Source organism: Notamacropus eugenii, chromosome 3, assembly GCF_028372415.1.
Source record: "Notamacropus eugenii isolate mMacEug1 chromosome 3, mMacEug1.pri_v2, whole genome shotgun sequence".
NCBI classification, from domain to species: Eukaryota; Metazoa; Chordata; class Mammalia; order Diprotodontia; family Macropodidae; genus Notamacropus; species Notamacropus eugenii.
In genome coordinates, this window is record NC_092874.1 from 265,837,967 (window position 1) to 265,982,145 (window position 144,179).

Genomic DNA, 144,179 nt, shown 5'->3' on the forward strand with positions numbered 1-144,179 from the left:
GAGGCCTACAGCAGGCATAAAGAACAATTTGTCTCTAAGAGTAGAAGGGTATTAAAGTGAGTGATCACTCTTTTCAGAATCACATTATCTCAGAGCTTTAAGGTGTTTTAGAAGTCATCGAAGTCAATGAAAAGAAATCCCTCTATAACATCTCAAACTATCATCCTGTCTCTGCTTAAAGACCATCAGTAATGGGAAATTCAGAACCCACTGAGGCTGCACATTCAACTTCTGGGCAACTCTGATTGTTTAGAAGCTTATTTTTATGTTGTCAAAATCTAACTCCATAAATTCTACCCATTACTCTTAATTCTGCCTTCCAGAGGTAAGCAAAAAAGTTTATCCTCAACATGACAGATTTTCAAGTACTTGAATACAGTTATTATGTCTTCCTTTTGGTTACTCTTTCCTAAGCTAAATATCTTTAGTTCATTCTAACTCTCTTCCTTTCTCCCCTACTCTACTACAAATATATTTTATATATGACTGAAATTTGGGGACAGAATTGAAAGTGTTACGAAACAATCAGATTTACCAAGCTTGTCTCATGAACAGAATATTATAGTTTGATGGAACTTAGAGCTCATCTATTCTAGCCCTCTGACTTTGTATATAAAGAAATGAAAGCCTAGAAAGGTGAATTGACTTATCCAATAGCCCAAAGCCAAATAGAGATATAGCCAATTCAGGTACCAAGGTTTCCATACAACATTATACTATGCTTATAGATGGAGTAGACAGCTAAAGTCATGATATGATTTAGAGAGGTTAGGACTTCTCTTAAACTCAGAAATGTCACTGCTACTTGGTATCCAATGCTTGAAATATTATGTTGTTTCTTGAGCTTATTCGGATTTTATTGAGAAACCACTTTTGTATAATTGTTTTTTAAAAGACTTTCAACCTTATTCCAGTTTTATTTAAAACAAGTTATGATGTTCAATAGAAAAAAAGAAAGTCTGCCCATTAACAATTTCTGTCAAGAGAATTTAAACTTTGGAAAATGGTAACATTGGCAGACTTCTTGTAAAATGTAGATGACCTATTGACTGAAAAAGAGAGGTAAAAGTAAGTTAGTTGAAAGGAAACTGAAATTGGTCACCACGGTGGTCAAAGGAAATGCTTATTTTGACTGGAAAAAGAAATCCTAAGGGAACGGATGTTATTACATCAGGTTCTTTGTGATGAGAATCTAACTCAAATTCAAAGATCTCAAGTAGAGAGCTGGCAATTCTCACTTATTAGAGATTTAACAGAGCTTTCAAACCACCCATAAAGTGGAAAAAAATGGATTTGAAAGTCAGAGAACCTGGACTCAATCCTGACTCTGCAGCTTATTGCCTTTCACAACTTTCCTGGGCCTCAGTTTCTTCCACTGTAAAACAAAGTTTTGAGACTGGATGTCTTCTAATGTTTCTTCCAGATCTATGATGATATGATAAGTAAAAAGAAGGATACTGAAACTTACAACCTTTAAATTGACTTCCAATATGTTTAATATGATTGTATATGTATAACTGATATCAGACTGCTTGCCCTCTTGGGGAGGGGGAAGGAAGGAAGGGAGAAAAAATATTGGAACTCAAAATCTTATACAATTCAGTGCTGAAAACTATCTTTACATGTAACTAGAAAAAAATAAAATTATTAATTGGGGATAATTAATTAATTAGCTTCCAGCTCTAAATCGATATCCCATGAATGGGTCAGAGCTATTGAGGGCAGAAAGAGTAGCATAGGCAATTACTGGGTGCCAGAGACAGATTCTCTTACTACGCCTAGTACAGTATCTCATACCGAATAAGAATTCAATTAATATTTGTGGAATGAAGAAATGAAAGGATATGTGGATGAATGAATGATTTTGAGGACAGACAATGATGAGCAGGGATTCGTAAGGAAAAGAAACAGGGATTAGGTTATGGCAATGAGAGTACAGATCAGTGAGCTCATCAATGACAAACTTTCTGGCTTCATATTAATGTAGTAGAGGAGCTCCAAAATGGAATCTGCAACTTGAATTCCATAAATCGTCATCCCATTATTATTTGGTGATAAAAATGAAAAACTTTGTAGCTTTCTAAAACAATACTCCCAAATTCTATTTGTTAAAATGTGCAACAGTAACTATATTTGCATAGAGCCAGCATGACAGTCTGAGTACAAAACGGAACTGGGAATCAAGAAGAGCTGAGATGAAATCCTTCCTCAGATACTTGCTAGCTGTGGGACCAGCACTCTAAGCGTCAATTGCCTAATGTGCATCTGCTTCAGAGATTTTTTACGAAGATCAGATGAGACAATAATCAGCACTTTGTAAACCCTGAAGTGTTAAATAAATGTTACATATTATTACTATTCCATTTTACATGTTAAAAGATTATACAATAACAATTATTAAATTCTACCTAAGTACACTGATTATGCCAGTATTTAAAGTCTATGTATCATAATAGTAAAAGCTAAAATGAGAATTAAAAGACTCTACTACTACAAGCAACAATCAATTGGCCTTTAAAAGTTCATGTTATTTAGAAAGGAAATGACCAGGGGAGCACAGTTAAATTCATTCTAATAATGTTAACCATGTATTTACATTGGTTCAAAGATATCCTGTCAGCCTCAATTAGGGGCCAAAGCTCTGGGAAAGAAAAAAGACATTGGCATGTAACATATAGTTTGGCTCCAAAAATGAACATGGGAACCATGGCAAGGAATATAGAAAATATTCCAAAGAAAAAAATGCAATTTTGAATGATTAGACATGGTTGTGGTTGTTGTTGTTCAGTGGTTTCTGTCATATCTGACTCTTTGTGGCCCTATTTGGGGTTTCCTTGGCACAGATACTAGCGTGGTTTGCCATTTCCTTGTCTAGCTTGTTTTACAAATGAGCAAACTGAGGCAAAGAAGGTTAAGTGACTTGCCCTGAATCACACAGCTAGTAAGCATCTGAGGCCAGATTTGAACTCAAGAAGATGAATCTTCCTGACTCCAGATCTGGTGCTCTATCCATTGTGACACCTACCTACCCCACCATTAGACACAGGCAGATTTTCAAAGTGTAACCCTGTAACAATTATAAATATAGATATATAGAGATATAAGATATAGGTAGATATAGATATATCTATATATAGATATATCTGTCACTAGATAGATAGATAGATAGATAGATAGATAGATAGATAGATAGATAGATAGATAGAGACATAGAGACATAGAGACATAGAGACATAGAGACATAGAGGTAAAGATCTATGATCTTTTGAGCTTGGTAAGGGAATTTAGAGGTCATTAGAGGAGCACAGATCCAATTTGAAACTCCAAAATATCATTTCCACCAGGACCTGAAAAGAGACTGAAAGATTTAATAAAGCAGATGCCCAACTTTCAAGGAGATGCACATGTAGACTTAGCAGCCAACTGTGTCAATACTTCAGACAGTACATGAGTTCATTAGTGTAGATGTTCCCTCCACTGACTCAGCTTACAATCTTCTGTACTTTTGTAGATGGTTTTTCAAGAAAGAGCAGTGGGCTCATGAATTAACAAATAACAATTCTTTTCAGGTATGTGAGCAGTTAGGTGGTGACGTGGATAGAGAGCCAGGCCTGGAGTCATCTTCCTGACTTCAGCTCTGGCCTCAGACACTTACTAGCTATGGGACACTGGACAAATAACTTATCCCTGTCTGTATCAGTTTCCTTGTCTGTAAAATAAACTAGAGAAGGAAATGGCAAATCACTTCAGTGTTTTTCCCAAGAAAAGTTCAAAAAGGGTCACAAAGAGTCCTACACAACTGAAAACAGAAACAACTGAATAACAATTAAAAACCCAAATATGTCACACAAATGTAATGAATTATTGTGCTCTAAGAAATGAGAAATATATGAAGAATGCAGAGAGCCATAGGAAAACATATCAACTGATACAAAGTAAAACAAGAAGATCCAAATATATGTGTGTGTGTGTATATATATATATACATATATGTATGTACACATACTCACACAACTACCTTTCCTCTGCCCCAATGAAAAGAGAAAAGCAATAACCACAAAAACAACAACAAATGAAACTGAGCAGTATATAACTGTAATGACCACACCTGGCCTTGAAGAAGAAATGAGAAAATTCACCTCCTTCCCTTCCTGGCAGAGATGGGGATTGGGAATAGAATATTAAATATAAGAAGTATTCCAAATGTCTTAGTGAATTCTTAAGCTACTAAAGTTTTAAACTTAAAATGACTCTAAGATTTTTGAGAAGACCCTTTTTTCAGATTCAATTGATATACTGATTAGTTTTTCTAAATTGCTTTTTAAAAAAATCTCTCCATTTATTCTTTTGTGTTAGAGATTCTCTGGATAGATCATGAGAGGAGCAATATATTTAGAAGTAAAGATAATATAATTTGAAAGACTTTTTTTCATTTTTAAAAGAAAGCGCTGAATTTGGAGTTGGTAGACTTGAATTTAAATGTGAGCGCTGCTATGTATTAGTTTATGAATTTGTACAAGTCTCCCTTTCCTCCCTGGGATCTAGTTTCCTCATTTATAAAAATATACATGGAGGAGTTGTTGGATTCAGTCTCTAAAGGCGATTCAAACTCTAAAATTTCATGATCCTTTGACTTGTGATCAATAGATCAACAAGTTCTTACAAAGTGTATTGTCCATGGTACTGGGTGTTGAAAAACCCAAAATGAAACTCCTGCTCTCAAGACTCTTAAGAAGGAGGGAGTGAGGGAAATGGGATTGACAAGGGGAAAGAATGAATCAAAGAGACCAGTGAAGAGGCTCTTACAGAAGTAGAGATGAGAGGCGATATGGGTCTGAAGTGGGATTACAGTTATGGAAATGGAAAGGAAAGGACAGATGGGAAACAGTTTGTGAAGGAACAGCATATTGTTCCTAAGGGAGGAAATATGGTCATGTGGCATTGGTTCATTTTAATCTTCTGTTTAATGTAATCCTAGGCTTCTTTCACATACCATCTAAGGAAAAATTAATTTAAGTTCTTCTAGGATTGCTATATACTGATTCATTTTTAATCTAAAATACATTAAGATAAAAGCATTGATTTAATATATTTTAAGTCAGCTTAGTCTTTTATATACAAAGTTGGTTATAAAAATATCCTCGTTAAATAAACAAAAAATGCTTACTTATAGTCAGGGAAGCTGGGCTAATACCTACCTAATGGGAAATAATTTCAAAGCAAAATTCTTAATGTGTTCATTCCATACAGTCATTAAATGGAATCATGTGCTCTACTGGAAGTTTTGAGGGGGATCTAGGCCCCCTCAAAATGGCAACAGAAATATTAGTGGATGTCGCTGAACTATTGTAACATCTCCATTTCAAGAATGAAGTGAATTAACAGCAAAAAATTTCAAAAATCAGTGTGTAAAAAGTGTTAGTGATTCAAGAAATTAATTTGGTTCTTGGTAGCTATTAGTAGGAAAAGTTATTGTGCTTCTTTCCAGGGTATATCAAGGATTTGCATTATGTATCTTTCAGGTTTGCCTTCAGTGGAGACAGTGGAAAAAGTGATCGATTTCTTTTCGGAGGATCAGGTTCTATTCTTATTATCTTTAAGAAACTCGGATAAGTCGTTTCAAATCTACAGGCCTCAGTTTCCTCCTTTGTAAATGAAAGGACTGGACTAAATAACCCCTAAAGTCCTTTCTAGCCCTAAATCTATAATCCAGGTGCAGTATCAAAGATGTAGACTCCTACTGAATGATTAATAAAATAAACTTGCTCGTTTATTTTTGACTACCTATACCACATAAAATTGCTTTCAAAGCATTTTTCAAAAATGATTATCTACAGAACTCTTGACGAAACTTCAACAAAGTATCTCAATTTTCTGAAGGTTTTTTAAAAAGCCCTTAGAAATTGTTTATCTCTAATCGATTTTTAACAACACTGTTTGGCATTTTTATGTGTTTCTTACATAATTATTGTCCTTTTCATTAAAAAAAGAAATTGAAACATATTTTCTTTTAGAAACACACAGCAATAGAGATCAATGAAGTGAATTCTTAAGAGAAAAGTTTTATATAAAGCACACAGTCTAAAATTCCCACTCTTTCTTTACTTTGCTTCAAAATAGCAACAAAGAAATTCTCAATACTTGGACCTTTTCAACTGATTTGAGAAATGTGCTACTACCCTCCAGTGGTCAATAGCTGTATTTCACCTTGTGAATTCATAGTTGTCTTTTCCCTTTAAAAATGGTGAAAATGTGAAGAAGTTTTCATTGAATTTATAGTTGGAAGACATCTTAGATATCACCTTTTCCAACCTTTCACTGTACATATGAGATACATGAGGCTTAGTGACTTTTCCAAAGTCAGAAAGGTAGCAAGGAGTATATAACAGTAATTCCAACATATGTATCAGACTCTAGAACCAAGGTTCTCTCCATTTTATCAAATTGTCCTTCATTTTTACTAAATGATAGTCTTCTCCGCAACTGAATTTATCTTCTTAACTTATCAATATTTAGCCTATATAATTAGGGAATGTACATTCATTTGAGATATTTTATTAGCTAGTTGGGATAGACACTAAATGACACATTAGATATAGTGTTGGGCATGGAATCAGTAAGATCTGTGTTGAAATTCAATTTCTGACACTATCTGTGTGACACTGAGTAAGTCATTTTAGCCTCCATTGTAAAACAGATCATAGTACCTACTTGCCCAGGTTATTGTGAGGATCAAATAATCTAAGTAAAGTGCTTAACATAGCACTTGCCACATAGTAGGCATTTAATGAATATTTGTTCCTTTTCCCCCTCCAAACTGAGATGTTTATATTTGAGAAAACAGTTAGCCTTTAAAAAGAAATCTGTATGTACATATATATTTATACATATACATGTATGTGTTTTGGGGAGGGTAAATGCATCAACTACATAGACATCTATACATATATATACACATGTGTGTGTATGTGTGCGTGTGTGTATTTCTGAGAGGGTAAATATATCAGCTACGTTCTTCTTCTTTGGGTGATCCAGTTCACAAAGTTAATTGGTGTGGGAGAGAAGGATACGGTTAAAATGATTCCTTTAGAAGTCTTTGATTGAGCCATGGTGTATGAAGTCTCCTTACTGGTAAGGTCACTTTAATGAATCTTTGCATAATAAACACATGGCATTTCTTTATTCTCTTTAATGCCTGTTCCTTGATTTTTTTTTTTAATTTCCCCAAGGAATTACTGTCCGAAACAGAAAAATAATGAGTCCTAAATAGCAGTTTTATTCTTAGAAGAATTAAGTTTTAGAATTTCAACTGAGACTTTCAACATTACAGTTGCTCAGTTCTCTCCCCTCTTTCTTCCTAAGCCAGTCCACTACCACTACCCCTTTGTTGGTGTTTTTCTCCCCATACAGGGGATCTCTTCAGTGTCTTTGCAAAGTATTTTCTGTCTACCAGACATGACATAGACCACATATACATGAGGAAATATCAGCATATAATCTGGCCATGAAATTTTTTTTCTTAATCTTTCTTCATTGCCTGTATGGAATTCAGTCTCAAGTGTGTGGTTCATCAAGTTGTTTGATAGACCTAGGGGTGGAGTCAAGATGTTGGAGTAGAAAGTTGCACCTACTCTAGCTCTTTCACCACAGCCCATAAAATACCTGTAAAGAAAGACTCTCAACAAAATCTAAAGCAGCAGAAGCCACAGAACAATGGAGTGGAGATTTCCAGCCCAGGATGACCTGGAAGGCCAATGGGAAAGTCCTGTCACACAGGATGCAGAGTCCAGCCCAGCCCAGCCTTGGCCACACGACACTAGGAGGAGCAGGACCACAGCAAGCTTCAGGGACAGAATCCCCGGCAGCAGCGGTTCGCAGATCCCTTAACCCCTAGGCACCAAAGGTCAGTGAGAGGTCTCTTTCAACCAGAGTGAGAAGGGAGCAAGGTCCTCCCCTAGCCTTGATTCCAGGTGACTGCGGCGGCAGCAGCAGTGAGCAGTGGGCTGTGGTAGCTGTGGCAGCAGCCAGAGTCCATTGTTGGAGCGGCTCAGCTTAAAGCCCCTGGGGGAATTGAACAGCTGATCTAAACCTCAGCCCTGAATATGGTCCTGGGGTGTGGTGGAGCTGGAGGCCCTGAGGAGTAAACTCCTCTCCCTTGATTATGCCACCTTGGAGGAACTGAGAACTTACAGGTACCCAGAGTATAACCTCCTCTCAACAAAGGACAAAAAAGTCAAGTAAATGGTTGGGAAAATGCCTAAAAAAGAGGGAAATAATAAGACTATAAAAGGTTACTTTCTTGGTGAAGAAGTACTCTCTCTCATCCTTTCAGATGAGGAAGAACAATATTTACCATCAAAGGAAGATGTAAAAGTCAAGGTTTCTGCATCCAAAACCTCCAAAATAAGTATGCAATCATATCAGGCCATGGAAGAGCTCAAAAAGGATTTTGAAAATCAAGTAAGAAAAGTGGAGGAAAAATTGGGAAGATAAATGAAAACACTGCAAGAAAATCATGAAAAGCAAGTCAATAGCCTGCTTAAAGGAGACCCAAAAAACTGCTGAAGAAGATAACAACTTTAAAAACAGACTAACTCTATTGGCAAAAGAGGTCCAAACAGTCAATGAGAAGAAGAATGCTTTAAAAAGGAGAATCAGTCAAATGGAAAAAAAGTTCACTGAAGAAAATAGTTCTTTAAAAATTAGAATGGAACAGATGGAAGCTAATGACTTTATGAGAAACCAAGAAATTACAAAACAAAACCAAATGAATGAAAAAATGGAAGATAATGTGAAATATCTCATTGGACAAACAGCTCACCTGGAAAACAGATCCAGGAGAGACAATTTAAAAATTATGATACTACCTGTAAACCATGATCAAAAAAAGAACTTAGACATCATCTTTCATGAAATTATCAAGGAAAACTGCCCTGATATTATAGAACCAGAAGGCAAAATAAATATTGAAAGAATCTACTGATCACTTCCACAGAGATCCAAAAAGAGAAACTCCTAGGAATATTGTAGCCAAATTCCAGAGTTCCCAGGTCAAGAAGAAAATATTGCAAGCAGCTAGAAAGAAACAATTTGAGTATTGTGGAAACACAATCAGGATAACACAAGATCTGACAGCTTCTACATTAAGGAATTGAAGGGCTTGGAGAAGTCAAAGGAACTAGGATTAAAACCAAGAACCACTTACCCAGCAAAACTGAGTATAATACTTCAGGGGAAAAAAATGGTCATTTAATGAAATAGAGGATTGTCAAGCATTCTTGATGAAAAGACCAGAGCTGAATAGAAAATCTGATTTTCAAACACAAGAATCAAGAGAAGCATGAAAAAGTAAACAGGAAAGAGAAATAACAATGGACTTACTAAACTTGAACTGTTTACATTCCTACATGGAAAGATAACATTTGTAACTCTTGAAACTTTTCTCAATATCTGAGTAGTTTGAGGGATTACACACACACACACACACACACACACACACACACACACATACATACATACATACATATACACACAGAGACAGAGACAGAGAGAGAGAGAGAGAGCACAGGGCAAGTTGAATAGGAAGGGATCACATTTTAAAAAATAAAATTAAGGGGTGAGAGAGAAATATATTGGGAGAAGAAAGGGAGAAATGGAATAGGGCAAACTATTTCTCATAGAAGAGGCAAGAAAAAGCTTTTCCATTGGAGGGGAAAAGAGGGGAGGTGAGAGGGAGAAAGTGAAGCTTACTCTCATCACATTTGGCTCAAGGAAGCAATAACACACACAGTGAATTTGTTATGAAAATCTATTCTACACTACAGGAAAGTAGAGGAGAAGGGGATAAGCAGGGAGGGGCATGATGGAAGGGAGAGCAAATGGGAGGAGGGAGCAATTAGAAGTAAACACTCTTGGGGAGGGACAAAGTCAAAAGAGAGAATAGGAGAATGGGATCAGGATAGGATGGAGGGAAATATAGTTAGTCTCACACAACATGACTATTATGGAATTCATTTGCAAAACTATACATATATGGCCTGTATTGAATTGCTTGCCTTCTCAGTGGATAGACTGGTGGGGAGGCAGGAAGGAAGAGAAGTTGGAACTCAAGAGTTTTAGGAACAAATGTTGAGTTTTTTGCATGCAACTGGGAAATAAGAAATACAGGCAATGGGGTATAGAAATTTATCTTGCCCTACAGGACAAGCGAGAACATGGGAATAAGGGAAGGGAGGAGTGTTAGAAGGGAGGGCACGTTGGTGGAAGGGGCAATCAGAATGCAAGGAGTTTTGGGGTGGAGGGAGAGGAGAGATGGGGAGAAAATTTGGAACTCAAAATTTTGTGGAAATGAATGTTGAAAACTTAAAAATAAATTTAAAAAATAATACAAATTTTTTAAAAAGTTGTTTGATAGACCTAATTTGTGAGAGCAAGCCCAGTGAATTCATGCTTGCTCTCCTTTTTGATTTCAGGACATTTTGGTGAACCAGCTGTTGTTACAATTAAGGTTTTTGAAGGCACACACTGGAGCAAATTATCAACATCGAGTATAATAAGGCCTTTCCTATAGATCTAGTTTAAGAGATTTTAAAATAGTTGTTTTGGTAGAGTAGGAGTTAATCACCTGGTAACCAGTGATTACTACATGGTGAGGTCATCTTAAAAGTGTCCTGGAATATTCTAATCAAATCAAATCAAATCAAAAAAGAAAAAGAACAAAAAATCTTTCCCACCTGTTGATTCATGCTGAAATTCTATCCTAAGACATTTATCCCTTTAAAGTATTCTTTATCCATTTAATTCCTTTTAAAATGAAAATGGCATATGTTATAGCTTAGCATGAATAAGAGCTATGAAAGCTAGTAGTCTGAGGAGATCAAGGGATAATTAGATGGAAGATGATAAACAGATAGATAGACAGAAAGATAGACAGACATAGATAGATAGGAAGAAAGAGAGAAAAAGAGAAAGGCAGTAAGGAAGGAAGGGAGATAGGACAGGAGGAAGGAAGGAAGGGAGGAAGGAAGGAAGGGAGGGAGGGAGGGAGAGCGAAGAAAAAGAAAGAAAGGAAGGAAGGAAGGAAGGAAGGAAGGAAGGAAGGAAGGAAGGAAGGAAGGAAGGAAGGAAGGAAGGAAGGAAGGAAGAAAAAGTGAGAACTATGATCATTAATAACCAATTCTGCAGGAGACCCAGGTTTTTTCCTTATCCTATTTCCTTGTTCAAAGCCCAGTTTTTAAAGGATTTTACTGACCCCTGCCAAAAATTTACCCCCACAAGACCATTTTATTAAGGTGAATTTCTGCCCATTGTGTTCTACTCAGGTTGGGTGCAGATAAATTATTTGATTAGATTGTTCAAGGCTGAGGGTAGTTTAGAAGAAAATGACAATCAAAGTTATACCTTCAAGCTCTTCATCAGAATAGATTCATGTCTCATTATAACATTCATTCTCTCATTAATTGTTAACCAATCAGAGCTGATTGCCCCTTCAGAAACACCCACTCTTCTAAGGGCATATGAACTATGAGCCCACCACCATGAGGTATCTTTATCATTGAAGATGCCAAAGACCTCTTTTATTAATGGCATACTAGCATTAGTAATAAAATGATTACACATAAATTTTGTCTTTCAAGCTTTCTAAATGTCTAGACAGATAGACAGATAGATAGACAGATTAGATAGATAGAAAGATGGATAGATAGATAGATAGATAGATAGATAGATAGATAGATAGATAGATATAGACAGACAGATAGACAGACAGCTGAGTAAGAAAATGTGTATATTTGCATTATATACTTTTATGTGACAGGGAGACTAGGGCTTCAAAACAAACTAATTTTTCCCAATTCTGCTTAGGAGGAGCCCTGGGTAGATCCCTAGTCTTAGGAGACTAATAGTCTTCCCATTGAGAGATCAGCCTTGATCTTTTTAAACATTGCCCTCCTTGCCAGTGTTTCAGGGGTACAGATAAAGGATCATCAATAGCTAGGTTTTGTATGATATACAGGCAACTAGGTGATGCGATGGATAGAACACTGACCCTGGAGTAAGGAGGACGTATGTTCAAATCTGACCTCAGAAACTCACTATGTGTGTGACCCTTGCCAAGTTACTTAACCCTGTCTGCCTCAGTTTTCTCATCTGTAAAATGAGTTAAAGAAGGAGATGGCACACCACTCCAGTATCTTTGCCATGAAAACCCCGAATGGGGTCACAAAGTCTGACCTGACTAATCAGTGATAATCAGTACTTATGGAGTGCCTACTATGCATAGGCATTGTGCTAAGGACTTCTCTTTTAATTCAACCCTGAGTATTCTCCTTGTTTCACATTTGAGGAAACTGAGGCAGACAGAATTTAAGTCACCTATTCAAGGTCACACAGCTAGTAAGTAAGACCACTTCTGAACTCAGATCTTTTAAACTTCAGGCTCAAGGCTCAATCCACGACACCACCTAACTGTTTCTACTGATACAAATTAGTATCTGCTCAACAATTATGAATTTCAGGGAGTTACCTAGGAATGCTAAGAGATTGAATGATTTATCCAGGGTCACAGAGTCAGTTCCTGCTATTCCCCAAACAGAGAGTCTAAGAGGGGATTCCCAGAGTCCTAAGCAGCACATTCAGAAGAGGAGTGGGGAAAGCAGGAGCAGGAAGTCATCTCTCAATGGGTGGACCACTCTTGCCGATGCTGTGACTGTAGACAAGATACTTAACTTCCTCTGCTTTTATGATGGGGACAAAAGGATTGCCACACCACATCAAAGTCCTTCCTTACTGAATACATGCATTCAGAGGAAAACCCAAGTGAGCTCAGCTTGGCTTTATGAAGGCTTAATTTAATTTTTGTGTACTGACTAGGGAAGATTAAAGGGGTGTGGATGGGGTAGGGGGTGGAGGGGCTATGCAGATTATCCCCAGGACAGTTGCAACAGAGTAAATAAATGTATATTATTTCTAATATACACATATACGTATATATACACATATATTATTATTATCCTTATTCATCGCATAATTGTAGCACGGTATAATTCTGTTTCTCAGCCATTAAAAGGTAAATAGAGCACCAATGTATTCACCAGTGGTACATGGATCCACATTCATCTCATGACCATTGTGAGCCCTGAGCCTAGAATTCTCAGCATGTGCACATTGTCAGTATATTTGCAAAAGCTGACTTGCATGGCTTGTTTTAGAGGTTGCAATATCAATGGGATTGTCATTCAACCCAGTGAAGAGCTGTAGACCCAAGGGAGTGGGCAGGCAGGTTGAAGCTACCAAGAGTAAGTCACACGATATGGTAAAACTTGCATCTTCTCAATTTTAACATATATTCATGAATATTTTGTGCATCCTAATCTTGCACCAAAGATAATTTAATAATAAATGAATTTTAAGTAATATCAGCACCATGTTTTTTTGCTGTTTTTTTTAAAAGTGTCACAATGGTTGCACCTCACTTTTTTGCAAAAATACGCAAAAAAATTGACATATAATCTGTGGTGCTTGTGCAGTAAAATACAGTAATTTTTCACATTTTTGCCTGAGGCCATCCCTCAGTATACCACCCCACCCCACTAACCCTAACCCCACCCCCATACCCCCACCCCCCGCATAAGGAGACCAATGGCTTTTTCCTTTCAGAGATCAAAGGTTCCACCAAACTAGAAAGAATTTCTTTTTTCATTTATTTATTTTTCCTTTGGTGAGGCAATGGAATTAAATAAATTGTCCAGCAGATAACTAGTAAGTGTCAAGTGTCCACATTTGAACTCAAGTCTTCCTGACTTCAGGGGCAGTGCTCTATCTACTGTGCCTAACTGTCCCTTAGAAAAAGATTTCAGCGTGAGCTTTGGTGATAGGCTTGTCACCCAAGGACCAGATTAATTCACAAGAAAAAATTAGAGAGAAAAAAAAACTTACCCCCAGAAAGTGGGTCACCAGACTTATTTGATTTTGTTTGTTTAATTCTTAGAGTGGTTTCATGATTTGCATATCAATGAGGTCAATGGATTCAGAAACAAAAGAACTGGTAGTAACCCTTGGCTCTGATACTTCCTGGATCTGTGACTGTAGACAAGATACTTAACTTCTCTGGCATGCATTTTCCTCACCTAAAAAAATTAATAGATTGAACTAGATAATCCCAAAGATCCCTTCCACATCAAAATCCATAGCCCTATGATCTTAAGATCTGAAGTATTTAAGTGTTCATTATCCCAATAAAGTTATTAATCATTTATATACAAGGCACTGGCCTAGATGCTGGAGATACAAGGAGTAAAAAACAGAAAACAAAAATAAAAGAATTTATATTCTACTGAGGGATATAAAAGGTACATGTAAAAATAAATAGGAGATAAATCAAGTAAGGAAAGAGCACACCCTCTTGGGGGAAGGGGTACAGAGATCAGGAAAGTGTGACTACAGGAGGTAGTATCTAAGCTCAACCTGGAGGGAAGAGGTGCTGATGGGGAGAGAGGGCATTACAGTTATGGGGGACAATCTGTGCAAAGGCAAGAAGACAGGACCTAGAATGCCCACCCATGGGAGCAGCTAGATGACAAATTTTGCCAGAAGGCAGAATATTTAATTTGAAGATGATAATGAGTTGGGCTGAATTATCTGATCAAAGATGTAAAGCTAGAAAAGATTTTAGAGATCAAATTCAGATCCTTCATTTTACAGAAGAGGAAACTGAGACTCTTGATGATTTGCCCAAGGTAGTAAGTGGCAGAGCCCAAGATTTGAGCCAGTCTTATGATTCCAGTACTCTTCATTGTATCATGCATTCTTTACATAGTTGGTTGGGCATAGGGTTAAAAGACAAGGTTACACAATGAGATATCAATATTCTTGTACAAAACTAACTAGTAGAACCTGAAATTTTTGCCTTGATTGCAAAATATTCCATCCCTCTGAGCTTATCCATCATTGACACTTGAAAGGTATCATTTCATCCCAATCACTTTATTGCCATCTACCCTTCCTGTTACTACACCTTGGAGACCTCTGGAACTTTGCCATCTGCCTAGCCACCTCACACAAACTTTCACCCTTTCCACTCCTTTCTAGTTCTGGGACCATAATCAAATCTGTCAACTAACTCCTCTATGTTTCTTCTTATATCTATGATGTGTCAAGACAAAATATCTCTCTGACCACCATTCTAGTGCACATGTGGTCACCTCCTTCTATTATAATGTAAACATCTTGAAAACAGGATTGGCCTCATTTTTGTATTTGTATACACAGTACTTAGCTTATGGTTACTTGGCACAAAGTTACTGGTTAACAGATGGCATTGTTGTTTTTTTTTTTTCCCATTCTTATCAGTCAAAAAGATCTAGCATGCCTGAATGGTCAGTAAAGACTTTCATAACACAGTGGGAACAAACCATGACCCAACAGACAATTTCAGTTGTCTGTTACATATCAGCAAACTGTTTTGGCTGGAGACTCACTCTTGTTTAAACTGAAAAGGATAGTTCTAACTCCATGTCTTCCTTAAATAACTTGCCAGGATAATGTAGTTTTCTATTAAGAAATGTTTCCATGCCCAAATACATTAATCATCATTTCCTCATGGAAAATTGCATCATCCTTGTGAAAACACAGCCAGCGTTGGATCTCTGTGGTTTCACTCGTAGGAATGGGATATTAATTATGCTTATAGGCTCTTATAGAATGCCAAGAGCAGAACTGATCCTAAATTTAACGGTGAAATGGGAAGCTGCTTAGACATGGGATTTAAAGGTCTATGAGAATCAATCAATCAATGTGCATTTATTAAGAATTTATATACCAGACTCCACTAGAAACACAAGATATAAAGACAAAAATGAAAGCCCTTGCCTTCAAGAAGCTTAAATCCTAGCAAGCATTCCAGTTACAAAACATAACATCACCACCTCTGTTACTGACGGGTATTTTTATTGTCACTCAGTCATTTTAGTCATACCCAACTCTTCATGCCCCCATTTGGGGTTTTCCTGGCAAAGATACTGGAGTGTTTTGCCATTTCCTTCTCCAGCTCATTTTACAGATGAGGAAACTGAGGTAAACAGGATTAAGTGACTTGCCCAGGGTCTCACAGCTAGCTAGTGTCTGAGGCCAGATTTGAACTTGTGAAGATGAGTCTTCCTGATTCCAAGCCTGGCACTCTATCCACTGCTCTACCTAGTTGCTTACTTTGTGTATAACCTGAATTATTTGCTAGATTAAACACACACACAACTGCCTATTATGACTTAATTGAAGGTGTGATTTTATATAGGACATCTCATCAGCATCTCAAATTCAATGTCCAAAATGGAATTTATCATCCCTTACTAAAACCTTCACCTACTCCTTCCCATGGATCCTCCATTTCTATTGAATTAGATTGACCAAGTTCTTACTGACTGTGATACTGGCTCTGTATCTATCATACCAGATTGCCTCTCTGTATACTGGCTGTGTTATCTTGGACAAATGACCTTAAAGTTGGATGAGTTGTTGATGGCCATTTTTGGTAACGTGGTGATGCCAGTTACCAAATATTTTGGTAGATAAAATTTACTAACCAAGAGAATCACTGAAAGGGAGAAAGAAGAGCATGGAGGGGATAAGACAGAGGAGAAAGGGAGAGGGGAGAAGGAAAAGAGGTTTAAAGAGAATGAGAGAAAATGCGATTGACAGAAAGTGAGAAAAACAAGCGTGAAAATGAAAGAAAAAAGTATATGTTGAGAGAGAGAGGAGAGAAAAAAGAAGAGAGAGAAAGAGACAGAGATGGAGAGACAGAAAGAGAGAGAGACAGAGAGAGAGAGAGACAGAAACAGAGACAGAGACAGAGAGAGAAAGGAAGAGAGAGAGATATTAAGGTCTAATATTCTTTGTCCTATACCATGATTTTTCAATCTGCCTTGTTTCTCATACCTAATAAACGACAAACTTCTCATTGGTTATACCTTCATGGCACATTTTACAATTATCCCCTCCTTTCCACTTTGGTCACCTTATTTTAGGCCTTCATTTCCTCTAACTTCAACTATGTAATGGCCTATAAGGGATTATACTTTCTTTTGTCTTTGCAGTTCATCTTTCATATGACAACCCAAGTAAATTTCTCAAGTCACTGCTTTCAGATACAAGGTCCAACATAATTCTCACTTATTCAGAAAGCCTCCTCTGATTCCTTAAGTCTCTTATAACACTTTGGATCTTTCCTTTCTTCTTAGAACACATTGCCTTTTATTTTAAATACACATAGACATATTAATATACGTACATATATACATTTACATATATATGTGTGTACGGAGACATTGAGATTGCTGTATATGTGTGTGTGTGTGTTTGTGCACGCATGTATGTAGCAAATAGATGGCCCAGCAGATAGAATACTAGTCCTGGAGTCTAGAAAACCTGAGTTCAAATCCAACCTCAGATATTTACTAGCTATGGGACCTTAGGCAAGTCACTTAACCTTGTCTGCTCAATTTCTTCATCTGTAAAATGAATAAGAGAAAGAAATGTTAAGCCACTCCAGCATCTTTGCCAAGAAACTCCCAAATGAGGTCACAAAGAATTAGACTGACCTGAAACAACCAAACACATACACACATACAAACACACACTCAACCCTATGTCTTATTTCAACTTTTTATCCCCATACTTTAGTACAGTGTTTTGCAACAAGTAGGTACCATAAGATTATTTTGTACTCCTCCTTTGTCCTCCCTTTTCATGTCTAATCAGTTATATACAAGCCCTTATCAATACAATCTCTTAAATATTTCTTCAGTTTGCCTCATCTCTATTTACACACAATCACAGCCTTTTTTTAGGGGGTTTACAATGCCACTTTATTCTCCCTCTATTTCAGACTTCATTTTACAAGGATAATGATTTTTTTTACATAATTGTGTCACTCCTCTGCTCTGTGACTTTTCTAGTCACATCACGTTCAATGAATGTGAGTTGTTGGGCATTCCACTTGGCTTCAATCAATTACATATGACCGTCTAATATCAATACTCTAATTAGGAAACCCAGCCTTAGGAGCTCAAAGCTAAATTACGTAGCTTGGCTTATCATGCTTTTTAGATCTTAAGAGTAGAACTAGAAGTCAAATAGCCCTTATTTTATCAATGAAGAAACTGAGACCAAAGCAATTAAGTAATTTGTTCAGTGTTAAACATAATAAATGGCTGAGCTGAGATTCAAGACTAGGTACTGTAAGCCCAATCATTCATTCCCTGTTCCCCATTTCTCAGTATCTCCACATCAGTTCTTTACGACTGACTGTGAATGGTTCTGGGCTGATGTTATCTTAGTCTTTGAGACAAAGAAAAAAAACTTTTTTTCCAACAAGAATTTCAGTAGAGTGATTATAGGTCCCAAATCAGATTTGGCTACTGCCTTTGTCACAGATGTGAGTCAATTCTAATATTTCTCTGTCATTTTGTGGTTGCTGCTGTTATAACAAGGAGATGTTAATGGGAAGACCAACCACTAAATGAATGCTATGAGAATCCCCATTTCACTGCTATATTTGATGACCTCAAGGTTCAGTTTTAATTATCTCAGAACAAGGGCATCACTGAGAATCTCATCCTACTTTTCTACTTTTTATGGGAATGATCTTAAAGATACTAAGTAACTATAACTGTACTAGTCTTTTCCCAGAAAAATTACACTGTCCAATAACTGCTAGTTGTCTTTCTGGGCCTTTACCTTCTTGATGCTGGGATTGAATTTATCCTTAAAAAGTCAATAGACTCAAAGAAAATACAATAGCATCTAGGAGAGCAACAGCCATAGGAAGGGAATTGTTATGTTTACTGCTGTGGTATCCCACATGAACCCCATGTGGCTCCAAAGGTTTCTGATCATCATCCAAGTTGGAAGTTTTGAGGTTTTAAAATAAAAGCTCCTCCAGGTGGTGTTTTAAATTCACAGAACAACAACAGCTATGACAAGATTGCTAGAGAAGAAGAAAAATAATTCTATTTTCATTTCTTTTTTTAAAAGTGGTTTTGCATTTTTGAAGCAATGCTGTACAGAATGAGTGTAGTACAATACAAAGAATGTTCTTTTTAAGCCAAAGCTATCTTTTCATGACTGGTTGATGGAAAGGTGATGAGGTGATGGTGATGGTGATGGTGATGGTGGTGGTGGTGGTGGTGGTGGTGATGGTGGTGGTGGTGGTGGTGGTGATGGTGGTGGTGGTGGTGGTGATGGTGGTGGTGGTGGTGATGGTGGTGATGGTGGTGGTGGTGGTGGTGGTGGTGGTGGTGGTGATGGTGGTGGTGGTGGTGATGGTGATGGTGATGGTGATGGTGATGGTGATGGTGATAGTGTGTGGTGTGGTGTGGTGTGTGGTGTGGTGTGTGGTGTGGTATGAGGTATGGTGTAGTGTGTGGTGTATGGTGTGTGGCATGATGTGATGTGACATATATAATATACATAGCAACATACTATATCAATTAATAATATGATACGATATCATATGTAATACAATAATAGCAATAGGAATCATTATAGATAGAATTTATATAGTGCTTTTAGATTTGCAAAGTGCTTAACAAACATTATCTCATTTTATTCTCACAGCTGTCCTGGGGGGTATGCCTCATTATCCCCATTTTTTTTAATGAAGAAACTGAAGCAGACAGGTGGTGACCTGTCCACAATCACACAGCCAGTAAGTGTCTGAAGCTGATTTTCAATTCAGGCCCTCCTGACTCCGGTCTAGAGTCCCATCCACTGTGCCACCAAACTGCCACTGTATCTAAGAAGTCCCCAGTCTTATTTCATTTCAATGCCCAGACATCCCACCTGTCCACTTGCCACTACACTGGACACTACTACCTAGAGGCCTAAAGCCTTCTATACTGGAATACTACTACCTAGATTGGGGGGTGCCTCACATGGACTACCACATCTACAACCCCCATCTTTTTTTTTTTCAGTTCTTGAGCCACCATCAAATCAATTCATCTACTTCTAATCCAAAAAGTGTGTTAATCTATTCTTCTATGACTCCATTCAGCATTCCTATACTTTCCAAACCACAATACTCTGCCCTGGATGTAGCGTCCTATCTATACTGTCTTTCCCTATGAGAAAGTCCTTTCTTCCCTTGCTCCTTCACGGCAATGACTATCTCTGTTTTCCTGTTTGTATCCCCATCCCCAGTTCAGTAGATTGCTTGGCACATTTTGCTGCTTTCGCTCATTTAGTTGTGTCTGACTCTTTCAGATCTTTTGGATCACATCACACCAGTACTCTCCCGGGATTTTCTTGACAAAGATACCTTAGTCATTGAATGAGTGTTGGCTCAGACAAACTGAGACCTGGGAAATACCTTAATTTAGAAAGGCCAAAGTCACTCACTGCATTCTGGGTCATCACCAGTCATTTTGACTTTCGTCTTACCACTAGACTTTGGAGGAGAGATTGAGGCTGATGACCTTGGGCAGCTCTGCCTCACTTAAATCCAATCATACCCAAGGCAAGACATCACCCTCATAATTTCATTGTCCCTCTTCAAGAATGAAGGAAAAATAGTAACAATTTTTGGTTGCTTATATTTTGTAAGACATTTTGGGGTTTGGGGACTACATTTTTTTCATTTTAATTTTTTTAAATGTTTTTATTTCTATTCTGTTATCTATATTTTCTCTTTTTCAAAAAGCTGAGAAAATTTACTTTTTGGTATGTGAATTTTTATTTAGGATTTCTTGAAATTTAGCTCTAAAAAACAGGCTATAAAGAAACCCATTGTGTTTCAAATGGATACTCAATTACCCCTTTAAACCCAAGTCACCCTGACTTTCATTGAATGACCAATAATAGCCCCTTAACACAAGCCCTTGTGGCTCTTTGTTCAGATTGTGATGACTTAGAATAAGTGTAAATAGCAATTATTTTCTGTTCTGGACAACAATTCTGAGTCTTCCTCTCCAAAACTGATGATTTTGTGATAATAAATGGGGCTATCTTTTATCGCAACTCTTACTGAGCCCTTAGTCATTGAATGGGTATTGTCTCAGACAAACTGAGAACTGGGTAAGACTGATTTAGAAAGGCCAAGATCATCCCCTGCATCCTGGGCCATCTCCAACCATTCTGACTTTTGTCTCACCATTGGACTTGAATGACTCTGAAGGAGGGAGTGAGGATGATGATTTTGTGCAGCTCTGACTCACTAAAATCCAATTCAAAGGCAAGGTAAGACATCACCCCGCCATGACGTCATTAGCCCTCTTCTAGAACAACTTCATAGAGTGGTTTGCCATTTCCTTCTCCAGAGGAGTAGAGAAAACAGAGGTCAGGTGACCTGCTCAGGGCACACAGCCAGTAAGTATCTGAGGTCAGATTTTAACTCAGGTCTTCCTAACTCCATGGCCAGTACTCTGAGTTACCTAGCTGCCTCCACTTAGCACATTACAAGTGTAATACAGTTTTTTTTGTATTTATTCACATTTACTCACTCAACAAGGGAATAACATATATATATACGAGAACTAGAATACATAATGTCACATAAAAAGTGCATAAGGGATGAAAATCAAGGCGTGTTTGTGTGATGGAGGGTTAAGTTCAGGACTTTCTAGAGACAGAAGTATCTTCATCAAAGGCATGCAGCTCATAACAGCACTTACCTTGAACTGTTCTATGAGAATCCAATGACATAGTATTTGTCAACATACTTAGCACAGCTCCTAGCTTATAGTAAGTGCTATATAAATACTTATTCCTCACTCCTCCTGCTAAATCCTCACCCCCAGACTGCAAATCACTTGCCTAAGGTCTCACAGGCAGATGCTAAAACCATTATTTTTTTTCATCTCTTTATTCAATACGCACTCACCACAATGAGTCAAGTCCTCTGGGAAACAAAAAGAAAATGTAAACCCCTTATCACCATTCCTAATTTTACCTCCTATTCCAGCAGTGTCCCTCCCCTTACCATAGCTGCTATTGTCCTGCATATAGGACAAAAGCAGGGGACACTTGATTACAAGGGAAGGGATTTTTACCAAAGTTGAAGACCAGGGTCTCTAAAATAACTGGTAAAGATGGGTCTATGTCATCTCTACCTAAATGATCTACTACATTATAACTTGACCCCCACTCAATGACAGCTTCTTGCTATACTCAGTGGCTGTTGGTACTGCTGGACAGTTCTACCTGGATCTTAGCTCTGGCCCTGGGATCATCTTTTCCTGACTTGTGAGAGGAAAGTTAAGGAAACAGAGGCAGAAATGAAGTGACTTGTTCAGAGTCACACAGCTGCTAAGTGTCTGAAGCCAAATTTGAACTGGATCTTCCTGACTCCAGGCCCACCGCTCTATCCATTTTGTATCACCAGCTGCCTTAAACACCTTTACCATCATCATTACTGAAGTCTAAAGGTCTCTAGATATTTATTAAAATGAAAAGTTTACATTATATCAAGGGTTGTTAACCTGGACTTTTAGGAGCTTGAGGGGGAAATGACATTAACCTCTAACTGAAATTAAGCATTTCTTTCAATTATTTAAAGCATGATTCTGAGAAGGGGTCTATAGGTTTTGTCAGACAGTCAAAGAGTTCTATGGTATATAAAAAAAAAAAATATCCACCACTGAAATGATCACTAATTTTAATGACGTTAACAGCCAGCATTTATATAGTGCTGTAAGGGAGACAGAGGACTTTACAAAAATTTTCTCATTTGATCTTCAAAACCTTGGTAGGTGGGTGCTTACCAGTAAATTAATCCTATTTCCCAGACCAGAAAATAGAGATAGACAGAGGTTAAGTGACTTACCCAAGGTCACACAACCAGAAAGCATATGAGGCTACATTTGAACTCTTGACTTCCTGTCGCCACATTCAACTCTCTCCACTGCAGCACCTTGTGTTTCTTCTAGCTCTTACAATCTATGATTTTTATTTTTTTCATTGTTCAGTTGTTTTAGTTGTATCCAACTCTTTCATAACCCCATTTGAAGTTTTCTTGACAGAGATATTGGAATGGTTGGCCATTTCCTTCTCCAGCTCATTTGACAGATGAGGAAATTGAGGCAAACAGGGTTACGTAACTTGCCCAGGGTCACAGAGCTAGTAAGTGTTTGAAGCCAGATTTGAACTGACATAGTTAGATGAGTCATCCTGACTCCAGGCCCAACACTCTATCCACTGCCTCACTTAGCTGCCCCCTATGATTTGTGATTTAAAAATCACTGTTCTTGGAGTTAGGCAGACCTGGATTCAAGTTACAGTTCTAATGCTTACAAGTTATATAATCCTGGTCAAGTCATTTACATTCTCTCTCAGCTTCTTCATCTGGTGAACGGCAATGAAGATGTTTCTTTGTATTTTTTCTCAAAATATTGTTAGAAGAAAAATTCATGAAAATCAGAAAGTGCTATATAAATACACCCTTACATTCACAGTTATCACACTGTCCATACTATAGAAACATCAAGGATCTTTCCCATATGGACAGAAGTCCTTGGAAGTGTCCAGAATGTGGAAAGAAAACCAGGGATCTTTTCCTACATGCACAAATGCCCAGGAAAGCCATTCAAAAGGATTTGTTAAGCTGAAATGGGGGGAGTGGTTTATTCCCATTATAGTTATGTACAATAAATATATTATTATTAATAAAAATATCAATGTGACTGAAATTGGTAAATGATACTCAAAAATATTTTATCATAAAAATTAGACTGTTAAACTATAAAAATTCTTATCGCCCTTAGGTATAAACAAGTCAATATGTCATCCTACAGCTATAGTATCTTTGAACTCAAATCTAAGAAGGTTAAGCAAAATATCTGAATAAAATTTTAAAAATAGACATATCTCAGGCAATAAATTGAAATTTTGGAGATTAAGGCACCATATATCGGGGTTTGACCATTTAGGTTTAACGCGAGAACTAGTTCAAATATTAATGTATTTTATCCCCAAGAAAGAGAAAAAGATGATAGATGGATGACTTGGTGGAAATCTGAGCCATGTTGATAACAAGGAAGGAAGTTAATTCAGAGTTGTTAACAAAATCAAAATGTGTAAGATACGGAGACAGCTTGCCTGTAAACACTGATAAAAATGTAGGGGGAAAGGATTAAGGTTAATGTTTAATGTTACCAGTATGGAAAACAAAACTCTAAGGATTTCCATTACCAAGTCGTGAATTTAAATTATGCTGAGATATAGCTTTCATTCATTTAAGGTCTACCATAGTGTTTGAGAAGGGGGCAGTGACAAATGTGTTTGCAGTCAACCTCTCTAACTCAACAGAAGAGCCCACATAGTACAATGGAAAGAGTTTTCGTTCTGAAGTCTGAGGACGTGGGCTCAAATCTAACTTTCCCAGTGACCTTCAGCAGTTCATTTAATATCTGTGGGTCTCTGCTTCCTCATTATTAAAGCAAAGGGCCTTGAAGATCACTTCTAGCTTTAAGCCTATGCTCTGTTATTTTTAAATGATCCTTTTCTAAACAATAAGCAGACAACGATGAATACAGAGAAGAGTGGGAAGAGTTACGTGAACTAAAGCAAAGTGAAGTAATCAGAGCTGGTGAAACAACGCACGTCAACAATTGTAACAATGTTAATGGAAAAAACAATCACCACAAAACAATTAGTACTAAATCTTACGAAGTTATAAATAATAAGTTTTGCCCTGAAGACAAGATACGAAAAATTGCTTTTCCCCACCCAAATCTTTTGTAGTGGTGAAAGTCCATGGGTTTTGGAACATAGCATGTCTATTTTTTTCAACAGTCTAACTGATTTTGCTCAATTTTTCTGTCTTACAAAAAAATCTTTGCTATAAGGGGTGGCTCTCTAGGGCTATGAGGGGGAGAGATGGCTGCCAAAAAATAACTGCACTGAGAGGAAAAAAAGGAGAAGGAGATAGATACAGACTGACAGAGAGAGAGGGAGGGAGGGATAAAGAAAGGGAAAGCAATATAAGTAAAAGATTACATATTATAATATATATTAATATAATATAAAAACAAAATCTATTTTTAAAAATATGAGTAAGTGATTTCACTGTCAAAGGAAAGTTCTAGATATGGAAACCAACTCTAGAAGTGTAGCGCACCACCTTCCCTGAAATATATTTAGTATTAGGGAGGTTAAATGACTTGCCGTGTATATTAGGATGCTTCAGCGTCTAGACATAAATGTAGACATTACTGACTCTGAGGCCAGCTATCTACCTACTATAGCACATTTCCTGTTTTCATAAGTAGCCTATTTATTTGAACAACATCTCTACCCTTCTGACCCTCCCAGTAAAAGAGAACTGACCCTACTGAGAAAGAAAAGCTTCCTGAAAGAAAATGATACTTGCCTTTTATGGTAAAATGGAATATTATTAGCAGTATTTGAAAAAAAATTAGAGATCTCAACATTGGGAATTATAAAGAAAGCCTTCTTAAGAAGACAGAAAAAGAAAAAGGCTGTTATTATAAAATGGCAGTATACTGGATGTTTGTGTCATCAGTTTTTTTCAAAAGGTGTTAATTTGTGAAACTTAATAAAGTCAATACAGATAAAAAATATAAAATGTCAATGTTTAAGGGAGGGATGTTTTATAGGATTGCAAACGTGGCAGAAGACGTTATCTGAGCTGAGCCAAGATATTCTATTTCCCCCCCATCAAAAGAAAACAAATAATTTTACTAACTTACCCCATTTGGGCCTTGTAGAAGTTCCCAAATTCACCCTCATGAAGTCATTTTAAAATCATGATGTGCATTTTGATTCACCACTTCTTTGAATAACCAACAACTCATGGGCCCAGAGAAAATAATGCATCTTAAAAAGCAACACATCAATCATTTTTGTCATCTTCTTTATTTGTAGATTCAAATGGAACGCCATACAATTTTTCGACAATTTACTGAGTCAAAATCAAACCAAACCAAACAAAAATGCATACACAAGGATTTCTTTTTGCAAGAACAGAGGAAAAACAGAAATTTACCAAACAAAAGGTCGTCTTGCTTTTGAGTTATCAAACCAGTACGTAGAGTACTAATAATATACATATATACATTAGAAGTATATTGATATAAATATACTATGGATAATCTTGGAACCACAATAAATATCAAGTAAGTTTTTAGGCACACGGCATAGAAAAAAATGCAAAATCTGCACAATCCTTAAGAGTCTTGAGTGACTCACTCTTACGTCATTTTCACACTGAAAAAAGCAAATTTTTACACAAAATATACAGCTACAACTTATATAGTCCCTGGTGACCCAGGAATCTAGCTTGTATTAGTGCTGCCCTGTTTTTCTGATGCTACTGCTCTATACAGCTATCTATCACATAAGAAAATATTTTGCAAGTTTCTTCAAGCAAATTGCCTACATCCTCATTATCTAACAAAATAAGTACACCCTTATCTACATAATATACCTATACAGCTGTGCAGAGATGCACAAACTTACTGAACAGCTTAGGAGCTCATTTGAATACTGGGGATTTACCCTGAAGGCAAAAGGATGATTTTTTTAAGGTACATTATTTGTGAACTGCTGATATTATTAAATCCAGTTATTATTACAAACTGAGGTAACACCTGTTCTTTAAAGATAGAAATATGTTAAAATACAATTGAAAGAATTAAAAAAAAAAAACTTGGATAGCATGAAGGAACTAGGTCATTGGAAAGATTTGTTGATAATCCCTTCAGTGCAAATGGAAACCAAAGAACCCAAAGGGGATGCTCCAGTTGACTGTACCATGTACTGCTGGGATTAAAGATCGGAGACATGGAACACCTGAGATCGCACTCTGGTAAGTGAAGCCTCTGCTGCTTCTCTTAGTAGAGCCAATGTTCAGTGATAAAAACTAAATACAAGGTGAGTTGGGTTTTTTGTTTGTTTTGTTTTGTTTTGAAGCTATAAGTCGGATTCTGGCATGTCGGGCATGTCAGCCATTAAGTACCCTATTCCATACCGTCCATTGGGAGCTGTATCAATAGTTGGAGAACCACTTTGCTTTCGATAAATATTTTTACCAAAATTTGGAGAAGGCACCTCACTTGCTATCTTTCCATGAATGAGGCTGGCATCATCTCCTTCTAAATTAGAAGGTTCTTTAATGATCCGTCCTCTCTTATAGGTCACAGATGCTAAATTGCCAGAACTATCATCGATAAGGTTGCAGCAGCGAACAATGAAGACGACTGGGACTGGAAGTATTGCTAACACCATCAGACATATACAAAGGGCCAGGCCCCAAGTTGGAAAGCTCAAAAATTCTTCAGCAGCCTGATGAAAACAACAAAATATAAAGATGATCGTAAATTCTCTTATTTACAGTAAAGCACAGAGATAGATAATAGATATAATTTTACCCCAGTGATAGAAACATATGTTATGTTAGCCTAGTGACTTACAGAAAACAGATGCATATAGAAAACATTTAGATTTTGCTTTTTTTTGAATACACTTTTCCTTATCACTTGAGAAGATGCGGTTGCTAGCTATAAAATTCCATTATTGAAATTGTCCATTGAAAAAACACTGCCTGAATTATTAAGATAGTTGAGGAGAAGGCTGATGGGGAAGGAAAATTCTGATTTATCCAGACTGTTTTCACTGGTCTAAATTGCTAGAATTCCCTAGATAGTTGGAAAAACTTATATACTTCATCTTGTACTTTCAAGAAAATCTGTAATAAATATAGATTTCCCCTACAGTCATAGCAATCAGGAGACTGACTATAGCGATTTTATATAAAAGTTATTTTTATGTAGCTACTGTATCCTTCTAGTAACAGCCTATTAAATATACTTAAGTTAAAACATTCCTGGAATTCTGCTAAATAGATTTTCTAATCTACTAGATTAGAAAAAATTTCTAAAAATTTTTTTAGAAAGACAAAATGATTTTCACATTCTTTTTCATTAATAATAGAAGATGGCTATCAATCAATACTAACAAGGTATTGAAAGGAAAAAAATATTGCAATTAACAAAATTGGATTTTGTTGTTGATGTGTTTGTCCTTTGTTTTCGAAGAGGACCATGACATCAAGATGATGACATGACTTGCACTTGACTTTCATTTAAGTGAGAGAGGGCTGTGCAAGGTCATCAGCCTCACTTTCTCCTCTAGAGCCATCTGAGTCCTATGATCTGATATTCATTAGGATGACTGGAGATGGCCCAGGATGCAATGGGAGACCCTGGACATTTTAGGCTAAGGTCATATCACATTCTCACTTTGAGTGAGATACATCCATTCAATGAACAGGTCTCTTTAAGTATTTTATAGATTTGGGGAATAAGAAAATAATTTTCAAAAGCCTTCCACAGGAGATGATCCCATTCTGCAAAGGATATGCAGAAAACAATATTTAGAGTATTAGAACTGATAGTTTTCATCCATTGGAGTTTACATACGGATTTGATTTAAAATGAAATTCACTGCCAATTCATTGTCTTTTACCTTATCTTCTATCCATGCATTATAGCCAGGTCGACTTAATCCAATCTGAACCATGCTGGCAATCAGTAATGACAAGAGCATTAGCGGAGACACGTATTTCCACATGTAGTAGTAATATCTGTTGGGCGCAAAGCCCAGCATATCCTTCAGATCTTCCATGAACCTAAAAACAGCAAATAAATAAGGATCCTTTTCTCATCACTTTGTATCCTTGAGTAAAAAATTCCAGTCAATGAATAACCTGGGATACTCTTAAAAATAAATCCAAGACCACTTTCCTTAGAGAAGAACTATGACATTCTGTGCTTTAATTGCACTGACTTTATTGGAAAGCCTTTGAAATTACACTACAGCCTTTGCTCTCACTAAGACGGAGGTTGGTTTCCTCATTTAGTAAGCCATAATGGAGAAGCAGCATTGCAAAATGGATAGAGGGCTGGTCTCAAAGTCAAGAAAATCTAGGTTAAAATCTAACTTCTGCTATATAAGGACTTTGTGACCCTAGGTAAGTCACAACTTCTCATTGTCCCAGACATCTCTTAAGATTCTGAAGTCTGAAAGCAGGTTATGTTGCATTGGTGAAGGGAGTCTCCTCTCTACAAGTTCTCCTTACCAATGAAATTCCAGGTTTGTTCCAAAAGATGCTTTCACTAAGCATGTGCTCTGGGACAGAAGCTATGGTAAGCGCACCAACAAATGGCAACTGAAATAAATGTACCGATTCTGTAATGGTTTCTTTGGGGCAATAATTCAAGGGGTAAAAAGGGGATAAGCTGAGATAGCCATATATGGTAAATAGAAACTTACTTCTACCATCATAAAATATTAAAGAAAATTTAAAGGCAGACTCACAACAAGAAAATAGAAGCAGTTGGGAATTCTGCTGACGAGAATCCTAAGCACCTTCCTCATTCCCCCGACATATCAGAACTGAGCACAGCCTCTAACACTCACTCCAGTCATCTGGAGTCATCAAGAAAATGATCGATTTTATTTAAGGATTTTGTTTAAGGAAGTTTTCTATGTTTTAGGAAAATGTTCATCCAGAAGCTAACATTTTATTCAATTAAGAGAGTCTGAATGGTTAGCCTGTGTGAAAGAAACCATTCATTCTATAACTGGGTAAAGCCTATGCTGCAGCAAATGTTATATCACTTGTCAGTTTTCTTGTAACTTAAAGATATGTGAGGAAAAGTTCAAATTAAATAAGTTGCCCAACTGGAATCTGATTAGAAATACAGCATAGCTTGAGAGGGTGGGAATGGGAGAGAAGGAGAGAAAGAAAGAGAGGAGAGAGATGAGAGGAGAGGAGAGGAGAGGAGAGGAGAGGAGAGGAGAGGAGACGAGAGGAGAGGAGACGAGAGGGAGAGGGAGAGAGGGAGAGAGAGAGGGAGAGGGAGAGGGAGAGGGAGAGGGAGAGGGAGAGAGAGAGAGAGAGAGAAACAGACAGAGACAGACAGAGACAGACAGAGACAGAGAGCACAAAAATGGGAGAGTTGAGAGAAAGTGAAAAAGAGAGTGACTGAAAGGGAAAGGGAAAAAAATACAGGGAGAGGAGAAATTAGGAGAGGAGAGAGGCAGAGATGAGGAAATGGTAATAAAAACTTTTCTAGCTTGTTGAGGTTAGGCAAGAGCTAGGATGTTCTCCTGATATAACCTTTGAAAAGGTTTGAAAAGGCAGGACAGAAAGTCTCTAGTAATAGGAGAACGTATCATTTTATTTTAAAGATTACTGTCCATAATACCTCACTTCTTTTTCTGATGATAGAAATACGGTCCATGAGTCTTCTAAAACTAAAATAAAAATGACCAAAATCGATTATTTTGAAACGTACTTGTCTATACCATAAATTGTTGACACAGCAACATTCTCCAAAATGACCACAATTAACAGAGGCAAGGTAGCAGAATAGTCATCGAACATTGTGACAAAATAATTTCCAGAACGTTGCACAAATATCAGGCCAATAGAAAATGCTAGAAGACAACAGACAACTGACGAAAAAGAGAAAACAAGAAAAATATGTTAATACTCAAGTTTGGTGATTAAAAACTATCAATAAAAATTAAATACTTAGTGCTAATGGCCCATACTGTCTTGATTACTGAATGCCTCCCAAGGCCCACTATATCTGGCCAGCCTCCAGTCATCCTTCACTTTTCTTTCCAGCAAAATTCTTGCCTACAACTGTACACCACTCCAACCACCATCTATTGCTGGTACACGTGCCACTGCTCATGGAAAGTCAGTTCTACTCCCCTATGGCTGCATTCTCTATACCTGTGGTTTTCTAAAACCAAACTCCCTTCCCTGGAAATAACACTTCTCATCCGATTAGAATCTGAACACGTTAAAGATGGGTTCTGTATTTGTATCCCCAGGGCTTATCACATGGTATGTACTTAATAAATGCCTTTTCATTCATTCATAGGATAATTTTAAAAGAAAATAATTTGGTAATCTCATCTTTCTTTTAAACGGGTGATTACTTTGACCTCTGTTCTAAATAAGCCAACAGACCAATTGTATGCTCGTAGCTGACTCAGATCTGTAACCAATCATCTCCTGTCTGCTAGGATAGAATTTATTTCTTTTCATGTGATGGCTTTCAACCAGTCAGAGTAAGGGACTGTTAGGCACCAATGCTCTGACTGAAAAAGGTCAAATTCCATTTTGATCTTATCTATTTGGTTTCAGTCTTAAATGAAAATGTATTGTATGTCCTGAGAGTTCATACATAGCTACATCTTGACAAATCTGCACCTTATCGATCCTTAAAAACATTTTAATGCCATTACATTAAAAAAATTCCATTGGTTTCATTCATTATTCTTCCAGAATTGTACATGTTCTAATAGAGCTTTTCTCTGTGAGGATCTCACCTTACTGAAGTGGGTGATAATTCCTTTACATCTCAGCAGACTGTCTTGCTGAGTGATTAAGCTTCACACTTTTGTTGCCTATTTTATGGCTTTCAAAGTTGAGCTCTACTCCTAGGGCAAAGGGGCACTCTCCCAAGCTCCTTGTGCTGGGGACCAGGGGCCTGGTCACTGCACTGAGGGTGGCCCAGTCTAGTTAGCTATAGCTGTTGCTGCTTGGTTTCTGGGGCTGGCAATCTGCCTTGTGTGCCCAGGCTGGAGGCTTCACAGCTGGCCTGCTGTGCCACCAGCCTGCTAATCCAAGACTTAGGGGCCTCAGTTGTTGATCAGTGCTGTGGCTAAGATCCTCTGACTGACATGCTTAGACACCATCTGTGCTGGGCTGCACTCCACATTTACTCAAGTGAGACAGACCTTTCCTGAAATCCTAAGTTATCTTAAACTGGAAAATGGTTTCACTCCATCTTTTGGTAGCTTCTATTGCTCCACAATCCACTTAGAGGCTTGACTTAATGTTTCTGAAGGAAACTGGGGAGAGCTCAGGTAACTTTCTGGATTTTTTCCACCATCTTGACTCCCCCCCCCCCCAACCTCCTTCTTGAGCTATTATGGCCAGAAATTTACCATCATCTTATGGCTTCTCTGAACTAGCACAGGCTAGTGCTTGGCCACTACAGACATTCATCCATCTCCATACCTGCACTCAAAGCCTTTTGGGGTTGGCAAGGCTTGCCAGAGCTCAGGGTTCACTAGCCTAGCCTTCAAGAATCAAGAGTCACTTCCATTTCCAGACAATGGGTCTGAGTAGGGTGTTGGTGCTCAAACACATGAGTAATGAAACTTTTTTTAAGGGAATTAACAATAAAAAGTCAAGGCACTTGAGAGCAGAAGAAAGGAGCACAAGATGTGAAGTTGGATGATCTGGGTATAAATTCTAGCTTCACCATTTATTAACCACTGTGACTTCATGACATAAACTTTATGCAGATAGAAGCCAAAACAGAAAATAAACATTTCTTTCCTTCCTTGACTGTTCACTCAAGCGAAAACCATCTCAGTAATTCAATGAATCACAGAATACATGAGACTCACCAGTAAGGATTTCCTTTCTGACTTTGAAGGTATCGACAATTGGTGTGATGATTCCCTCTATGGTCCCAAACATGCTGCCAAGTCCTAAGTTTATAAGCATGAGAAAGAACATCACCGACCAGAAGGGAGAGGCAGGGAAATGGGTCATTGCTTCAGTGAAAGCAATAAAAGCTAACCCTGTCCCCTGTACAGCCTGTAAGAGAGACAACCAGGAAACAATCAAATTAATGGAGAATGAAAAGTAATAGGGCGTCCAACTTTATATGGAAGTCAACGTGGCAGAGGGATTTCACTTCTGAATAACAGGGAAGAGAAGACCAGAAATGAAATCATCGTGTTAATGGCAACACATAATTGATAGCAATTTATTTAATTTGTCATATCATTTTCTTAGATCCAGATCCTGTCACTAGATTTAATTTATTAACGCTGAATCAGAATCATTTGTATCCTGGGAAGGATTATAGCATTGTGATGAATTAATCTTTCCTGTAAAAAGTACAGAGGCCCTACCATTTTTTTATGCCTATGATATTAAGGAATTAAGGATAAGGAAATCATATTCACAGTTGCACATACACAGGCACTTCAATATATTGTTTGATGGCTCTACAGAGGGAAACGTATGAATACATCTATTTCTATGCCAAACAAAAATTACAAAGAATTTTTCTCTTTAACCTCCACATGACCTAACTAATCAGCAAATATGCATAACAACTTTTTTCAAATTAAAAAAATACATGAACGCAAACTAAATGAAAACCAAATGAATACAATTTTCCAGAAGAGTGACAATTCAACTTAAGAGAAGAAAGTCAACTGACTCATCCTTGATAATTCTTCCACGTCTGCCACAAATGGAGCTTTAATATTTTGACTAGGATAACATGGACATCTTTGACTTCATGATAACAATTAATTATAATTTAAAAGACCTGCCAAGCAAAACTTCCTGTCTTTCATGACTAACCTCCAATTTATATAATAATAAAAGTGAGCTCTTTTGGCCATCCCTCTCCCCCAAAAACACTTTAGCTGATTATTCTGAGAGTCCTAAGAACTTAAACTCTAATGATGTTTAACACAATCTCCTCAAGAAAAATCTAGACATAAAAAGGTGGTAGAAGAGCCTTGGAAGGGAAAAAATCTCAACTGCCAAATTCCTTCCCATTCAAATTCTTTGCTTTCACATTCATCATAATTTTTTGATTGTTACTTTCGTTATTTCAGAATCCACCAATCTAACTGCTTTATGTATAGAACGCCAAAGAGTTTAACAAATCGATGTAGTTTCTACTTGTTAACATGACACATGATGCAAGAAACAGAAAGCTAACCTTTGATATTCACCTATCTCTTACTTGTCTCTTGAAATATTATAATGGCAGTAAAGTAAGGAAAGCATCAGCACTCCTGTTGAGGATGTCCACAATATTTTCTTCTCCTCTTAGTAAGAGCAATTACAAAATAGATTTTAAAAAGACACTACAATGACAGTAAGTGCTAAATAATTGTAATGACCAATCGTGGCCCCGGAGAAGACATGAGATACTCTCCTTATTTTAGTACAGAGTTGGGAGACTACAGGTATAGATGTTACATATAATGCTATATGCAGTACCTGCTTCAGTTGGTTTTTCTTAACTATCATGTTTTTGTTATAATGGAGAGAGAACATTTTTTTGTGGTGAAGGAGAGTATTACACATAGAAATTACCATAGAATATAGTGGGTATGTATAAAATATATGAGTATGTATGTGTGCATATAATGTTATACATATATGGTGTGTATGTTGCATGTAATTATATATAGTATCAATCCTATTAATATGTATCATTTTTATCAAGTCAATGATATGCCAATTATGCGCATATATATGTGCATGTATACATATATGCACACAGCATATATATGTCTATATACAAAGTATGTGTGTATATTACATATACACTCATATACATATATAAATACATATATTATGTGTTTATATGTGTATATTATGTAATATACTATGTATATGTGCATGTATACACACATTATGTATAAAAATGTATATACACGCAGACATATACACAACTAAGCAATTAACCAGGCTTGACATTTCCTATGAAAATATCAAGTTATATATCCATATATAGGCTTGCTAATTATCTATAATGCAGAAAAAGAACCTAATATAAGAAAATATACAATAACTTTATAATCCATACCACCTAGAGAAATTATTTTATAATTCTAATTACTAATCATTTGTTTCCATCTAAGTATTGTGTATAGAATGGCTAATATTAAAAATGTGGCCAATGTAGAAAAATAAATTTAAAGTAAGAGACATAGAAGTGATGGCAAGAACTATTTTGTACAAAAATGTGTAACAAAATTTTCAGATTAAGATAGCTTTCATGTAAAAAGTGTAAGTTCTATTATCTCATGAGCTTAATGTTTATCTGTGTTTTCTTCCTTGATAAGAAAGATATTTTTCAAATTATTTACAGTTTGATATATTAACTTTCATTGCCTTATATAGCATATTTTCATATGGCATTTGCAAATAGTAAACACTTATCTAATAGCATCTTACTTTGGATTATGAATATATAAGGATATATACACATATATACGCATATAGTCATTGACTTAGCTTTTCTATGAAGATAGTCAAAATAAAAACAGATTGCGTAACCTCAGAGATGATCTTATCTAAGAATGAATGTCTCAAATTCTCATTAATAAAAATCCCCAAAGTTCTTGTCTTAAAATGAACTATATTTCCCTTTGCCATCCCAAGCAATAAATGACTTGATAACTGTAATGTATCAATTCCACTTAACCCCTTTCTGAACCAAAATAAAGTAAGTTCCTGGTGGATTATTTTCTTCTAGTTCATCAGCTTTAATCATAGCATGTTCATTTTGTATCTCAGAAATGTATACATACAGACTGATCTGAAAAGCTCATGAGTTTCTCATGAGGCTTCTTCTACCCTAGAATAAAAACTAATACATATCCTATAATCCATTTATACCAACAAGTATAAAAGAAAAAAATACCATATAATAATTAACCTTGAAACGTGGTATGCCTGAATTTACTTTTTACTCAAATATGAAAGAAAAACATGCGCTACATTCTTTTTCTGTCTTTTTGTTACTGTTGTTCTGACCTGTGAATTCATCAATATAGATCAGTAATTTCTGCAGTGTATGTTCTTAAAGAATTACCTGGCACACTGAGAAATTAAATGATTTCCCAGTCACCTAGCCAGTAGAACCAGAAAGAGGACTTGAAATCTTGTTCTGGTAATTCTGAGGCTGATTGTAGCCACTACACCAAGCTGCGTCTCTCATACTGTGTAACCAGATTAATTAGAATAGATAAAAAAGCTACAGCCAGGTTTCAAGGTTATATTTTAGTATCTATTCTAGTTTAGTCATATGTAAACAGAGGCAGTATGGTGAGTTTAGATACCACATTCTCCACTGTAACCCCAAGATGTCAAGAGAACACAAGGCTACCGTATTGTTAAATGGATCCCCTATGGAAAACTTGAAGGAAGGAAATGGTCCCCAAAGGGATGAGATCTCCTTTTTTGGAGGGAATTTCCACAAGAGTGAGATCACACAGAGATTCACTAGAGCACTAGGCTTCAAGTCATGAAGACATGGGTCTAAATCCAGTACCACCCTGAGGAACCCACTTCACCTCTAGATGTCTCAGGCAACCGCTTGAGAACTATCTCCTTCGATATAGCTATTTTGCTATCTGCAATAGAAAAGACAGTTCCCATAATGGGACCATCCTATGCTGATGAAATTATAAATCCTTCACATATGGCTAAAACAAGTAAAACCACTTCAATATTAGATGTCAGAACTTGATGATTAAAAAAAATTTACTCCTGTAACATCTGAACGACAAATGTCTATGCAACAAACAATATATAATTTTAAAAATCTATTATGATTTCTATTAGTTTATAAAAATATGATAGCATACCTACTGTGTTTATTAACTTATGTGCATTCACATATTACCACTTTTTTTTAAGTCACTCACTTTATCAAGCTCATCTTCAATTTGACAGGGGCTGAGATGAAGTACAGGGAAATCTTCTTCCTTCACCTTCTCAATGATATCATAAACTAAATGATAATCTTGAGCAGTGATAGCCGAAAAGTTGATATGATGAGGAACTATATCTTGGCTAATATTGCCCATTTTCAGAAGCTTAACGATCATCTCAGAATTTCTGTAAAAGAGTAAAATGTTACTATTTATCCTGGGGACACATCGTTCAACAAACTATATTGTCACAATATGAAAGAGAATGAATATTCATACTGGATGATGCATTTCTCATTTATGATGTTTGCTTTGAAACCCAGAACAGCGAACACAACCAGTGTGGCCAGGACAGAAGTGAAAAAATTGATGAAGGACACCAGGACAGCATCAAAATGACAGTTGTTGTCTCGCTTGTTGTAACTGGAGAAGGCAATGACTCCACCAAATCCCAGCCCTAAGGCAAAAAACACCTGAGTAGCAGCTTCTCTCCAGACCTTGGGCTCCAACATTATTTCAAGCTGTTTAAAATGAGACATAATAGAAGTCAGCTACAAAATATAATTTGGGGATAGACCTACAATAAAGACAATCTGATAATTACTAAAATATATTACAATGAGGTATATGAGCCAAAGACGATACTGACATGTCTTTGAACACATCTCCCACTGTTATAGGTGAGTATTACAAATTGATCCCAGCTTACTCCCCTTCCATTCCCTGATGTAAAGAGATATTTCAAGTTCTCACTATGAAAAGCTTTCAAAGAAACACAAACCAAGGTATCTTGAAATATCTTTTCTTTATTAGAAGATAACTTGACTCCTATGTAAAAATAAATCAAATCCCCTGCCCCCCCAAAGTTTTGTGGTTCATAAAGTGATATGGTTCAGTAACTGGTATGTATGTGAGTGAAAAACTAACTTGATTCAGAGGATTTATGTCAGAACACAATTCTTGTTGCCCAGCAGGGAGGTGGTGTATTGGAAGTGATGAATAAGGCATATATTTAGAGACCATTTCTTTTGCTTGATCAAATGTCTTTTTTATTTCTTAAAGGGAAGTCTTTATTGGGGTTGGGATAATGAGCCAGTAGGATGGTGCAGGGATGTCACTGATGGATTTATTCAAAGACAATGGAAAACACGGACAAGTTGAACATTCCACAAATCTCAAACTCATTCATTCAGTAATTCATTAAGATTACATATTTAAGCTGAAAGGGGTCTTAAAGGTCTACTTTCTCATTTTTCAGATGAGGAAACTGAAAGACAAAGACGTTAAGTGATTTGCCCAATGGTAAATACCTCATGTCTGTGACGGAATTTGTACCTGGGTCTTCCTAACTCCAAGTCCAGTGACATATCCCCCACCCCACACAGCCTCTCTTTCATTCAAGGAATATTTACTGTCTACTGTCTATTGCAGCTAGGTGGTGCAGTGCATAGAGCACCAGTGCAGGAGTCAGGAGGACCTGAGTTCAAATCTCACCTCAGACACTTGACACTCACTAGCTGTGTGACCTTGGGCAAGTCACTTAACCCCAACTGCTTCATCCTGGGGCATCTCCAGTCATCCTGATGAATATCTAGTCACTAGATTCAGATGGCTCTGGAGAAGAAGTGAGGCTGGTGATCTGCACAGCCCTCCCTCACTCAAAACAAAGTCCAGTGCAAGTCATGTCATCATTTTTCTGATGGCATGGTCTTCTTCGGCAACAAAGGATGAACACACACATACACTGCCTACTAAATGACAGGTATCAGCCAATTTATGTAGAACATAGACACATAATCATTGTGATGAGCAGTTGCATCCCATTTCGAGTGGCCTGGCTCTTTATAATGAGATGGCTGAGAATCTATTTACTACAGTTCATTAGGGTTCAGTTTTATTGTCGTTACACTGGAAGTGGCCTTATCACAAGTAATCATTATAAATGCACTTAGTTTCAAATCTCCTTTATTTGCTCAATAAAACAATTTAAATTTCTGAAAAATATCCATCTGATTAAATACAGAATATAAAATTATTGTATTTAATAGGGGTGTGTGTGTATCTTAAACTCTTAATCAGAGATGTTAAATTCCTAGTGATACAACATTCACACATCCAGTATTTGGCCACTAGATGGAGCTAAATACTCTTTTTTTAGTAACAATTCCATACCTTTGTATTGAATTTATTTTAGGATTTCTGAAACAGCTGTTTGATTCTTCCTTAGTAATTCAAGAATTTATGGCTTTTAGAGGGGTTGTTTGTTTTTTTGGCCACACAGGACTGGGCAGAAGCAGTGCGACCACTTGTCAGATATGTTACAGGGGAATTCTGTCAGGGATGAATTAGATTAGATGGCTCCTAAGGTCCCTTCTCTTGAAGTTCTGTGATCCTGTATAAATTCAGATGGCATAGAGCAATGGATACTGTTACTACCTCCAGTCACAGAAACACAGAATTGGAGGTGGAAGGAACTTTAGATACCATGGAGGCTAATCCTCTCATTTTACAGATGAGGACACTGAAGTCTAGGAGGTTAAGTGAATTGCTCTTGTCCGAAGTCACACAGACAGTAAAGAACCAGAAGCCTATCCCAGGTCTGAATCTATGCCACACTGCACCTGAAAATCTAGGATCCCATGGCTACTAACTGATGTGACCCCACTGCCATGAGTGGTAAAGTTCAGCATGCCTCCATCAAGAGAAAACGTCCATGCATGTGGCAGGAAGTACCTCCACATGAGCAGAGCCTTGAAAGGCTGGAAAGTGCATCCATGCTTGGGAGACTCTTCTGAGGAGGAGGGAAAGGAAGCCTTAAAGGGCCTTCCTAATGCCCACCTGGCTGTCCAACCACAGGACTCTATGGAGGCTCCACGGAGAAAGACGGTTCTCCCCTCCCTGACACCTTCAACTGCCTATAGTGCACATGCACGCACAAACACTCATTCACATATACATTCACATACATATACCTATTTGTACTCATGCACAAATATATACACTCATATATATACATACATATACATTCACACGTACACTCTCTCAGGTGCACATGAATACATACATACATGTATGTATATATACACATATATACATATATACTTAAGAGAAACATATATACAAATATACTCAGAAACATACGCTCGCACATACATATACTTGTACATATACACACCTATCTACACTCATTCATACATATGCACACATACACAAATATGTTCACTCACACATACATATACAAACTCATACATATACACTCACATATACATATACTCATACACACATTCATATATACATAAGCAGACATGCAAAGTAAGGCAAGGATTTCTTCTATCATACTATACTTGTCATAATTTCAAAGAATAATTAAAACAGATACTCAAATCCTTATTGCTACCCCATGTCAAACGGTTAGCCACGCCAATATATTATAAATAGTTTATGTGTCTAGAACCCAGCTACCTGCAGTGAACAGGAAGGAAAATATGGATTTTTGCCTTCTATATTTCCTAAGCTGAATTTTCTTCAAACACAACTTCATACACAATTGAAAAGTAAATCAGTGGCCGGATTTCCCAGTACAAGACAAATCATTTAGAACTGCAACAATTCTATATCCCATGTGGAGGCAGCATGGAGCAATAGAAAAAAAATGAAAGACCTGGGTTTCAGTTCTACCTTAAATACTTACTTTCTACGTAACCCTGTCATTTAACACATCAACTTCTCAAGTTACAACAAGATTTCATTTCCTCAATTGTAAAATGGGGATAACAACAGATCCTACTTCACAGGGTTCATTGCAAGGATCAAAAGAAACCATTTGCAAATCTGAATGTATCAATAAAACATAATCCAGAAGAAGTTATTAAGCTGACTATCATATGAGTGAGCAGCTGGTAGCAGAGTCCTGGGTCTGGAGTAGTGACAACTCATCTTGTTAGGTTCAAATCTGGCATCAGACATTTACTAGCTGTGTGACCCTGGACAAACCTGTTTGCTTCAGTTTCCTCATTGGTAATGTGAGCTGAAGCAGGAAACGGCAAACCATTCCAGTATCTCTGCCAAGAAAATCTCAAATGGGGACATAACTGAAACAAGTGGGCTATTACAATACCATCAGTTTATACATACAACCCTTTTTTATTCCTAGATGATAAATGAAGAATTAAATTCTATACTTTCATCAGCATAAAATCCTTTTTTAAAATGTTACTTTTAGAAAGAGTCTTTCCTTCCACATTTTCAGCATCAATTCCTTCATTTTTTCATTATCATTTTAAAAGCACAACACATTTTTCTTTACATCTATGTTTCAGGAATGAGAAAGAGGTGGGAATCAAGGATCAGACTCTACCATATCTGAGATTTTACTTCTGAAATGTTTTTAAATCACTTAAAACCTAAAATAATGACTAGAGTAGACTTAGATCCAATGATTTTAAAGAACAAAACTAGATTGATATTAAAGTCTTAAATCCTAATACTGACTCGAACACAAACAAGAAAGATCTCAATTTGATCAATAAGACATGTTATAATGTCAGTGACTTAGAAAATCCGTAATCTAAAATTTAAAAAAATACCATGTGTAGAAAATTAACCTCCCAAGGCAAGCTGTGGTGGCCTTTAACATTCAAAGCATTTCTAATAATAAATATAACAAACTCATAAGTTATGTCTTACTCCAAAAACAAGCACATACCTTAGGGGTAAACATATGACGGATGCCATCAATCGAACCATTTAAAAGCAGTGCTCTGATCAGAAAGCATATGAGTACCACATATGGGAAAAGTGAACTAAAGTACATGATCTGCAAAAAGAAAAACCAAACATATGATTAAGTAACAAACAGATTCATAAACTTTACTGTGAATAATGGTCACTATTAATGGTTCTATTAATTTTACATAGAAAATACCTTAAGTGCTCCTCTATTTCTTTACTTCAATTAATATGGGATAAAAATTAGTATTTATGTCTCATTACATCCTCACGATAACCCTGGGAGATATTATTATCTCCCATTTTACATATGAGAAAACTGAGACAGACAGAGACTAAATGACTACCCAATAGTATGTACCTAGAAAACGCCCACCATGGCATTTGAACTTGGGTTTGGTGCTTTCTCCACTGGGACCCTAGCTCATCATGACTGTGAAACCACTGGTCTATTCTGATAATGAGGCTATCTTTAACAGGAAAAATCATGTTGAGGTCATAACAGTTTTCCATAGAGTTTATTTTAGTAAGACTGCCCCCTCCGAAAAAAAATTAGCATGGTATACTGTGCTCTCTATAAAATAAGGAAGCATTAATACTTTTAAGAGCTTGTAACAGAAATAGTCAACCCTTTATGCCCACAAAAGTGTTTGAGAAGTGCAATTTTTAAATCATTTCACACTTTTATAAACAGCCTATTCAGCATGCCCACTTGCACATACACACACACGCACACCCTTTAGTTTTATCGTAAGTCTACTTTCCCAAAACCAAAGTATTTTCTTTCTTTCTATATGTAATTCAGGAATTTTTTAAATCTCTTCAAGTCCTAAGGAACCCCTGAAGAGTGTTCCTTTCCTTAATAATATCAGTCTTTTTTTTCAATCATTCTTTTCTTTGTTTTGTCATTAAATAGGTAAAGTGGCACATGGCTATTGATTTCTCTTTTTCCGCTCTTTTAAATCAAGCACTTAGTTTTAGCAGAGCTCCAAATAACTTTACTGATTAAAATGTCAAAAATCCAGCTTACACACCAAGGAAACCTGGATAAATCTGCTCAGTTTCCTTCCTGCCTCCTCAAAAATATGTTTCTTCAGTAAATCAGGCTGTGAACACCTTTATTTAAGGGACCAGTGGATCAACTACTGAAGATGTTCCTACAAGTCTGGGACTTGTCCTGGGCCTCTATCACAGAGTAATCATTACAAATCAAATTTATTAGACAAGACAGAGATAGAACTGGACCTACGATTTCACTGGTATAGAGAATTTCAAATAAGGAAATAAGGCACTTAACCTCTATCTTCCTCAATTTCCTCACCTATAAAATGAGAATAGTAATAGCCACTATATCCCAGGGCTGCTATGAGAATAAAATGTGAGTTTTTTGTAAAGCACTTTGCAAATCTTAAATTTGTTATTAGAATATATTATATGAATAACTATGAATCTGAATAATTATCTATTTAAAGTATATGAATTCATTATATGAATAATTCACTACACAAGTGCTGGCTATTATTCTCATGCAGGTCAATACATCTTTACAACTTAAAATCTAAGAGAAGCACACTAAGTAAATTTTTTGTTTATACACAATCCTATGAAAATAAAAAGCTATGCATTTTTTTTATTTTCTAATTATTTCATTAATTATATTCTTGGTACATAACTACAACTCATTTTATCTTATGACCATTATGAAGTAATGGGATAAAGAAGTTCCACTCCATGGCTCCTGAATTTTTTGAATATTTATTTCCCTTCTAAATGGTATCTTCAGCAAATCTAGTGCCCATGCTTTTATGAGTTTTCCTACCCCGAAAATGACATCAGTGAAAACCAAGTACAAAGCTAGATTTTTTTAAAATTAAAATGTCAATATCCAGCTTACAGATAAGGAAACCTGAACAAGTCAGTTCTACGGAACAACTGTATTTGAAAAAAAGGAAAAAAAAAACTTTACAGATGTTATAGTACTGGAATGAACCTGGACACTGAAACAGCAACGACCAATTCCGGTCCTGGAGAGCAAGAGTAGGAAAAAAGTACCTTCCTCCTTTCCTTGGAAAGGCAAGTAACTACGGATGCTGCACACACATACACAAAGTCAGGTTACGTGGCCAAATGATTTTGCTTTGCTATAAAAGAAAGCTTGCTGGATGTGGATATAGAGGGTAAGAGCATATGAATATGATGCAGAGGCGTAGCAGAGAGGATGGGCCAGGTGTAGCCACACACCCTGGAGTGAGTATCATCCAAAACCCTTCCCCTATATTCTGATGTCAAACAAAATGAATCAATGAAATTTTAATTTTTTAAAAATAAATTTTTACAAGTCTAGCATGGTTCTTATCTCTTTAAGGGAAAATCACCAACTGCACATATTCTAAAAATATTTCCAACACTATCCAGATAACAAGATTTTTTTTTTTTGTGAGAGAAGAACACTCAGTGAAAATGTGGTGAGAGAGTGATGACTGCTCTTTTAGCGGCTGCTAAGACACATGGGATTCATCTATAGAGGCACATGCAGGAAAATAGTCCTGACAGCAAGTATGTTTTAACAGACCAGGCTTCTTATCAGCTAAAATGGGGTGTGAAAATTCTTTTACACTCAGCTCCCCCATGCAAAGGAATGAAAAGGAATGTTTCTAAAATACTCAGTATTCTATTAGGCCAAGAGAAAGAGTTTGTTATGCTTTCTCTAAGAAGATCACAGCTTTAAAAATCTGCCAAGTACTAGCACAGTACCTGGCATATAGTGAGTGCTTAATAAATGTATTTTTTTCATCCACTCATTCATTTCAAAGTTCTCTAATGCTTCATTTTAGCCCTGAGGGGACTCTGGGTTCTACAAGTCAACAGTGCCTCAAACCCTATCTGGCTTGACAATCACCAGGAAAGGATTCACTAACAGGGTTGTTGCTAGTGGGAGTATTGTTGGTATTGGTACGGTGGTGGTGGTGGTGGTGGTGTTCAGATAGTAAGATTTTCCTCATATTGAACTAATTTACCACAAATGTAGCCCAAAGGTTATGCTGAATATTGAGGGTCTGTCTCTCAGTCAGTGCTTTAAAAATACTAATTTAGGAATAAGGTTAACTACACTTTGAATCATATGAAGCTGCCCTGATCAATTACAACCATGGCTTTCTACTGGACATCTAAAGGGCCTGACCTAGTGTGCCAAGTCTTAAATTTGTAATAACATGATTATCATCATCCTTATCATTAGTAATACTGCCATGCATGAGTACAGTCCCCAAAATGAAAAATACAAAAACCCATTCTAGATCAGATCCATTGTCTATCCAAAAGTTCTAAAATATATGGTTAGAAATCGTACCTAAACATTTTTACAATCCCTAACCCCTTACTAATTGATTTGTCTCAAGATTCTTGACTTTTTTTTTTTTTTATGTTCATTAGTTGCTATATGTTCTTTAGCAAGAGCCCTATCTGTCATGTGGGCTTGGTCAGCTTTTTGAAATGCTCTTGAAGACTTACTGGCTGAAGGGAACAAGGCTCACATCTTTTTACACAGTTTCCTGGTGGCCTAAGTACAAAAGTCTGCACAAGATGGTTTTAATATCTTTTAAGGAAAAAAAAAAAAACATCCCCGGTCTATTCAACAGCTGTTGTTTCTACCACATGCCTCCTGGGGCACCGGGTTCCAGTTGTTGACTGCTCTGGAAAATGTCACTTGATACTTCAATGGATACATGATCACAATGTGAATGTACTCCCTCTAAGAGTAGACTTCACCCCCGCCATGTCTTCTCATTCAGAGCAGCAGTCAAGACCGTAGGCTCTTATGGGAAAAACAGATAAGAAAACTGAGGCACAATGAGGTTAAGTGACTTGTCCATGGTGACTTGGCTGGGCAGAACACTAAGGTAGAGGTGAACTTGACTCCATGCCCAATACCCTACCCATCCACTACTCTGTGTTTCCTCTTAGTTTTCAACTTTTTAGTCTAGATTTATTACTAAAATTATTGTCCGTCCTCGTTCTATAATCTTAGTTGCTTTTTTTCTGGATGTTTCTCTGGACTATGTCCAGAATACCTTTTGTTAATCATGGGAACCCAAACTTCTTACAACAGTCAGGTGTAAATGAATATGGGTTGTCCACAAGGATGTAAAAACATGTAATCTTACAGAATGCACTTGAGGTGTTCTATAATATTTTTATGTAAAAATTCCACACTCATCTTTAATAACAGAAATTACCTGAGAATTTCTGCATGGCACAGTAGATAGAGTACTGGCCTAAAACCCATGAAGAGCTGAGTTCTAGTGGGACAACAAACTGTGTGACTGCACTTGTCCATGTACTTAGTGATACTCTAAGACCATCATTTGCAGAGAAGGTGCTGGTGGACATTCTTCCCTCAAAGCTTCCTCTATCAATGAAATCACAACTCCTATCCCTATCCCTAGAAAACATCACTACGTCTTGAGATCTAGAAGTGGGAATGTAGCATAGAAAGATGTTAAGCAACCTAATAAGCTTATACCTTCTTGGCTTGGACCACACTTTAAAAGGATGTGAAGAAAAAGGTGCCAAAGAGGACTAAGGCAGGTAAAAGGGATCTAATGATGAAAGGCCAAAAGTGTTTGGTTTGTGGAGTCTAGGAAAGGAAAAACTAAACACAGCAGGTTCTATCCAACTCTCCTACGGCCAGGGATTGGTCACCTCTAAGAAGGATTAATGAAGAGTTAGATTTCAAAGAAAATAGGAGATAGATTGAATATAAGAAATTTAAGACTATATATATAAGAAAATAGGAAATATAAGAAAATATACATAAGAAACATAAAAATATAAGAACTATATGCATAAATATATAAGAAAAAAATAAGATAATATAAGAAAAATCATGATGGTGATCCATATAACCAAATAGCTAGAATAAACCAAGTCAATAGAGATCCACTCTCCAAAGTTCTTTATAAAAGAGGTTTTCTATACCGGATGGCTTATTTATATGCATAAAGCTACCAAACAGGTCATACGATTTCTTAATAACTCTCTCAGAGATGAAGACTAAGAGGCATTATGGGTAGAGAGCTGGCCTTGAAACCAGAGGACAAGGGTCTGAGTCCCATTTCCAACACATGCTGACTGTATCACCTCACAGTGGGTAAGTCACTTACCTTCTCAGTGATCTAAGCAATTCTCTAAGTTGTGATATAATAATAGAACATTTATGTATATTGCATAATTATACACATTTTATATAATTATCTGCTGGGGATGGAAGCTCAATTCCATGTGGACAGTCTCGGGCGGGTAAAGGTGGGAACTTCTACATCTTAGAGTTCTCATGAGGCCCCCCATAACAACACCAGGGAATCTAGGAGTGAGACCGAGCAATCTCGTGTATTTCCGCCTCTTCCCGTGAGAAACGTGATGGGAGGAGCATCCCCCTCGAGACTGTCCCGGATCTGGGCACACCTATTGTTATCTAACAGGCACGGTATTCAGGCGCAAACTATGCGGCTGGAGAGCTTAATTAGGATCAGGAAAGCCTGAAGGCGCTCTTAGCGCGGAGGGGCCCTGACAAGACAGAAGGCTCCGTTTTCCCTCTCTTCGCTCTCCCCTCCCCCTCTCTCCCCACTTACACTTCTGCTTCCAATCTCTTATTGTAAGATCTTTGCCTCCTTGGGAGATTCTTCGCTCCCTCCTAAGGAAGAATTCCCCTGCACTTGTAACCAGAACCCTGAATAAAGCTTAACCCTTGTTCGACTCTGAGAGGTCTCTTCTCTCATAAGACTATCCGGTTTGGCCAGCCGAAGACCTGCGAGAAGTAAGGTAAGAAGACTCGGGTAGCCCTCAGGCCTCTAGGCCTGGCAATTATCTCATCTGATCTTCACAATATTCCTATGAAGTAGATGTTATTATCCCCCTTTCACAGAAGTGGAAATTGAGATAGAGAGGTTAAGTGTCTTGTTCCAGAGCCAATTAGCTAATTAATAAGTGTTTGAGGAAGGACTGAGATCAGGTCTTCCAGACTCCACAGCCAGCACTCTAACCACTTCCTAAGTTGCCATGAAAATGTCCCTTCATTAGTAGAGAGTTTTCTTACCTGGGAGCTGCCTATATCAATGAATTCACAGATCCTATACTTACTCTACCCCCTTTTAGGAATGTCATTTCATGACTTATAACAGATGTTCTAGTAAATCCCAAACAAACAGTATAGCAGCTGAGGCAGAAAGACCCCTTATACTCAATAATAAAACATACACTGCCTGATTTACCTAGATAATTCTCTCCCATTTGACTGTAAGGTCCTCAAGAGCAAGGACTCTTTTCTGCCTTTTTTTTGGTATCCCCAATACTCAGTCAGCACAGTGCCTGGCACATTGTAGGCACTTAATAAACGCTTACTAACTGGCTGGATGTGTCTAAATCAGGTCTGCACAACATATGACGCACAGGTGGTACACTGTGCAGGCCTGTTTTACATCCTCTACAATTTCCACGGGCTGCAGGCAGCACGTGGCCATAAGCAGACTGCAGGCTGGTTATTGTGCAGGCCTAAACAGCTGCCCCGTTTTCACATAATTATCTAATATCAATTTAAAAGAGAGAATTTTTTCCATCTTCATACAAAAATTTATTGGTTATGTCTTAACATGAGAAGGGGGAAGGGTGGGCAGTCCCAGCTGAGCTCTCTGACTCATTACCACGATGGCTGACACGTTGTTCAGCTATTGAAAACCATCCTTAACTGACCATGAGTTTGTTTTCTCCAAAAACTAAGGATTTCTTTGAGCATTCAATGCTTTGAAGGCTGTTTAACATGTATGCATATGGTTTAAAGGCTGGTATGGAGAAATCCATCTCTGTTAGCAAGTCACTTCAGCTTTGAAAAATGAGCCACCTAAGTGGCCTACCCGTTAGCTTTGATCTTCTGATCTCATGCCACTTATCAATACTACCTTTACCAATGGTGCTTGAGAATCAGGTTGACCACACTTGCAAAGTGCAAAGACTGGCTAGATGGGGGAGTTATTAGAGCAATACAAGTCAGTAAATGGTTTATCCTGGCACTTTCAGGCCAGAATCATTTCTTCTTCCTTCTAAACTTAAGTGTCTAGTTAATTTCTGTAAGCCTTGATTTTATTTTTTAATTTTTATAGCAATTCTATTGTTTCCCTGATACATAATCACAATACTTGTGTAATTTTTCCCCCTTAATTTACAATAATGAAGATTACGCATACACTATATAGATCACAATTTCTCTATTTTCATATGATTTAGAACAAAATTTCCTTGAGAAATATGCCCAGTGATGAGCATAAGCCCCCAGTGTATGTGCAAAAAAAAAAAAAAAACTGGTTTTAACCATGGTTCTTTTTACATAAATAAGCACTGAGTGAACATACGCATTCTCTGTTAACAAAGAAAAAAGAAAGAAAAATACTACAACTCTATAGCTTGCTCTTTCTCACCTGTAAGAAGGCAATTGTAAACTGACCCATAGTGCCAGGTGTACCCAATTAAGGTGATTACTAGCTGATTGAGCATAGTTAGTCATGCAACAAAATTTTCATCAGATTTGAAAACGAATCTGGATGTCTTTAGAACTATATTTCTATCCTCATAAGCAAAATCTATTTTGGAGAGCAAGAGACTATAATTTTAGACCTGGAAAGGTTAGTTTGAAATCATCCAAGAATTGAATGAATATAAGTGGAATAAAATCCAAATATCTAGTTTTCTTAAATAACAGATTGACTATACCAATGTCAGATTTTCTATAATATTTATTTGTCCCATTCTTTTCAAGATTTCATCTTATGAAAACAATGCAAAGTCAGAGGTGATGGCAAAATAATAGTACTGAATAGAAAAATAGTTTGGTAACTCAATTTTAAAAAGGATCAGCCTTAAAAATTCTGAGGATTCAAAATGTAATATTCTTGTAGTTGGATAAATTATCGCTTATTTCCCTTAATTCCCATATATTTGATATATATACACAGTGCACAGAGAAACTGAAACTCTTGATAAATTTCATTCAAGTCAAAATGTTTGTTAGGGTCAGACATGAGGGCCCAGATTTCTAAAAGTACATCCATCCCTGGAGAATGCAGACACCCCAGGAGCTAATCAGAGAAAGAAAGAAAGAGAGAAAGAAAGGTCCTTGGGCAACCACTTTCAACCTCATCCTCCCATCTCCACAACCCGTATACATTCTTAGCATGCTGTTTTTCACCAACCCTCAAGTCTTTTTGTACAACTGACTGTTCTTCATCCAGGACCCATTATTATTCTACTTGGGCTTATTCAAGGGCCAAATGAATCATGTCTTCTAGTCTAGTTGCCCGTACACACGGAGAAGATGGCATGTGAGGAGGGGTGTGGTGTCCAGGAATGGGATGATAGATGCCTGCTAGGTAACAGGCAGGAAGCCAAAAAGAATGTACTAACTTTGCCTGAAGACTGAATGCCTTTGATCATTGCCAAGCAAACCAAGACCCATGCAGACAGTAAGCAGACTGTCATCTTCCAGTTGAGGCCCCCACTCTGTGAGATGGAGTCAGAAATATTCAAGGCTTCTCTATACCAGTAATAGGTCGTGGCAGAACTCTTTTCACATTCTGGTTCCACAACTGAAGGGGGAAAAAAGAAGGTAAAGAATGATTTCAGATCACAATAGAAATGGTCAGAGAGTATTTCTCTGCAAAGTATTTCTTACCATTTGACAGAGTACAATTGCTGTTTTCATGGGATGGAGCCAAGAGGACAGTAGGCTCCGCTTTTCTTCTTTCCTCTCTCCCCTCCCCCTCTCTCCCCGCTTGTACTTCTACTTCCAATCCCTTAAGATCCTAGCCTCCTTAGGAAATCTCCCCCTCTTCCTCCTAAGGAAGACCCCCCTGCACTTGTAACCGAGACCCTGAAATAAAGCTCAACCCTTGTTTGACTCTGGAACGTCCTTTCTCTCATATGAGCATCCGGTTTTGGCCAACCGAAGACCTTGGAGGTGAGGTAAGAAGACTCGGGTAGCCCACACAGGCCTCTAGGCCTGGCAGGATGGAAATTGAGTATGAGAAATTTTTTAAAATCTATAGCTATCAGGAAGGGGGGGCATATATTAAACACTTACTATGTTCCAGCATTTATTAAACACTTCCTATGTGCCTGGCACTATACTAAACATTTTACAAATGTCATCTCATTTGACCCTCACAACATCCCTGAGAGGTGAGAACTGTTAATATTTTCATTCTACAGTTGAAGAAACTGAGGCAGACAGAGGTTAAATATCTTGTCCAGAGTCACACAGCCAGCAAATGTCTGAGTCTAAATTTGAACTCAGGTCTTCCGGACTCTGAGCACACTACCCACTATGCCACCTAGCTGTTCCAAAAATTCTTTATATACATTAATACAAATTCAGTCAAACATTTTATGTTTTTGAAATGCGAATCTGAATCATATCCAAAACCAACATTTTTAAAAGGTAGTAAAATGCTAGGTGTTCCCTTTATTTTTCTATTATATACAAGAGAGAAGAACATTCAAAACTGAAAGATAACATTGCTTTCATACTCCATGATACAGCATCCTTTTGGCCACGTGTCTAAAGGTCCATGCCAATTGCACCAAACCCGATGAAGGCCTAAAAATCTATCACAGTGTTTAATTTTTGTTTGCTTTAAGGCTGTTATGTTTGTTTTAAGGTTGCCTTTCTCTATTCACCCAATTCAACCATCATTTGGAAAGTACTCCCTGGGTTGAAAATCCATTCAAATTCTTTTTTTCTGGGTGCTCAGTTTGTTAGGATATTAGTAAATTTAATCTGCAATTTTGAGTACACCCTAGCAGAAAGGTAAGGAGCCTCTTGAGCAATATGGTACAGGGACATTTTATAGGGCTAGAAAAATCTTTCAAGATTAAAAAGGATTGACAACAATTTTGACATGGATAATCCATAAAATGGACAATCTGTGTTTTTATTTCATACACCCTTTCTTAAAAGATGGACTAAAGGCCTTATAACTTAATAACTGAGTCTTCATTGACATCATCTTTCAGCCACTAGCTTATGCCAAATACTTCTATTCTCAAAGAACCCAAGGTCCACTTACGACTAAAAATATTCAAACACAGCTCATAAAAATCTATCACTAAAGTAATTTTTAAAACAGGATTATGAAGACTCTTAAGATACCTCCCTGAAATTTTAGGCCTAAAAAAATGGGTTTTTGAGTTCAGCTCATAGTCCTCTATAACATCTGTCCAAGATATGCTGAAGGAAGTATCATGTATAAAATGTTGGACTTGGCCTCAGAAAGACGTAGGTTCAAATACTCAGACAGTCACTAATTATGTGATGCTGGATAAATAATTTGATTGTGTACCTCAGTTTTATCATTAATAAAATGAGGGTGTTGGACATCAATGCCACTAAACAGGTACCTTTCTCTGTTCCGCTTTATAGTTTCTTGAGAATAGGGTCTGTTTTTCTTCCTAGTATATGCATTCGCAGCACTTAGTACAGAGCTTGGCATATAAATAGAGAAACACAATAAATGTTCAGTCTATCTATCTACCTACGTATCTATCATCCATTATAATTGTAAATCTGTGAGTCTAATTAGCGATATATCATCTGGTCATGAACATAAGGTGTGTGTACATGTGTGTATGTATATTTATATGTATATATATGTACATGTGTGTGATATGTATGTATATATATGTGTATATATACATATATACACATATATATACATATTTTTTTTAGATACTGTTCACCCCATACAAATTACCATAGTCCTGGCTTTAATTTTATGAGATAACATCATCCTAGAGACAAACTTACTCTTATGAGTGTTCTTATGAAAAATGATCATCTCATTATGAATATAAAATTATGCCATGGTCTCTGCCTCTGGGAGATAATTTAGAACAGAAACAATGTTTTCTATTTTGAAGTTTCTAAACGTGCCTATTTTTACTTTTTTCCAGGTCTAAACATTTTCCCTATCATATTTGGCAGAAGTGATTCCAATTCTACACAAGAAAAATCATGACAATAGACCTGTACATAAAAATCAATTTATCTAAATATCTGATATCTGTTACCTTCATGACAAAATATCTGAATATCTGGTTGGTTTCTTCTTCTGGACTAAGGGAAGAACTTTAATAACAAAGGTAGTTAACAAATTATTGGAATAAGCAAAATATTACACTCATTTTGCACCAGTGCCAAAACCAACTACGTAGAGAAATGAGGTAATTTAATATATTAACGGCCTAAAATCACTTTTCTTCAATAATATGTTATTTTGGCTAAGCTATCTAATTAATTTCTTCACTCTGCTTGTATGGAGAGACATTTTTTTAAACTATCTTTTTAAAGTAATGTTAGAAAAAATGTTCCATTCCCCTTCATGACAAGAGGTTTTGTCATAGTACGCATCCTAAGCATCCCATGAATTAATTAAACCCTATTTCTGAAGGACTTTGAAATTAAAGCTACATCACAAAGGTGAAGTAGTAGGAGACTAACTGTCTAGTGGATTTGGCTGTCCAATTTGGCTTTCACCCCAATTTCTCTCCACGAATTCAGGCAAAAAGGAGGTCTTTTTTCCCCTGCCATCTCTCATAATAGTCTAAATTATCTAAAAATCTGGTTTTCTCAAGAATAGGCCTATAAAATTATTTTATGGCCAGGACCTTAAAAAAAAGCTAGAGAAAAATAAAGTAATTTGAAGTACTTGAAACAAAATTAGTATTTGTTGTTTCCTCTAGTTTTTATAAGAATGTGCATTTGGATCAAGGAGAGGCGACAGACGTGAAGGCTAATGCTCAGTAGGACAAAGGATAATAATCGACCATGCTGGAAAGCCCTAAGAGCATTTGGGTCATTGGGTAAAAGAAGGTTCCCAGAAAAGAAAAAAGTTGAGAAAATGCATCTCTCTATACTCTTTGCAAAGGAAAGGTCACACATGATTGGCTTTACTTCCCTCCCCAGTCTCTCTTAATCCTTCTTTCAAAGGATAGCTCATTCAATAAGAAAGGGGGAGGGACATATTCAGAAATAAAAAGGTATTACAAAAACAAGGTATCAATAAATTAATATTTTTTCATCGTTATTTTTCAAACAATTATTCATTGTTTCAAAGATTTGTCCTTTGACATTTATTATTTAGGATTCGGAGTTAAATAAATTTTGGCGTTTGTTTTGGGTTTTTTTGCTTTTTATAAGTAGGATCATAAAGAGTTTTGAAAAGTACTACAATTTTGCCCCAATTATCTTAATACAAAAAATTCTTATCCTTCTTAAGTAGTGAAAAAAAAAAAAAAGCATTTATGTTTCTTACAAGTGTGAGAAGTATTTTTCACCAGAGGGCACTGATCCCATGGAAGAGGCTGCTGAAAAGACTGTGAAAAATAGAATAAGCTCCAGCCAATGATAACATTGTAGTAGAGGGCCACAAAAAAGCACACCTAAAAGAGAAAATAATCTCATTAGTATTGCATAGACTATCAGGCACCGTAGCTTGGGGTTAGCTGGTTCTGCTAAACCCACCCTCCTCTACTCCCCCTCCCTGTCCTCCCCTTCCCTTTCTCCTTTCCTCCCTCTTAAAATTCTTTATTACAAGAAATGGTTCACTGGGTTGAGGAAGGGGAAAGGGATATATCTGGAAATGAAAGATATAAACACAGAAAGATATATAACAGTAAAGTCATCTAAGCCTACTGTATGTGATACCTTAAAATTAAAATTAAAAATCATATTTCTTTTATTTTAAAAATGTTTCCCTATGGCTAAAATTTTTTTCTGATACCTTTCCTTTTTCCATGATTATTTGGAATGTTTAATCTTTTACAAAAATTTAATATCATCCACATGACATTCACTAAAGAGTGTGTTAACTGGATTCATAGCTAGAGATCTATAATTCTTAATATTTCTACATCAGCATATGTTCTACTTATTTAAAAGAATTAGAAAAAAAGTGACTGCTTTATAATCTGTATCTTTTTTTCTTTTCTGTTAGAAGTTAATGACTAAATGAAAAGTAAAGTAATAATCAATAAAAGTAAGGATTAAATGAAAAGGCATGCATCACTCACTACACAACTTGCGAATCCAATCCCGCCTAGTTTGGGGCTGATGTAATTCCACACACCAATACTTCCTCTGCGAATTCTCTGCCCAACAGCAAGTTCCAGGAAAAAAAGGGGGATGCCTATTATCATCAGTAATATTAAATATGGCATAAGATATGCACCTGTAGAGAAACACAAAACAGAATAGTAAAGTTGACATTTCTGGTAAATACCAGTAAATTCTGAATATTTCAGATTGAGGGAAAGATTATTTCAAATTCCTAAAAATTCCTAGTGACATCTTGTCACTAGGAAATGGAATAATATTTATATAATGCTTTTAGCTTTTAATGTCAAATGAGATCATACACACACATGTATGTATCTATTTACCTACATATAGGTATGTGTACACATGTAGCTGTATATACAAGTGTATGTGTATATATATATGCATACAGATGTAGGTATATAAGCATGTGTCTATATGTATATACATGTACATGTATATATGCATGTGCATTCACCTTATATACACCCAAGCAAATGAGATTACACAACATGTACATAGATAATATAATTGAATTACATACACACATATGTAATCAAATGGTATTTTGTGTCTCAGATTCTTCTGGCAGTCTGGTGATGCCTATAGTCCTGTCCTCAGAATTATTTTGAAATGATATAATAAAACATAGAAGATTACATAGAAGAAGATAGAAGAAGGAAGTCAATTATATCAAATACTAAAAAATGAACTCATAAACCCCAAGTTCACAGCATCTAGCATCGAGAGTTTGTAATTGTTTAAATCATTTATCAACATGTACTAAATACCTGAGTAGAGGCAGCTGAGTTGGAAGGGCTCTACTTCAAGCTGGGATGTATAATATATACAACATAATAATAATAATATGTAATACATAATAATAAAATATAACTCCTACCTCATAGGATTATCATGATGATCAAATGAGATAAAAAAGTTAAGAACACTTTACAAACATCAAAGCTCTATATAAAAATGTTAGTTATTATTACACATTCTCCACTGTCTCTAGTTTCCTAGTTCTCTTGGTCAACTCACAGATGACATTACACAGATATAGGGAGAAGAATATCCTCTCTGACCCTATTCTCCAATATGCTCTCACTACAGAGACTTCACTCAACTCTAGAAAAAAGCCTAAATAACGATGACAGCTATCTACTAGAAAAGTTTCAGAAAGAATCTGAGGGACAGTTACTCTGTGGACAGAGAAAATAGTTAGGGGAGTTCATAAATCTAAAACAGTCTTAGAGGTCCCATATAAGTGGTTTCAGGATTCTCTTTCCTCTGGTAAAGTCTGGAGCCTAGTCTTTGATTTGCAAATAGATTTCACTAACTACATGTAAATGTTCCACAACTTTAAAACCATGCTTATTTCCAAGCTAAAAGAAAAAACATTCAGATTTTTTTCTTATGGAGACACCTAGACTCTAGGTTTCTGATGTGTCCATTTGTGACTCATGATGAAAATCCAAAAGGTGTTTAAGAAGTGCGTATAAGACTTACCTCCTCCATTTTTCTGACACAGATATGGGAATCTCCACACGTTTCCTAAACCAACGGAAAACCCAACCTGCGCCAAGATGTACTGAAGCTTACTGTTCCAAGCTGGCCTCTCACGGTCACCATCAGCACTTTTTTCAACATCAATGTCTTTTTCCTCTGGATCATCAACAATCAGTTCACTCTTCTTAAAGGCATCATCAGCAGAATCTTCATTGGAAAGGAGATCTTTGACAGATTCAATGACGTCATCATCTAGTTCTCTTTTTACCACCTTGCTGTTTTTCGGCATTGGAAAAAATGGGTGTGTGGTTTAGGGGGTGGAAGGTTCAAAACAAACTGCCACTTAATATGAATAAAGAGGCTGGAGAAACTTTTAAAACAATTCACGATGATTGAATCTGAAGGCCTCTTGATCTGTATGTTCAAGGTCCCATGTATACCTGTAAAATGTTGGAAAAAGAACTATTAAATAATTACTTCTTGATATAACTCCAAAATTATGATTGACTTTTCTTGTATTTCTTTTTGAACTAAGACTTTATCTAATTCAGCATAAAGCTGGAATAGCTAAACTAACCCTCTAGAGTAGCAGGAACAAAAATGGTTTTTCCATTTTAAATAAAGTTTTATTATATTTAAAAATGGCAAGTCACTTAACCCCAATTATCTCATCCTGGGTCATCTCCAGTCATCCTGAAGAATACCTGGTCACTGGATTCAGATGACTCTGGAGGGGAAGTGAGGCTGGTGACCTCTACAGCCCTCCCCCACTCAAAACAAAGTCAAATGCAAGTCATGTCATTATTTCTCTGATGGCATGGTCTTCTTTGCCAACAAAGGACGAACACACAGAAACTACTGAGCTTGGCACCTAGTTAGAAAGAATAATTAATTAAACAGGAAACTACTTAATGGCAGACTTCCTTCTACTGTAGGCCATACCACAGATGAAGCATCATTCTACCTGGTCCATCCACACTATTCTTGTAACCACGCAGCTTAAATAATACTTTCTGTCTTTTTCTCACTCATAGGGCAGTTTCCAGCAGTCTTGCTCCTTCCAACCCAACTGAATTTGTCATAAATAGTTGGTTTGAGCTATCTATGTCATGTATAGGTAACATGACAAATAGAATCCTAGGCCTGGAGTCAAGTAAACTTAATTCCAAATCCTGCCTCAGACACTAGTTGTATGTGGAAGTCAAAACATCTGTTTCCTCAAAGGCAGGTTGGTCAGTGCCATACCAATCAAATTATCAGATAATTATTTTCTGGAGCTAGAAAAAGTAATATCAAAATTCATCTGGAAGAACAAAAGATCCAAAATATCATGGGAACTAATGAAAAGAAATGCTAGGGAAGGTAGCCTAGCTCTACCAGATCTCAAATTGTATTATAAAGCAGCAATTATCAAAACCACGTGGTACTGGCTAAGAAACACAGGAGTAGACTAGTGGAATAGGTTAGGTACCCAAGACACAGTAGTCAATGAACATAGCAATCTACTGTTTGATAAACCCAAGGACTCCGGCTTCTGGGATAAGAACTCAGTGTTTGACAAAAATTGTTGGGAAAACTGGATAACAGTGTGGCGGAAACTAGGCACAGACCAATGTCTGACACTGTACACAAGAATAAAGTGCAAATGGGTACATGATCTAGATATAAAGAATGATACTATAAACAAATTAGTGAAGCAAGGAAAAGTGTATTTATCAGATTTATGGAGAAGGGAAGAATTTTTGACTAAATAAGAGATGGAAAACATTATGAAGTGCAAAATGGATAATTTTGATTACATTAAAATGAAAATTTTTTGCACAACCAAGATTGGGAGGGAAGCAGAATAATGGTAAAGAATTTTTACAACTAGTGTCTGTGATAAAGGCCTCATTTCTAAAATATATAGAGAACTGAGTCAAGTGTGCAAGAATACAAGTCATTTCCCAATTGATAAATGGTCAAAGGGTATGAACAGGCAGTTTTCAGAGGAAGAAATTAAAGATATCTATAATCATATGAAAAAATGCTCTAAATCACTATTGATTGGAGAAATGCAAATCAAAACAACTCTGAGGTACCACATCATACCTATCAGATTGGAAAACATGATAAAACAGGAAGATTATAAATGTTGGAGAATATGTGGTAGAGTTGGAACACTAATTCATTGTTGGTGGGGCTGTGAACTGATCTAACCATTCTGGAGAGCAATTTGGAACTATGCCCAAAGGGCTACAAAAATGTGCATACCCTTTGACCCAGCAATATCACTTCTAGGACTGTATCCCCAAGAGATCATAAAAATGGGAAAGGGTCCCACATGTACAAAAATATTTATAGTGGCTCTCTTTGTGGTGACCAAGAATTGGAAATAGAGAGGATACCCATCAATTGGGGAATGGCTGAATAAGTTGTGGGATATGAATGTACTATTGTGCTATAAGAAATGATGAACAGGAAGACTTCAGAGAGGCCTGGAAAGACTTATATGAACTGATGCTGAGTGAAAGGAACAGAACCAGAAGAACTTTATACACAGCAACAACCACAGCATGCAAGGAATTTTTCTGGTAGACTTAGAACTACATTGCAATTCAAGGACTTAAATAATTCCCAATGGTTTCTTAAGACAAAATGCCTTCCACATGCAGGGAAAAAACTATGGAATTTGATCACAGAATGAGGCAGATCATTTTCTTTTGAATTATGTTTTGGTTTGTTTTACGATTTCTTCCATTCGTTTTAATTCTTCTATGCAACATGACTAAGGTGAAAATGTATTTAATAGGAATGTATGTGTAGAACCTATATAAAACTGTATGCTGTCTCTGGGAGGGAGTGGGGAGGTGGAGGGGAAGGAGGAGAGGGGGAGGAAAAATCTAAGATATATGGAAGTGATTGTAGAACACTGAAAACAAATAAAATAATAAAAAAAAGAAAAAGAAAAAAGGAGGTTGGATGCAATAGCTCAACAGCCTCCAATATCTTTCACAGCTTGAATTCTACGATCTTATGACTTCTTGCATTAAGTGCAACTCTAGCTATAATGATTTTTACAAACTCATGAATCCCATGACCTGTATATATTTTGTTAAAGAACTAGCATTTATGCTGTCAAAGAACTACCATAACATAAAGAGAGACAAACAGAGACAGACACCAAAAGATACAGAAAAAGAAACAGCAAAAGAGAGACAGAGAGAGAAGGGGGTGGCGGGGAGAGGCAGGGAACTGTGTGACCCAGGTCTTGCAATCAAGAACTAGAATCAAGCTCTGTCTCTGAAACCCTCTAGCTCTGTGACCCCTGGGTAAATCACTTCTCCTCTTGGTATATCCAAGCAACACTGCAGGGAAGGTACCAACCTGCACAGATAATGGGAGCCCCTTCTAGTAGTATAGGAGCTCTCCAGAGTAATGAAATTGCAAGACCACTTAAAACACAAAACAAACAATCTTACTATTATCTTGTCCTCTCTCTCTCTCTCTCTCTCTCTCTCTCTCTCTCTCTCTCTCTCTCTCTCTCTCTCTCTCTCTCTCTCTCACACATTGTTTTACCCTCTCTCATTCACATGGATCTTCTCCTTAGACATCTTCTGTCCTACGCTCCATCATACACAAATCTATAGATTGTGTCTTTGTAGACACACACAGTAATTAGGGCTTTAACAAACAGGATTTAGGCCCTAAAACGAATCTTTTCCTTGGAAGTAGTTGCCTTGAAAAGTATCTAATTATTCCAATAAGGTAGTCATCATTCAAAAGACCTCAGTAAATCTAACTTCTGAAACTTTCTTCAGCACCAATTTAAAAGCAACATGTTAAATCTTGTTTTTCAATTACTTAACATATGACACACATTAATTCACTATCTATCCTGTGTAAGGTGTTATGCTAGGTGAGTAGTGCCAACTGTAGCATTATTGGCTTAATCATAGAGCCATCAATTTAAAATTGGTCATTTAATCCAGTTATGTCTAACTCAAATAGAAATGGAGGTAATTAATTCATACATAAGTATATCCCCAGGCCACATATTAACTTAATTTTAAAATATATTATATTTTTATTTATTTTCTTATGTATAATCCAATTACACTTTAATCTGCTACAGGCTTCATTTGGGAGTGTTGTAAGACATGTGTTCTATAACTCTGGTCTAATGCAACCCCTTTATTTTACATGTGGGGAACCTGAGGCTTAGAGAGGGTAATAATAACTGGGTCACAAAGGTAAAACAAGGATTTGAACTCTGGTCGTATGCCATCTATCCAGTACACTTGCCACTACAACATGGTGACCTGAGAATTGACTCCTCATCTTTTGGCAATTAAAAAAAATCTAGTTCAATTAAAATGGAGAGAGCTCTCTACAGTGGAAAGAGTACTTAATTCATAGTTGGAAGTGCTGGAGGTTAATTGCTAGCTCTGCCTGGGAGCTTTGGGCAAGGCATTCAACCTCTGCAGGCCTCAATTTCCCCATCTGTAAAATGAGGCAGTTGGACCAGCTGACCTCTAAGGTCCCTTCCAGCTCTAAATCTATGATAAAGATATAAACATCTACCATAGAGTATATCCAAGAGTACTCTGAAGGCAATTCCAAAAGAGTAGTAAAAGGTACTTTTGCCAATCTTAGAAGAATTGTATATTTCTGTATATTTTCATTTGGGAAAACAACCTTATTACCATATGGCAATATCATATATGGTATATGGGCAAACAGAATCAATAGACAAACAAAAAAAAATGAAACCTTCAATTTTTTTAAACTAGGTAGACACTACTATAATGTCCATTTTACAGCTGGGGAAACTGAAGCAAACAGTTTTTGTTTTATTCATTATTTTTGGCTTGCTTTTGTTGTTTGTTTGTTTTAATGTCTTTCTCAGGGTCTTCACACGGCTAGTAAGTGTCTAAGCCCAAATTTTAACTCAGGTCTTCCTAACTCTAGGCTCCATCTAACTGCTTCTGGGATGGGTAGAAGACTAGGTAGGCTAATTTTATATCCTAATACATAGGATATGAAGACTGGAATAGAACTCAGAGGCCATCTAATAAATTCAAGGTCATACCACTAGTTAGTGGCAAAGATAAAACTAAAATCTCAGTCCCTTGACTTGGCCACATCTTCTATGTAGATATAGCACTTATAAGCTTAACTTTTAATCTTCTTAGGTTTTTATATGTTAACTTTCCTCCCTCCCTCCCTATCTTCCTCTTCGCCATCTGCCGGCGTTCTGATCACTAAAACCTCACAAGATATCTTGAAGTTTATAGGCTAGATTTCCTTTTTAAGGACCATGCCTTAAACCCAAATCGTTCTGGCCTCTCAGTGATTGGCCAAGCCCTACTTGGTCATTTTTGGAGGCCCAATTGGCCCAGAGTGAATGCAAAATAGCAATTATTTCTGTTCTGGCCAGAAATTCTGAAGGTCTTCTCCTCCCAGATTGATTTTTTTTCTTGGTTAAAGAGACCATTCTCTGCCTCATTTCTTAACTAGCCTCAATCACTGAACCAGTCAAAGTGAGACCTGTTAAAGATATTAGCTTAAAAAGGCCAAGGTCTCCCATTATACCCAGAGCCATCTCCAGTCATCCTGATCTATAGTTCATCTATATCTGTAAGTCCATTAACATTAACCTCAAACTTATTACAAGTCCTTTGGGCACAGTAGGCACTGTGGAAGACCAAGCCCCACTCTCAAGCCCTGCTGCCCACTCTCTGATGTACATTCAACTACCCTTCAATGTCCCACTCTTTATCTGCCCACTCCTTTGCACTGCAACTTCTGGAATTCCCATTCTGTAATTAAGAAACTTTGCTCCATTTTAAATTTCCTCATTTCATACCCCTTCCATTTTCTAGCACTCTCAGAAATATGGCTCCCTTCCAATTGGATCTTCTCTTATCTCCCTAAACTCACTGATCTCAAAGAGGGAGTCAATCTTTCTCCCTTTGCTAATTTCAGACTCTCTCTCTCTCTCTCTCTCTCTCTCTCTCTCTCTCTCTCTCTCTCTCTCTCTCCCTCTCTCTCTCTCTCCCTCTCACTCTCTCCTGCCTCCTTTGTACTTCATTCCATCTAGATTTATCACCCAATCAAGATCCTGTAGTTTTTTTTCTAGCAGTCCTAAGCATATTCTTCTCACTTTTTCCTGAATGAGTTCAGTGTATAGCTCAGTCTTCCTCTCCACCCAAACTCCAGTCCAAAGACTGTTAAACTTTATCATGTATACTGATGATTTTAGCCTTCTAGTTCCTTACTCAATTCCTATTTCTCTCAGTTGCATACTGGAACAATCATACCCTGTATCTTCCTATCATCCATAAATACTCCACTTTCTCAGTAAATCAGCAACCGGCACCTATAACAGACCAGACACTTTACTGAGCACTGAGGATATAAATAAAAAGAATGAAACAATGTTCACTCTCAAGAAGCAGATGTTCTAACCAGGGAGATCCACTTTTCAAGGGATTCTGTGATCAAGAATTCTGCCTCCTCCTGCAGCTTATTTCCCTAAACCTATTTCTCTACTTCTAATCCCTCTTCAGTACTTTCTCAGGTCATCACTCTTTCTCTGGATACACTCTCATTCCTGCCAACCTCCACCCCTAAAAATGAGCCAGTTCATCTTTATATTGTCCTTTTCTATTGGAATCCCTTGCTCCCTTATCTTTGCACCTCATATTTCCCATAGAATAAGGAAAGGCAGAGTGTTCTCAGCTAAGGACCTAGTCTTATACATTACCCAGAAAACCAAGATTTTCTCAAGTTTCTTCTCCTCTTCTCAAAATAAAGCCCCTTAAAGTTATACCCCACAGAACATGAGAAACTTTCCCAAGAAATACAAGAGTAAAGCAAGGACACTCCTATTTCCTGAGATAGTTGCATAGATCTTAGCAATAGAAATAAAACAAAAGAAAAAAAGTAACAACACAAATATAAGCAAAGAGGAGATTACACCTATTTACTGATGATATGCTTTACTTTAAAAATCCTAGGGAATCAGCAAAGAAAATATTAGGGGCATTTAATAATTTCTGTAAGGCTGCAAGTCACAAAATAAACTCCATGCACATATATACAAAGACACAAGCAGAGAATTTCTGTATAACAGCAGCAGAATATAAGCAAGGGAAAAAATTGAAAACTGAAACACAATGCAAAAAAACTGCTCCATGTACAAAATATTTGACAGTGCATCTACCAAAATATAATCAATACCTGATATAGATATAACTATAAAATGTTACTTATAGTTACAAGGAATTCGAGTGCCAATTGCTGGGCTATGTCTATAAAATGAAAATGACAATACTAATGAAATTAATTTACAAATCTAGTGTTATATCAATCAAACTAATAAAGAGGTATTTATTTAGAGGAACTAAAAAACTAGACTATCAAAAGAAATAGTAAAAACACTAGAATGACTTCTTTGCAAAGCTGAAAGGTCCACACGCACATGTGTGGAACATTGCATACAATGTCAGATTTTGTTTTGTTTTGTTTTTTCTATGTACTGATTCCAGTATGCTAGGGTTTTTTTTAGGAAAAAAAAACTTTGTTATAGACTGAAAAAGAGGAAAGAGAACAATGCAAGGGAAAATGTGGACAATGTAAAAACAAAAGATATCTGTAAAAATGATTTTAAAAAGAAAGCAGGAATGAAGGAAAAACCATAGTTCCAAACTGCAAATTATTAAAAGTAGCCATCATAAAAACCATCAATGGAATGCATCACTCAAGATAGAGAAGAATCCCTCTACATCTACTTGTTAGTGTTGGATTCCTACATGTCAGTACAACTCTCTAAACCCTTATAACTCATGAAGAAAACCAGTATCACTGCGTGTTATACAATAAAGGTGCCCTGTAGGCTCACAAAATAATTTAGTTTAACTGAATCAAATGTTACAGGTACCACAAGGTTGGAAGGAAACCATTTTTTTCCGAAAAATAATGGTTAAAGAGGTTGGTCAAATGGGAGTTATGAGATTAGAAATCATTTTCATTCATCTGTCCTCAATTTTTGATACATGATTAATCCTATCACTTATTTTCAACTGTTGTGAAATATGGACCCAGTCAGTATCATTGGCACTCTGAGTTACCTTCCCAACAATGTGGTAGATATATACTGATCCAACCTTTGGGCAGTCCAGAGCATTTTCTAGGTGCATCATTAACATTAAAGCATAGTTACTGGCCACAGAATAGCCTCAAAGAAAGTATTTCAAAGGGATGTAATTATCCTTCAATTAATTTGCAGGGTTTGCTAATAGTGGATCTACATATTAAGAATGAACCAGATAAGGATCCAAAGTTTGTGATCACTTTAGTTATTGATTTGCATGTTCAATTTTTTTATTTATTTATATTCTGAACCTGACAAACTCAAATAAGATGAATATTTCCACGTAGAAAGCAGAACTGAAAAAGATCATTATATCAGAAACAATGAATCTCATTGTATACAGTTGGTTTTTCTTTTTAAATATATAATAAATTTGATACATGACTTTCAAAAAAACAAAAAGACATAGAAGAATCAAAAGTAAAAGAGATTAACACTCCAATATTTGATAAAACAAAACATGAATTCCCTAGGAAAGACCACCCTATTTGACAGGAACTGATTTTCAAAAACAAAGCCTTGAAAATCAAGTTTAAACTAACATCCTACACCATGTAATCCAAAATGAGAGCAGGACATATGAAGCGAAGAAAGAGCATGTAGGATAAGGGTTCTACCAAAGGAAAACATGAAAAAGTGCCCTCAAATTAACTCTCTAATTCATGATGTGAAAGTAATTAAGATGCATTTCGTTGAGTGGGAAGGAAAAATAGTTACTAAAGGAGTTTACAGATGGATGTTGTTAACAATTTGAGCCATCCAGTAGCTTCTACTTTTAACTAATTATTGTTTCTAACTAAGTGCTAAGCTTAGTTCTTTCTAAATTGACCTATCACTATTTGGGTTAACACAATTTGAAATAGTTCTCCAATCCTTCCATAGATCAATGATCTCATTTACAATGGTTTTCCCTTCAAAGGAGATGCCAGCCTACTCTGTGTGCCTCTAGTCCAAAATTTTCCCACAAATTTACTATACTTCTCCCAAAATAAAGTTCTTCCTGGAAGGGTAAAGGATTCCCATTGTCTTTCCCATACCACCAAGAGCCAAAAATAGCTGCCACGGAAATGCTTATATTTCATCCACTCTGCTTTCTAGCATCTATATTCTTTAGATTATAAGCTCACTGGGGAAAAGAGCTGACTTTCTTTTTACTAACTGTATCCCCAGTACTTAGCTCAATGTTGTAGGTACTTAATAAATGCTAAATTATCGGTATTACAATAGGATTATGGAACCCAGAACTGAGAGGGACCTTGCAGGTCATTTAACCCAACGCTCTTTATTTGATAGATGAGGTAAAGGTTGAATATGGAACTGAATTGGATTAGATGAGGAAAGTGAGACCTAACCAAGGCAGGTGATTTGCCCAACATTACATGTTTGTGTGAGAGACCAGGACGAAACAGAGACAAAAGTCAACTGGTGCTTAGTGAGGAGAGAGAGAGGCTCATTCTAACCCTCTCTTTCCACTCCAGCCCCTTCCTTCTCTACCTTCCTTCCTCCTCCCCTGTACTGACTATTAAGCACCACCAATGGAGTTGGATATATGGTTCTGAATTACACCTCTACTTTAGTACTAATTGAGTGACCAAATCATTTCAGTGGCAAGTGTAAGATTAATCCTGTTCATCTAGCATCCTCAGTGGCTGCCATCTAAGTTGCTGGTGCTTAGACATTTCTTTTGTAAAAGCTCATTTAATGTCTTATTAAAACCATGGCTAACAGTTAAAATGTGTATGCCAGTGTTTGGATGTACTATAACGAGGACAAGTAGGCAACAGTTTGGGAAGGTGATCTGATATATTGGAATTCATTTTTATAACCTCTACATTAGTCCTACAGGAGCAAGATTTGTGAGAGACAAACAGTGAGACAAAGAAAAACAGATACAGAGAAAGACCGAAAGACAAAGATAGCAAAGAAAACATATCATCATTAGAGTTTCTCACTCTGTCCATCAAAAATATGTCAGTGACACTGTGGGAAATGACTTAGCTGATATCAAGGCAAGGCATCTGCCATTACTGTGACCTGGTCTGAAAGAAAAACATAATCAACCTCCAAAGTATGAGAACTGAGAGAGTCCCAGGGCAGCCTAGCCCTTACAAAGATCTGGGATGTAAATATGACTACTCTGCTTGCCCATCATAGCCCCAAGAAATAATGTGATTAAAGAATATCTGCACTAGAAAAGATATTACCATAGGATCACAGAGCTGGAAGACACCTTGGAGTTCATCCCTTCATTTATGAATGAGTAAAGCAAGGGGAAGGAAATGAAGGTACTTGTCACACAGGGAGTTACAGAGATGGCATTTCAGATCCTCTGGCTCTAAATCAGACTCTTTCCTCCTCTACGATGTTGCCCCTCAGATCCCCCCAAAAAACCAGTGGTACCCACCACAGAGGGATTTTTAGCCTGAATTCTCCAAGACAGTTCTGAGTTTACCAAGTAAGTGGTCATAATTCCTCAAGATAACACCTGTCTCTAAACTGCCTAGCTTTGATTTTTTTTTTTGCTAAATTAGCTGCTGATTAACATAATCCATAGCAGTATAGACTTTAGATCAAACTTTGAAAGATAAGATGTAAACTAATGACTATAAAAACCTGTGTCATCTCTACAAGTCCACTGAGTTCTTTATTTTCTCTTCTCCTGTATCTGAGGTGCTAATAGACCCTTCATGTTCTAGGTAGTGATTTATTCAATTAGTCAACATAACAGATCTTTTTCTTAGTGTTAAAAAATGGTCTAATTTTTAACATTAGAATTTCAAATGACAAGTCAGGAAGTTCTCTATTAATGGATATGTATCAATAAGCCTTAACCAGGATTTGAAATAAGTCTACCAAGAAGCCTAGAAAAACAAAAGAATGGAAAAATTGTTAGAGATGCACATTTCCTTAGGGTTAAATCGTACTATAGCAGAATGAGCAAAATCTTTCACTAAACTTTTTTGGAGCATCTCAACCTGTAGTTTAATTAATGTAAGGCTTTTCCAAAGACGCTACGTCCTCTCTGATGATACAGATCTGCAACTGTATGAATGACTGAAAAGCACTTATTAAATACTGACTCCATGCAACATATTGTGGTTAGTTAAATGAGACCACCCCGTGGTTCTCAAAGAGCTCAATTTCTAATGGAGATATATAAAAGAGGGGTTAACTTAAGGGGCTATGGAAATGACCAGTGGTCCAGATATAAAATAATCCTTGGCTAAAGGATATAAGGGGGAAGTTATTTTGCTGGACTTCAGTTACAGAGGCAGCTGTCAGCAGCATGTCTACTGGGGTGGCTTCTGAGAGAAATGATTACTAATAATTACTAATAATCAATGATTTGGGGAGATTCAAAGTTTCTCCTATTTCTAAAGTTCTGATTTGAAAAGTTCAATCTCATGTCTAAGGGACTCAGCTAATAGAGCACCAGACCTGGGGTCAAGAAGACCAGAACCTAAATGCAGCCACAGACACTTACTAGCTGTGTAAATGCAAGTTAACCTCTTTCTGCCTCAGTTTTCTCATCTTTAAAATGGGAGTAATAGTAGCCCCTATCTCACAGGGTTGTGGCAAGGATCAGATGAGATGTTTCAAATGTCTCTTCAAACCTTAAAGCATCAAATAAATGCTATTATTATCATTTATTAGTATTACTAATTATCTTACTACCTATAGGACCAACTCCTGGAAATAAACTTCCTAATTCCCAAGACAAAGACTGCTGAAAAATCTACCAGAAGAAGGTGATATTTTCTCACTGTAAATTGTGTCTCACCTTTAGAGCACTATGTAGAATGCTCAGTTACCACCAAATAACATTTTTTATTAAATATTTAGGGCTAGGAATATAGGCAAAGGAGTCCCATCAAACTCCTTTTATGAAACAAATATGGTGTAGATATCGAAACTAGGAAAAGCAAAAAGAGAAAGAAAATTATTTTTGCAGATTCACAGTTCCATGTGCAATCATTTTTTCTAACACTGTTATGCAAAGGCTTGTTGTATTCCATAAATTAAAAATAAAATGAATCAATATGGGGGGAAAACTTATAGACCAGTTGCACCAATAAATGTGGATGCAAAAATCCTCAATAAAATATTAGCCAGGAAATTACAACAATATATGAAAGGTCTAGCAGAACCTCAGATGTAGAAGAGAAAAATAAGACCTCACCAAATTTGCAGAGGTACCTCTATATTAGCATCTACACAGATGTTTTTACTGCCATTGGTCTACATTTTATATTCTGTTTTTTAAGTTTGATCTAAGGACTATGTTGCTATGAATTATGTTAATCAGCAGCTAATTTCTAGGGAAGTTTGATGAGAGATGCTAACCTGATTTTCCTCATGGGATACTTGCTCAAGGAAAAAGTAGGTGAGGTTTATTGGAAAATATCCAAAATTTCACTGCACCAAGCTGAATGAAAAGAAAAAATGCTCAGCTATGCAGTCTCCAACTTCAAAGTCTCTTTCATCAATAACCTCTGGTCTAGACCCTAGTGATTTCTGTGTTTTAGGACAGAAATATCAAATACCTTGGGGCTTTCACTGCAGTCCAGGATACTTCCAAATGAAGTCTGAACTAGATTAAAATATAATTGGGAAATATTTAACAAAACAAATAAAAAGCAATAAAATACAGATAATGTTACTAGGTCTTTTTCTAAATCAGTATGTGGCCTGCAGGGATCTTTCTATACAGTTTAGTGGTCTCTATTTCTATTTGAATCTGACACATCAGTTCTAGAGAATTCTCAGATGAAGAAACTCCCTCTCTTTCATACATGATATCCTACTGTGCAAAAGTCCTTAATACATATCAAAGAAGACTATGATAAAACTCCGCCAAATTGAAAAGATAAAATGCGGAAAGGGCAAAAAGACAATATAAATGAGTCTCCTTTTCAGGAATGGATCCTTTCTATGAGAACAAAAAGTCTATAAAATTGAAAATTAATGCACAAAAGAGGAATTCTATTTTCCTACTGACTTACAACATATGATACTGTATCCTAAAGAAATATTTGGTTTAAAGACACAAAAATCATTAAACATATCAATAAATTTGCTTAAATTATATACTTAAGGAAAACATAATTATCTTCTGACACATGATGATACTAATAATACTTAAAATAAGTAGACATTTAATAAAGTAGTAAAGCAATAAACACAGTATAGTGTGTGTTCGTCCTTTGTTGCCAAAGAAGACCATGCCATCCGAGAAATAATGACATGACTTGCACTTGACTTTTTGAGTGAGGGAGGGCTGTGCAGGTCACCAGCCTCACTTCTCCTCCAGAGCCATCTGAAGCCAGTGACCAGATATCCATCAGGATGACTGGAGGTGACCCAGGATGAGGCAATTGGGGTTAAGTGACTTGCCCAAGGTCACACAACTAGTGAGTGTCAAGTGTCTGAGGTGAGATTTGAACTCAGGTCCTCCTGATTCCTGCACTGGTGCTCTATCCACTGCACCACCTAGCTGCCCCAAATATAGTATGGTATATTTAAAAGTATAGTATATAGCATGAAAGTATAGTATGTAGTATGTATATATACATATTTATACACACACACATACATAGAAAAGTATAGTAATAAAGTAATAAAATTAAATTAAAATAGTTAAATAATACTTTTAAAAAATACAAATTTAGAACTATACTAGAATTTAAGGCACTCATTTGCCAAATACTGAGTTCTCTTTAATCTCAATTCATGTGAAAATGAAATATACCCTTAAGCTATGATCAGTATTTACCAAGACACCCAAGTCTCTGTCCCCTCCCCCATATTACTTGGCCCATTATAACTGTTCAGTCATTTTCAGCCATATTCAACACTTCACAACCCCATCTGGGGTTTCTTGGGAGACATATTGGAGCGATCTGCTATTTCCTTCTCCAGTTTATTTTATAGATGAGGAAACTGAGGCAAGCAGGGTTAAGTGACTTGCCCAGGGTCACACAGCTAATAAGTTTCTGAGGCCAGATTTGAACTCAGGAAGATAAGTCTTTCTCATTCCAGCCTTTGCACTCTATCCACTGTGCCATCTAGTTACCTGTTTCATCCATTAGACGCAGTCAACCACCATCCTTTAAATGTTTTGAGATAATACTTAACCACAAGCTAAACAATAAGCTCGAAAATCTTACTATCTAGTCATTCAGTTAACTGTTTATGTTACACAATAGTGCATGACTGCTTAGTTTTATTTGCTGTAAGAGACATGAGATGGAATGGTAATTTGAGAGAGCATCCAGGAGTAGTACTGTTTGACCAAAACAGAGTGCCTTTATTACCCAAAAGGTAGTAATAGGAACTAAGGCTGGAGAGGCAGACTGGAACCAGTTAGGGAGTTACTCAAATGTCACTAGATGCAACAGAAAAATCACCAAAAGGATTTTGAGCAGGAGAGGGTCACGTCTTAAAACACTTTTGAAAGCTATGTGAAGGTCAGATTGAAAGAGGATACATTAGAAGTATCAAGGCTATCCCAGGAGTCTCAACCACAGGCAAAGACATTGTGAGTGGAGAGAAAAGGCCTGACTTGAGAGGGTTAAAAACCACTGATTCAGTGATCATATGGAACTGCCCTAGCATTACAAATGCTTTTCTCACAGGACTAACATTACTGACAGCAAGCACTGATTAAATTTAGAATTTCACTGTTGCCTTCATCATCACTGTGACAATCAGAAAAAGAATCTAATGCAATAATGAAAGTCTCTCAATAAAAAATACACAGATGTATTCACATCTGTTAAATAAAGATTACTATAAAATTAAAGGAGAAATCTGAAGACAACTTTTTTTTGGAATTCTGATGACAGAGAAAGACTTTGATTAATTGAAACTATATCAACAAAAACTTCATAAAGATACATATGGCTTGATTAAGACCTTTATACCTAGTAAGCAATTATCTAAAAATTAAAGAACAATTCCTTCTGGCTTTTTTTTCCCTCTCAGTAAGTAATTTTTGGATTATTTCTACTTTACTTAATTATGCTAAATCAGAGGTGCCAAACACTGGCTACACAATTTTTCCGGAGTTCTGCTGGAACCAGAATAAATTATAATTGGAAAATATTTAGCAAAATGAATTAAACAGATTATAAGTAAATAAATAAAACTACAATAGACATAAACATATACACACATAATGTTAATCTGCGTTTTTCTAAATCATCCAGATTCTATTTGAATTTGATACCAGAGCTCTAAGCAACTTAAATAAATTAAAGTCAGGAGAGTCAGGCTAGGGAAGAGAAGTTTCAGAGGGACAGAATAACTGTCTTTAAGTATATGAAAGATTTTCAAGTCACAAAGCATTTATTAACCAGTTAGAATGTACCAGTCATTGTAGTAAACCCTAAGAATAAATATACAAGCAGAAAGATAGTCTCTACCATGGCAAAGCTTACCTTCTAAGGAGGGCAGAGAACATAGAAAAGAAAGCTTAGAAATTCAGGAGAGTCCTGAGTGCAGCAAGAAGAGGAATGAAGAACATGGATGGCTTTGGTGCCTTTCTTATATAACAGGATGTCTGAGAAAAATGATGCAATCAGAGGGAAAGACCAGAAAAGCAGAGGGTACTCCTACTGCCCTACTGTAAGGAGTTCAGGATGAAGTGAACCTATAGGGTGTCTTTGCAATGGCAGAGAAAGTGTTATATGGAAGCCAGATTAGCATTGTTCTGCTTGGACACAGAATAAGGTCCACGTGGATCACAGAACTAAAATCGATGGGCAAAAGTTACAAAGGAACAAATAATAACAGCTAGCATTTAAATAGTGCCTAGAATGTCTCAAAAACTGTATTAAGCACACTATAAATATTAATTCATTTTATCCTCACAACAACCCTGGGAGGCAGATGCTATTATTATACCTATTTTACAGTTGAGGAAACTCAGGCAGAGGTTAAGCGACTTACCTGCAGTCGCACAGCTACTAAGTGCCTGAGGCCAAATTTGAACTCATGTCTTCCTGACTTCAGGCTCAGAGTTCTCTCCATTGCACAACCTAGCCCTAGCTACTCGCTAAGTGTGACATAATAATAAATTCCCTAAAACATATGAACTATCCAAAAAGCCATGGGATGCCTTAGAGAAAATGGATTCAACAACTCTTTTTTGGGGTGACCAAGTGTTGGAAATTGAGGGGATGCCCTTCAGTTGGGGAATGGTTGAACAAGTTGTGGTATATGAATGCAATGGAAAACTATTGTTCCATAAGAAATGATGAGCAGGCAGCCTTGAGAGAAACCTAGAAAGCCTTACATGAACTGATGCTGAGTGAAGTAAGCAGAACCAGGAGAACACTGTACACAGTAACAGTCACATTGGGAAATGACTAACTTCGATAGACTTAGCTTTTCTCAGTAGTGCAAGGATCTAAGACAGATCTGAAAGACTCATGACGGAAAATGAAATTCACATTCAGAAAAAGAGCTATGGAGTCTTAATGCAGATCAAAGCATACTATTTGCTCTTTTTTTTTCATTTGTTTCTTCTTTCTTGTGGTTCCTCTCACTGGTTCTAATTCTCCTTTACAAGATGACTGATGTAAAAATATGTTTGATAAGAATATAGACGTAGACCTTATATCAGATTGCACATCATCTTGCGGTGGGGAAGAGGAAAAAATTTAGAACTCAAACTCTTAGGGAAGTGAATGCTGAAAACTAAAAATATTTTTTTTTAAATCAAGTGAATTCTGTTCTGGCCCCACACCTACCCCCAGATTTTCAAACAAAAAACGAACACTTGTTAAATTTGTTGTTAAGGAGATCCTTGTTCAGGTATGGGTTGGACTAGAGGGCCTCTAAGGTCCCATTCAACATCTGTGATAAATACAGATAAGACATGATTTATTTCCCTCCCTCACAAGAAATTACTATTTGATATCCACAATGATACTGGCCCAATTCTACACCTAGATAGCACATGTGAATCTACGTTTGTGGATAGTGGGGTGGCATGGTAGAATCACTGGTAAATCAATACAAATGAAATACTCAAGAATATCTCTCCCCTTTCTATGTGCGACCAAGCCTTCCCTAGCATTCTATCCCTGGAGTCAGAGCTTTCATGGGCTTTCCGCTACATCTGTAATGCATTTATCCCTCCTTTCAGTTCCTCTTAGAATCTCAGTTCCTCTTAGAATCTTTATCTTCATTCACTAATTTGTTTAGACTAAGGTCTACCCCCCATCAGAAGCCTTTTCCTGATTACTCCCTCCTAACCCAAACCTAATTGTGTGTGTGTTCATCCTTCATTGCCAAAGAAGACCATGCCATCAGAGAAATGATGACATGACTTGCACTCGACTTTGTTTTGAGTGAGGGAGGGCTGTGCAGGTCACCAGCCTCACTTCTCCTCCAGAGCCATCTGAATCCAGTGACCAGATATTCATCAGGATGACTGGAGATGACCCAGGATGAGGCTATTGGGGTTAAGTGACTTGCCCAGGGTCAAACAGCTAGTGAGTGTCAAGTGTCTGAGGTGAGATTTGAACTCAGGTTCTCCTGACTCCTGCACTGGTGCTCTATCCATTGTACCACCTAGCTGCCCTCAAACCTAATCATAAATCGTTTCTCAGCTAGCTAAAATGCCCTTTCATTTACTTATCAATGTACAGGTTGTATCCAGGTTCCCCAATGGAATGGAAGGTCCTTGAGGGGAGAGGCTATGTCATTTTTGACTCGGTAGTCACTATACTAAACACAGTGCCTTAAACATAGAAGGCATTTAGCAAACATCAGCTGAATTGAATTGGGGGGGGGAGGAAGGTATACAATGTAACTATGCTAGGACACCAGAATCTCATTTTACATCTTGTTTACTTCAAGACCTGTGGGGAGGAGCTTTTAGCTACATCCCATGGTAAATCATGCAACTAATTTGTTGAGAGACAGAGACAAAGACAGAGATCGAAAACATAGATGGACAATAGATAATGATATATAGCACTTTGAGGTTTTTTAAAAGTGATTATTCCAAGTCAGAGGTGTCAAACACTAGCTGCACAATTACTTCTGAGTTCTGATGGAACCAGATTAAAATGTAATTGAGAAATATTTAACAAAATAAAGAAAATAGAATATATATTTAATATTTGTTTTTTCTGAGTCAATATATCATCTCCTTTGATCCTTACATTAACCCGGAGAGTTATATATTATTATAAATAATTCTCACTTTAAAGTTGGAGAAACTGAGGCTCTGAAATACATGAACTTGCCTAGTCACCCCAGTTAGTGTCTGAGGCTGAATTTGAGTTTGGATACGTCATTTATGTGTCTGTTTTTAATTACAGAATGACACTGTACACAGAGTACAAACATGTACCCAGGTTCAATTCACTTAGATCTATATCATTGGCATCTCCTACTTACTAAAAGCCACCCCTACGTAATCAGAACTTTCTAGGATTTTTGAAACATTAAGTTTTCTTAACAGAAAATATTTTCTTAATAGTTCCAGCAAAGCCATAATCAGTCAAAATTTCTATAGGTCTTTCCACTGCAGACAAGTGAAACTGCACTTCAATCCCCTTAAATCGACCTTCATGGGCTTTTGTAAAATATCTTATTTGGCAATAATAGTCAATTAAAGTTAGTGTGAAATGATGCCCCCCCCCCCCAAAAAATATTAAGATTCAGCCAAAGGAAATAAGGCACAAACAAAATTGTCTCAATCTGCACACAAGGGAAAAGGGGACAAGGGAATACCTATTTATTAAGTATCTACTATATGCTAGGCACTGTATTCAACACTTTAAAAATATCTCATTTGATATAAAAAGAAAAACGAAATCAATGAGTGACTAAAACTATTTCTTTCTCAATTTTTAAACAGACTGCACTCCTACCCAACCTTGGCATGTGCTTCCACTGCAGTAAATTGGTCCAGAAGCCCGCTGATCATTATTAAATAAGGCTTTCAACAGAAAATATTCTTTGATATCCAATATATTAAGCAAATGAATTAATCATTCAAAATTACCAAAGAATGGCTGTAATCTGCTTTAAATCACAGCTAAAACTGAAACTGCTTCTACAATGTCATTCTGATGATTCCCCAGTTAGGGTATACAAGAAGTATCTGGCTAATAGTTTCTTCAGTGCATAAGGCATATGGGCATACTGGGAAATAGGCAAGCTTACGTCTACAAGTATATAGAAAAAAAGAAAAGCCCAGACAAGGGACAACGGGTAGTATTTGGTTCACGGACAAAATGACCAACTAATCTACAAGGATTTATTAGGCTTCAGACATGATACTATTCCATCAATCAACAAACATTTGTTAAAAACCTACTGGCACCAAGCTTTGTGGTAAGTATTAGAGAAACAAAGAGAGGCAAAAACTGTGATTACAAAGACAAAACCAGTCTCTGTCCTCAAAGACCTTCCATTCCATTTAATTTATCCAAAATTAATACTAACAAAATTTTAAGCTGCTATATATAATGTTCAATGCCAAAAAAATTTTTAAAAAAACCCTCCAAGGACTTGTATTGGGCAAATAAATTCTAGCACATAAGTGAATTTTGTCGCTTTTCTGACACATTTAAATTAGACACTGCTAACTAGCTATTTTAAAAGCATCTTAAAATCTGTGTATCTCAGAGGTATGATCACTTTTATTAAGCAAAAATTCTACTCTTTCCTTCTCTAAGTTCATTTACTAACCAGACATTTCTTTAACATCTGTTAAGGGAATTATACATTTGAAGAGCTAATCACCTTAACATTTTTCCTATCTTGAGATAAATGATTTTTTTAAAACATTGCTCAAATACAATAAAAAAGGTTCCTGAGCAGGAAAAAAAAAATGTCTTACTCTCATAATACTATCATTTCTTGGATTCTCCAAATATGACTTAAATAAAAATCACTTTCATGTTCTTGTACAAGAGTCAATACCCTCCATTAAAAATAATCCAAAGCATAATGAAGAATACAGAAAATTTCATTGCAAGCCTTGTTCATTTGTGTGGAAGTAGATGATTAAAGAAAAGCAGAGTGGAATCTAAATGTCTTTGTATCCTTTTTACTAGCCTAAGTAAGGGTGGGGCAGGAAGTAAAAGGGGGTCAAGTTGTTCAACTTGAATCGAAAACTTTTTAAAAATATTTTTTCCATTACTGTATTTCAGTATAATTGGTTTTCTATGTGATCCTTTGTATTTTATGCATTTAAAAAACATGATTCTGACAAGGGGTTCCATAAGTTTCAACGAAATGCACTAGAGGATCATTACATTAAAAAAAAATACACATATATGTGAATATATATGTATATGTATATATATATATAGTTTCTGTTTGAGAAATGGTAATTCCTAAGGTATCAAAGCAACTGTCATAAGAAACCCAAAATTGCATCAGAAAACAATAATAATAATGCGTAGTAAAGCCCTACATAGCAAAACGTCAGTGGGTGGGCACAAGACAAATAAAAAAAAAAATCAGGTTAAAAGCCTTCAGAGTTTATACTCTACTTTCTCCCACTTCAGGAGTGTAGCCTACTGACTGACAACTGAGGAAAAAGAAGGTGGTCTACCTTTAAAAGGGAAGGAAGGGGCACAAACCACAAGATAAATGAAAAACGAGGACAGAGCTTCATTTGCATAAGCACCCAAACATTGCTGATGTCACTGTGCACCAGCCTTAATCCCGCCCAGATTTACTCCAGCCATTCTCAGAGAAGGCAAGCAGCAAAAAGGGAAGGGGGATGAGGAGGACGAAGGAGGAGCAACAGCCCTGAGCATCTGCTCCAAGCCGTCATCACTTAACATCGTGTAAATATCTGGAAACTCCAACCCACAATTATAATAATAATCTTGCAGTGTGGAAATTTACAATCACCAACACTCCACCCCCTCAACCACCTGTAAAAAAATGCCTTTGATTGGGGGCTTGGAGACTTGTTAATTTCACCCGACTGTGACATTCAAACGGCAGTAGATTCTTTCTTTCTAAGTGGAAGGAGCGTTAAAATAGCTCAAGGCCACTCCTAGATTGAAAGTTGTTATTTCTGCCCTACGCAACACTTACACTACCAAGCTGAAATGTGAATGAATTAAGGAGTGCATTTGATTACTGTATCCCTGCCCATCCACCCCAATCATCCACCCACGCACGCAGCAAACCCAGGCTCCAAAAGAACAACGTGGCCCTTCGCTGGTCTCCCGTGCTCTCCCCACTGGTCCCCTCTGGAGAAATAAACATTTAGGACGGACAGTCTCCCAGCTTGGGTCGCATCAAAGGGGGACAGGGTGATGGACAGAAGGGATAAGGCTTTCGTTGGGGTCGGGCGAATGAGGAATGAGATGGCTCTCCCCCTCTCCGCCCCCATCTCTCCTCAGCTCACACCACCCTCCTCTTGATTCACAGAGGGCCCAGCCCAAGCCACTGTTCCTCCTGGAACCCTCTCCCCCCTTTTCTGAACCACCCTTTGGCAAATCCCATCAAGGAGACGAATAAACCTCCGGAAGATGCTGCTTGGCTGCTACTGATGCTGTGGGGAATTTCCATGGGAGGCGGCCACCCTCCGCATGGTCCCTCTGTTGGTACATAGACACTCGTGCACACTCATGAGATGCACACACACACACACACACACACACACACACACACACACACACACACACACACACAGCCTCTCCCGCAGACCCGGGAGTCTCGTGATGCGCCCCAAGCCGTCTGTCTCCCATCCATCCATCCATCCCTCCATCCTTACCCCGCGAGCCCCGCGGGGCACAAGGCACCCAGGGGCCCAAGGCCCCAACTCCCCTTACCGCGCAGCTGGATCCGGGGCAGACTCCCAGGAGGGGCAGGGGCGGGGGTGGTGGCAGTGGCAGCGGCAGAGGCAGCGGCGGGGGCAGCAGCAGCACGGTCCCGCAGGGTGGCACGGGCGGGGGCGCCGGTGGCGGCGGGGGTTGCGGTTGCGGCTGCGGCTGTCGGAGCAGACAGGCGGCCGCCTGGTGCGCGGTCTGCAGAGAATGGGTAGAGGTGTACACACTGATGTGCGCGCTCGTGTGGGTCGGACTGTGGGTGTAGGTGCAGGTGTAGGTGTGGGTGTGAGTGTAGGTGTACGCGTGTGTGTCGGAGAAGGCGAGGGAGCGCAGGATGAGCGAGTGTGTGTATGTGTGAGTGTGTGTGTATGTGTGTGACGGAGGCGCACATGGGCCCGGCCCTCCCATGGAGCGGCTGTTTAAAGGCAGCGAGAGGAAGAAGGAGGGGGACCGAAGGGGAGGAGGGAGTTGGGGGGGGCGGCCGAGCTGAGGCGAGGCAGAGCCGGGGAGCCGCACCTCCGTCCGCCGCCCGCCGGGCTTGACGCAGGGACGTCCGCAGCGCCCACCCGCAGTATCCTCCCTGCGCCCTGGTTACAGGGCACGCAGAGCGCAGGGTGGACTGGGGCTGCCGGAGTCAGGGAGTGCACACCGCCGGCCAGTAGGATCCGTCCTTGAGCAACTCATCCTCCGCAGCCTTCCACCTCCCCACAACAAAAAGGGCCGGGTGCCCCTCTCCCCCAGGCTTTGTCTGCGGCGGGATTGGGGAGCAGTCGGGGTGTGACCTCCCTACCAGGAGAAACCGAGGACCAGCAAGCGCTCATTCAGGGTTGACTGTGAAGGATAAGGTTCTAGGAGCCTAAATCAGTATCCCCAAGCATGGATTAAGCGCCTATTGTGTTTGCTGTAGCTCTGGCAGTGGAGACAAAAAAGGAAAAAAAAATCCCTACTGTCTATGGTGGAGACAACCTGTACATAATAAATGTAAAGGAATACGCCATGGTATCGGAGTGTCTGTCCTCTCTCCCAAACTAACTTATACTAAGTATTTTTTTAAATATTTGCATTTATTCACTTTATATTTCAGCTTATGTATTTTTTCACATGTGCTTGTCTCCCCATTGTAGCAGAGTGTAAGCTGCTGGAGAGTAGGAATTGTTTGATTTCTTTGTTATTTGTGTCACCAAAATTTAGCACAATGACTACACATGTTACATAGGTGCTTCATAAATGTGTGCTGAGATTTTAAATATGTATGGATAGATAGTTTATATTTTATATACACATACTAAATACAAGGGAGGGGGCAATCAGCTAGGGAAGCAGTAAAAGATTAATATAGAAAGAATTCCATAAAGTGAGGGAGCAAAGGATTCTAAGAGGTAAAGATGAGTGATTTCTAGACATGGGAGACAAATCAATAGGCATTTATCAAGTGCCATCTATGTGTCTGGCACTCATCTAGGACTGGGGATACAAGCACAAAGAATGAACCATTCCTACTGACAAGGAGTTTATGTTCTAAAGTAAGATACACAGAATTATATGTATGTGTGTAGATAGATAGGTAGATATCTCTACATATGTACATATATACACAAGTTGTCTCCTTGAATTATATGTGTGTATATGTATGTGTGTGTGTCTGTGTGTGTCTGTGTGTGTCTGTGTATGTGTGTGTGTAATATATATACACACACATATATATGTTGAGTCTGAGATGTCTACAGGACATCCAGTTTCAAATATCCAGTAAGCAGTTTAAAATGTGGGACTGCAGATCAGGAGGGAGTCTGGGACTGGATATGTCAATATGTGAATCATCTACATAGAGATGAAAATTAAACTCATGGGAATTCAGGAGGTCACCAAAACAAAGTAGAGGAAATAATTGAAGGCCCAAGAAAGAACTTTTGGTGACCCCCACAGTTAAGGCACATGAGATGAAAGATAACTTACAAAAGACTGAAAAGGAGTGGTCTAACAGGTAAAGATAGAACCCAGAGGGTGAAGAACATATCCAAGAACAAAGAATGAGTGGGCAACAGTGGGTAATGCCACAAAGAGAGAAGGATGAGGACTGAGAACAGGCCTTCAGATTTGGCGATTAAGACATCATCTTTAACTTTGGAGAGTGAAGCTTCAAGTGAGTGAGGATCTCTGAAACCTGATTTGAAAGGAGTGAGAATACTGTGGAAGCAATGATTGTCGAAAGTTTTTTCTAGAAGTTTGCCCATGAAAGAGAGGAAATATATACCAGAATTACTTGAGATAGCAGGGTCTAGTGAAGGTGTTTTCAGGATGGGGAAGGCTTGAGTATGTTTGTAGTTAGCAGAGAAGTCACCAGTAGATAGAGACTATAGATTAGCGATGAAGACACACACAGTCAACAATTATTTATTAAGCACCTACTATGTGCCAGGCATTGTGAGTAGGGATACAAAGAAAGGCAAAAAACAGTCCCTACTCTCAGGAAGCTCACAGTCTGAAGAGGAAGAAAACATGTAAGCAAGTATGTACAAACAAAATATATACAGGATAAATCAAAGTTTAGAAAGAATACACAAAGATTAAGGAGAACTGGAAGGGCTTCCTGTAGAAGGTCAGACTTTAGCTGAGACTTGAAGGAAGCCAGGGAAGCTAGAAGATTGGAAAGACAGAAAGGGGCCAGGTTTTTTAAGGTGTAAAAAAAGAAACAAGATTTTTTTGTTTTATCCTGAAGGTAATAGGTAATAGGGAACCATTGGAGTTTATTGAGTACAAGAGTGACTATGGTCAGACATATGTTTAAGGATGTTCAATTTGACAGCTGAGTAGAAGATGGATTGGATTGGGGAGGATGAATTTTGGGGGACTGGGAACCCCAAAATGTAAGGATACAGGGCAAGTTTTCCTGGAAAGAATTCAAGCACTCAAGCCTCCTTTCAGTCAAGAAGCAGGGTTAATTGTAATGCCAGTAGAAGCAGAATGTATCTGTGAATTTGATGAGGATGGAAATGATACTGATGGAGTCCTAATAGAGCTGCCCCCAGCCCCAATATTCTAATTTCATTACAGGCCCACTGTACCTAACTATCCCAATGTCCTAACTTCCTCATATATGCCTCACTACTCATTAGAACAATTGGTGTGTCCCTGAGCTCTTAGTTCCCACAGAAACAGCAGGCATCTCCAGGTGATGGGAACCCAGCCACTGCCTCTAACCAGACCCATTTCCACATATTTGAACAAGTGTGTTCTTTGTAGTCAATCACAATCACGTCATCCATCTAGCCCAAAAAAGGACCACAGTACCTAACTATCTGTCTTGATCAGACAGGACCACAATAGCTAGCCAATTAGAGGACAGCATGGCCAGAATGTTTAGCCACGGAACCATAGATGGGACCACTCCTCCATTACCTAATCCCTTAACAAACTCCTCCTGCTTTTGTAATATTAATCATATTTCTATATTCTATGTAAATTTTCATTATGTAGTCAGTATCTTTACCCCATTCTCTGAAGTTGCTAGTTCCTCTTGGAGCTTAGCCTGTTTCATGAGAGACATCAATCTCAATAAATGCCTATACTTGGATTAGAGGTGGTCTGACTGAATTCTTTGAGATGGTTCTACCATAACACATCATGAAACCTCAATAGTTTTTGGCATCCCTGGGTAGGGCAGAGTCTCTGACTCTGACCTCCCCCTCTATGTGGAGCACAGTCTCTGATTTGAATCCCTTCTAATCCAAAGGTAAGCCTATCTTTTTTTCTTCTCTTGGCTAGGAGATCCTTCAAGCACCTAGGAAAGCTTAACCAGATTGCTTGGGCTTTAGTGCCCAAGGCCTGCCAGGAAGCAAATTCCCTCTAGACAGAGGACACTCTGGGAATTTTGCAATTTTTTGTCTTCATCCTTCACTGGGACTCCACTGAGATGAAGGTGGCTATAGGGGGGATTTTCTTAGGCTTATGAGCATTCAGTCCTAAATCCCTTCCCATGGGACTACTAAACTGTAATAGATCCTGTTCTCTGTATAATCTGGAAGACCAAGAAAAGCTATCACTATCTATGCTTTCTGTCTATATTTGTCTGCTCTGTGTCTGTAAAAATCTCTGAGTCTGACACCTTGTAAGATTCAAAATGCAGCCAGCCAGGAAGGAAAAATAAACTGTACCTGGGCTAGAAAGACTGATGGTCTCTTAAAGAAAAGTTGTTGGGGAAAAAAAAAATCTCCACTTCCTTGGACTCAGGCTAAGTTCTGGAGGTGGGGAGATAAACGGCAAAAAAGGGGAAAGGGGAAATTTCTCTCCTTAGATCTATCTAAATGAAAAGGGGTCACTTCATTGATCAAAGAGAGGTAGGTTTCAAAGCTGCACTTTGGAATAGGCCTAGCACTTAACTCTTAACTACTAACAGAAAGAGAACTGTGTAGTATCATTTGGAATATAGATCTAGGTAACTGAATTCCTTCTGGTTACTATTTGGCACTAGGATAAATGGAAAATGCATAGAACTGAAAAAGAGACACCTCAGAAACAAAACTTTGAGCTCTCCAGAATGGGGAAGAGGGAATTAGGCCCCACTGAATCTTTTCCAGAGACCGACTCACCTTGATGGGCTGGTTCAAAGCTCTCACTTTCAAAGAAGGTTTTAAGGAGTAGACACAGAGGTGAAGTTTATTTGAGTAAAAATCCAAAAATCCCACTTAGATTCTCCTCCCTGTGGTCTTACCTCTGATGAGGCTTTTCTGATCAGACCAGGTCACAGTGAAAAGCTAGAACCACTAAAATTCTCCTCCCTGTGGTCTCAGCTCTTCCCAGACTAGGACTACAGTGCCTTCTCCTTGGCATTCTGGCTCTGATCTAGCTGAGGAAACAGTGAAAGGTTAGAACAATTATATTACCTTCACCCTGTCATGCTGGCTCTGACTGAGCTAAGGCTACAGTGGAAAAGTTAGAAGAATGGCAGGGAATTTGAGTTTATCTCACCCACCCAACAAAAAGAACAAGGGAGGAGGCAGAGTAGGTATAGCTACACTGACAACAGTTCTGGGCCCTTGGGCACCCTGGGCACCCTGAAGCCCACTCCTCTAGGCAAGCAGATGAATCTCTCCTCTCAAACTCCCAAGTTCTTGTTTCCATACCACAGAACTGGAGCTTCTACTCCATGTTCCCCGAAGCCAAGTAACTCCTATCAGGAAACTTGTAAGTTCCTCAGGGACCCTCCTCCTTATCCACCAAATCTCTCTTCTCAATGGCCCCTGGACCTTTCATTCAGGTGCTGGACTCTACAACCTCCTGCCTCTCCCCAGTTCTTAGTCCCTCCCCAGTCCTTAGTCCCTCCTACCCTCTTTCTCCTTCCTTCCCAACTGACCACCCCCACAACCAGGCTCTGCAACTGTGAGGAGAGGGGAAAAAGAAGGGAAAACAAGGTCAGAAACCAGCCAGCCTCTGCACTTGGTAAACCCCAATCTTCTATCAATTTTTATATGTGATAATTCGGAAATGCAATTAACATCATCTGAAGTTTACAGTTTGTGTTATTATTGTATTTCTAAATTGCTGTAAAGTTCTCTTATATTGTAAAACATTGTGAGCCAGAAAAGTGTTAGACAAAGCAACTGAATTTTGTTGAAACTCAAAGACATTGGGGAAAACAATTGTTTAAAACCAGTTATTTTATTGAGCCCTACTGACCCTATCTTACAGCTAAAACAATTTGGCTCTCATATGAAAATTGTAAGATTCTTAACTAAGTTGTTTTGGATTATTATTATAATGTTAAAACCTAAAACTGATCCCACAACAGCTCTAAGGGTAGACATTCTTTACTGTCCTCCCTTCAGAAGATGATCAAGACGGCCTCCAATGAAGGGTTATAGGGGGTGACTGGAGGCTACATATGCCAGCTTTCATTTTCTGGGATCCTAAAGATAAAATATGGGATCCCTCTAAGACATCCTGGCAAGAAAAAAAAATAAAAGTCAAGCCAAAAGAAATTAAATTAAGATTGAAAACAGGGGACTTGCCTTGCAGAAAGTATGGGGTTTTCATCAGTCCAGAGGAAGAATATCATAGGGTAGACAGGCAGATCAGCCCCTTCTTTGGGGTCCCTGGCGATCTCTTCCTATTTGCAAAATTGCCAGATCCCCAGAAATCATGTGGTAGGCAAAGGCATCAACCCCAAGGGCGGGAAGGGGAAGAGCTTATTTGGGTTATGGAGTTCCTAAGCAATGAATTTGGCTTATTGAGAAATGAAACCTCTTTTGTATGTAAGTCATGGTAAATTTTTATTGCTCATTACAACTCCATAAGAGCAAAAACAATTGTATCTAGCCCTAAGCTGTGATTGATGAGACTTCTCATTTGAGGTAAAAGCCCTTGGGACCACAGATAATTTTATTTTGAGCTTGAATTTAGATATTGTTGTCTGCATTAAATCAGTATCTGAGAGAAATGCCACAAATACTGAAAGGGAATGTGATCCTGCTGCAGGTGGAGGTTTGTCTGGGAAAAGCAGAGAGGGCAATTTTAGCCTCCATCTAATATGAGACCCTGCTTGGCTCAATTTCCCCATCGTTTAATCCTTTGAAAAGCAATGTTTCCCACCTGACTATTCCTGAGTCTGGCTATGAGATGGAATTAAAGTGACTCTTATCTGAATTCATACAGAGCTAAGGATGTTTTATCCTATCATATCTGGCATGTCCCTGCTTTTTTTCCTTTTATGGTAAATTTATCTAATTAGAGCAAGTGATCAGTAAAAGATAAGAGTATAATGCAGGTATGTGAAATCTTTTGGTTTAAAATCTGAGTGTGTAGTCATTCGGTATTCCAAACAACTGGGTAAATTAATACACAGGCTTGTCATCTGCCTGCCTGTGTAGTCAAGTGAAAGGTTAAATCCCTGGAATAGAACATTCTTTCTGAATAATATGGGAACAATTAGACAAAGGGAAAAGAAAATTGTGAAGCAAATTTAAAAACAGAAGGTTAATCATTATCCCATATAGTAAGGTTGGGATACATCTGAGCTACTAAAATGTGTATTAGATCTGAGCTACTCAGCCTAAAATTATATTCCTTTCTACAGCCTAAATAATTTAGCAAATGGGTACTTGGCCTAGTCAACTGACTGTTACTAGATATATCTGTCTTTCTTCTTATATCTAGGGCCCTGTATATTGAATTTGCCTGTCAGATTTGTGTCTCTCAGACTACAGGCCAATTTACCTATAGTTGGCAGCAAATAGTGGATACTAACTCATCATCCCCTGGATGTGACCTATCCTCAGTTCCAGTCAACCTCCTTCCCAAGACCCATTGGGACAGGGAAAGCTCTATGCCCCTTTTCAGCCTGAAGAAACTATTGAAGTGGAGACCTTTGTGCCCTTTCCCAAATGAACGTGGGTCTCAGTTCTGTGAGGGGGGGGGGAAGAGCTGCTCCCAGCCCCAATATTCCAACTTCATTACAAGTCCACTGTACCAACTTAACCCCCTTTCCATCCCCCACAATGTCCTAACTTTTTCACACATACCTCACAGCTCACTAGAACAATAAGTGTGTTCCTGTAACTCAATAGTTCTCACAAAAACAACAGAATGGAAACCCAGCCACTGCCTCTACCCAGTCATGACCATCACACCCATTCCCAAAAAAACAGATGTGTTATTATAGTCATCACAAACACATCATCCATCTAGCCCAAGACAGGACCACAATATCTAACTATCTGTCTTGAATAGATAGGACCACAATAGCTAGCCATTTGGAGGGCAGCATGGCCAGAATGTTTAACCAGCAAACGATAGATGGGACCCTTCCTCCATTATCTAATCCCTTAACAAACTCCTCCTGCCTTTGTAATATTAATCATATTCCCTTATTCTATGTAAATTTTGATTGTGTAATTAGTATCTTTGCCTTATAAAAATCCATCTTGTTTTCACTAAAGTTCCTCTTGGAACTTAGCCTGCTTCATGAAAGGCATCAGTCTCAATGAATGCCTATAGTTGGATTAGAGGTGGTTTGACTGGCTTCTTTGAGATGATTCCACCACAACACATCATGAAACCCCAACAGTTTTTGGTGTCCCTGGGTCTAAACCTCAATATACTCACATACAAAAAAAACGGAAAAGGGGGTCATTGAAAAGGTCTTGATGGAGTTAAGAAGTGGTAAGTAGCCTGGGGTTTGCCAGGTACAGACAATGAAAGGTAGACAGCCTAGTGACATGGCTGTTACAAGGATTATTGAGTATCTAGGTGGGCTGAGATGGACCAGTGTCTCAGGTGAAATTCCAGGGACTGGGTTGTGTGGGAAAGTTCAGAGCCTGGGCTGCTTTCAAAGACATGATCTTTTCCTTTTAGGGGTCCAGGTCCCATAACCCCATAACACAGGGAGACCAAACAGCAGGTTCTTCCAGCTTAGTTTGGGCATGAGATGATAAAGACCTGTGCAAGTATGATGGCAATGTCAGAAGCAATGTTATAAAGGTTAAAAAAAAAATAGAACTTAACTGATTGGATAGAAGGAGTGAGAGACAGTGAGGAATCAAGGATAACACCCAAGTGCCCCGGGTAACTGGGAGAATGGTGGTGACTTCAATGGTGAGAAAAGTTATTTTTCTATTAATAACCAATTATTAAATTAGGATTAGTTTTTTTCCTTTTCCATTTTTTCATTCAGAACCCAGTCCTTGAAGTCTCTAAAGGACTGGGCTAATGATGAGATTGGCCTAATCCACGGGTGGGGAATCTGCTGCCTCAAGGTCACATGTGGCCTTCTAGGTCCTCAAGTGTGGCCCTTTGACTCAATCCAAACTCCACAGAACAAATTCTCTTAATAAAAGGATTTTTTTCTATTAAACTTGAACTCTGTCAAAAGTCAGCACCCGAGGACCTAGAAGGCCACATATGGCTTCAAGACCATAGGTTCCCCATCCATGGCCTAATCCATGGAGAATATTCTCCTCAATCTTGGGTAGGACCCTACCCAACTTGAAGAGTTTATTTCTGATTAAAGTGTAAATAAAATCTAATCTAGGTGCATTCTAGCCTTAAAGCATTAAGCCTAATGCCTTCAAACCCCTCCTCTCCTCATTATTTTAAGTGGTCTGATTGGAAAATTATTTTGTCCAAATACCTGGAGGCAGCTGGGTCTCATTATCAAGCAAAAGGAGGGGGTGAAGGCGTCTAGCCCACCTCCTCATTTGAAAGTCCACCCCCTCATTGATTGTTCACCAATCAAGGTTGATTGCCAGGGTCACCCAGTTTCCAAAGGAATTTAAACATGCAATGATCTCCATGGTCTTTTGTCTTTGCTTACTGTGAGAAACCTCTGACCATTAATTTATTGATTATTTGCTAGCCTAATTAATAAATTGGCAATTAATTACCCAGGGAAAATTCTGGGAACCAATATGGCAGAGTAAACAGTAAGCCACTCTCACTCTCCTTTACTGACCGGGTGCAGCAGTTTTTGGTTTTGTTTTGTTTTGTTTTTTTAGCTCAGGAGGCTAGGGGGATTAACAGAAAAGGTTCCTCTTGTTGTGGCAAAAGGGAACCAGTACAGGATGGAAGAGTCCAGGCAAGCAGGTAGCAAGCCCCACCTTAGCAAACCATCAGGAGATCCTGAGCCCCAGGAGTGCCGGCAAGTGCCAATACCAGGAACCCCTACCCCCACCCCATTCCCCCAGTATGCCTTTGTACAGTCAGGGGAATCAGTAGACACCAGAGCAGAAAACCACCACTTGCTCTGTGAACGTCACCCAGCAATTGAGCTTACCTGTGCTCTAGCACAGCCCTCAGGGAGGAGGAGACCTCTGGTGACCAGAACTCCCTTCCTCCACATCTCATGCTGAGACCTTCAGTGTAACCCCCTGGCCAGGCACACACTAGCCAGCTCCAGCTCAGCACCAGGTAAACTACAACATTACACAGCTTCCAGCTGCCAGAACCTGAGATTCCAACATGCAAAGCCAATAACTAGGCCCCTAGCCCCCAGCACAAGAAGTGTGTGATAGAGCTCCCTGTGCACCCAAAGTAGAGAAAAGGCAAACACAATGAGCAAAAAGCAACTTAGAAAAGCAAAGACCATAGATTCCTACTATAGGGACAGGGAAGATCAAAATACAAATTCAGAAGAGGACAACATTGTCAGTATACTCACATCTGAAACCTCAGAGGGGGAATATGAACTAGTCTCAAGCCCAAAAAGCCTTCTTGGAAGAGCTCAAGAAAGATTTTAAAAGTCAGATTAGAAAGGTAGAAGAAAAATCGAACAATACCTTTAAAAATTCAATTGACAAAATGGGAAAAAAAATTCACTGAAGAAAACAACTCCTTAAAAATAAAATTGGCCAAATGGAAAAGGTGCAAAAGCTAATGAGGAAAACAATTTGGTAAAAATTAGAATTGGGGAAGTAGGAGCTAATGACTCAGACATCAAGAATCAGTCAAATAGAATTAATTACCTAGAAACTCTGTCTCTCAGGCTTTTCATAAATCACAATAGTAATAGTGAAGTTAGGAAAAGGGAAGAGTCTAGGGATAAATACAGTAAGATTAGTTTTGGACTTGTTGAGTTTAAGAGGTCTGCAGAACATTCAGATTGTGATATGTAATAAGTAATTAAGGCTAGACCATGGGTGGGTAACCTGCAGCCTGGAAGATACATGTGGCCCACTAGATCCTCAAGTGGGGCCCTTTGACTGAATCCAAACTTCAAAGAACAAATCTCCTTTTGGATTTGGATTCCATCAAAGGACTACATTTGAGTACCTAGAGGGCCACATGAGAACTTGAGGCTGCAGGTTCCCCATCCCTGGGCCACTAAACAAACAGATCTGAGAATCATCTTCATAAAGAAGATAATTTACATCAGAGAAATCAATAAGCAAAATAATATTGATAAAGAAGAACAAAAAGGGACCAAGACAAAACCTTGGGGGACTGCCAGATGTACACTAGAGCCAGTTCTAACTGGATGTCAGATTATTAAGTACTGACACCTTGGAAATCTGCAAATCCACAAATGCTGGGATTCAGAACTTGATTTTATTATTTTGGTCATTATGCTTAAAAAAGTAATGGAGAAAATGTTTAATAACGCCAAATACAAGTATGTTGTGCTAACATTTTTTCCAGAATGTTGGTTGTTGCTTTTTTCCTCTCAAAATTTGGGTCCCCTAGGGACACCCACCATTAGCAGGCAAGCTAGATGAAAATCTAGCAAAGGACACTGAGACAGAGCAATCCAAACTGCCAGAGGAGAGGTAATACAGTTATCCCTTCCACTCTCAAGTTGGCATAAAATAAAATGGGAATTTTGGGGGAGGTTTGTGGAAGCCACAAAGGACACTCAAAGAACAGCAGGTTTCAAAGCAGATGACCAGCCTTTGACAAAATTCTTAACCCAAATTTTACAATACAGTATTGCAAATACCCCTTAAAAGAAAGAGAAAAAAATTCACACTTCTCTGGTACAAAGAAAGGACCAATATTTTTTTTTATAGGAACTGCAGGGGCTCAGTGCCACTAATCCCTGAGATGTGAAAGGGATAACTGTAGAAAAAAGATAATTGAGAGACTGTATAGATCTGTACATCTACCTAGAGAATGCACAGAGGGGTGTCAATGCAATTACCCTTTCATTCATCCTTTACCAGTCATATCCACCCCTTCATTCCCCACATGCTTGTAATGGAAATTGAGGTGTGATCACTTGGCTTTTTTCATGATGCTTGGGTGCTTGGAGTTTAGCAAAGCAGCTCTTCTCAGGTGAGGAATGTCAGTTGAAATAACACTGGATTTGGGTTTGCGGCATGGAATCAAGCCCTGTTTTTGCCATTTTCCTGCCTGTGAAGTATTGACCTTTAAGATCTTTAAGTTCTCAGGGTTTCAGTTATCTTCATCTGTAAAATCAAGAGGATAGACTAAATGACCCCAAAAGTTCCTTCATTATGATCTTACTGTAACAGGTATTTGGACCAGGTATAGTATAATATTACTAGTTCTGGGATTCCAGGTTCCAAGAAGGAAGACCTCCCTACTATGAGGAAAAATAAAAAAGATGGGTTCATACTTGAAAAACTGTGGTGATTTACTAGAAAAATACCTTACAGGGCACAAAGGTTAAGTCTCCTTTTGAAAATGGTATAAGCTCCCTCTAGACTCCATGTAAACTATGAAGACTTAAATCTTGATTTTTGGAACTCTTTCAAAACTTCTAACCAAGGTCAAAGAAAAAAAAAAAGGAAAACTAATACTTTAAGGCTTCAGAGGACTCAGTGTTTGTGTTTTTTCCCCTTCTGCTTAGTATTTTGCCAGTCTTTTAAAAATTGCTTTCTTTGTACTTTTTGGCTCTTCCAAGAATTTGTCAAATTTTGACACTTATTCTAGCCAATAAAGTAAGTATAACATGGTAGGGATGATGGATTTAAGGCTTTTATGCACTGGAAAAAGCCCTAGCAAAGAAATCATAAGACCTGATTTCAGGTCAGGACATTGCTACTAATCCCTAGATTTCAAAGATGCCAAATGTTCTGTATTCAGCCCCTCCTCCTGTATCACTCTAAAAAGGTAGGAGTCTTGACCCCTTGGATCTGACCCCAGTTGCCCCAAGTAGATCCTGGAAACAAATTTTTTTGACAGCTATGACCCATGGACTCAGAAACACTAAACATTACTTAGCACTTATATATATATATATATATCCCAATTCCAATTCTAGAGCTTCATTTCTTCAAATACACAATGGCATCTAGCCTCAGCTAAAACCCAGAGAAGGTACAAGGGGCAATAATAGTAGATACCTCAGGCATCACTTTCTGATTTTTCAGAGCTGACAGAGCACTCCTTATATCCTTTCCCCCTCAACCTGTCACCTTGTATCTACTTTATATATACCTATATACTGTGTGTTATCTCCCCTCTGCCTGTATAGGCTCTTCTAGGGTAAGGGTTATTTTTCACTTTTGGCTTTGTACACCAAGCACCTAGCAATAGTGAGTGTTTTACAAATGCTAATTGGTTGAAATGAATTCTTGTTGAGTGATTCATTGAAATACCTAGCTTGTTGTAAATCAATCAATCAACTCAATGGAGCATTTGTTAAAGGTCCTGGCATTAGACTTAGAGTATTGTATCTAAATTCTGAGAATGTTAACACAAAAGTGCAATGAATTTCCACTATCACTATCATGGGAAGGGGGGAGAGAGAGAGATAGGGAGAATATGTGCATTATTAGATACAAAAATAGATAGGAGGTAAGTATTGGGAAGCAGGGAGAGGCACTACCTGCTAGAGTAATCAGGAAAGGTTTTATCCTTGAACTTAACCTTGAAGGAATCTGAAAACTCTAAGAGGAAGACAGAAGGAAGATCTAATGGTGTGTTTCAAGAATTGTAAGGAGACCAGTTGAAAAAATTTCTATTCAACTTAGAGAGTCAGGTTCAAATCCCAGCTCCCTTGATGATCAGAAATGTGACCAATTACTAATCATCTCTGAGCCTCAGTTTTCTTCTCTATAAAATGAAGATAAGAATCCTTCAGTCCTTCACAGGGTAGTAATTAACAAAAAAACATTTTGCAAACTTTCTTTAATTTCATAAATTTAAGGGGAGGGTGGGGGGTGTGATGGAGCGGAGGGTACACTGAGGGAAGGAGTAATCAGAATGCAAGGTATTAGGAAGGGGGGGGGAGAGGGAAGGGAAGTGATGGGGAGAAAAATTGGACATGTTACACAGTGAGGTAAAAGCAATTAGTATTAAAACAACTGACTGAATTAATTACTGAGAATAAATCAATGACATCTTTAGTTTGGGGAAAAGAATTTTCATCTAAATTTCCTAGAGGAAGGTAACTTCGGGTAAAATTTGGCATTGATAGAAAAGTTAAGGTTTTAATGATAAATTTGATTTTATGATTGCTATTTAATCAGGAACTAGAACATGTATAGAAAGGCATGTAAGCCACTTAAGACTTACTTCAAAAGATGTTCCTTAGCCAAACTGAAATTATAATCATATTTAAAACCTAGTTATTGGAACTTGCTATTTTTAGATGCTGTGAGAGTATAACTCCAGGTATGGATAGCAAGAAAAGTGATCTGAGCCTCCAATCCATGATGCCAGTAAGCTGGTGAGATGCTGGTATGAACTGCAAAAGGTGATCTCATGGGAAGGGTGGGAGAGTGACTCCCACCTGGGGCTGAGGTGGGATTCTCCTGACTCAATTTCCCCACTGACACCTGGCAGACTTTAAGTCTGACTGAATGCAAGTGGACAATCTAATCCTGCCTGGAATTGACATGAAGTTGGAGAGATATTGTTTCCCTGCAATGTCCCTACTCTTGGTGGCAATTTCCTATAGTCAAAAGGTTTGTAAGCTTAATACCAGATCTATTAAATTATAGATTATTGGTAGGGGAACATCCAAGGTTAAGTCTAATATTAAGCTATTAAGCTTAGGACTTTAGACCAACAACAATAAGTTAGGGTCCTTTAATTCCTAGTAATACTGTGAAGACAATTAGGTCAAGAGCTTGTGAAGTTAGCAAACAAATATTATTTGTGTCTCATTTGGTTAATGTTTAAAAAAAAAATTCTTTTGTGGTCCATATTATAAATGCTTTAAAAAGAAGTATCACCAGACCAAAAGTTTAAATTGTTTTATCTGTTATAAACTGTGTTAAAAATGAAAAATAAAATTTAAAAAAAAATTAAATTGTTATTTATCTAGGAGTAGGAAATTCAGTCTGTAAGAAGGGCAGAGGAAATGCCAATCCCTGGCATTCACCTGCTCACTAGTTCTTCCCCAACCTGTTCAATAATATTTAAAATTCCAGAGGGAGGCAGCATGGTGCAACTCAATTGCGCTGAATTTAGAGTCAAAATACCTGACTTAAAAATCCTGGTGCTGCCATTTATCAATCGATTTGATCTCCCATAAGTCATTTAACTTCTTGGGGCCTCAGTTTACTCATTTGTAAATGGGGTAGGGAGGAGGGCACCTCTAAGGACCTTCCCAGCTTTGTGATCCCTTTGCTCCAGTACCTAATACTTACACACATCAGGTGCTCAATAAATACTTGTTGAACAAATACTTTTGATTTGCTAAGCTGTGAGTGTCCCCTTGACCAAACTGTGTATCTGTTTGGTATATGTCCTATTCACTTTTGTAGGTAAGCATGTTATATTCCCTGGTGGAATGTAAATTCCTTGAGTGCAGAGATTATTTAATTTTTTGTCTTTGAATCCCTATCCATGGCACAGCATTATATGCAGACAAACTCCAAGTTAATAAATTCTACTGGGGCTATGTTAGTCATTATGATTTAGTTAGCTTACATACTTCCATGTTGAATTAGAAAAAAATATGGTATTTGTTTTAGGGAAGCCATTGTTATAATATTTGAGGTTTGGCAAAGCTTGCAAGTAATGATTAAACAAATACTTATACTTAAGAATGAATGCTAGGATCATTGGTTAAAATAAACTCAATGCAAAGCAAAAGTTTAAGGTAGAAGATACTAAATTTGGCTTTGGACACATTGAGTTTGAGTTGCCGGTATGACACTTAGGTAAAGATGTCCACAAGGCAGCTGGAGATGCAGATCTGAATTAAAAAAAAAAAAAGGTCAAGTACTTGAGTCATTTGGACAGAGATGGAAATTGAGTAAGTTGCAAATGGAGAAATTGGGGTGAAACAGACAAGGAGAGAATGTACCAAGGATAAAATCTTGGGAAACATTACTGTGAGGAGGATGGGAAGGGATACTTAGATAGGAGAAGGATCAAAAGAAAATGATGTCTCTGATGTCAAGAGGATAGAGTATACAGTCAGAGCATCTGATCAATCAATTAACAAGCATTAATTAAGTGCAAACTATGTGCCAGGTACTATACTAAGGAGCTGGAGCAAAGACAAAATTGCAAACAGCCCTGATGTCAAGGAGTTTTCTTTCTAGAGAGGAAGCAACAAAATAGTAAAACAGACCATTCCTTGAAAACACTGACTTTAGGGGGGCAGAGCCAAGATGGCGTAGTAGAAAGACGCACATACACATAGCTCCGAACCCACAACCCATAGAACAACTACAAAGAAGTAACTCACGGCGAATTCTGCACCAAGAGGCCACAGAACATTGGAGCGAGGGAGATTTCTGTTCCGGAGAGACCTGCAAACCTCTCGTAAAAGGTCCTTCGTGCTGCGGACTGGGCGCCGGGACTGGGAGCTGAGTACAGCCCTGCCGTGGCCGCGGCACCGAGAGGAACAGATCCGAGCGGGCTTCAGGGACGGGATCTCCAGCGGCCGCACGAGTACCTCCACCCACAGGTGACGGGGGTCGGTGAGAGAGTCCCTTTGGCGGGTCGAGGGGGGAGTGGGGTGCCCCCATGGCTCGGGCCCCCTCGGGAGACAGAAGCTGAGGGACAGCGGCAGACCAGGGCTCTCCAAGCAGGCAGGAGCCTGGATCCATTGTTGAAGGTCTGTGCATAAACTCCCTGAGGGAACTGAGCCTGAGAGGCAGCCCTGCCCTCACCTGAGCATCTGAATTTAATCTCACACTGAATAGCAGCCCTGCCCCCGCCCAAAGCTCTGAGGCTGGAAGCAGCATTTGAATCTCAGACCCCAAACACTGTCTGGGAGGATCTGGAGGTGAGGTGGGTGTGAGGAAAATATTCAGAGGTCAAGTCACTGGCTGGGAAAATGCCCAGAAAAGGGAAAAGAAATAAGACTATAGAAGGTTACTTTCTTGGTGAACAGACATTTCCTCCCTTCCTTTCTGATGAGGAAGAACAATGCTTACCATCAGGCAAAGACACAGAAATCAAGGCTTCTGTGTCCCAGCCCACTCAATGGGCTCAGGCCATGGAAGAGCTTAAAAAGAATTTTGAAAATCAAGTTAGAGAGGTGGAGGAAAAGCTGGGAAGAAAAATGAGAGACATGAAGTCAAAGCATGAACAGCAAATCAGCTCCCTGCTAAAGGAGACCCAAAAAAATGTTGAAGAAAATAACACCTTGAAAACTAGCCTAACTCAATTGGCAAAAGAGGTTCAAAAAGCCATTGAGGAGAAGAATGCTTTCAAAAGCAGAATTAGCCAAATGGAAAAGGAGATTCAAAAGCTCACTGAAGAAAATAGTTCTTTCAAAATTAGAATGGCACAGATGGAGGCTAAGGACTTTATGAGAAAGCAAGAAATCACAGAACAAAGGCAGAGGAATGGAAAAATGGAAGATAATGTGAAATATCTCATTGGAAAAACAACTGACCTTGAAAATAGATCCAGGAGAGACAATTTAAAAATTATGGGACTACCTGAAAGCCATGATCAAAAGAAGAGCCTAGACATCATCTTTCATGAAATTATCAATGAAAACTGCCCTGAGAGTCTAGAACCAGAGGGCAAAATAAATATTCAAGGAATCCACAGAACACCGCATGAAAGAGATCCAAAAAGAGAAACTCCTAGGAACATTGTGGCCAAATTCCAGAACTCCCAGGTGAAAGAGAAAATATTGCAAGCAGCTAGAAAGAAACAATTCAAGTATTGTGGAAATACAATCAGGATAACACAAGATCTAGCAGCTTCTACATTAAGGGATCGAAGGGCATGGAACAGGATATTCCAGAAGTCAAAGGAACTAGGTCTAAAACCAAGAATCACCTACCCAGCAAAACTGAGTATAATACTTCAGGGGAAAAATTGGTCTTTCAATGAAATAGAGGATTTTCAAGCATTCTTGATGAAAAGACCAGAGCTGAAAAGAAAATTTGACTTCCAAACACAAGAATGAAGAGAACCATGAAAAGGTGAACAGCAAAGAGAAGTCATAAGGGACTTACTAAAGTTGAACTGTTTACATTCCTACATGGAAAGACAATATTTGTAACTCTTGAAACATTTCAGTATCTGGGTACTGGGTGGGATTACACACACACACATGCACACACGCACACACACATAGAGACAGAGTGCACAGAGTGAATTGAAGAGGATGGGATCATATCTTAAAAAAAAAATGAAATCAAGCAGTGAGAGAGAAAGATATTGGGAGGAGAAAGGGAGAATTGAATGGGGCAAATTATCTCTCATAAAAGAGGAAAGCAAAAGACTCATTAGTGGAGGGATAAAAAGGGGAGGTGAGAGAAAAACATGAAGTCTACTCTCATCACATTCCACTAAAGGAAAGAATAAAATGCCTACTCATTTTGGTATGAAAACCTATCTTACAATACAGGAAAGTGGAGGATAAGGGGATAAGCAGAGTGGGGGGGGATGATAGAAGGGAGGGCATGGGGAGGGGAGTGCAATGTGAGGTCAACACTCATGGGGAGGGATAGGATCAAAAGAGAATAGAAGTAATGGGGGACAGGATAGGATGGAGGGAAATATAGTTAGTCCTATACAACTCAACTATTATGGAAGTCATTTGCAAAACTACACAGATTTGGCCTATGCTGAATTGCTTGCCTTCCAAAGGGAAGGGGTGGAGAGGGAGGGAGCTAAAGAAGTTGGAACTCAAAGTGTTAGGATCAACTGTAATGTTCTTACCACTAGGAAATAAGAAATACAGGTAAAGGGGTATAGAAAGCTATCTGGCCCTACAGGACAAAAGAGAAGACAGAGACAAGGGCAGAGAGGGATGATAGAAGAGAGAGCAGATTGGTCATAGGGGCAATTAGAATGCTTGGCGTTTGGGGGGGGAGGGGAGAAAAGGGGAGAAAATTTGTAACCCAAAATTTTGTGAAAATGAATGTTAAAAGCTAAATAAAAAAAAAAATGAGAGAAAAAAAAAAGAAAAGAAAATACAAGTCTGAGGAGGGTAGTTGGATGTATGAAAAATATTATGCATGAAAAATTCACTCAGTTGCATGGGTTCTAAATCTACATGACAATAAATGTCTAAATGGGAAAAAAAAAAAAAAAAGAAAACACTGAGTTTATTACGGGAAAGGGGCCACATAAAGTGTTTAACTAAAATGTGCCACTTCAAAATGGTTCCTTTACTATTCAATCAAGGTTATACCATGTACTTACCTAGCCCCTTTTCTGTTCTTCGAAGGAATGCTTCCTAACATATATACATACATAAATAAGCACGCACAGAGCATAAAGGTTTGGAGTTTACTTTCCTGGAGGGGAGAAGGTACTAGTAACTGGGGAGATGCTTCTGATGGGGTGGTGGGACCTAGACTCCAAAAAGCCCTAAGATCAGGCCTCTGGGTCAGGGTCCTTGTCCTGTAAAAAAAATTTTCCCTTGTTGCGGAACTCATGCAAGCCTGACCTTCTAATTCCTTAGATAAAGGACAGACACAGGGATACCTGGCCCAATGATTTTTGTCCCTGGTTGGCCCAAGGACTCTCCCTTATGCCAGATCCCCAAGGTCCATGCCTCTAACAGCTAAACAAACAAAAACACAAAACTCTCTTTTCTCCCTCAAAGTTTGATATCACCAGTCACCTCTGCAAAACTCCCTACATTTTTACATCCATATATCACTGATGCTGCTCCCAAGACACCTGAACTCCTTGCATTACCCAATTATTCCATTCCTTGCCTTTTTCCTGTATAAGATTTAGATTCACCCCCATTAAGTTGTAAGTTCCCCCAAAGGGACTTGGCATTACAATAAATGGCCATCACTGAAAGATGGATTGAGAGTGTGAATTCATTCCAGGCAACGTTGCCTTGGCATTCTCAAGGTCCCAGCACCACAAACCTCTACCCCAACTCTCTACTTCAACAGAGCATTTAAGATAATGACTTTACTGATTTTTTTTGTCTGCCTTTTTAATATCACCTTGATTTCTCCTGATAGTTTTTAAGAACGGCAACTGACATATATAACATTTTTCTGCTACTTGTTTTAACAGTGAATGAAAGATACTAATGCCTTAGTCTTGTGCCCATTGGTGTGTGGCCTGGACCCCTAAATGGCCGGCCATTTGATGGACCCATTTGGCTAGTACTGGATTATCAGTTGGTGTCAGAATAGAGACGATATGTTGGGTAGCAATCTTTGCTCGTCGATCAGTATGTGCATTGTACTCACATTCTGGCATGGTAAGGGCCATGTGAGCATCTATATGAAAAACTGACAAAATAGTAACCAAAGATATGTTCCATATATCTTCCCATAATTCTTTGACCCAGACTTGTTTGCCATGAATTTTCCAATATTGATTTTTCCACATGGGCATCCATGTAGCAAACCCATTAGTTACCACCCATGAATCAGCGAATATATGACACTGTCCTCCTTGTTCTGTTTTGATAGCTTGGTGTACTGCCATAAGTTCAGCATATTGACTACTTCCACCTATCCCAGTAATTTCCAAAGGCTGCCTGGTAAATGGATTATAGGCTATTGCTTTCCCAATGTCTTGTGACCCAAATATTTTGCTATGTCTCATGTTCTTCAGTTTCTCTATCATATCATTCATTCGATTTTACCAAGAGCTGTAACAACTGTTGCTTTGGTTCAGAGTATCTATGTTCCTCAATACCTATGTTTGCTATAGATTCATATAAAGCAGAAACTCCACTTTTGCCTGTTTTAGATCTATTTTGAATATACCATTTCCATTTAATTATGCTAGCTTCCTGTGCATGTCCAATTCTATGAGAAGCTGGGGTACTCATTACCCAGGTCATAATTGGGATTCCAGGCCTTAATATTACCTCACAGCCTAAAGTCAGCTCTTCAGTCTCTACCAAAGTCCAGTACACAGCTACCAACTGCGTTCCAAAAGGGGTATATTGAGCTCCAGATGAAGGGGGTTTCCTAGGCCCAAATCCTAAAGGTATATTTCGGCTTTGTTGTTTTTGCTATAAAGCACAGTTTACATATTTATCCTGTACAGTCACTTGTAATTCCACTGGGCAACTTTGCGTAGGCCATAAATCTAGGGTCAGCTGTATAGCAGCCTTTGCTTCTTCAAAAGCTTTACTCTGCTCAAGTCCCCAATCAAATTCATATTTTTCCTAGTAATTTTATATAAAGGTTTCAGAATTTTTCCTAGATGGGGTATGTGATATTGCCAATATCTAAATAATCCTATACACTTTGGGCCTCTTTCTTATGAGTGGGGATAGAAAAATCCTGAATCTTCTGTCAGGATTGCAAGAGAATAAATGTCTTGAAGCCCCTGATTCCACTGTATACTCAAAAACTTTATGGTTTGAGCTGGTCCTTGAATCTTTTCAGTTTTAATATCCCACCTTTTGCTTTTCATATGCTCAATTAAAAGTGTCAAATGCTTCTCCACTTCTTCTACAGTTTTTCTCTGTATCATAATATCATCTATGTAGTGGGTAGGCTGTATGCCAGGCAGCTCTAAGTCATCCAAATGTTCAGCCACAATCCTATGACAAATAGTGCAGCTATGCAGATATGCTTGCAGCAAGTGTAAAAGTATATTGTCAGTCCTGCCAAGTGAAAGCAAATTGGTCCCATTATTTTGAATCTATTGGGATAGTAAAGAAAGCATTGGCTAAATCAATAACTGTGTACCAAGTCCCATAATATTTCTGGATCTTTTCTATTAAGATAGTAGAATGTGGAACAGCAGCATACAGGATGGAGTGATCTTATTTAATTGTCTATAATCCACTGTCATCTTCCATGTCCCATCTGACTTTCTTACTGGCCAGACAAGACTATTCCATCAAGTGGTTATAGGTACTAACACTCTTGCCTCAACATATTCCTTTATAGTATTGGTAATGTCATCTTGACCATCTGACACACGATACTGCTTTAAAGTAATAACTTCAGAAGGTTCAGGTAAAGTGACTGGGTCCATTTTTATTTTACCCACTAAAACTGTATTAATTCCTATCTTCCTTACTGTAAATTGGCATCTTCCTTCAAGTAAATTTAGAGTTATACCTCTCAATGTATCTATTCCAACGATGTATTCAGGAATGGGTACAATTATCAGGGTATATTCTTTCTTAAGTAATTATCCAATTGTCATCATTAGTTTGACTTGTCAGCCCAATCCAGTCCTGTGATAATGATAGGAGTTCATGTTTAAACTCATCAGGGTTTCAAAATATAAAAGGAGGCCTCCACCTCAGTGTCTATTAATGCCCCAGTTACAGCGTTTTAACTGTTTTTTACAATATATGGCCAAATTGATATGGGGTCTATAATCCCTGTGTATTTCTTTAATCTGAGCTGGGGCTTGGCCAGCTTCTTATTCTCCCTGAAAGTGTGACAAACTTGGATGCAAGGGTTCAGGAGGATTGGTAAGGGTACTTCTCACTTCTCCCTTTTGTCTACTATCAAGTCTCTTTTCTCAGTATATTCTATATAGTTCATTAGTTGGAATACCATCTATGCCTCCAAAATCCACCCCAATCTCAAAAGAGCAGTAAACAACTCTTTTCTTGTCAATTTATTCTGATTTTGAATCCACTGGCTATTTGCTCTCCTCTCTCTTGGAATTTTGTCTTTTCCCCAGTCCCCTAAGTCACTTAACAGTGAAATCTTGTCCAGCACCCTCGAAAAAGGATGTCCTATTTCCTCAATTAATAGAGTCAAAATTAAGTGCTTGTAAGCTGAAGAAACTGTCTTCACTATTATATTCCTATGGGAAACTGCAAAGGGGGAATCATATGTGTCTGCACTTCCAATCATTATGGCAGTCTTCATTACCTCTTCCTTTAACTTTCTTATACAACCCCTAAGTGAATACCAGAGTCTTTCTCCATTAGGCTACATGGAGTCAGTACGATGCTGCCTACTGAAGACTTCTACAGTCAAAGCTAACAGGTTAGTTGTATTGTTACCTCCTTGCATATTGTAATCTCCAAAAGTTTACTGTACAAAAGAATTCTGGCTAATACCTATAAATTTCAAGCAATCCACACCATCTACAGATACTCCTTTAGCCCCTTCACTGATTCTCACTGTCCAAGATATTAACTCCCATCCTTTGGGTGAACTGACTCAAAACTTCAAATTTCTGTGACTTTCTGCTGAGTAAAATCCTCAATAATTTCCCTAAACATTGTGTTACCTGCTTGGCTCTCCTGTTTCTGCTTCACTCTTGCACATGCTTCTGCCTGAGAAACTTTCTCACTAACATTATTTCACTTAATTACCCTGAATTCCTTGTGTTTTCCTCCCACACCCTCTCTTGGCAGTCTTCTCTGTGGCAACTAGGCTGGGTCTGTGAAAAGGTCATATGCACATTTCTTTTGTCAGCCTTCAGTTTCTTCTAAGCTAAATGAACCGCATTTTCTTCCACCTGAGACCTCCCAACCTGCTCCTTTAAAGGAGAGCCTGAAGGCTGAGAATTCCCATGCACTAGCTAACTTTTTCCATTTGAATTTTCTTCCTTAAGCAGCTTGTCTCTGCTTTTACATGTAATATGGTAACCAGCCTCTTACTTACCTTACCAGCTCCTTACCTGGTCTAAATGGAATTCCTTGCAAACGCTTTTCACATTCTCCACATTCCTCCTCCTGTAACCTCACGTTCCAGTTTTCACAGGCTCCAGTGCTTTTAGCCCTTTACCTTGCTGGGGAAGAATGCAGTAAATTATCCCAACCTGGGATATTAATCTCTTCCTCTAAATCCTTTTTGCCTCCAAATAGAGAATTTATACCCTGCGATTCTATTCAGGATGTCAAAAGTATTGTCAAGGCAATATTCCCAGCACTGGTGGTGACTATGAATATGTCAGTGTAGTTCTCAATCACAAAGTATGAAAGACTCTCCAGATAGAAGGTAGAAGAAAAGCATTTATTTAGTCACCAGAAAGCCAAATTCCAGAACCAGAAAGCTAAATCCATCATAGTGACCAAGAAGTCAATAAACATGATCACTGCAGGGTGGGTAAAGCCATTCCTAAGCCTCCCTTCTCCCCCCAGGACCTTCTCACAAGCAAACCCTCACGAGACTGAAACTTGATATGTCTTCCTGCCTGTGGACTCTCCCCTGCCCTAACCATGCTCACTCACTTCCTCTCCCTTTTGCTCCACCCTTTCTATTCTATGCATTCAGCAAGCTCCTTCTACCACATGTGACTTAGGCTTCCAGGTGATTTAAGCAGGTCACATGGGCCTATTAATGAATAAGAAAGTTCTTTCCATTTAAATTGCTATTACACCAGGATGACACAGCTGGTAAGTATCTGATACAGGATTTCAATTTAGGTCCAAGTCCCCCTAACTTTCCCATGGTAGGAGAGATAGTTGGTTATATTGTGAAGTTTTGATGAGCTGAGAAATGGAGTTGAAAAAGCCCTGATGAGGTGGCTTCTTTCTTCTAAGATTTCATTGCAAGTGATCTGAGAGGGAGATAGGGAAGAAGGAGATGGGAAATTGATAAGTATGGATTAGAAGGATTATCCAGTAGCAGTGAGAGTCCAGATGGTTTTATAAAAACAGTTCATATTTAACTCTTTAGGTTTTACAAAGCACTATCTTAACAGCCCTGTGAGGTAGGTACCTAGTGGTCAGTGTAATTATACTCTCCACATCCTGGTAGGGACCCTGATCACAAGTTAATTGAATAGACTTCTGTGGAGGGGAGGTCACTGAGAGCTGAAGGTTAAATGAATGATCCAGGAGTGGAAGTAGGGGAAAAGGGCTATCCCCACTCTTCCTATCCATATCATTTGGGACCTGTAACTACCTACCAGTGTGAACTTCTATGAAATGAGGGGACTGAACTGGATGGCTTTTGAGGTCCTCTTCAGTGCTTTTTAAATTGTGAGTCACAATGCCATATGAGGTCACGTAACAGAATGTGGCGGTTGAGAAAAATTTGGGTAGAGTAAAAGTTTTCTGAATACACATGACCAAAAGTTAATTCAAAATCAAACTAATAATGAATGCAAGTCTTTCTGGCAGCATTTGTCCATGTTACATTGCAAAACTTGACTGCAGCCTTGGTTCTGAACACACAACCTACACACTTTGTATTGTATACACCCTGAGACCATGCAGTGGCAAAGAGGGCAGACAGAAAAATGAGCTCAGATTCAAGATTATTATATGTTATTAATTGCAGTGTTTTCTTCTGTACATAAAAAATTAAATGAATTTTGACTTGGGATTAGGACAGAATTTCCAAGAATTTCTGAAATGGCCCTAACCATACTTCTGCCCTTTTGTATTACGTATTTATGCAAAGCAGCATCCTCAGCACTGAGGATTATAAAATCAAGATATTGATCAACCCTGAAAAATGTTGAAGATGCTTTCCACCTTGCACTATTAAATATTCTGCTAACATTTAATTATTTATGTAAAAATAAATAAGTGCATCCATCTCTTTAATATACAAATTTGCTTTCATCTGTAATAAATGGTAAAAATTAAATGTTTACTAAAGAATTTTTTAAAATAAATTTCTTTATGATTTACTATCAGTAAATGTTTGATTTGCATACCTATTTTATATACCTATATAGCTCGTGTCACATAAAACTTTCTTAGGTGAAAAGGAGTAGAAAAAGTTTAAGAAGCTCCACTCTAAAGAAGCATAGTGAACTTGAAATCAGAAAGTTCTGAGTCTGAGCACTGCCTCAGAGATTTAGCAATAGTGGGATCCTGAGTTAGTTACTTTATCTCTCTGTGTTTCAGTTTCTTCATCTGTAAAATGAGGGAGTTGGTTTTGAAGGTCTCAAGATCTTTTACAGCTCTAAAACAATGCTTCTATAATCCAGCTTCAGATTCTATGTAGATAAAATAAATGATCCTATATAGATATAAATAAATAATTCTATGTAGAAATTTCAATTATCATAATTTCTTCCCAGCAACAAAAACCTTATTCTCAAAAAAAAAAAAAATCCAGTCATGAATAAGATAATGGTGATGAAAATAATAATACAACATGATTTGGAAGTGTGCTTTTACTTTTGTACCAAAGAATGCCAGCTAAAACTAAAAGTAAATACTTTCGCTAAAAAAAATAAAAAGCGAGGGGGAGAAAAATTGAAAACTTATGGTCTATGTATCATCATCTTTCTTTATTTACTCTTTGAAATTCCATTGTAGTCATCCTGTTGATGTAACTAGAATCTATAAAGGGTTGCTGAAACTGTTGTTCAGGGTTCACTGAGTTTCATGTCAGTGATGCCTATTCTCTGAGCATAATAAACTAGTTTATTCCCCCCATATCTCTACATTATTGATTATGTAAGTGACATCAGCACCTATTAACAGATTCTTGGACAATTTTTATCACACTGTTCACCTTTCACATCCAACTCTACCAACAGAGCATTAGTGTCCCAATTTTTTATAATCCCTGACAGCACTTTTCATTTTTTTCTGTTCTGTTAGCCAGTTTAATAGGTGTGAGGTAGTGTATCTGTAGTGCCAATGTGATATTCATGGTGGCCATGAATATCCTGGTGCAATTCTGAATTGCCAATACCACATGTAAGTCAGAATCAAAACATTTATGCAGACACCAGAAAGCCAAATCCATCATAATAACAAAAATCTATACACAAGAACAATGCAAAGGACAACATCATCCCCAAGTCTTCCCCCTGCTAGGCTTGCCACAAACCAGCTCCATTAAACACATCACAAGCAGGCCCTCTGTATCAGTAAGCACCCCACCATACACAAAGGGAGCCTGCTATCATCACAGGTTCTTAGATCTGCATTTATAAAAGGAAAGGCAACTTTTGAGGGGTCAACAATCACTTGAATTATATTTGACATACAGGGACCAACAGACAGGCTTCCAATTGGCTGACCACTACATACATACGTACATAGCTATCATATAGGGTTTTCAAAACCAGGGAGCTGCTTGATGGCTTCCCAGAGTTTCATGTGGCACACAAACCTTCTTCCAAAACTAAGCCTCCCCTCAGAGTATATATACTCTTTTCAGAACCAGAGGGCATGACTCCTGGTGACCCAGTGCCTCATTAGTAATCAGCAAAAGGTGTGAGCCTTCTCAGGAAACAAGCCTCCTTTAATCAAGCCTCGATCAATAGCCCCACCTGAGGCTTATCAATGGGCAGGGAAGATTTTTAACTCCTATTACACTCAGTCCCAAAATCTTTCACATCCATTACATAGGCAACTTGTATCTGAACAGGCATTAACATTTCTTAAGTAAATACAATATGTTTCTCATAATATTACCAGGAACAATCACCATATAAATACATCATCATCTTCACATTCACAAAACACATAACTTATTACCAGGGTGGCCATATGGTTCCAAACAAACACAAAAGTACTCACCCCTAGGTCACAGTCAGCTCCAAACAAAATGTCCTAATACAATCCTCTTGGGGGGAGGAGGAGTGTCCTCCCCACACTCTCTTTGCAGGCTTCCTCTAGGCACTCTCAGGTGTAGGCTCTAATGATCCAAGTCCCAGTCTTAACAATGCTCCAGTCCCCACTTCTAAGTCTGAGGGGTAGCTGGGCAACAACACCATCAAGGTGGAGTCCTTGGGGGGTACAGAGCACTTCCCCTCACCCACCACAGACAACTCTACCCCTCCTGGATCCCAAACCATCCCAGAGGGACACAGAAAGAAAGCACACTCAGCCCCTTGCTGCACAGTCTTTATCTTGCCCCGGAGCTTCTTCTCCTCTTACAGGAGTCAACTGCTCCTGGCTCCTGCCTGAGTCTGCACACAGGCAGCTCTCTGATCCAACTTCCACTCTTGTTCTACCATTTACTTCTCCAAAGGTGGTACATTGGCAGTTCTCCACTTTTGCCCTCACCTTTCCAAGGTCAGCACACAGGCAATTCTCAGTTTCTGCTGGACCTCTGGGCAGGCAGTTTTCTGGTTCTGTTCCATGGCTCTGCATACAGTATAATCTCAGGGCTTTACCCCTGCAGCACATTCAGAGCTGGGCTAATTCAGTGGAGCCCTATCCACCTCCTAGGGATCCACAGAATCATAGCCACCACAATTGGGAAACAATAGACAATTATTCCAGTCCCACAAAACCCCATACTTTCCTTTTAATTTATGCAGATCCTACTTATAGCACCATATGTATTAGTGAGCACCCCAACATACATGGGTGGATTCCTATCATAGGTTCTTAGCTCTGTATTTATAAAAGGAAAGGCAACTTTTGAGGGGTCCACAATCACTTTAATTACATTCAACATACAGGGACCAACAGACAGGCTTCCAATTGTCTGAACATTATATACATACATAGATAGCAACCAGAGAGGGAAGCACCAACATTTGGGTTTTCAAAGTCAGGGGTCTGCTTAGTGGCTTCCCAGAGCCTGGAACACAGACCTTCCTCCAAAACTAAGCCCCAAAGCAAACACTCCCCTCAGAGTATTTATTCTCTTTTCAGAGCCAGAGGGCACAACCCCTTGTTATTCAGTGCCTCATTAGCAATCAGCAATTCACTTCTTCATAACAAACAAGCCTCCTCTAATCAAACCTCCCTCATTAGCCCCACCTGAGGCCTATCAATGGGTGGGGAAGATTTTTTAACTCACACCCTCTTAAACAAAATCACAAACAAGTTCTTGCTAGCTCACACTAGCCAGCTGCCTATATCCTTTCTAGCTCTGACAGCTCTCTGATCAATTTTCTCTCAGCTCTGCTCTGGCCCTGCCTCTTTCATCCATTCAGGGAACTTTTCTCACCACAGGCTCCATGCAACTCAGACTCATGTGACTTAGGCTTCCATGTGACCCAGGCAGGTCACATGGGCCTATTAATGAATGAGAAAGATCTTCTCATTTTAAATTATCATTACAGCATTACAGTATCACAGCTGTTTTAATTTGCATTTTTTCTGATCAATAGTGATTTAGAGATTTTTTTAAATGTGACTTTACTGATAGCTTTGATTTTTTTCTGCTAAATACTGTTCATATCCTTTCACCAATGACCAACTGAAAATGGCTTTTGTTTTATAATTTTGTCCCAGTTCTCTATATATTTGAGAAATGAGGCCTATAGTCATATGAAAAAATGCTCTTAGTCACTATTGATTAGAAAAATGTAAATTAAAACAATTGAGACATCACCTCACATCTCTCAGATTGACTAATATGACAGAAAAGGAAAATGACAAATGTTAGAGAAGATGTGAGAAAATTGGGATACTAATACACTGTTGGTGGAATTGTAAAAACTGATCCAAATATTCTGGAGAGCAATTTGAACTAGGTCCAAAGGGCTATAAACCCTTGCATATCCTTTGACCCAGGAATACCACTATTGATCTGTATCCCAAAGAGCAAAAAAAGAATAGGGTCTATATGAACATAAATATCTATAGCAGATCTTTTTGTGTTGACAAAGAATTAGAAATTGAGGCAATACCCATCAATTAGGGAATGATCGAACAAGTGGCAGTACATGATTGTGATAGAATACTATTGTGCTATAAGAAATGACGAGCAGGATGGTTTCAGAAAAACCTAGAATGACTTACATGAACTGATACAAAGTGAAGTGAGCAGAACCAGGAAAATATTATGCACAATAACAGCAATAGTGTACAATGATAACTGTGAATGACCTATTTTCAGCAATACAATGAGCCAAGACAATTCTGGAGGACTTGTGATGAAGAATGTTATCCACCTCCAAAGAAGGAACTGATAAAGACTAAATGTACATTGAAGGATATATTTTTTTATTTTATTTATTTTTCTTGGGATTTTTGTCTGTATTTTCCTTTGCAACATGTTAATATGAAAATCTGTTTTGTATGACTTCATATGAATAATTGATATAAAATTGTTTACCATTTCAGAAAGGAAGAGAAGGGAGAAAGGGAGGAAGGGAAGCAATCTGATAATCAAAATTTTAAAAAAATAAATTTAAAATTGTTTTTACATGTAAACAAAGAAAAATAAAATATTATTTAAAATTGTTAAAATAATTAACAGTAGCAATAACAACTCATACATAAATAGTGCTTGAAGATTTGTATAATTGACTGAAAGTCAATGGAAAGAGGCATGATGCGTAGAAGTAATTTGGAGGCTATTATCAATAACACATATGTACAATACAATCAATATACATGGGAAAGGCAGAGTTGTACAATAGAAAGAGCATTAGATTTGGATTCTGAAGACCTGGGTGAGAATTCAGACTCTGTTACTTGCTTCCCTTGTGACCATGAGAAAGTAACTTCATCTTTCTGGGTCTCAGATCCCTTATCTCTAAAGTTAAAGGGATCAGGCGAGATGATTTCTAAGGTCCCTTTCCATTTTAGATCTAATATGATCCTATAATTTTGTGGAAAGTCGCATTATAGATATCTTCAAAGCCATGTAGGACTCAGAGAAATGAGACTGGCCAGACAGTGATGTAATGAGACCAAGGGATAACATTATTTCTTAGCTTGAGTCCTGTTCAATGAAATGTTAAAGACTCAAAGGAAGGTCTGAAGCTTCTTTGTGGTGATCAGCAGAAAAATATGGACAAGACACACAGGGGTAAAGAGAATATGGTTGGGTTGTAATCAACCCTGGAGGCAGTACTACCCATACACATCAATGAGATCCATCAATGAATACTAAATTGCAAAGTTCTAGCATTATTGACAGTTATTTTGCATTTGGGCAGCTAATCCATGCACACCTTGGAGTCAAGAAGACCTAAGTGATGAGGAAAATGGATACTTTATATTGCCAGCTCAAGTGTCCTTTTCCAAGGTTAATATGGCTAGTTGTTACATCCTTCCCTCTTACCTCTTGGGAGGGACAGCTAGGTGATATAGTGGATAGAGTGCTGGGCCTGGACTCAGGAAGACTCATCTTCCTGTCCTGAGTTCAAATCTGGCCTCAGACACTTACTAGCTGTGTGACTTGGGCAAGTCACTTAATCCTCAGTTCCCTCATCTATAAAATGAGCTAGAGAAGGAAATGGCAAGCCACTCTAGTATCTTTACAAAGAAAAAACAAACGGGGTCGCAAAGAGTTGGACATGACTGAAAAATGACTAAATGGCAAACCACTTGGGAAAGTCAGTCTACATGACACAGTAGGTGTTATAAAAGATTAGGTATACAAACATATGCACAGATATGTATATATAACTCCCTATAAAGATGCAAACAAATATACACATATATACTCTTTTTTCAGTATCTTTAATATTTGACTCGACTATGAGAATCATAGAAAATAAAGCAGAGACCAAAGAAAGACAAATGATGCTAAATTCAAATCTTTATTGTAACTTAAAGTGAGACGATAGAATTCCTTCAGGCACTGGAATGCAGACCATTGGATAGCAAGATTATAGCTCAGGAGATGGAAAGGACCTTAAAAAGTCACTTAGTATAAATTTCTCTTTTATCAGATGAGAAAACAGAGGCCAAGAGAAAATTATCAGCTTCAATCATTGTGCATTTATGAGACATATGCTATATACCAGAAACTATACTAAAGTTCTAGGGATAAAAAGACAAAAATGCAACAGTCTCTGCTCTCAAGAAGTTTATATTGCAGTGGAAGAAAACAACATATATACACATATATAAACATAACATATATACAAAGTATATATAAGATAATTTTTGATGGTGGTGAAGGATTGAGGAAAGGCTTCATATAGGAGTTGGCACTAGGGGAAGGGGAAGACAATAAGCATTTACTAATGTCTAGTTTGTGCTAGGCACTGTGCTAAGCATTTTTACAAATATGAACTCATTTTAGAACTGAGCTCTGAAGGAATCTGAGCATTCTAAGGTGGCTGTGGGGAGGGAGTTTATTCTAGGCATGGAGATGGATGATAGAATGTTCCACATAAGGAATAGCCAAGATCGTACGGGCGATAAGTACCTGGTCATATCTTGAGGCTCTATGAGAGAAATGATTATTAAATAACCAATTATTGGGGAGATTGAGGATTGTTTCCTTTTTAAGGAAATATTTGTCCTTGCCCCAAAATTTACCCCACCTAGACTATCTTATCTAGATAGAGTTATTGCCAAGTAGAGAAGCTTACAAAGAATTTAATCTAAGGTGAATTAGGCTCCTTGTGTTCCACTCAGCCAAGTCTGAGTAGACATAGACATCCTTTTTTTCTAGATTGCCCTATGCAGGGGTAATCTGAATAGGAGATAAATCTCTTTATTCAAGACTCAGTCATCAGAGCCATGTCCCCTCATTAGAATAAGCCCCCTCTCATTGTCATAATCATTATTCACATTAATTGTTAATCAATCAAAGTTAATTGCCACCTTCAAGAATACCTACTCTTCAAAGGGAATGTAAGCATTGAATGAGTTCCATGAGGGGTCTTTGGCATTCAAGAGTTCTACTGACCCCTTTTATTATCTGCCAGCTTGATTAATAAAATGATTAATTACCCAGAAACTTTGTCTCTCAAATATTTTATATGTTACACCTGAAAAAACAAATGTCTAACTTATAATCAGTGTATTCAGTATCTGAGACAATTGAATTTCGACCTGCTTGGCCCCACTGGGCACAGGATCATAGAGCTAAACCTGGAAGGGATCTCAACAGCCATCTAGTCCAATCCCATCCATTTACAGGTAGGTGAAGATATTGAGACCCAGGGAGATTATGTGACCTACTAAAGGTCACACAGGTAATATCATGTATGAGACTTGAAAGGAAAAACTGTCTAACAAATTACAGTAATCATTGGTTATCTTTGGAGGTACTGGGTTCCTTTCTCCTAACTAGCATCAAGCAAAGGTTTGATGACCACTTCTTAGGTATAGTATGCAGGCATGATTTGTACTATGAGGTCTCCAAGATACTCTCTGTGACTGAGATTCTGTGATTCACCTTTTTACAAGAATTCAATCACAGTCTGCACTGCTATTCTGAGCATGGAAGAGGCAAAAGAAACTACAGAATTTAAGAAAAAGAACACAACTGATTGCATTTAAAATATCAAACCAATGTTGATCAATCAGAAAGTATTTAATGATGAGTCAAAGCCAAGATGGTGGAGTAGAAGCAGCAACTCATCTGAACTCTTCCACTATTCCCATCCCAACAACTTTAAAATGGTGCCTCAAATGGAATTCTGGAGTGGTAGAGCCAACAAAACATCAGCATGAGACATTTTTCCAGCCAAAGACAATGTGCTTGTGGCTACATGGGAACAGGGGCTTTCCTGTGCAATGACCAGAGTACAGACAAGAAGAACACCTCTCCACACCTCTTCCTGAGGCACACCACCTTGAAAGCACCCAAAACTTGCAGAACCTCAGAACTAGCTCTGAGAGGAATATCAAGAGGGGCAGTCCTCACATTAGGAACAGAGCCCAACTTTACCATAAATCTAAAAGTCAGGAAATAGGCTGGAAAAATGAGCAAATAACAAAGAAAGAACATAACCCTAAAAAATTACCATAGTGCTAGAGAAGACCAAGACAGAAGATAACAACATGAAAACAGCTACAAGCAAAGTCTCAAAGATGCAGTGTGACACAAGCCCAACAAGAATTTCTGAAGAGTTAAAGAAAGACATAAGAGTAACAGAGGAAAAATTATTTCACATAAAAGAGGCTGTAAGGGCAAACAAAGTAGGATCTTTTGCTGTTTTTCTTTTACTAAAAGTGCCTGTGAATAATGTGATTAAAGAGGTCTTTCCCACCCATTGTCTGACCTGGAAAGATTTATAGGAAGGTCCATGCCTTTTGTTAATCAGGCACTGGTTCTCAAGGGATGTGATGCCCTCTGGCTCTAAAAAGTGTATAAAGACTCTGAGTTGCAGGTTTAATTTGGGACTTACTGACTGCAAGTGTTTGTTTGGCCAGATGAGGACTCTGTGAAGCCACTTAAGGAGTTGCCCAGCTTGGAAAACCCAGATGTCGGTGTTTCCCTCTCTGGTAACTGTGCTCAGACAGTTGGACCTGTCTGTTGATGGTCAGGCAGAGGAAGTCATGCCTGTTGACTTTTGATTTCTCTGCATTCTTTTTTAAATTCAGGGTGCTGACTCTCCTGAACTGGGTGAATGATGCATGTGCTTGGCTAAAGGAATGATACATGTGCTTGGTTAAAATGACTGATAACCCCTCAGAAGTTGCCTTTCCTTTTATGAATGCTGATCTAAGAAACTGTGATAACAGGTTACCCTGTGTATGTTGGGGTGCTTACTGATACAGAGGCACACAAGTGTGAGTTTTTACCATGAAGGGGAAAATATTGGTAAGTGATGGCAAAACTTAGCAAAACTGGTTCAAAGAGGAAATAATATATATTCATACTCATTTGGGCATAAGAATCCATCTGACACAACAGGAAAGTATGAGGGAAAGGAGAAAAAAGAAAGGAGGGAGGGGATAACAAAAAAAGATAGATTAAGAGAGGTGGTAGTGATAAGCAAAACAGACTTTGGAAAAGGGACAGGGTAAAAATAGAGAGAAGGGTAGAAAGAATAACATAGGATGGAAGAAAATACACAGTAGCTTTAAGTGTGAATGTGAGTGGGATGAACTCACTCATAAAACAGAAGTATATAGCAAAATGGATTAGAAACCAGAATTCACAATGTTGTTATTTATAAGAGACACCCTTGAAACAGAAAGACATATAGAGTTAAAATAAGAGGCTAGAGTAGAATGTATTTTGCTTGAGCTGAATTAAAAAAGGAAGAGGAAGGAATCATGATCTCAGACAAAGCAAAAGAAAAAATAGACCTAATTAGAAGAGATGAGGGAAACTATATTTTGTTAAAATGTATAATAGGCAATGAAATAATATCAAAAATCTTCACAAAAGTTTCTCTGATAAAAGCCTAATGCAACAAGACCAGCAGAGGAAAACCAGCACACATGTCCAATATAAAGCATGCTTTCCATGGAATAATAGCAATTGATCCTCAACCTTTGTATTCTAATAATTAAAATCACTAGTGTAAGATAATCATATTCTTGAGTTAGAGGCATCACCAAAGGTTAAGTATCTCCAAAGGTTAAGTAGACATTGTGGTACAGTAGAGAGAGAGATTCAAAAATGAATAATAACAGTACCTAGCATTTACATAGTGCATCCTACATGTCAGGCACTATGCTAGGTGCTTTATAAAAATTGTCTCATTTGATCCGAACAACAACCCTGGGAGGCAGCTGAAATAAAGAGTTAACCGATTATCTCTTTAGAAAGTTTAATTTGATTTTGTCACTAACAACCAGCCAATCTAGAAAATATAGTACAATTTTAAAAATGCTAAAAACACTAAAGAGAAGAATAAAATCTATGGAAAATAAAAGTCTTCTCTCCACTTTAATGCAGAGTAATGATGACTCAGAAAATAAAAATTATACCCATTCTATGCATCTGCAATGAGTCATTGATTACTGAATTCTTCCTTAACTTTTACATTCATGACTCAAAAGCAAACATTCAACCATTCATTGCTAGGGAACTGACTGACATTCAAAGGCATAATAGAATGTGTTTTAGGTGAGGAAAGTATTCAGGCAAAAAGTATCAGCTCTACCTTGTACTCTTGGCTAAAAGTAGGTCCATTTCTACTCATGCTGGAGAATATTATAATCAGAAGTTTTACAGATGGAAGGTCTTGGGGATTATTTAACCTATCACCCCATTACTTTATAAGTGAGGAAACTGGGAAGTTAGGAAATAGAGTATCTACATTGTTAGCTATGCATTCTACATGATTATAACAGGACCTGGTGGAAAGAAAAAAATAAAATGACACAAGCAAAAGAAATTAACTACAACAACAAGACCACTGGAGGAAAACCAGCACACATTCCCAATGTAAAGCATGCTTTCCATATAGCAATTGAAGCTCAAGTCTGTATTCTCATCACTAAAATCACTAGCATAGAATAATCATATCCTTGAGTTAGAGGGATCACCAAAGGTTAAGTAGGCATTGTGGTGCAATAGAGAGAGTGCTGAGATCTGGGTTTGGGTCATTTCTTAGCTATGACACTATGGGAGAATTATTTAACCTTTCTAGCCCTTTGTTTCTTTATTTTACAGATGAAGAAATTCCTGCCTCATACAAGAATTTCCTTTCCGTCTTTAATGGGTAGTCATCCAACTTTTGTTTGAACAGTCCTAGAGACATAAATCTCATTAATTCACATTCTGTTTTGTTTTGGCTTTTTTTTTTTTGAAATTTCTAGTTGTTAAAAAGTTCATTATTGAGTTAAAACTTGCCTTATGAAACTTTTACCCATTGGCCCTAGTTTGTTCCATGGGAACTACAACAGGGTAATTATGATGGCATTTCCACGTGACAACCTTTAAATTCTCACTCTAAATGTTACTTTCTTCAGTCTAAATCATCCCAGTTTCTTCAACAATATTTTTAATAGTTGGAGAGAGAAAGAGTGGCCTTGACTTTGATTTCATTAGCATGTTGGATTTCCATTTTTATACCTCCCTCCTTTTAATACAGATCAGTAGCTTTTCTGTAATTTAAAGTTTTAGAGCCACTTGGGACACTGAGAGGTCAAGGGACCTGTTCATGGTCACACAGGTAACATATGTCAGAGGCAGGCTTGACTCCCAATCTTTCTATTACTGATGCTGATTCTCTATCCATTACTGACTTCCAATCAAATGATGTGATTTTGAGCATTCTCACCATCTATTTGAGGATTCTCACCATTCTCGTTCTCCTTACATTATATACCAGTTTATATATGACCCACTTAAAATGTAGTTTCCATAACTGAACATTCCAACAAAGATTAGGGCTGGGTAAAGTGACTCAGCTACCTCCATTGCTCTGGGCACCATTATACTTCTTTTACTATAGTTTAAAACTTCATTATGTTTTGGGACAATCATGTTATTTCATTAGCCCATCTGGAGCTTAATGTCAGCTAGAAACCCTGAAGTCTTTACCCCATCTGGCACTTGTTATGATGATTTTTTTTTTTTTACCCTAAGTGCAGAAATTTATATTTATCTTGGTTAGTAATGTTAATTTCATTACATTCAGGTCATTTGGCTGAGTCCTGCCAAGATATTTATGGATACTGATTCTTTCATGTAGATATCCAATATGGCATCATGGGAAGAAATGCTGGATTTGGAGTCAAAGACTTTAAATTATGGTTCTGCCACTGTATGAATTTGGGCAAGTCATTTAATCATTGTGTCCCAGTTTTCTCACTTATAAAATTTCAAGGTGGATGGTGGACAAGGAGCGGATTATCAAGTTTTGATCATTCAACAGCATGTAATGAGCACCTATTATGTGACAGTGACTATGCTGTAGTGTATGCTAGGCTAAGATACCAAAACAAAAAGACAGTTCCTGCTCTCAAGGAACTTATAGTCTATGAGGGGCGTAAACATAAGCATAGATATAAAAAGACATAAACAAAATAAACAGGAAGTGAAGGGAGAAGATAATAAAACTTGTCTCGAGGATGTAAGAGGATAGAGAATGGATGGAAAGAATGTAGGTCTTCAATCTTTGGGAGTCAACCCATGAAATTCACTTGACACTAAGGGAGGAAGGAGGTAGACCTGAGAAGAGCCATAGGAAAGCAGAGCCAGCAGAGATCATTCCAACACCATCAGAACATTAGCTTACTAACCACTATATAAGCACCATAAGAGTGTTACTGAGACAGTGAATCATTGCATCAATAAACATTATTAAGTAGCTACTTCCAGGATGCATGACATGTAGCAGAGAACTAGCTTCTGAGCCAGGAAAACCTGGATTCAGTATTCTCCTCTGACATATACTGGCTGCACAACTCTATTCAAATGACTTAATACCTCAGTGATCTAGAGCTAGGTAACTCTTTAAAACTATAAATTACAGAGAGGGTGCCAACTTGCATTCTTAGATAGACTTTCTTCCTCTGCAGTTCCCTACATCAATGATCCTTATGATCTTCCTAGCTTGAAATTCTATGATGCCATAACTTAATTCAATCCAACAGGCATAAAGAGTAGAATGAAGCTGTGTGTGTGTGTTTGTCCTTCCTTGCTGAAGAAGACCATGCCATCAGAGAAATGATGACCTGGCTTGTTTTTGACTTTGTTTTGAGTGAGGGAGGGCTGTGCAGGTCACCAGCCTCACTTCTCCTCTGGAGCCATCTGAATCCAGTGACCAGATATTCATCAGGATGACTGGAGATGACCCAGGATGAGGCAATTGGGGTTAAGTAACTTGCCCAAGGTCACACAGCTAGTGAGTGTCAAGTGTCTGAGGTGAGATTTGAACTCAGGTCCTCCTGACTCTGGCATTGGTGCTCTATCCACTGCACCACCTAGCTGCCCCTAGAATGAAGATGACTATAGAGGGGAAGGCTCAAGTCAGGTAGTCAATAATGCTCCTTGACAGCAAGAAGCATCTTTTTTTTTTTTTTTGGTATTTATATCCAAATTGTTTAACAGTGTCTAGTACAGAATTTTTTATTCCTATTCAGTTATTTTAGCCATGTCCAACTCTTCATGACCTCATTTGGATTTTTCTCAGCAAAGAACTCTGGAGTGGTTAGACATTTCCTGCTTACAGACAATTAATTTGCAATTAATTAATAAATTAAATTTATTAATTTACAGACAAGGAAACTGAGGAAAACAGAGTTAAGTGACTTACCCAGGATCACATAGCTAGAAAGCATCTGAGGCCAGATTTGAACTCACAAAGATGAGTCTTCCTGACTCCAGTCTGGATATTCTATCCACTTTGCCACCTAGCTACCCTAGTATACCATAGGGATCTAGTAAATGCTTATTGATCAATTGATTGACTGATCAATTAATTGACTGAGATGGATCAAAATGATGTACCATGGAGGTTGAAGAGGTAGATGAAAAAAAGTTATTTGTTGAAGAGGTAGATGAAACAAGGGTTATCAATACAAACTGAAGTCTCCAAGCATAAGGACAGGGCTTGGTCTCTAAAAAAAAAACCTGTAAGGTCTAGCGGAAGAGTAAAAACTTGAGAAAGAAGGCACAATGACTTGTGGTTTAGTAGAGAAGAGCCACAAGCAACTGTATTGGATGATTTATTAGCCTGAAGTGAACCTAAAAAATGAGAGAGATCATTGAGTGATAATGGTAGAGGGAGAGTGGAAAAGTGGCAATTAGGATCAAGAATCATGCTTGCTCCTTTTCCTGATTCATAGGAGCTGAGGATATGAGTGAAGGTACGTACACTGCTGGAAAGAATGGTTAGGGACACATTGTCTTCTATGGGGATCTGGGTTCCCATGGTTGCAAGGAGGTAGGAACTGGCTTAATTTGAAAGTTGGTTTGTTAACAAGAGAATGGAGGTTCCAAAAGACATAATGGACGTCTCAAATAAAAGGGGATAGGACAGACTTGTATAGATGGCACTGAGGGATCAGAGAATGATGGCCAAGAAAGAGAGTTTCAGCCTAGGAAGCCTGGGACTCTTGGGGATTCTGAAATGAGCCATGTCCTTGACAGTAGCAGTAGTAATATTGATTTAATGAAAATTTTCTGAGCCAAGGCAGAGGTGAGGTGAGAGAGTGCAAACAAATGATTCCTCAGTTCTCCTAGATGATCAAGGCAGAAATAAATGGGGACCTGTGGTCTGGCTATTAATTTAAAAAACAGAAGATATTTGATTTACCCTCTACTCCAGTACTAGACAATCTATTCATTTCCTTCTGAATCTTGTTTATCTAGCCATTTCCACTAATCAGCTGTCCTAGTTTTTATTCAATACCAGATCATTTTACTAATCATGGTCTTATAATTTGAGATCTAGCAATTTTGAGATAATCAGTAATCATTTATAATTTTTGAAAAGTTCTTATAATTTTGACCACTTATCCACAGGAGAATGGGCTTTAATTTTATATATTTTTGCCAATTTTCAATAAATTTTGCATGCTAGCCTTTTCTTATGCCACTTCCCTTTGATGATCTCATTAACTTACATTTGTTTGTCATTTCTGTGCAGATGATTCTTGCATCCAAATATCTAGCTCTTAATCTCTCTCCTGAGCTCAAATGATAGTTGTAAAGATCTTTTAATGCCTCTTGGACACATCTAACTGGATATCCAATAGATACAATAAACTCAACATGTTGACAACAGAACTTACTATCATTTCCCCCAAACCTTCCCCTCTTCTAAATTTCTATATTAATGCTTAATCTACCACTATCTTCTCAATCATTCAAGATAGTAACCACAGTGTCATTGACTCCTCACTCTTGCTCCCCTCACACATCTAAACTCTTGCTAAATCTTGTCATCTCTGCCTCCATAACATCTATCCTATAAATCCCTTTCTCTCCGTTCATACTGCCACCATGCTGATACAGGTTCCCCTAACCTCATTCCTGGAATATTGCAATAGCATTCTGGTTGACTTCCCTGCCTCATCTCTCCTCATTTAATCTATCCTCCATTCAGTTGACAAAGTGATTTTCCTAAAACATAGTTCTAATCTGTCTCTCTGTTTCTTTCTCTATCTCTCTCTCTGACACACACACATAGAGTTCAATAAATTCCAGTGGCTCTTTATTACGTATTTGCTCAAGTGTAAAATCCTCTTTTTGTCCCAGGTAAGTTTCTATCTTTTTAGACCCCTCCATATAGTCTATGATGCAATGACTCTAACCTCTTGGCTATTCCTCCTACAAGAGACTGTATTCCTAACGTCATACTTTTTATTGGCTGTCCTCCATGCCTGTATAACCAGGGGCTTAAGTCCAGTTGCTAAGTTTTCTCATCGGTGAAAATTGATTACTCAGTTGCTTCTCATTGGTGTACATGAAGGGTGAAGTGGGCAAAAGCTTGAGAAGAGACATTTATCTTCAGGCTTCTAACTCTGAGAGAAAAGATTTTAATTTCTCTACAAAGAGTTCCCTGAAGGGAGAGAAAGATTCTAGGAAAAAGCTGACATATAGATCTGGTTACACTTACAGCACTCTCCTTCTTTAACTTGTGACTCCTGGGTTCCAGAAAAACACAACTCAAATCTTACTTTCTTCAAGAGGGCTTTCCCCATTCTCCCCATTGCTAGTTCCTTCCCTTTATCAGATGCCTTCCACTTCCACTGCAGGTATCTTAAATGTACAATTTTTAGTATTGCTGTTTATATTAGAATGTGAGTTCTTTAAGGGGAAGGACTATATTTTTAAACTTTCTTTTCTCTTAGCATAGTGCTTGGGACATGGTGAGCATTTAATAAATATTTGTAGACCAAGTGACTGTTTCCAGAAAGGCTTAACTCAAAGATTTTGAGTGATTTTCCTCAGTCTGCATATTTTCTTATTCTAATTATATTTGTGCAAAAGTTTTTTTTTTATTTTTATATAGTAAGAATCCAAATTATTCAGATATAAATTAGATTAGATGTCCTTTGAGGTCTTTTCCAATTCTATAGCTATGATGAGTTATAATGAACATTTCAGAAACAATAACTCAGACCTTTTTTTTAAATCTATATCTCCCTACTTTTATATGCCACCCAAAGATAGTCTCATTGTAAAAGCAAGGCTGATGACTTCATTAAATTTATTAGAATGTACCTACTGTTTTCCTGCTCCCACAAGCAAACTCTGTCTAGCTATAGTTGAGAAAGGTGGCAGTGACAACAAAAGAGTCCAGTCACTCTTAAACACCATCCATGAGAGTCACCTGATGCTTCCATTCAGCCTTCTTGCTCTGTCTCATCCAATTCCCAACTGAATTCCTCCTCAAAGTATTCCAATCCTGTGTCCCCTTGTACACATCAACTAACAACATGTACTTTAAAGTGACACTTTTCTTCTCTCAGGAAAAGTGTCACTTTAAAGTAAAACATTTTTTAGCTATATGAAATTCATCTCAGCTTCATTTCTGTATGTCAAAGAGGTGTTCAAAGTTATACTTTTCATTGTTTTTTCAAGAGATGGCCTAGAGGAAGAGGAGGAAAAGGGTTATCTTCAGAAGTTGAGCTGATATAAATAGAAAATATAAAAAAATTAAAGAACATAATATCTTATAATGGGATTTGGATTTCCATCTATTACTCCTCATCAGGGAAAAAGACCCCTCCACATAATCTATGACGCAATGACTCTAACCTCTTGGCTATTCCTCCTACAAGTGACGGTATCTCCTAACTTCATACTTTTTATTGGCTGTCCTCCATGCCTTTATAACTAGGGGCTTGAGTCCAGTTGCATTTATCCAGGGATTAAATGCATTTAACAAAATGGAAAAGAACTTATTTACCTTGAATCTTGCATTTCTAATCAAAAGAACTTTGAATTGAAATGGAAAGCTGCATGAGAAATCTGACCGTATATCCACCACACTATATGCTATATAGAGTAGCTACAAGTTAAGAAGAAGAATATTTGAGCAACCCAAAAAATTCACAAGAGAAATAGATACAATAAGAAAGTCAGCATATGTAAAAACCCATGGTCCCAAATGCTATATACATATATATCAAGCTATGTGTGTATGTATATATATGTATGTATATATACATATGTGTGTATATATATGTACATACATATGTATGTGTGGGTGGATATGGGTATGTATGTATATATACATATATGTATAAAATATATGTGTTGTGCATCTAAATATGTATATGTCTACAAACTATTAATAAGTGGTAATAGAGTATATGTGTGCACATATTTACACATATGTTTGTTCATGTTATCTATTTGTACATGTTATATACAGTACACATTCACATATGTTTTACATAGCTATATGTACATACATGTATATAATATACATAGGCATCACTGAGATTTGGTGGTATGAAAACTATAACAAGAATATGATAGGATATACTTAATTCAAAAAGAAACAGTGTCTATAAAAATGGAAAAGAGAGAAGTGTTTATAATAGATGATATATTTGTATGAGGAAATCCAAGGACCAGAGGAGAAAACATTGTGGAGAGCATTCAAGTGAAGATCAATGGAAAAAGAGAAAGGAGTATTATCGTCATCGTAGTGTAATATAATACAGACCCCAGAGACAAAAAGAGGAAATAGGAACAAACTTCAGGATACAGACTATAAACGACGCGAGAAGGCACCAAAATTATGTAGGCATCCCGTAAACTCTCTCTGTCTCTTTGTATCTGTCTGTCTCTCTGTGTCTCTATCTCTGTCTCGCACCGCAGAAAGGAGAGCATTTATAATGTCTTGCCTGAATGATTTCTTCCAAAAGATGAAGGCGTCTACAGGAGAGATTTTGGTCTTGGGTTGGATTCTCACCAAGATGAAATTTACTGCTTGCTGGAGGGGGAGAGGAACATTCTATTTTAGAGTCTGTGATAGAAAAAATAATGTAATAAAAAAATTACAATGTAAATAAAAACATTAAATAAATAAATAAATGTAAAAAATGATGTAAATTCCCACCTAGTCTGATGCACTGTAGCAGAGGTTACATTGGCCTTCATAGGCCATCTCAGTGAGCAAGTACTCAGAGATCACCGGGAAGCTTCCTGGAACTCCAGGGACATGGGGATTCAACATTGGGTGGGCTCCAGATGATGAAATTGTAGTAAGGAAGATGAGTTCAAATTCTTCCTCGGACCTTACTTAGCTGTGTGACTCTGCACAAGTCATTTAACCTCTCTTAGCCCCAGTTTTCTCATCTGTAAAATGAGGATATACTAGCACCTACCTCACACGGTTAGTGTAAGGATCAAATGAAATAACATATGTGAAGCACTTTGAAAACCTTAAAGCACTGTACAAATGATTTCATATGATTGGATAATAAATAAAAAACAACATATAATGAATTATTATTTAAAAGGAGAGGAAAGAAGAAGAATAGAAAGAAGAAAGAGGAGAAGAAAGAGAAGGAAAAGAAGAAGAAGAAGAAGAAGAAGAAGAAGAAGAAGAAGAAGAAGAAGAAGAAGGAGGAGGAGGAGGAGGAGGAGGAGGAGGAGGGGAAGGGGAAGGGGAAGGGGAAGGAGAAGGGGAAGGAGAAGGGGAAGGAGAAGGGGAAGGGGTAAGGGAAGGGGTAGGGGAAGGAGAAGAAGAAGAAGAAGGAGAAGAAGAAGAAGGAGAAGGAGAAGGAGAAGGAGGGGAAGGGGAAAGGGAAGGGGTAAGGGAAGGGGAAGGGGTAGGGGAAGGAGAAGAAGAAGAAGAAGGAGAAGAAGGAGAAGAAGAGGAAGAAGAGGAAGGAGAAGAAGAAAAAAAGGAGGAGGAGGAGAAGAAGGAGAAGGAGAAGGAGGAGGAGGAGGAGGAGAAGAAGAGGTGATTGAACATTAGCCTTGATGTGAACACCCCTAGGCTTGAGGTGACCATCTTTAGTTCAAGATGCCCAGAGGTCCTCTGTCCAGGTGAGCTGGCTGCAGGGGAAACTTACACATGAGACAGGAAAATCTCTCACGAGAAGATTGGGCCCAAGCCTTACTGTTTTACCAAAAAACAAGCCCCAAGAATTGTTTGGATAAGGCAAAGACAAAATAACATCTAAAATGACCAATTAGCTGGTGAAGCTGAAGTATCACTCTCCTAACAGAGAAAAATAGTTACAAGTTAAGTTACTGAATCCTATCTTAAATTTGTTTTTGTCAAGTGAGTATAACTTTAACATTTTTTTCATGTGTAGGAAATACATGTCTGACTTATTTGTGCAATTAAGATCCTTTTTTTTTTCACTCCACCTGATTGGGAACCCTAGATGTGAGCTTTAAAAAGCTAATTATTTAAAGCTAAGCTTTAAATAATTTGTCCTCAGAGTATAAGGATGGGGACTTAACCTGCTGAAGAATGAGGTGGAAAAAAAGGTTTCTCTCTCCTCTCATTAGAAACTGTGCTCCCCTAGGACTAAACATGATTGAACAATATAGATATGCTTAGGTTGAGGGCAGAAAGACCTCTTAGAAGAGAAGGGAATAGGCTCAGGATCCCAACCCCTGTGGGACAGACAGTAATTTCTGTGTTTGACACATACTCTAGATTTTGAAAAAGGCCTGATTTCAAGGGGCTCAGAGAAAAGATAAATAGGATTTCAGCAACTATAATTCTACAGTGAAAAATCAGTCCAGGAGGTAACAGACTCTCAATAATGAAATTCTAAGGATACACACATACACATACACACACACACACACACATACACATATCACTACCACCACCACATCACCACCACCACCACCACACCACCACCACCACCACACCACCATCACCACCACACCACCATCACATCACTACCACCACATCACCACATCACCATCACCACCGCCACCACCACCACCACGCCACCACCACACCACCACACCACCACCACCGCACCACCATCACCACCACCACACCACCACACCACCACCACCGCACCACCATCACCACCACCACACTACCACCACACCACCACACCACCACCACACCACCACACCACCACCACTGCACCACCATCACCACCACCACACCACCACCACACCACCACCACCAACAACAAGAGCAACAACTTTTTCTTTTTAATCGTAAGCTCCTTGAGAGCAGTGACTGTTTTTTTTTCTTTTTCAAATCCCCAGTGCTTAGTGTCTGGCACATAGGAGACACTTCATAAAAGTAAATTCAACAGCAACAATAATTCCAACAAGGAAGGAAAGACGAATCATCTGAAGAGACCATTGTAGCTACACCAATAACTCATGTTCTAACATATTTATAAAAACAAAGCAAAACATATGGTTGTTGTCTTTTGTTCTCAAAGAGGACCAAAATGACATCACTATGATAAAGTGAAATTTCAGTGTGTTCGACTGTGGCTGATCAGACCAATCCAAGCTCAGAATGCTCTACCACAGGTTGGGCACAGATAGTCTGTGTGAACATTTGGGGTGGATACTCCAAATTTTGTGCATGCTGTGTTTACTTTGTGCTGTCTCAATTCTGCTTTGGTAGTAGAGCACATCACCTTTTCTGATGTGGGCACGCCATGTTGAGTGGTCTTGTGCCAGTGTCTCCCACGTTGTACAGTCAAATCCAAAGTTCTTGATAGAGACCTTTAGAGTGTCCTTGTATCACTTCTTCTGACCACCATGTGATCACATGCCCCATGTGTTCTCCATAAAATAGTGTTTTATAAACATCTTATAAAATAAAATATGTTCTCCATAAAAAAGCATACATTTTGCATTCAAACAACATGGCCAGCCTATCAGAGTTGCACTCTCTGAAGCGTAAGTTGAATGTGCGGCAGTTTAGTTCCAGCAAGGACCTCAGTGTCTGGTACCTTATCCTGCCAGGTGATCTTCAGAATCTTTCTAAGACAGTTCAAATGGAAGTGATTCAGTTTCCTGGCATGGTGCTGAAAGACTGTCCGTATTTCACAGGTATACAACAATGAGAACAGCACAACAGTTCTGTAGACCTTCAGTTTGCTAGTCAGTCTAATACCTCTTCTCTTCCAAACTTTTCTTTAGGGCCTCCCAAACACTGAGCTAGCTTTGGCAATGCTTGCGTCAACCTTGTTGTTAATGTGTACTTCTCCAGAAAGTATACTACCAAGGTAAGTGAACTTATCCACAGCATTCAAAACTTCTCCATTTGTTGTAACTGATGGTTCCACATATGGATGGTGTGGTGGTGGTTGATGGAGCACTTGTGGGGTTTTTTTGGTGTTAATTATTAGGCCAAAATTAGCACAGGCAGCAGAGAATCGGTCCATACTTTGTTGCATCTCAGCTTCAGAGGCTGCACTGAATGCACAATCATCTGCAAACAGAAAATCATGTACCAACACTCCCTCCACTTTGGTCTTGGCTTGTAGCCTTTGTAGTTGACCTTGATGCCATGTTCATCATCATTGAAAACTTTTGACAGCATGACTGAAAACATCATACTAAAAAGCCTGGGAGCAAGCACACAGCCCTGTTTCGTACCATCAGCGACTGGGAAGACATGAGAGCATTGTCTACTATCCAGAAGCCAAGCAAACATGCCACCATGAAATTGAGATACGATACTGATGAACTTCTCTGGGCAACCAAGGTACTTGACATAGTATGAAAACAAAAATGTAACTCAATGCCAGAAGGACAGTTTCTGGAAGATGGAACCATGGGGATGCATTAGGACCGGGTGGAGCCCAGATCCCTAACAAACACTTCAACAAAATTCTAAAAATGCACCTGAAGGGGCAATGGTGAAGACAACAAAAGACAAGCACTGTGTATTATAATTTCTTCCATTCAGTATTGGGCTACACAAAAAATACTTCTAGAACACTGCAGAAGTTCTGAGCAGGGACTGAACCAGGGTAGGTAGAGCACAAAGCAGACAAGTAACAGAAATCCAGAACAGGAATGAAGGTTGGAGCGTGCGGTATAGAGTCAATGCAGTCTGAACCCAAGGCAAATCAGAGCTCAGTAGTGCAGCAGAGTAACACAGAGTAGCACATGAGCATACAGAAGGAAACCAGTGTCCAGACAGCACAATGCCCAGAAAGCTCACAACAGAAGAAACAATCAGGATCCCACACTTGGGGACTTACAGGAGGCCTTGCTTTGGCCCATTTGGTTTACAGTGACATGTGGAGGAGACTCTGAGTTCAAGACTGTGTAGGGTATAAGAGACCAAGAAGGAATCAAGGCTGGAACTTACATATAATCACCCAGTGACTGTGTTAAAATAATTAATTCTTTAGGAACATGGGGCCTCGTCTTAGGCCATCTACCAGGTACAGCTTGTCTATACCACCTAAGAGTGTGGGAGAGATCAGAAATCTGATCCAAATATAAAATCTAAAGAAAGACTTTACATATCAGTAAACAGATGAGAATGCCACACACAATGAGGAAGTATTATAAATTGAGAAAAGCTCAAGCAGTAAACCCAGAGGAAGAGTACTATGATGATGTTTAGTTTTCCTGATGATTCTTGGGTTATATCTCCCCAACCATTTTCCAGGTCAGGTTTTGTTCTTGTTTTGTATTTTTATATTTTATTTTTTCCAATCGCACATAATAACAATTTTCAATATTCATTTTTAGATTTCAAGTTTCAAATGTTGCGTCTCCCTCCCTTCTTGAGAAGGCAAGTAATTTGATACAGATTATACATGTACAATCAGGCAAAAACATATTTCCATATTGGCTGTGTTGTAGAAGAAAATACAGACCAAAACAAAAAAACAAACAAGAAAAAATAAAGAGACAAAAAAAAAAAGCATTCTTGGATCTGCATTCAGATTCCATCAGTTCTTTCTCGGGAGATGGATAGAATTTTTCATCACAAGTCCTTCTGGATTGTCCTGAATTATTGCATTGCTGAGAACAGGTAAGTAATTTACAGTTAATCACCACACAATATTGCTGTTACTGAATACAATGTTCTCCTGGTTCTGCTCATTTCACTTTTGTGTTCCTAATCTATTCCATTGATCTACCACTCTATTTCTTATCCAGGACCAGATTGTTTTTATGATTACTGCTTTGTAATATAGTTTGAGAGCTATTACTGCCAGGCCACCATTCTTCACATTTCCCCCCACTGACTCCTTTCATCCTCCTGCCCTTTTATTCTTCCAGATGAATTTTCTTTTTTTTCTAGCTCTGTATTTTTTTTTTTTTTTGGTATTTTGATTGGTATGACACTAAATAAGTAAATTAATTTATGTAGAATTGTCATTTTTATTATATTGGTTCAACCTACCAAGAGCAATTAATATTTATCCAGTTGCTTAGATTTGCCCTTATTTGGGTGAAAAGTGTTCTGTAATTTTTTTCATATAGTTCCTGGATTCATCTTGGGAAGTAGACACCCAAAGTATTTTATAGAGTCTACAGTTATTTTTAAATGGAATTTCTCTTTCTATCTTTTTTCTGGACTTTATTGGCAATATTTAGAAATGCTGATGATTTATGTGGGTTGATCTTATATCCTGCAACTTTACTGAAGTTGTTAATATTTTAACTAGTTTTTCTTCTTTATTCGATTCTCTACATATACCATCATATTATCTGCAAAGAGTGATAGTTTTATTTCCTCACTGACTGTTCTAATTCCTTACATTTCTTTTTTTTTTTGTCACTCTTATAGCTAGCATCTTTAGTACAATATTCAATAATAATGGTGATAATATGCATCCTTGCTTCACTCCTGATCTTATTGTGAAAGCTTCTAGGTTATTCACATTAAAGATCAGGTCAGTTGTTTTTCATAATATCTACCTTACATTTTCTTATTTTTCTCAATTTTTTTTTTGCTATTTATTTTTGTCTCACTGAGACATTGCTTTTTGTTTGTTCCATTCTAATTTTCATCAAGTTTAATTCTTGGGAAAGTTCCATCACTATCTTTTCTAAAAGATAAGTTCTGTTTATCAGTCTTTCCTATCTGTCCTTTCATTTAACATTGCATTTTGTGTTTCTTGCTTCACTTCTTCCAGGGACTCTTGTAATCTTTATGGCTTGAATATTCCTCTCTTTCTCTGAGGTTTTACATTAAATCCAAATAGAACCTCAGAGGATTTGAACCCAGGACTTTCTTTCTCCAAGGTTTAGGTCTAAAAGTACTAATAACTAGCTATCCTACAATCTAAGAGAGTTTAAAGAATTCAACAGTTTGAGTTCTTTCCTTATATCAGGAGTTCTTAATCTGGGGTTTTTAAATTAAAAAAAAAATGATAACTATATTTCAAAATAATTGGTTTCCTTTGTAATCCTATATATTTTATTTTGTGCATTTAAAAACATTTTGAGGACTCCTTTGGTTTCACCAGACTGCTGAGTGACCCAAGACACAATAAACTTAACAACTCCTGCCTTAAAACAGTAGTGTCAAACTTTAATAAAAAGGGATGTCTATGGGCAGGATACTGACTTAGAAAATAACAAATTAACATCATCTATGGTGTACTGTATTTTTATTTATTTTGCTAAACATTTTCCAATTTCCTTTTAATTTAGTTCCCCTGGGATTAGTTTGACATGCCCTAGAGCCATCTCTAGTCCATTAATATGATTCTATTGAGCTTGTTAAAGTGAAAAAAAAAAAAGAAACTTGAGTTTCATCCAGACCAAAGATTCATTTAGCAATACATACATTTTTAAAACAAACCTGAACCAAGGTTCTTGGTAACCAAAAACTCAAAAACTTTGTTTCTTACAGTTTAATATACAACTCTGAGGGAGCAAAACAGGAATATAAGGACTTGAAATCAGGTTTCTCATTGGGGAGGGCAATGGGAAGGGGGGTTGTCAGGTGATACACAGGTGAGAGGTAGATTTTGTGACATTCCGTAAGTCAAGTGACCTTTGGGAGGGGAAGTAATCTTGTGAATTCTCTAAAATCAGGGGATTTACAAGTAGCTGAAACTTAGCTTCACAAAATGGTAAAGAAAAGCAAAATAGTGTCGCTTCTGCTAGAGAGAGATAGGAGAAGAGAGAGAGAGAGAGAGAGAGAGAGATCTATATACACATATGTGTTTATACATGTATACACATATACATACATACATGCATCCATAATGAGATGAATGAAAAGTCAAAGAGACAGAGTTTCTGGGTAATTAATAATCAATTAATTAGGCTAGCAAATAATCAATAAATTGATGTTCAGAGGTCTCTCAATAACCAAAGACAAAACCATGGAGATCACTGAATGCTTAAAAATCTTTGGAAAAGAGTTGCACTTGACAGGTAAAAATCAATTCTGATTGGTTAACAATCAGTGAGCAGGTAGACTTTTTCTAACGAGGGGGTGGGCTAAAAGTGTCAGCGCCTCCCTCCTAGAGACCAGCTGCTTCCAGCACTGTGGCCAAAAAATTACATCTCCATCCAGACCATTCAAATTGAACCATGTTCTAATGCTTAAGGGCTTGAATTCACCTAGGTTAGATTGGCAGGGGGAGGGGTGGAGGATCTGGGCAATTTTAACTATCCGGAGTATTCTTCGGAGACTGACCCACAAGATCTGGCCTTTGAATGAAGAAGTAAAAAAAAGAAAAAAAAACTGGATTCTGATAATAATTGGTTATTAATATAATAATTGGTTATTAATATAATACAAAAATGATTTCTCTCAATACACATACATATATACATATATTAGATATTTATTATATAATAACATGTATTACATATTGTTTAATAATATAGAGCTATAAACTTTTTAATGTTTTCTCTAAAACTGGGGTTAACCTTTTGCTAATCTTGAACACCTTGAGCAGTCTGGCGAAAGTCTATTACTCATTTCTCAAAACAATGTTTCTATAGGCATAAAACAAAACACATAAAATTGCAAAGGAAACCAATTAGATTGAAATATATTTATCCTTTTATTTAAATTCATGGGTACTAGGTTAATAATTCTTCTACATTGCTGAAAGAGTTTGGGACAATTCCCCTTTCAGATTAACTGACTCATTTTGTAATTTACAAGGACTTTTGAAAGGCTCATTTGCACAGAGTAAAATCATTAAACTTTTGAATGGTCTTTTCACAACTTCAAGAGTCAAGAAACTTACCAATGCCTTTCTTTGGCACTCCCAGGAGAGACTAGTATTTTAAGAGGAAGAAACCTAACTTGTGGATATCTGGTGGTTGGAACAGACATGGCTCTGAGGTAAGGATTCATCTACTTAGGACTGACTCTTCATTGACTGATCTCCATATCAGGTTTTAGGAAAACTCCTTAACACCCCATTCATACCTCCTGTCAAAGTTTATATTTTCCTGTGGAAAATAGGGAGCTACTGAAGCTTTTTGAGCAGTGCAGTGATATGTTCAGACATGTGCCTTAGGAAGTTTATTTTGACAGATTTTAAAAATCCATGTCTCCTTTTTTCTTTGATATCAAGGGGGAAAAGATTCGAAATAGAGCTAATTTCCATAAAAACTGGCTCATTAACATGCCAGCTGCTGAAAAATTTGTGAAACCAGCTTCATGCTGGCAAACAGTAACACAGGCTGTCTTAGTTGGCAGTCTGTGGGAAAATATATCTGCAAGCATGGAAGGTATTCTGTTCAATGAAATGAGAATACAAAAATTATTTAAGGCCTTGGGATCCTTCATTTGACTAATGGTAATGTCCTTAAGAATGCAGTAATATAAGAATATGGCCCTTTGTAAAAATATATCTTCTTTTCTCAAATTAAACTTTTCCCAAGAAAAAAGGAATATATTCTTTAGAAGATAGTGCCCATAATAGATAATGTGAAAATGGATACCTTGATTTGGTTGAGCCCCCTCCCCCCCATCATCCAGGTAATCAGAAGAACTGTATAAATACTGGTTATATTGGCTTGACATTACAACAAACCTTTGCAGTGACCAAGAATAAATCTAGCTGGACATGCAGAAAATCAGCAATTCTGAAGCCAGTTAAGCTCATATCAGCTATGAAGCAGACCCTGAGCCATTTGATGATTTACAAACCTTCAAAAGACATCCTTATCTGCAGATTTCCGGCTTTACATCCCCTTTTCTTATTGTTTGTGTTCAAGCCTTGAACTGTCACGCTGATTTGTGTACCAAAGGGACACATATTTGACACCTGGAATTCCTTACTCCCCATCATGGATTTCTCTTTCCTTGGAAATGGGGACTATTTTCCACTCTTCTCCCCAAATTCCCTGACTACATTTGTTTGAAAAGTATAAAAACTCGCCTTTTCCAAATGGGGCCTTGAACATGTCATAACACAGACGTTGTTCCAGCCTGCAAGCTTATTCTTAGGCAATAAAATGCATCTATAATCTGTGTAAATTGTGGTCTGGTTCATTCCAGGTTCCCAATTTTGGTCCTGGGGTTTCTTCTGTTTAACAGTTCATCATGGTTTTTCTTTAATAGTCTATGGTGTCAGAAGTGAGATAGGCTGAGCCTTTCCCCACAGATCCACATTCAGACAAGGTAGGCTGACCCAAGCCCCCTCCAACTTTTGGTTGGTGAATAAAATTTTCCCTTCCCTGATCCCTGGATGCTTTTGGTAAAGTCCTTATTTGCCTTTGTTGTCTGGGACTGCATTGTATCCCTCTGGAGACTCTATGAGGTATTTGCTAGGTGTAAACATCCCTCTGGTCTAGTCTCTCTCTCTCTCTCTCTCTCTCTCTCTCTCTCTCTCTCTCTCTCTCTCTCTCTCTCTCTCTCTCTCTTTCTCTCTCTCTCTCTCTCTCTCTCTCTCTTCTCTCTCTCTCTCTCTCTCTCTCTCTCTCTCTCTCTCTCTCTCTCTCTCTCTCTCTCTCTCTCTCTCACCTGGTTTGTGATTTCAGCCTTGAGTTACTGGTTTACCGTTGGTCAGACTATGTACATAGATCTCAGCTCTGAGATCTCTAGTCTCAGGAGAGAGACAGAGATGAAAAAGCTCGAAGAAACAAAAATTGTTTAGGAGTAACCTTTAGTAGTGGGGTCACTTATCTCCCAATGTTGGTTTGTTTGTGTTCTTATGTTTATATATCTGTCAGAGGTTGTAACTAACTGAGTTCAAGAAGTTGAGGAGGAAAAAGATTTGTTGGTAAAGCTCTGTCTTATTAACTAAAGGTCAAGGAAATGTGGGGGGAAGGGCAGATGAGGAGGAAAGGAATTTTTTTGCTCTGGCTATATAATGTTTTTACATTGTAAACTAATTAGAAAATGAATTTGTCATCGAACTGTAAATTCTCTACTGCAAATCCCTATATGGTGGGTTTGAATGCTTTTGTAAATGTTAGAAATGAATGCTAGCCAATAATTAGGTTAATTCCCTTTAGAATTTGTTTTAAGGAAATTAGGAGCATTTCTCACCCCCACCCCACTCCCCCCAATTCTAGAATGAAATGTATCATTTTGTAGCTAGAAAAGAAAGTCATTTCACTGATTCTAGGAAGGCAGGTTTAGAGGCTGTGTCAGTAAAAGTTTCAAGGCTTCCATTTTGAAGGTGAATTGACACTTAACCTTTCTGCCTCATGAACAAGGGAGAAGTTTTGTGTGTATCAGGAAACACCCAAAAAGGTAATTTGATTGGAATGGCTAGTTAGATATTTAGGGAATCATACAAATTAAAGTTAAGTACTGATTAAGGTAAATGTAACCTTCTATATTGGTGTGTTTACTTTGAAATGGGAAGTTTTACTATAACTCATATGAAATACCTACTCAATTTAATAATAGATAATGTATGTTTGAATCTTAAATGTTGTCTTGCTCCATACCTAGTCAAGAGAAACATACTTGAGAAAGCAACTTGAAAATGCTTTATGTTACTTCTGTGAATCATATACTAATACTTCATTGTTATTAGTACAGACAAATCTATTAAGGTTTTGTAATTACTAAGGACCTTTTAGTGAGTTTTTGATGGTTCTATCTTAAGGAATACCTAACTTGGAAGAAATCATGAGAAGTATATAGTGTGATAAGTAAATAAGTGATGGAAAAAAAGGTCACATGAGTTTAAAATAACTATACAGCTAGCAATGTAAGGTTTTAATACGTTATTGGGTTTGACAACATGTTAGTACTAGAAATATTCAGTGGAGTAAATACAGTGCAAAAATATGGCTGAATAAGAAAAAAAAAGTTGTGTAGTCTGATTGGTTTGGGAGACTTTGAAAGAGAAATAACAAAGGTTTGAGGGGAAAATTAAAGGTATAAGAAGGTTTGGGTTTTTGAACCATAAGAGAAGTATATAAAAATGGACCGAAGATTTAAGCATATCGAGAAGGTTTGTGAATGTTTTGGCTTTGTCTAAGAGGGAAGGTTGTGTGACACTTCCTTTATTTATCTTGTTGGGAAATAAAATAGCAAAAGGTTGCTGCTTTTATTTCTAAGTATATAGGAAAGAATAGAGAACTGTGAGTAAACTGATAAGCGGTGGGTTCCTTCTGAGACTGTGGAAGCCAAATTTGAACCAAAGAGAAGTTAGCAAGAGTTTTGATTTCATTCAGATAAGGATATGGGAAATCTTATGTGGTTTTTTGTGATGTGCAGCTTGGAATTCCAGGGGGGATGGGATTTGAAAACAATGTTTAAGGCTGCTTCTTATTTTGAAAGCCCCAGAGATAGGTAAACAAGGATGAGGACAGAATTTATGCGGCTCTTTGAGGAAGTTAAAGGGTAAAAAATAGTCTGAAAACTCTTAGGTTATTTTATCAACCCAACTGACTATGCATTATTATATTAAAAGGAGGGAATAATGAGGTGAAAGCCTGGTTCTATTCATTCAGAAGATTCCCACTTGGGGTAAGAGAGGAGGCAGAAAGATCAGTCTATTCCACTTTGTATGAGGTGAGGTGACAAAAGCACAATCCACAGCAGTTCTAAGGGCACATGGGATACACAAAACCTGGGCACCTAGCTGAGCCCTGTTGGTTTCCTTATTTTGTATGCTTGCCAGGATTTTGGAAACCATCTGTGTGAGCAAGATTATCTATACTGAGAAAAGAACTTATTTGGGTTATGAAGTCCCTAAACGATGAAATTGGCTTAATGAAAATTTACAACTTTGTATAAAATATAGAAGTGATTTCTAATGATTGATCTTTACCCCACAATGAGTTTAAATGTAAAAATTTGAGAGGAAAAGAAAAGCAAATGAAGAATATATATATATATATAATACTCGGTAAACTTTTATTGTCTATTTCAATACCTTGAAAGGAAAAGTAACTATATTTAGTCCTAAGCTGTGATTAGTGAAACTTGCGATTTGAGGACTGTAACTGACACTATTTTGGGTTTTGAATTTAGGTATAGCTGTCTGATCAACTGTGACACTTACCTGAAATTAAACAGAACCAAGGATGCTTCATCCCACCATACATGTATTGTCATTCTGTACCCTTAGACCTAGGACTGAAGGACCAGTTTGTTGCTGTTATAATAATTTCCTTGCTTTTTTTCCCTCTTTTATAGCAAATTTCTACAATGAGAGCAAGTGATAAGTAGAAGATATGAGCACAATTCAAGTAGGTCAGATCCTACGTTTTCAGTCTATAAGTGTAATCGTTCCATATCCCAAACAACTAGGTAAATTAATACTCAAGCTTTTTATCTGCCTGCTAATGCTTACAGTCATATGTAAGATTAAAGCCCTGAAATGTATCCAAACTACTTAAAAGTCACCTTAAAGATATTTCCATTGTTTAAAAGGATTCTGAGAGCAGGTCGTAATCTATGTTCATGTCCATTTGAACATGGTTAATAACTGAGCATGTTTTACTATAGGCAATGTTTTTTATAATCTGTTCTCCATATACAATTTGGGACTATTATATTTACACATCCCATCCCAGGTCTTTTGTTGTTTGCTATTAAGCATCTTAAAGCAAAATGATTTGTGTCATTTGAACTTAGAGATATAAAAAAAGTATCTACTTAGCATGAGTATTTTCCGTGATGAATCTGCCAATGTGAAAATATAGTTAGTACTTGTTATCTAGGATATGTGACCCTTGAAAAACTGAATCTACCCAAAGCTTTAATTATTGGAACTTGCTATTGAAGCTCTTATGGGACTGTTAACTCATATTATTCTGAATTTAACTCCAGGTATGATCCTCAAGGAATGGTATTAAGTCATTTTCAATGATGCCAGCAACCCTATGAGGTTCTAGATCTGTGAAGGGCAGATGGAGTTCTCATGGGAAAGGCTCAGAGAATGGTTTTTGGCATGAGTTGAGATAGGATTCTCCTGACTCACTTTCCCAAATATGACACTTCTTGAACCCCACCTGGTTGACATTAAGCCTGCTTCAATATAATTGGCTATTTATATAACTTTAGGGAAGCATTATTCCTTTACTATGTAGCTCTGTTCCTCTCCTTTTATGGCAAATTTCTACAATCATGTTGTGTAATCAGAATGAACACAATAATAGATTCCATGCTGAACTGAACTGAGTTACTATAGTGAGATGTAGGCATAAGATTTGAGCTATTTATAAATTCTAAACAACTAAAGTAAATGAGTATCTGGCCTTGTCATCTGTCTGTTACTAGTTATATACATATATACATATGTATGTATGTACATGTGTATGTATATGTATGTATATATGTGTGTATACATATATGTGTATACATAAAATAATGGAAGAATAATTGGGTATTGAGGCAATAGTTTATGGGACCAAGCTGTTAGTTTATTAATTATTAAAACTAAATCTGAAGAATCTTAAGTTTCATTTTGAAGAAAATAATTTTAATGCCATCAGTTTTCTTAAAGGAAAGTAACTTCTGGAACATTTTCTGTTACATCAATGAAAATATCTTTCATTGGACTTTGTCAGGTAATATGGAAATAACCCTTGTTTATCAAACATATTCCATGGTACAAACATGTTTTATTATAAACAACTGATTTGAAATGCACTGTTTTGAAATTTGTTACTTAAGTGTTATACTAAGTCCTTTGCTACAATTGAAGTTAACTTGATAACCTTTATGTAAATTCACTTGTGTATCATAGGCCATCTTCTTATAAAGAGTGTTCTACTACCTATGTTTTTATGCGAGGATCAGATCCTTGTCTGCCTCTGCTTCTCCTGAAGGGGCATTGATTAATTGAATTGAATTGGGATTAATTTAAATTAAGTGGTATTTAGATCTGGAGGTGTAAAATAGTAGTTAAAATTAAGAAATGTAAAATAAGGAACTAAATAAAATTTTTGAGAAAAACAACAAGATCAAATGAATATATACATGTAATTTGGAAGGGTTTAAGAGTTCTGCTTTCTGTGGTATTTAAAATATTTGGTCTGTATTTAAATATCTTACATGTATCAAGGTATCAGTAACCTTTTTAACAGTGTTTAGCCAGGTACAGAGTTTAGATAAAGAGGTAACAGAATGAGGTATTTGTAATCTAAATTCTCTAAAGCTTCAGGTGAACTATGGACCCTTAATTTGATGTCATCTTTATTGCTCCATTATTAAGATTAGAACTGTAAAGTTTGAGCTTGTTTTTACAACCTGAGTTAGTTAATGGAGAAGAGAACTTCGTGACTAATATTAAACTTTCATATTGAGACCTATTTTGCAAAGGATTTTAGCAGGAACATCTGAACAGTTTCTACAAGTTACTTGAACTCAGAGAAGTGAATCTATTGAAGGGGTGACCCTGAGGACACAATTTCCAGACTGCTCCAAGAAAAGGTGTTTCCAGGGGCCAGACAACTACATGAGACACCTGGAACTCAAAATGAAATGTGCTCGTTGACTGAACGTGGGTTACATTTTCATTTGATCATTATTGTAGTGTTATGGTTGTTTGTTTCACGTTATTTGTTTACTGAGTTCCTTGGTGACTTTACTGCTATGTATACCTCTCCTTGCTTACACTTGTCCTGTAACCTTAGGGCCACGGAACTTTCCTTGTGTCCCCTGCCTCTTTAGGATACTAACCTCTGGTAAAACATGGTTAACTCCTATTGGCTTTCAAGGGTTTTGGTACTCTTTTGACCAAGAGGAGAGAATAATGTGAAAATGGATACCTTGATTTGTTTGAGTCTCTTCTCCTCTCTCCTCTTCCCCCCGCCTCCTCCCCATTACTTAGGTAAACAGAAGAACTATTTATTGGCTTGATATACCAACAATCCTTTGTGGTGACCAACAATAAACCTAGCTGGACATGCGGGAAAATCAGTAACTCTGTAGCCAATTAAATTCATACCAGTTTTGAAGCAGACCATGAGCCCATTTGGTGATTTATGGACCTTCAAGAGACATCCTTATCATTAGAGACTTCCTGCCTTACATCCCCTTATCTTACTGCTTGTGTTCAAGCCTTGTACTGTCAGGCTGATTTGTGTATCAAAGAGACACATATCTGACACCTGGAATTCCTTATTCCCCCTCCCATATCTCCTTTTCCTTGGAAATGGGGACTATTTCCAGCTTTTCTCTCCAAATTTCCTGCCTTCTTTTATTTGAAAAAGATAAAAAGCTCACCCTTTTCAAATGAAGCTTTGAACATGTCATACGTAGACATTGTTCTAGGTCACAAGCTTATTCTTAGACAATAAAATGCATTTATAATCTGTGTAAACTGTGATGGGACTCTGGACCATTCCAGGTTCCCCCTTTTTGGCTTGGGGTATCTTGTGTTTAACAGTTCACAGGGTTTTTCTTTAACAATAATCATTGTGGTATGTTAGAAAGAATACTGAATTTGAAATCAAAGGACCTGGTTTCAAATCCTAAGTCTTTTCACTTACTTCTTATGTGACCTTGGACAAGTGACAACCTATTTTTGGGCTTCCATTTCTTTATATATAAAATGAGGGTGTTAGACTAGATGACCCCAAGGACCCTTCCAATTCTAGAACCATGATTATATGATCTGTTCCAAAGGAAGGGGGGAAGGAAAGAAGGGGGTATGGAGAAAGGAGGGAAGGAGGAAAATAGAAAGGAAACAAGAAGAGGATGAAAGAAAGGAAGAAGGAAAGGGAAGGGAGGAAAAGAAGGGAAGGTGGAAAGGAGGGAAGAAAGAAAAGAAGGTGTATCAGCAAGAACCTCAGCATCCACAGGAAGACCTGCTGTACAGGTTCTTACATCTGCTTTTCTAAAAGGAAAGTAACTTTTGAAGGGTCAATGATTTACTTTCATCAAGTACACATATCATTCACTTAATTCAGGGAAAAAGTCAGCACCTTGAACCTCAGAGAAAATACAAACAGAGAAATAAAGACCAACAGAGAGGGCTTCCAACTGTCTGTCCATAAGCAATACATACATCATAGAACAACAGACAGATCCAATTGTCTGAATATTACACACATACGTAGTTACTAGAGACAGAAGCACCAACATCTGGGTTTTCAAAGCCTGTGGGCTCCTTACCAGCTACCCAGAATCTCATCTGGCCAAACAAACACTTCCAATGAGTAAGCCCCAAAACAAAACCTCACTTTTCAGAGCCAGTAGGCATCATGGCCCTTGAAAACCAATGCCTCATTAGAAATTAACAAAAGGTATGGGTCTTCCTACAAAACAAATCTCCCCTAACCAAGGTTTCTTCAGTGGGCAGGCCCATTAATGGGTGCTGAAGATCTTTAACTCTCATTAACATAATTAACATTACAGAAGGAAAGGAAGAAAGGAGGTAGAGAGGAAGGGAGGAGGAAGGAAGGAGGAAGAAAGGGAGAGAAGGAGGAAGAAGAGAGGGACTCAGAAAGAAAGAAATATATATCTATGCATGTGTATGAAAGGGTGGATAGGCCTCAGAATAAGAAAGACCTGAATTCAGGTCCTACCTCTTACCCATACTGGTTGAATAACCCTAAGCAAGTCTCTTCCCTTCTTAATGCTCTGGGCAGCTCTCTATGAAGGTGTTAATCTGCATCATAGAGGTTCTTTCTCACTGAGTTCCCTAAAGTGATAAAATCATAGGCCCAGGAAAACATAATAATAATAATAATGATGATGATGATGATGATGATGTTATTAATATGCATTTGGAAATCCTATTCAATCTTGCTATAGATTTTAAGGATAAGTGATGAAACTCTCCAATAAACTCAGGTCTTAAAATATCAGATAACTAAAAAATAATTTAAAATATGTATCCTATTACTTACCCTCCCAACCTTCTTGGAAATATATTACTTTCTATTAATCAATAAACATTTATTAAGTGCCTAGGTGGTACCAGGCACTGTACTAAGCACTGGAAATACAAAGAGAGGCAAAAGGTAGTCCCTACCCTCAAAGAGCTTACAATCTAAGCAAATATATACAAAGCAAGCAATTACAGGATAAATACAAACTATTTAATAGGAAGAAGTCACTAGAATTAAGACTAGTTGGGGAAGGCTTCTTGCAAAAGATGGGATTTTAGTTGGAACTGAAAGGAAATCAGTGGGTTGAGTTGAACCTTATGTTCAAGGTTTTTTAATTTTTTGGTGAAGGTACTCCATTCGCTGACTTCAGCTGCAATCCTTTGATAATTTAGGATGTCTTTGAGAGTTGTTCCAGACCACAAAACCATCACTTCCTGGTCAGCCCAGAGATGGGCCAATCTCCAAATAGAGTTGAGTTGGTTCTTGGGCAATAAAAGTGGCCCATCTAATTCTGTCATTTATTGGCACGTAATTATCTTTTAGGAACTTCGTCCTCCTACCTTTCCCAAAGAAAATGAGCAAGTCAGAGGTAGAAGCTAAGAAAAAGACAGAAGAGAGTAAGAACTGTGAGAATATGGAGCTCATCACTTGAAGCCGTTCTAGCTTGGATGAACCTGCCAGAACTTAACCTCCACTGGCATGGCCATCAAGAACTCAGGATCAGTCTTCCACCAAGAGGAAGGATTGAGTAGAATTTTAATGGGCGTGAAAAGATATCAAATCTGTTTAAAGGAAAGTAAGCTATACACAATAGGGATTTATAGTATGAAAATGTCCAATTTATTATAGCTCAGAATTTTTTAAAACCAAAGGATTTTTTCTAGGATTTTGTTTTAAAACCAGAGTTTATAGAAATCAAGGATGACTTTTGGACAGTGTCTTCCTTGTATTTAAAGTACAAAAACAAAAACCTTTTTCATAGACATCCCGGAAATTTCAAGTAGAAATTCAAAGGGGTTTTTAGACCAGATGTATATTGGCAAAATGAAATGTAGAATTAAGGCAATTATCTTATTCAAGCAAAAGTCCCTCCTTTAAAATTATCTAGGTGTTTTAGATAAAAGTATTTTGTTTGGATAATTGCTTCAGTTCCCCAGTTTGGAAGGAATATCCAAGCTCATATGCTTGAGACAGGAGCACTTAAAAAGTTCTTCTTTGAGACTAACAAACACTAAGTCAGTACATAAAAACTAGTACCTTGAATGTGATGTTGCGTTGTAAATGGAAGTGATTATTATCCATGACAAAGGACAAAATGACCCAATGGAATTAAGGTGCTTCTCTTAGAAGCTAATGGCTTCTCTGTGCAAAATTATGAATGGAAACAAATTTTCCATCTACTTCTGGCTGGATTTGGAGAAGGAAATTAATTTTGGCCCACTACATAAGCTAAATTTAATGAGTAATTGACCACTTTTTTTTTTCTGTGCTATATCCTATTTTATGTAAAATGTTGATTAACAGGTTTACAGGCCAAAAAAGTATATATATATGTATATATGGGTCCATATGAGTATGTGAGCATTTGTATATGTGTGACTGTAGATATATTTATATCTCTATCCATCCATCCATCCATCTATCCATCTATCTATGTATCCATCTATCCATCTATCTATCTGTCTGTCTGTCTGTCTGTCTATCTATCTATCTACCTGACATGTTTATATTGCTGGATTTACATGAAGGTAAATGAGGCACCATTGGACAGTGGATAAAGAGCTGACCTTACTGCCAGGAAGCCCTGGGTTCAAATTTTGCGACTGACTCTTACAAGCTATGTGACCACAACCAAGTCACCTAAATGTCTAAAGGCAGCTCTTCTTTTCCACTTCCATACCCATATCAACTTCTCTTTAAGGATATGAGCTAAGGAAATGACAGATATCAAATTAGCTTTAATGACATGAAGTTTTCACCTTTCTTACTTCCTATTTTTACTTAGCAGCTTCCTCTTGCTTACTCATTTCCATAGGGAAAGGAAAAGAATGGAATTTCTTTAAAGACTATTGTAACAGTTGGACTCAAACAATGAACATTTCTTACTCACAGAAGAGAAGGAGGGGATTATGGATAGCCCCTCATTCCCAATTTCCAACCAACCATATTGTCTCCCATGCCTCAGTTTTGTAAACAATCTCATTGATTTTGCCATGCATAATTGTTAAGCTCTTTTAATCAATCATAACTTGTTCCTTGCCTACAAAAGACTCAAAATTTTGTGTCTCAGTTCACCTTAATTTTCACTGTTACAATACATTTCCAGCCTTCTTACTCCTTAACCTACCGCTCTGTGACACTAACTTCTTTACTGTTTCTTGTACAAGACACTCCATCTCCTGACTCTGTGCATTTTCACTAGATATCCCCAATGCCCACTGTTATTATTCCTGATTTCAATCTCCTGGCTCCCCCCAAGTCTCAGCTAAAATCTTACCTTCGAGAGGAAGACTTTCCCATTCCCTCTTAATGCTACTGCCTTTTCTCTGAGACTATGTCCAGTTTTCCCTATTTATATCTTATCTGCACAGAATTATTCACATGTTGTATTCCTTGTTGACCTGTGAATTCATTGAGGGGAGGGACCTTCTTTATTTTACAGTATTATTTTTCCTTCTTTGGATAGCAAAACAGACATCCTTGAAGGATAACTTGGTAGTGTAAAGATACTAGACCAAACTCCCTGGCATCTACCTGCAAGGATAGCAGAATTCCTTGAGGCAAGATTAGAACATTGATTAGCAAGAGAACTGAATTTCTAAACTTAACTCATTTATCCGCTGAGTTTCTAAATTAAGTTCAGAAATAAAGAACCATGACTGAGGTAGTTATGGGATAAAATCAATTAGTTATAAAGAGGATTGATTAAAAGATGATACAGAATCAATCTGATTATTTCAGTAGGAAGGGGTAGATTATGAAAGGCTATAAAAAGCAACATAAGTTTTTTATCTTTGATCCTGTAGGTGATCTCACTGGAGTTTGTTATTTAGGGAGGTGACATGGTCAGATATGTACTTTAGGAAAATCACTTTGGGAGCAGAATGAATGATGGATTGCAGTGGGGAGAAGCATGGAGACCAACCAGAAGGCTATTGCAGTATACCAGGTGTGAAGTGAAAAGGACCTGTACCAGGGGAGCAGTTGTGTGAATAGAAAGAAGGGAACATATATAAGAGATGCTGTGAAAGTAGAAAAGACAAGACTTGGCAACAGGTTATATATGTGAGTTCCCCTTGACAATCGGAACTGAATGGTTGCAGTAATGGTGATTCCTAAAGTGGTAGTAGTCTATGAGGGTGGTAGCATCTGTAATGGATTTATAAAGGTCATCAAGGGGTGGAGGAAGATGGAGGCAACTTCAGGAAGGGTGACTCATTATGGTATAGAGAAGTGTCAGCTATGGATTCAAGAGAAAGTCATATCCTGGGATCCCAGACCTAACAATTGTACCTAAAGGGAATTCCATAGGAACTATAGAAAGGTAGAAAACAACTTCCAGAGCCAGGAACTGTGAGTGACAGGTTCTCTATACCTATACCTTGCTACCATTGTATACACTGTCCATGGATATTGTGCATATTTAGAGGAGACTGCCCAAGGATCTAAGGGGAATGATTTTTACTAACTGTTATCACTAGACCACCTTAGTAAATATCTTTTCTAAAAGCTAATTGAGGCCACTGACTATAATGGTGAGCATACCACTAGGGTCTTAGCAATAACCCCCCCAATAAAGTTAGTCCCTTAAATTTACTCCTAGAGTTCTTATTGGGAATAGTTGCAATTACCCTTTAGGGATCCCAACCATTAATATTGGTACAGGGGGAGTGGCTCTACAGAGGCTGCTACAAGTAGCAAACACCATAAAGATAGGGTCTGAGTATATGAGACCAGCAAGAGGAAACATGTTAACTTCAGAAAACCTTCACAACCCAGAGTACCTCTCAAATGCTAAATTTGAGAATGGTTAATTAAATAATCACCAACTGGCCATTGGGGAGTTAGGCACAAAAAGGTCCAAAATTCCTTGTACAATACACAACATAATCCCTGTCTTTAAAGAGCTTACTTACCATCTACTTAACAAATGGTACTAGGTAGCAAATAAAGAGAGGTCCAAGCTACCTAGAGTTCAGGGAAAGCAAGGTTAAGAAAAATGAATGAGAGAAATGAACCTTTTTTATGAAAAAACCGAATTATAATTTCATCTTTGCAATGTTAGGTTTTCTACAAGATTATTTTCAAAAAAAACAACTGAACAACTTTGTATGGGACATATTCAAATTTGTCTGTGGAGTCTCATTCCCTTTTCATTTTAAAGAAATGATTCATGGCTAGAAATTTACAAAGCATCTGAAAGAAGTAAAAAATAATATACTCAATTTATCAGTGACTGGTTTTTCTTTTTTTAATTGAATATAGGTATTTAAAGTAAAGCCTAATTATTTTGGTTTCTTGCTATTCAAAGAGAAATATCCCTGGGGGACCACATTGAGGGGAAGAAGAATGTTTGATGGTACAGAAAGAATGTCAGTGTTCTAGGCTTAGAAAAACCTTCAGAACAACCCCCTCTGGAGTTTTTCAGAAGAAACAAAATGGAGTAAAGTCAGTCTGTGTGCATCCATTCTGGTCCTACCTGTCAACCATTTTTGGACATGCCTTAATATATAGACTTCCAGAGACACTATGGCCAGAGGAAGCCTGGTAACTGTTTAACAAGAGATTTGCCAAAAAAGATAAAAGAGGCATATATAGACACACAAGTTCAATCTGTGTTACTAACATTTTCCATCATTTTCTTATGTTTAGAAAGTCAACACTCTCTGTAAAATGTGAACAATAATAACAATGATAATTTATTTAATTAATAATTTATTATTATTATAAATAATTATCATTTATATAGGACTTACTATGTGCCAGGCACTGTGCTAAGCACTTTATATTATCATCTTATTTGATCCTCACAACAGCCCTGGGAGGTAGGTGATATTATTATCCCTGTTTTACAGATGAGGAAACTGAGGTGAACAGAAGTTAAGTGACTGGCCCAGGGTCACCCATCTAAGAATTCAAGGCTAGATTTGAACTCAGGTTTTCCTGACTTTAGAACCAGCTCTCTATCCACTACAATAACATTGGTAGTCTCTGCCTCACAAAATTGTTCCAAGGATAAAATGAGCTAAAGCAAGAGAAGGTGCTTTATTACTCTAAAATGTAAAATTGTAAGTTAACATTATTATTTTTTAGTACAGTTCAAAAGATTCATGCTTTCAGTGGTCTGTATACTACCTTCACTGGATTACAATCCTTTTCCTACTTTCGTAATAACAGTAGCTAGCATTTATATAATGTTTTAAGGTTGATAACACATTCTATCTATGTTATTTCATCTGAAGATCACAGCCACCCTTGGGGTAGGTGCTTTAATTATTCCCCTTTTACTAAAGAGGAAACTGAGGTACAGAGAGGCTGAGTGATTTGCCCATAGTTGCACAGCTTTTAATTATCTAAGACAGTATTTTAATTCAGGTCTTTGTAACTACAAGTCCTACAACGTATCCACTCTAACATGGCCACCACTCCCTGATAATGAGTCTCTATAAATTTAGCCAGGCTGGGATCTTCAGGCAATTGACTGTGAAAGCTTGGTAGAGCCTAATAGGAATCAACGCCCTAGCATCAAGCACTTAGGTTCACTTTCAAAACGAAAAGAGATTTTAGCATAAGACTATAGTGAGAGATTATTGTTTTTATCCACTAAAAACCAGACTTAAAGAAATATTTGAGTACTTTTCAATAGTTTAATAACATTTGTTTTTAAAATTTTATGAGAATGCCTGTACAAATTAACCTTTTAGGCAAGCTTACTAATTTTGGATTGAGTGCCAATGGCAATATTTTTCAAGCATCTGCAT

General features: G+C 37.7%; 1 protein-coding gene across 2 annotated transcripts; it reads right to left on the bottom strand.

Moving 5' to 3' along the window:
• Positions 1-25,844: 25,844 nt before the first annotated feature.
• On the bottom strand, positions 25,845-101,355 carry SLC6A15 (solute carrier family 6 member 15). 2 transcript variants are annotated; one of them, XM_072655500.1, is made up of 12 exons: positions 101,249-101,355; positions 55,889-56,328; positions 54,355-54,512; positions 53,598-53,724; positions 49,693-49,874; positions 41,219-41,329; positions 36,793-37,034; positions 36,508-36,700; positions 32,446-32,638; positions 30,309-30,468; positions 28,474-28,636; positions 25,845-27,291 (listed from the first exon to the last, which is right to left on the bottom strand). In XM_072655500.1, the coding sequence occupies exons 2-12, from the start codon at positions 56,175-56,177 to the stop codon at positions 26,920-26,922; spliced, it is 2,190 nt and encodes a 729-aa protein (XP_072511601.1). In that variant the 5' UTR covers positions 56,178-56,328; positions 101,249-101,355; the 3' UTR covers positions 25,845-26,919. The 2 variants fall into 2 exon arrangements, with proteins under 2 accessions (XP_072511601.1, XP_072511600.1); XM_072655499.1 differs by lacking the exon at positions 101,249-101,355 and adding an exon at positions 77,846-78,387.
• Positions 101,356-144,179: the final 42,824 nt, after the last annotated feature.

What these genes read in the sequence shown, in the direction of transcription:
- SLC6A15 (XM_072655500.1), bottom strand. Translation starts at nt 56,177, where the DNA reads ATGCCGAAAAACAGCAAGGTGGTAAAAAGAGAACTAGATGATGACGTC. An exon ending in GTGTCAGAAAAATGGAGGAG is followed by an intron (nt 54,513 to 55,888) that starts GTAAGTCTTATA and finishes GTTTCTCTACAG; the next exon opens with GTGCATATCTTATGCCATAT. An exon ending in ATGCATGGATAGAAGATAAG is followed by an intron (nt 27,292 to 28,473) that starts GTAAAAGACAAT and finishes TGTTTTCATCAG; the next exon opens with GCTGCTGAAGAATTTTTGAG.